General features: G+C 40.3%; 4 protein-coding genes and 1 long non-coding RNA gene across 10 annotated transcripts; 2 read left to right on the forward strand and 3 right to left on the reverse strand.

Moving 5' to 3' along the window:
• Positions 1-44351: 44351 nt before the first annotated feature.
• LOC146515805 (uncharacterized) lies at positions 44352-45591 on the reverse strand. Its single transcript, XR_014875063.1, has 2 exons — positions 44642-45591; positions 44352-44562 (listed from the first exon to the last, which is right to left on the reverse strand). It is a non-coding gene; the product is annotated as an uncharacterized LOC146515805 (long non-coding RNA).
• A 10000-nt stretch (positions 45592-55591) lies between these two features.
• Positions 55592-64487, reverse strand: igf2b (insulin-like growth factor 2b). Its single transcript, XM_085167826.1, has 4 exons — positions 64273-64487; positions 63245-63399; positions 60540-60717; positions 55592-59304 (listed from the first exon to the last, which is right to left on the reverse strand). The coding sequence occupies exons 1-4, from the start codon at positions 64345-64347 to the stop codon at positions 59065-59067; spliced, it is 648 nt and encodes a 215-aa protein (XP_085023952.1). The 5' UTR covers positions 64348-64487; the 3' UTR covers positions 55592-59064.
• A 1390-nt stretch (positions 64488-65877) lies between these two features.
• Positions 65878-73758, reverse strand: th (tyrosine hydroxylase). Of its 2 annotated transcripts, XM_085168230.1 has the most exons (14): positions 71643-73758; positions 71285-71380; positions 70973-71176; positions 70164-70338; positions 69978-70066; positions 69801-69868; positions 69654-69704; positions 68842-68987; positions 68562-68697; positions 68165-68234; positions 68023-68079; positions 67680-67775; positions 67454-67587; positions 65878-66854 (listed from the first exon to the last, which is right to left on the reverse strand). In XM_085168230.1, the coding sequence occupies exons 1-14, from the start codon at positions 71724-71726 to the stop codon at positions 66695-66697; spliced, it is 1566 nt and encodes a 521-aa protein (XP_085024356.1). In that variant the 5' UTR covers positions 71727-73758; the 3' UTR covers positions 65878-66694. The 2 variants fall into 2 exon arrangements, with proteins under 2 accessions (XP_085024356.1, XP_085024355.1); XM_085168229.1 differs by lacking the exon at positions 71285-71380 and having other exon boundaries at positions 65905-66854; positions 71643-73756.
• A 16223-nt stretch (positions 73759-89981) lies between these two features.
• Positions 89982-101141, forward strand: nap1l4a (nucleosome assembly protein 1-like 4a). 5 transcript variants are annotated; one of them, XM_085166589.1, is made up of 15 exons: positions 89982-90082; positions 90986-91023; positions 91762-91834; positions 92582-92726; positions 93245-93331; positions 93501-93635; positions 93721-93792; positions 93892-94031; positions 94270-94415; positions 97364-97383; positions 97506-97625; positions 97750-97785; positions 97960-98013; positions 99076-99110; positions 99466-101141. In XM_085166589.1, the coding sequence occupies exons 2-14, from the start codon at positions 91008-91010 to the stop codon at positions 99079-99081; spliced, it is 1050 nt and encodes a 349-aa protein (XP_085022715.1). In that variant the 5' UTR covers positions 89982-90082; positions 90986-91007; the 3' UTR covers positions 99082-99110; positions 99466-101141. The 5 variants fall into 5 exon arrangements, with proteins under 5 accessions (XP_085022715.1, XP_085022711.1, XP_085022714.1 ...); XM_085166585.1 differs by lacking the exon at positions 99076-99110; XM_085166588.1 differs by lacking the exon at positions 99076-99110 and having other exon boundaries at positions 90081-90103.
• Positions 101142-112028: 10887 nt separating this feature from the next.
• Positions 112029-113128, forward strand: phlda2 (pleckstrin homology-like domain, family A, member 2). The gene is made up of 2 exons (XM_085166604.1): positions 112029-112642; positions 112790-113128. The coding sequence occupies exon 1, from the start codon at positions 112186-112188 to the stop codon at positions 112600-112602; it is 417 nt and encodes a 138-aa protein (XP_085022730.1). The 5' UTR covers positions 112029-112185; the 3' UTR covers positions 112603-112642; positions 112790-113128.
• The last annotated feature ends 31051 nt before the right edge of the window (positions 113129-144179 follow it).

Genomic DNA, 144179 nt, shown 5'->3' on the forward strand with positions numbered 1-144179 from the left:
TAGTTATCATTTGAAAAACTGCTGCCTTAAAGGACACATATCATATTGCAAAATCCTTAATGGACCAGTCATGCTAGAAAAATGCTAGCAATTTATAGACAGTATCAGTTTCCCTGTAAGGAAAAACAAAAGGTTTTTTTTCTACATGAAATTGATCCTGTATTTGCGAAAAGTAAATCTAAATATATTTTGTGTTTTTTCACCTGTTTTTTTGGTCTAGAAGTTGGTGTAAATAATTATTTTCACCATTTAGCTTCAGTCACTCTTCACTCGGGATTATTTTGTGATTGCCCCCTGCTGTTTAACCAGCAGAACTGATTTATCTACAGAGGAATTAATCGAAAGTGGGAAGGCACTCCTTGATTGGTTGCAATGATTTCTAAAGCTGTCTGACTTTACTGAGCAGAGAGAGAGAGAGAGAGGGAGAGAAGGAGAGAGAGAGCACGAGAAAGACAGGGCCTTCCAGATTTTTCTTACACAGAATGCTTCTGCTGGAATTTTCTTTGTTGTGAAAAATTAAAGCCACTTCATTCTGACAGTTTAAAAATTACAGCGTTTAATTTGAGAATTGTTACTAAAGCTTACTATTACTAATTATTACTAAGCTGTGTTATTATTATCATTTAACTTCAAAGGCAAAATCTCTTATTTCAAAACACCCATGCTTCCAGCACCCCTCTTTCTCTGGTCACTATGTTCGAGTGCCACAGCCAGTCATTTGACGACAAAAGCCTTCTCATGCTTGGGTGCTAGCACAAACACAATTAAAAAACCCTCCTCATGCAAATAAAGCAAACCCAACGACCGTAATTGTTGTTAATTACTCATAAACATCCCCTATCAACTGGCACATGCAATGGCACGAACTGGGGGGACCGAATCAATGGCAGAAAATCCCGGCAGATGAAGCGCAGAGGGATAGAGAATGCATTTGTTCGGGTCATTAGGAGCTCATCATGACCCAGTGAGCCAAGGCATTAAAGCAGTGACAAGGCAAAGGCTCTTTCTTGCACTGTGTGTATGTGTAGGGCCAATTGGCCCGCACTGATACCTCCCTAGTTTCTAGAAACCATTGTTTGCATGCCTTCAAACACCAAACTTGAGCCAGTGTTAGAGCAGTTTTGGCCATTTGCCATTGGGTAATTTGATGTGTCTCTTGTGTAAAATGTGTAATGAATGGTTATAAACCAAGATAAACTTGATACTTTTGTAAACTTATCATGTGTCTGCTGTTAGTCATCTTTCAGTGATAGTGGGCAGATAATAAATGTTTCCACAGGTTTTGTAGTTCTTGTTTGTTTACAAGGTCATGGGGGCATCTATAGGATGAATAACAGCTTTATTGTACTTTACAGCCAAGGGGCCTTTGTGCAGATATTAACTGTGGTGTTAATTTGTGCCAACAAAAACATTCTCTCAGACTAAGAGCTCCCTATTCCCAAAAGCTCTCCTTTTTGCATGTCACTTTCATGTGACCTCAAATTAGTCACAAGGCATTCCTTATGTTTATTCTAAAGTATGTATATGCCATTTGAGAGCTTTGCGGTGAGCTTTGATGCCAGAGAGACATGTTAGGCCTTTCATTTCAAGGTAAGGTCATTGGAGCATTCGAGGTTAGTCTGGAAGGCCCATCTCCCTCGTTGCCAAATCCTCGAAAGAGCAGAAGAATTAAACAGCCAAGTTGAGTGGGCGGATGGAGAATAAACACACTGTTTTGCAATCCTGTTGCACAGTGTTGAACTGATACATCAACCCTTTGCAGCTGCTGTGCGTTTAAAACATGTGCGCTGTTGTTTTCAAGTACCTCGCTGTTGTTGACTAGAAACGTTGCTTTGCACCATTAACGCTTTATATGAAAGTACAAGACCTTAATTACAGTGTGAAAATGGAGTATCGAGAGACAGCCAAGCTGACGGAAACCCAACACCTCCAGCCCAGCAGCGGCACTTTGACCAAAGAGGTCAGTGTGGAGTCAGAAAAAGATTTTCTATTACTCACTTTTATCAATGTCCGCAGCACACAGCTAGTATCCCTGCATTGCTTATTTACTCAAAGTCCTACCTCTGAACAGCTCTCATTCAGCGCTTAATGTCTACACCGTTGGTAATTGTTGTTTTCCTCTGCCCCTGAACTCTCATCACCTTAAAAGAATGAGCCCCTCTGTCCTCTTGTTTATTTTCAAAGGCCTCACCTGGGACAAGCACCCAAAGGTCGGCTTCAATGGGCTAACAGCCTCAAAGGTGCCCTGTAAATCTGTTGAGTTGACATGAATTTGTTCCAGTTGCTTAAAAGAGCAGGAAGAATGTGGATGCGTATGAGAGAGGCCTGTTGGTGGGACTCACTCAGGTCTTGCCCAGACTGGGGTTTACAGCAGGGATCACTCAGCTTCAGTCAGCTCTTCCCTTCTTCAAAGGCAGGGAGGAGAGTTTCTATGAAATCATGCAATAACATTGAATCTGACCACCCTTTCAAAACACAACTGGACTAAACTGGATAGGTGGGAACGAGACAGGAGGAAGAGATGGAGTTTCACTGCCGATACAATTTAAGATAAGAACACACTTGCTTCTGTGCTGTGGGAACATACTCCATGTAGAAATTCTCACTGACATATTAAAAGTACATTAAAAAAATATTTGTCTGAGATGAATGAGCTGATCGTGCACAGTCTGCGCTGGCAACACCCTGCTGTAGGTCTACACCGTGGTGTGTATTCACACAGATGAGCTTTACGGTTTAACTGCTTGTGAATTTGCTGCCCCATTTCAGAACATATAAACTGAGGTTATTACTAAAGGGTGCCTCGGTGTGGCTGCCGCGTTCAAATTTCAACTTAAGGGTGCATCGTTTTCGTGGTCACGGTGATGCATTTTGTTTTTATTTTTTAAATACAGGAACACCTCAGTCATTTCCATTACATCTCGCGCAAACTGTGACCTGACCTGATTAGTGTTTTAGGGGTCAAAGGTCACAGTCACTGTGACCTCACAAAACCTTTTTGCCCATGGTTCAAGAATCCATCTGTTAATTATTACTAAATCTGACACATATGTTAAATAGGTTAAAAATAAATGACATTTCATATCTGAAAGATCAAAGGTCAACTTTATATTGACCTCATAATGTTCTTCAAATGCACGTTTGGCCTTTAATACACTCCATAACAACGGAAGAGAAAAAGAGCATGGGTTAAATTGTGTTTGAGCGATCCAGAAGGGCATTCGATTATCTTCACTTAATGATTAATCTGATGCCGTTTATTTTGGAATTTTTGCCTTTATTGGATAGTGAAACAGTGATGATAAACAGGCAAGTGAGGGAACACGTGCAGCAAACGGGGTCAGACTCAAACCTGTGGTGCTGATATCAAGTGTTGGTCAAGTTACTTGAAAAAAGTAATCAGTAACTAATTACCGCTTACTTCCCAAAAAAGTAATCCCGTTACTTTACTGATTACTTATTTTCAAAAGTAATTAATTACTTAGTTACTTAGTTACTTTTTAAAAACACAATTTACAACCTGAATAGGTGATAAAGCGATAGATCTTTCAGCCCAATTCTACTTTTTCTACATAATCCATCATACAAAATGTAATCAAATGGAAAAGTCTCTTTTTAAAACTTGTTTTATTAGTTTTAACCTTTTAACTTTATGCATCAAGCAAAAAATTAATTATATGCAACATTCTCTGACTGGAAGAAATTTGTTTAACATTTAAACTTATTTTCTGCACATTCCAGCACATAATTATTATTTTTTGTGTGTGTTTACACTCAGTCTTTCAAATAGATGCAAGTAAAACACAGCAGAAAATAAATAACATCAAAGACTCAGCGGTCCTGTTGCTCTATTTTCACCTGTAAAGCAGGAGTAGGGTAGAAGGAGGTTTACCCTGGTGCAGGTGTGCCGCAGCGGTCAGTGGAAGAATCCGCGAGTTTCTCTGTGAGTTTCTCATTACGTCGTAGCTACTCGGTGCTTGCTTGGAAGTTTAGGGGGTTTTTTTTCGCTGTAAAAAGAAGTTTTCTTCCCACGCACAACGGACACTAATGTTTTTGTCACTTTTTATGGAATCAAACTCAAAGTAAGGTCAGTACTTCCACGCTTTAAACGCTGCACGCTCATACTCTCTCCCGCACTCCATATATGATCCACTGTTGATCTGCACACAGCTGTTGTCACAAACGTCGCACTCGCTTACGTCACTGTCATGAGACATTCTCACAAAAAAAAATCACGGTTTTAGTAATGCAGTAACGCAGCGTTCCTACGGGAAAGTAACGGTAATCTAATTACCGTTTTTGCAATAGTAATCCTTTACTTTACTCATTACCTGAAAAAAGTAATCAGATTACAGTAACGCGTTACATGTAACGCGTTACTGCCCATCTCTGCTGATATCTGGCCATGTGACCACCTCCTCACTCACTGAGCTAAACTGGCACCCCGACTACCCAGTTATCCACTTCAGGATGAACCAGTTTGTATTATTCAACTCAGGTTTATTTACAAAGAGCCACCCCAGAACAACAGCTCAAGGAACGTTATACTGTAAAGTAAAGGCCCTGACAGTCAACAATCATATGATAGTTTGATTATTGGGGTTTTGAGTGAAGTTTGAGTTTCTATTATTGTAGTTTAATTCAGCAAATTCTACATTTTAAACTTGCCTTTATTCTGGCTTGGCGTTGAGTGATGTAACATTAATCTCTATCTTGTTGAATGCAGTTAGCTCAATCCACTAAGAGCAGTGAAACCCCAGAGCAGAGGAACAGGTCAGCTGACCACAGCCAGTCCACGACGAAGTCAAATCTACTGGAGCTCACAACAGAAATGATTATGTGACTTATTTCTAAGTAATTCTTTTCCTCGAGATGCACAGCTAAGCAAATACCACTTAAACTGCAGATTGTGAACATATTTCACATTCGCTTAGATATTGAATTAGTGACACTAATCTTTAGAGCTCGCCTAATAAATTCCTATTAAATTAAAAGTATATTCAATTCCGTTTTCTTAACCGCTAATCCAGTTCAGGATTGTGGGGGCCTTGGAGCATGTCCCAGCAGCTTTGACTGGCTAATGAATTTGCCAAATATCCTTGGGCAAGATACTAACCCCAAGTTGCTCTCCAGTGCATCCATCTGAGTATGAATGCGTGTGAATGTTAGAAAGACAGCTCTTAAGCATAGAAAAAAGTGCTTGTATGAATGGGTGAATGAGGCAAGTCATATAAAGCGCTTTGAGTACTCAGGTAGAATAGAAAAGCGCTCCTGCTTCCCTATCATAGCCTTACCACAACAGGACAGACAGCCATTATACCTACACCCAGCGCCTATTTAGAACCATCAGCTACTGTCTGTCTGTATTGTCCTCTCAGTATCGGTAGTTTGGTGAAGTATGAACATGGTTTGGGATTTTTAAAAGAGAGGAGCAAAACTTTCCTTTCTTGGTTAAAAAAAAGAGTGTGATAATAACTTTTGCACTGTTTGTGGACCGATAACTAAAATGCCAGGGCCACTGCTGAAGCCAGTCTATGCAGATTTGAATGAGTTTGGGAGTAAAAGAGAGATTTTCTTTTCTTTTTCTTTTCATTTTAATCCAAATTCTCCCCGCTGGGTCTCAAAACATACGTCAGAATATCAGCCACATCAGCCAAAAATTTGAAAAGTCAAACTGAGATAAAGTGTGCAACCGGTTCTGCAAAGTGTCAATGAGTGACAGATGAGTAGCAGAATAACGCATTATTGTAAAGTGACGTAAGTCTTTTACTTTGAAAAGCGAATTTAGTTTTGGGTGCCCCCCTAGGTGGCCTATAAAAAAAACAACAACCCCAAAACCGCTCAGATGAATGCTGAAATTCAGACAGTTGCATGATTCATTGACCACAACAACGTGTTTACCCCTTGGGTATCCCCTACAAAAAACATGTATGACATCATCTAACTAAATAGTTTGTGATTTATTTAGATTTCTCTCTCAGAGGGAGGCCTTTTGGAGGATGCCAATGTGTCGGGTGGCCTTTCTTTCATGGAAAAGGTAAATTCCACCATTGATAGGCAACACATGGAAGCCATCATCACTGGAAGCTTGTGGTGTGGCGCCTGAAGACTCATAGAAAATATATCCATATATAGTATATGGATATATAAAACACTTAAATAACAGTGTGTGTTTGTAGGGCGTGAATATGTGCGTCACTGGTATTTGAAGTGTGTTTGATGTGTGTAAGCTCCTGTTATTCTCTCTTTGACAGCTAAATCACACCCCCTCCCTTCCCTGTATGTAACCTCAGAAGAAGATTAGTTCATATTTTCCCCCCAACTCTATGGACTGGTCCCTGGTGATGGGGCTGTAGTGTGTTTTATAGATATGCTACAAGTCACCCTGTAAATAGGTCAGCTGTCTGAAGTGTGATGTGTCATGTGCTCTTTTCCAGCTCTGAAATGTCTTCTCTAATGAGCCCTAGTGATTTTGGAGAGGAAAACACCACAGCCCTTTTTCCAATAAAGCCTCTCTCTGCTTCTCTGAGCCTCGCATGACAGAAACAAAAGCTGTTTGTCCTTTTGGAGATTGGTGCGTGTGCGTTTGTGTGTGTGCGTTTGTGTGTGTGCGTGGCTGTGTACTTCAAGTGCACGTGTCTGTCTCTGCCATTCTTTCAATTTGTGTTCTTCTATCATGCTCTGTGTTGCTCAGTCTTTGCTCGTGACATGGCACTTTTGCGGCATGACACTGACCGCATGTATCGTACGCATCATTTACAAAAAGCAAGATGAAAACATTTACGCAATTTTAAATGTCCAATATTCTATGCAAAATTCAATTTTGAGCAGATTTGTGCCATATCAACCAATCATCTGTTCTTATTTGGAAGGCCAGTGGTAAGCCGAATTACAAAGTAGCGTAGACTGATTAAGAGTATATTAAATAAAGCCAAAAAGGGCAAGAAATTGTCAAATACTGATTCGAGACAAATGCTTCATATAGTGTGGCTCAGAGGGCATTGTTACCGTACATTAAGGCTGGTGATCTTGCAGAGAAAAATAGGCATTAAAGGCAGTATAATGTAACCATGCCCACCAAGGCCACCTAGAAGTATACTCCATGTATGCAACAGCATGCTATTCTTAGTGTCATCAGTCAGACTCAAATGTAATTAAAGCCCAGCCCTGATATCACTGTGCTTTCTCTGTTGATGGATAACATATGCTTGAGTGAAGGTCCGCCCCCTTCTTTTCATGTTTCGTGCCCTAGTGCCATGGATTCACAGGGCTCCATTCCCTATCTGTGCACCCAATACTGCCTTTAGTGCACAAAGGGGGCGCAGTATGACTCCTCCATCGCTATATCAGGGGCGATACATTTCCCACCATTTCTTTGACTCTGTTCTATCTCTTCCTTTTATGAACAGCACTATCAGTATTAAAGCATGCCTTCATTATCACCCCCGCTTACGCACGGGTGTCTGATAGTGAATGACATTCCTGGTGCCACTGATGCTTCTGTATCAGACAGGCAGTTGGCCAAGGAACTGTGACCACCAGCTTTACGGCTACTTCCCAGAACTTTCACCAGCAGCTGTGACACAGGGGAAGATGATGATGGGAAATCTGTGTTTTCCTTTTGATAGTTGGTGTTTTCTTTTTTCCTCTGCCTCACATTTTTTGGGAAAGCCTGTTGTATTAATCAGTGACACACATGTGCGCAGGGCTCCCTGGAGCCTTTAGTTCAACAGACTGAGCAAAGAATTTCCAGATTTTATTCTGATTTGCATGGAAATTTAGAAGAAAACAATTTATTATTGTTACCAGATTCTTAGTCAGACCTATCCTTTGTGTAGTCTTCCTTTTGACTGCAAGACTTCTGAATGCTCGAGTGGCCCCCTGGGAATACTCCTTTCACTTACACAATGTAACAAAAGGTTAAAAATGATACAAACATATTATTAAGTTATGAGTCACAAATTCTCAGATAAAGAAGGCATTATTACTTACAATTTTACTCAATAACAACATTTTTTCAAGCTGAAATAATACTCATTACTAGGGATGCACCGATACCGATACTGGTATCGGGTATACCGATACTGGTATCGGGTATCGGGGCCGATACTGTAAAATGTGTGTGTACTCATACTCGTAAAAGTTAACCGATATCATGAACCGATACCAACTTATTTCATTAATCAGAGGGTGGCTTGTCATTTCTGTTGTAGTTTTTTAGATTGGCCACTAGGGGGGCAATTATTATTTTATTTATTATTTATTTTATAATTTTTATATTTTATTATTTATTTAATAATAATTATTTTGTTTGTTTGTTTACAATATGGACACTCTGCAATAATTAAAAAAAAATTTTTTATTCGCAAACCTAATTTGTATTTATTTTATTCCGAACAGAAGTGTTTATTTATTATTCTGAAAGCGCGAGACAGTGCCAATAGTTCAGTGATATTTTGTAAAATTACAATGTGGAGACTTTGCAATAATTTAACAAAAGTGCTTATTTTTCACTTGAAATTTTTTTGTGGTCATTTTTATTAAGATTTTATTTTTTATCGGCAGGGAATATAATAAAACCTGTCTTCCAATTAATTGTATTTGTGTGTGAGTGTGTGTGTGGTAGAAGTATCGTTTTTTGTACTCTGTATCGGCAAGTACTCAGATCCAAGTATCGGTATCGTATCAGTTTGAAAAACTTGGTATCGTTGCATCCCTACTCATTACCTATAACTTTATACGTGTGATCAAACAAAGAATTTGGCAGTTGCGTAAACACATTAGCCTGATGTGCTCTGATGTGAGTGTTCTTAATAATCAACGTCAAACCCAAGTCAAAGCAAAGATGACTGTGTAGCCTTCTTCTCTTTCATTAGTCAGCACTCTGTCAGGTGTAAGAACCTATTCACGATTCACTACCAAGAAAAAAAAAAGCATGTCAGAAGCAATGGAACTCTAGGAATGGACCTGAATAGGACTTGGTTCTGCATGATCGACCCTTCGACTTAGAGGAACGTCTTTGAAGTTCATGTTGGAAGATAATAGAAATCTTGCCTCTGTCATAACGACCCCTTGGATGTATGGGCACATAAAGCTTTACTGCCAGGGAGGAATGTAGCTATTAAGCTCTGCCCATGACATGAAGTGGGTGCCAGGCTAGTGAAGCAGCACCCTGCTGTTGGCCTCTGTAAAATGTAAAGAACAGAGATAACTGGAACTGAGCAACATCGTATGGCATAGCCTTAAGGTCACAAAGGCAGTGAATGTGGGGCCCCCATGGACTGCACATTAACACAGAGTGTACAGCTATAGATCAGTAATTCTTTCATCTTGTCATCTCATTATCTCCATTCTACTTCTGTCATATATTCATCTGATGTGAAACAATTCTCGAATTTTGATCTCAGTCTATCATTCTTTATCATAGTGCACGAGAGTGCAATGCTCCTCTAAGTAGGGAAAGAACTTGGAACTGACTTTGAAGGTATGCCCTGTCAGATTTTACCTCACAGCACCATAGCGTGTGCACATTAAGTTCATTACCTGACACATTAACCTCTAGATTAGGCTCTGCTGGGTGACTCGTAATCTGTCTTTGGCCACACAGACACTTTAATTCCCTCACACGTGTTCACAACAAATACATTTACACACACACACACTGAAAGGCACCAGAGGGGTCAAGGGGCAGGATTTGACTGTTAGTTGTGCTGCCACTGAACTCCTTTAACTCTCTTCTGAATGATGTGTTGATTGTATGTTTGTGATTGTATGTTTGCTGGATGGAGAGAAGAGGAGAGGAGAGGAGAAGGAAGGAGGAGAGGAGAAGGAAGGAGGAAGAATTCACATGTATAAGATTCTGGGAGCTCCCATAGTGTCGCAGTCAATAGAATTTTTGGTTAATCCTCATTGAAACTGGGAGCTCCTTTCATGTTAGGACGCCAAAGTGACCCACGGTGACCTTTTGTCCTCTCTCTTTGAGGCCTCGCTCTAACGATTAGCCCATGCTCACAATGCCGACGCATGGAGAGGCAGAGACCAATGTTCCGAGGGCTCCAATGCCCCTTCAGGGTTTGGGGAGCTCTACCACCCAAACTGGCACATCCTGAATCAAAACAGGCCACAAGAAGAAGAAAAGAAAAGAAAGTGAGAGGGAAAGCAAGGAAAAGGGGAGAAAAACGTGAATAATAGAGGAAATCCTCACGACTGGTGATGGAGGGAAAAGAGGAGGAAGGAGGGAGGGAAAGAAGGAATGAGAAACAGAAAAATACCAGAGCAGCAGTCAGCATGGCGGATGAAAGCCACTCTTAAGATAAGGTTGGCACAAATATGTTTTTGATCGTGTCGCAGGGTCCAGAGCAAACGTTAGAGAGATTGCCAAGTCACAATCGCAGACATGCACAGATGTTTGCGATATTAATGTTCACAAAGCACACGTCCAGGATGGGTGAATTACCTTACATGGTTGCGTCTTTGGCAGAAGACTGCAACAACGTGGGACAGAAAACCACGCGCAGACAGACACGCACGCTCACATCCGAAACCCCGTTCGCGCAAACGATGTAGATAGACAATATCAGCGCCCCGATCGACCAATCAGAGCGGTTTGACCTTTTTTTGTTCAAAGATTACAAAATCAAGACAAATTGCCCTCGGTGTCTGTGTTTATTTGTTGGGTTTCGTGTGCGACTAGGTACGTGTAAGGCTCACAAAGAGGGAAAGTGTGTGTTTGCGTGTCGTTGTGTGCGGAGGTTAACACACACGCATTCATTATTCATGAATGTGTGTGAATGCTTGCCAAAAACATATCGTTCAAACAAAGGCCATTTCACTGTGTGTGGGTGTCTGTGTGTGTGTGTACACCTCAAAAACACATACTCGCTGAACTCCTGTCATACCCTTCCAACATATGCTATGAATTTGGCCTGTGTCCCGAGGAGCACTGCCATATGACTGAAAGCCCAGACAGCCCCAAACAATCAAACAATCCAAACGCCGAATTGCTCCGAAGCACTGGAGGCTTTTGCATTGTGATATGGGGAAGTGTAGAAATCAACCATATAGGCGCAGATTTTTTTTTATGTAAATTAGCCCCCTGGTCCCAAAGCTTTTCATCCTCACGGCTCGAATGCCGCGAGCATATTTCAGACCTCGGTGAAAGAAACCTCAAGTTCTCCCCGGTATCGCTCACATTTTCTCTCTGTGCTAAATCTTTCCATGAGGCCTCGGGATGTTTCCGAGTAGTAGTGCACAGGGTTACATTATTTAACACTTTCAGATGAATAAACAGTGTTCAAGCACTGTTTTCTCTTCTTGCCGCTGGTGAGTTGGTGTTAAGAGACACTGACACACAGGCAGGGTTACGCAGTATGCTCGTATGCAGCACGAAGGCTGGAATAAATAGTCGCCGTAGTATTGAAGTCGTTTTCTGAAGTCCGGATTTTGCTGTCGAGATAATTAGATCCAGTTTCGCTTTATTTTCAGTAAAACTGTTTTTACAAAATTATGGAATTTTCTCAGCGTCTTAACACGAGACTAACCACAAGTGAGATTCCACTCATATAAAGAAAATGAGCAAATACTGCTGTGCAGCAGCTACAATGATCTCAGTCCGGTGGCAAATGAATGTCAAGATTTGTGAACAAAATTGTGGATCGACTCGATACAGTGTATATTCTGTGGCAATGAGCTCACATTGGAGTAAACCGACGAAGCAGGTCTCAGAGCATTGTCTCTTTGCACTCCCGGCTGCGATACTTGATACTTGTTTTCAGCAGGAGAAACAATGAAAGTATTTAGTCAGATGTCACGCAGAGTGAGTTTGTCTCTTTCGCAATTCAAACCTTTGTTCATCAGGGCTTTCGATGCGTTGCACAGACACACACACGCTCATAAACACATGGTCTCACACACGCAGACATACACACACACCTTCCCTTGGTAGCTGGGTTCTCTGAGTCAGTACTCTTTGTGTGTTTTCAATTACTCGCCCTCTGATCACCCTCTCCTCCACTGCAGATTCCTCTCCGTCTGTAGCCTCGCTAACGGATATGCAGGCATATTATAGGTGGAGAAAGGAATGGCAGGATTAGAGAGGGGCTATATGGTAATAAGTTCTGTCAAAAGCGCTCGCCCGTCTCTTTTGCTTGCGTAAACACACAAAGGAACTGTTGTTTCCATATAGTGCTGTGAAGCAGGTTCCGATAATGCTGCCGCCTGTACATCTGGGAGCACCTCACATTATTCTGACATAACATTGAACAGGCACAAAACTCCACATATTCCACACAGATGGAAGGAATAATATGAATGGGAATGTGCCTTATGTGTTCCTGTGGGCATCCGCGGCATAAACCTCCCCATTCACCATTTATACCTCATTGCTTTTTTTTCCGCGATTGCTCATGAATCAGCGTGTTGGTGTCTCACGTTGCGTTGAGATGTTCCAGTGTTTCATGTGAGACTTCAAAGATCCTGGCGCACCAAATCTCCTTTAATCTTAAGGAGCCATTGTGTTGATGATATGGTTATGACATTATGCCTTTATGATAAATCTCATCAACGCCAAAGACAGTTAAGGCTGATCCACTGAGCACACACGCTCAACAGCATTACTTAACTCCCTCGGCAGCTTAACAAAGCATGGCCTGTCTCCTCACCATGCTTGTGTTTTCTAGTCTTAATGAAGGGTTACCGATGCATCAAGGAACCCCTCTTCCATGTGTGTTTGTGTATGTACACACATGGAGACAAGCATGCGCACAAGTTACGATCTGCATTTCTGTGAATGAATCTGATAAATGCGCTTTGTTCAACGGTTGGATGTTAATCAACGGCTATTATCTGAGTCAGTACAGTTTGTCTGAGAAGGACAAAAAAATCTTTAAGTGTTGACTTAGCCACTTAACGCCATTTAGAAAAGTAATCTTCTTAGTCATGTTAAATATCTCTGTTCACATATTCAGACAGTTATGAGACGCTAGAAATACACAGGCAGGAAAACATGTTGTTTTCATCGGTCCTTCTGTTGAGCACTTATCTGTGCAGCACCCACCCTGGCTGACTCAATTGTATTCTATTGTCCTCCCCCTAATCCTCAAAGACAAAGTTGAGGAGTTGTAATCTAGAAGAACAGCTCATTCCCTCTCATTCAAAGTGAGGCAGAATGAAACCCACTTTGATGAATAAGTCGATAAGAAACCTCTATTTATGGTAAGTTATTCAAACGGAGCTTAGATGGTTGGAGGGATGAGTTGTTCTGAAAAGCACGCACTGTACTGGCTGTTTAATTGTCAGGTCTCCTCCTGTTTCCCTCTTTTTTTCCCCCCTTTTCTTTCCTCATGTTTCTTCCTGTATCAGTGATTCAATTCATCTGTCTTCATGATCTCAAACAGCCTCTCTGTCTTCTCTCCATCCATGTCCTCTTCTTATCTAATTCTCGCATGACTACATTGCTAAGCAAGAGGTCCAGAACTGATTTATGCAGTGGCCATCACAAGACAGCAACCATTCTCGGCTGTGGCCGGAGAGATAAAACCACACCATAAAGACGGCATTGTTCCCAGTCCCGAAAACAGCCACAAGTGGGATAAATACTGCTGCCTTTTTTCATCGCCTTCTCGAGGACTTGCATCTGTGTGGGCTTGTGACTGATCTTCTCCAGATCTCATGGAAGCAGCTGACTGTAGTAGCATCTCTATTATGGGGTTGTATTCGTTACCTCCAACATGAAAAGGAGAGCTGGGAGAACCAGCATAGGGCTAAATACAATGAAATGTGAGTTCCTATTAGTGAAAGCACTAAAATTCTCCCAGAAGGAAGTGTCTCCGTCTTTTATCAGCAGAGATGGGTAACGCGTTACTGTAATCTGATTACTTTTTTCAAGTAACGAGTAAAGTAAGGGATTACTATTGCAAAAACGGTAATTAGATTACCGTTACTTTCCCGTAGGAACGCTGCGTTACTGCGTTACTAAAACCGTGATTTTCTTGCGAGAATGTCTCATGACAGTGACGTAAGCGAGTGTGATGTTCGTGACAACAGCTGTGTGCAGATCAACAATGGATAATATATCGAGTGCGGGAGAGAGTATGAGCGTGCAGCGTTTAAAGCGTGGAAGTACTGACCTTACTTTGAGTTTGATTCCATAAAAAGTGACAAAAACATTAGTGTCCATTGTGCGTGGGAAGAAAACTTCTTTTTACAGCGAAAAAACCCCCTAAACTTCCAAGCAAGCACCGAGTAGCTACGACGTAATGAGAAACTCACAGAGAAACTGCGGTATCCTTCCACTGACCGCTGCGGCACACCTGCACCAGGATAAACCTCCGCCTACTCTACTCCTGCTTTACAGGTGAAAATAGAGCAAAAGGACCGCTAGTCTTTGACTTTATTTATTTTCTGCTGTGTTTTACTTTCCAGCACATAAAAAAATTATATATATATATATATATATATATATATATATATATATATATATATATATATATATATATATATATATTTATATGTGCTGGAATGTGCAGAAAACAGGTTTAAATGTTAAACTAATTTCTTCAAGTCAGAGAATGGTGCATATAATTAAAATTTTGCTTCATGCATAAAGTTAAAAGATTAAAACTAACAAAACAAGTTTTAAAAAGAGACTTTTCCATTTGATTACATTTTGTATGATGGATTATGCAGAAAAAGTAGAATTGGGCTGAAAGATCCATCACTTTATCACCTATTCAGGTTGTAAATCATGTTTTTAAAAAGTAACTAAGTAACTAAGTAACTAAGTAATTAATTACTTTTGAAAATAAGTAATCAGTAAAGTAACGGGATTACTTTTTTGGGGAAGTAATCAGTAATTAATTACTGATTACTTTTTTCAAGTAACTTGACCAACACTGCTTATCAGTCATCTCGCTAAGGCCTCCTTTCAATTTCAGACTAAGAAGACCGAGCGCCTGTCTAAATAAATTTTGAAGAGATCTATAGCTTTAATTTTAATAGTCATTCAGATACAAGAACTGCTTTTGTAAAGTCAACTGTGATATATGATTAAAATATCTTATTTAAAAGAAATGCTTACTTTGTATTAATGTTTTCCTGCAAGTTATGTGTCTACTATGCATGCTCAAAGTTCGATGACATCTACGTTGCTATAGATACAATGTGCCAAAATAAACAACAAGCACAAGTTTTTGGTCTTCCGGTGCCGCTCCGAGCTGGCAGCCAGTATCAGCAGCTCTGACCTGACCGAGTCCTTTTTCTCTTTGATGTAAATATGTAAAAATTGTGTATGTTTCTGTTCTGACTTGTGTACTGTTTGTTTGTATATGTGTCATTCTTGCTGCTGTTACACCCAAATTCCCCCTTGTGGGACAATTAAAGGATTATTCTATTCTATTCTATTACCAGTGTCTTTACTGCAATAAGGTGTAGATGTGGATACCATTGCACAGTTGAGATTCATGACATAACTTGCTTCAATGCAGTGTTTTAATTGGGCAATATGCTTTGGGTTTTGACTGTTAAGTGGCAAATGACTGTCTGCAGTGTCCTGTTCTATTCTTCTCTTTTTTCTGAATACTGAAAAACCATTTAGTTCAAACAATCCCACAAATCCATCCAAACTGCATTCATAACCGTACACTCTCTTAAGTTACAACTCAAAACGCATCTGTTCAAACTGACTTATTCGCTTTAGTGCTGATTTTATTCTGTTTTGCAATTTTAACTTATTGTTTGTATTTTATGACTATTGCTTCTTTTATTAACTTTGTTCTTTTGAAAGGCGCCCTCAAATAAATGTATTATTATTATTATTATTACTTTTGGTCATTACTCTGATTTCATGACCATAGGTAGGTGAGGGCTCACCCACATTACTGCTGATGCCACACCAGACTTCCCATCTATCTTGAATAAGATGCTCCCTCGCTTGGGACATCCCCTCTCCACCAATGATTATCGATTTTCCAATTAAAATCGATTCTAGCTTGAATAACGCAATATCGATTCATTAAAATCCTGAATCGATTTTTAAATATAAATCAATTTTGCCGTAAACGCCAGAATCTGAGGTTAAACCTCACAAAATTTCAACAAAATGTAAACACAAAGCGCGGACCCGCCGAAGGATCAGAATCAGTGAGATGTCAGCGTTCTCACCCGACTGCACGTACCGCGCTTTGTGTTCACGTCTCTCTCTTTTTTTGCGCTAGATTCTGGAGCTGTAGGTTTTGTCTCTCTCCAACCAAATTTGACTGAACCAGCAGCAAAAGAAGATCCAAACTACACTTCACATCTCGCTTCACATAAACATCGTCATGAATTCTCTCTTACTTTTGCTGTTTTGCTTTCACCACGATAAAATGACACTTCATGCACAGCTCTCTCTCTCTCAGTGCACTCCAAGAACAGTTTCCCGTCTAAAAATCTGTTTTCTGCATTATTCGCTTGCTTATTACGCACAAATCTACCGTTATGTACAGCGCTGTTGACCGCTGTGGGTTTTTTTTAAACTGACTTCAGACAAGAAAGCCTCATTTCTGCTGTTCAATACTGAAGAAACTCTTAGAAAACACTTAGCTGTGTCTCTAATTCAACTCCTGTAACTTTGCTCTGCTTCACTTCAGCAGCACCAGGTAATGCTTATATGTTGATTCAAGGTTTTCTTCTGTTTTTGTTCTACTGCAGAATATTTTTAAGGTTATCTGCTATAAAATCTCCTTCCTGTTTTTCCTGTTTTATGCACTGTTACTTTGACACAAAGGCATCTGCTGTGATGCTTACACCTCTAAAAAAGTCTCACAAGTGTCAGCTTTCTTTTTATAGATGTAAAAATATGGATATGTACTGATAAATGATTAGAATTATAATATTTCTGAGGCAAAATTGTCCCAGTGCAAATCAAATCAATTGATTGAATCAAATCGTGGATCAAATCGAATTAGGACCTTGTGAATTGGAATCGAATCAATTCTAGAAATCAGTGACGATACCCAGCCCTACAACTTACCATTTTCCAGCAGAGAACAAGAACATGATGGCCAGATTTGAAAGAGCTGACACATCCTCTCTGTTTCATACTTGGCTGCAAAGAGCTCCAGTCTGCTGAAGGTCACGCTCCATTGAAGCCAATAAAACCGCATCATCTGCAAAAAGCAGGGATTCGTGCCCAAGTTTCCCTAAATGGACACCCAAAACAGGCAGAACTATGAAAAATTATAGTAAGTTCTCCTAAATGTGTAAATACTATAAAGGGCAAGGCTCTTGTTTTAAAATGAGGATACAATTGCTTCATAATAAACAGATTCTGCAGGAAATGTGCCACAGGTTTTTGTGTTTTTTGCTGATCACACATATTAAAGTGTGAAATGTTTATGTAACATCTCCCCCCCCCCTCCCCCCAAAAAAAGAAAAGCTTGTCTGTTGATCCTGAGATAATCTTCAACAACTGCTGGCTGGATTTAACAAATAAAAAGCAGCTCCAAAAAAGTACACGGTAAACAGGAAAAAATGACTGTCTTGGCTGGAGGATCATTTTAGTATAATGAGCTGCTTATTTCCACAGTACAAATTCCATCAGTGCAATGCATTCACAAGCTTCTTTTCTGACAGAAAATGATTTTCTCTCCAGTTCATTCATTACTACTTCACTGTGCCTTTCGGGATGTGTCATTTTTTGGTAAGATGTAGGTGATAAAACTGAAGATATTTCACAATAAAAGCACTCTGGGGAAGCAAAGCAATTATGTGTACTAACCACGGGAAGGTTTTTAATGTTAAACAGATGAAGGAAGTGTTGAGTTTGTCTTAATAGCAAACCACAGCAACGATCAGAACAAAGGCAGGCTTTTATTAAGTTAAAACACAAAACAAAACGAGCGCTATTTCAAAAGGTGTGCCTCTAACACAATAACTTTGTTCTCTTTTTAGCTGACGTGTACATAGGTGCTGTTTGTATAAGTCTTTGACTATTTAGAGAGCTTTGAAAGATTCAGTACACTTGAATCTATCTCCGTCCTGGCTAGTTTTCTCTGCACAACACCAAGTAAAAATTGTGTAAATGATAAGGCTGCACTTACTCATAAAGGCACTCATAGTGTTGCACTTGGTCAAACACAGGAAATGATGGAATTGTTGCATGAAGAATGAAAAAGAGACTTGAGAGAGAACCCTGCCTCATGCTACATACCTGCCTGATGTGCTGCATAAAGTAGATCTGACTGCTGAAGTAAAAAAAAAAAAAAGTTGAAACAGGTCAGAGCTTGCCAATTTATTTTAAGCTTACCTCAACCATTAAGTGACAAATACAGCAGTTTCAGTGAAATGACTATTTCAGTTTAGAGACTGGACAAACATATTTTTCCTTTGCCTCTCGGGAGAGGTATTCTGGGAAGAGTAAATTAGAACAATAAAATCTTAGTATCTCACAATGATTATTGATATAACCTAAGAATTCTCTCCACTGTGAATATGAGCAAATAAAGAGTAGCTTTCAAGATTAAGATTCAATTCAATTCAATTCAATTTTATTTATATAGCGCCAAATCACAACAAAAGAAAAACCCAACAATCATATGACCCCCTATGAGCAAGCACTTTGGCGACAGTGGGAAGGAAAAACTCCCTTTTAACAGGAAGAAACCTCCGGCAGAACCAGGCTCAGGGAGGGGCGGCCATCTGCTGCGACCGGTTGGGGTGAGAGAAGGAAGACAGGATAAAGACATGCTGTGGAAGAGAGACAGAGATTAATAACAGATATGATTCAACACAGAGAGGTCTGTTAATACATAGTGAGTGAGAAAGGTGACTGGAAAGGAAAAACTCAATGCATCATGGGAATCCCCCGGCAGCCTACGTCTATTGCAGCATAACTAAGGGAGGATTCAGGGTCACCTGGTCCAGCCCTAACTATATGCTTTAGCAAAAAGGAAAGTTTTAAGCCTAATCTTAAAAGTAGAGATAGTGTCTGTCTCCTGAATCCAAACTGGAAGCTGGTTCCACAGAAGAGGGGCCTGAAAACTGAAGGCTCTCCCTCCCATTCTACTTTTAAATACTCTAGGAACAACAAGTAGGCCTGCAGAGCGAGAGCGAAGTGCTCTAATAGGGTGATATGGTACTACAAGGTCATTAAGATAAGATGGGGCCTGATTATTTAAGACCTTGTATGTGAGGAGCAGGATTTTGAATTCAACTCTGTCTTCATGTCTAGCTCTGCACGGTGACACTTCTGAGATCGCTCATAAATATATTACTGCAAAAACAGATGGCACATTGTTTTGGTCAGTTAAATATATTTTGTCTCTGATGCGATGTTTGTTATTTGTAGCAGGGATGATTGCTTCCCCTGTTTTGGTTTCATCCTGTTGTCTCTGGAGTATTTCTGGAGGTGTGGTCAGATTGGGTCCGGCCTGGTCAGTTCCGGGTTGGGTCAGCTGTGTGGTGTTAATCGGACCTCTCAGAGACTGCAGAGGTAGACAACACATGCTGGCAGGAGTGATTCACTCGGTCCTGAATATACCACATGTCTGGAATACAATGACCACTAGGGCCAGACACAATACCCACACATAAACAGCGAAAATGTGCCAACTCACTGGCGACACTGGCATAAAACATACTCTGGTATATGATCAAACGCACACACACACGCCTACACATACATGTGCGCAAACAAACAACAGAAGGAAAAACAGAGGGGTTGCCCCGTCATCTAATCATGATTATGACATTCACAATTGGTTTCTGTGAATCATCTTTCCAATGCCAACTATGTCATTCTTTCTCTCTTTTTCTATCTGTTGTTCTCTTGTGTTCCTGGAAGCTAATTTGGAATAGCAGCCAGACGGCAGTGAATCACTTCAGCACGGTGCCATATGATAAATGCCAACCCGTAGCTTTTGTTGGGCGAATCATGCTCGTGCTGGAGGTGTAGGAGTGTTGAGCGGTCAGAGGGTGGTTACTGTGATGTCTGCCGACACCGACCAGTTTACTGACACCTCGGGGACTCTAAGTCATTTCCAGCCCTGCTAGGAATATTTCACACGTAGGTTAAAAAGGGCATTTAGTCACTCTAATACAGACACACGCACACAACTGCTGACATCTTGCGTCTTACCCCACCCCCCTAGACAGCACACACACAAGGTAACAGGCACACATACACACAAACAGACACATATGGTGCACTCACAGAAGACAGCCTAATTATACACAGAAGTTGCTAAGGCCATTTCCAAGAGGATATTTACACTTGTATTTATTTGTCTTTTTTCAAATATTCGATTTATGTCTCAGACTTACTGGAAGCACATGCTAGGAACTGCCAGGGAAAGCATTTGGGTCCACTTTAAAAATGATATGAGGCCAGACAGACTGGGAGATGAAAGGAGTCACGGTGAAACAAACAAAACACAATGAAATACCATATTACAGATCAGAATGGGAAGGGAATACGGAGGGGAAGAAGAGATGAAGAAAAAAAAAGGAGAGGAAGGAACAATTTGCTGTAAACGTCTGTGGTAGTAAATCGCAACCAAATGGCTGAGAGAATGAGCGGTGCAATGGTGAAAGTGCTGAGAGATCTTTCGCTGTGATGACTGTAAAGATGGATGAGAGGGAGCTGCGCGAGATAATAAACTGTAAAGAGCCTGCCCATCACTTTCCAGGAATTACAGCATTCAACAGTCGGTACTGTTAACACGATCCCTGCCAGGGGTGGCTGGCAAGAAAGGACTGTAATTTAATAGCCTTGAATTTGGTATGTTGAAAGTGAATGAGTGCGTATGTGTGTGTGTGTTTGTGCATTTTATCCTCAGTTTGCTGTTTAAACCTCTACTGACTGTGTACTGGTGTGTGGCGTCTACTGCAGTGAGTTGGGTGAGTCCCGTGGCGAGGACTCTCCTTCTGAACTTCACACATGCACACACACTCGCAGGGGAGGTTCAACAGTGGCTAGAGGAGGGCAAAATCCAGCATCATTTTCTTATTTGTGGCCTATAAAATCCCATGTAATTTGGTGGTTAACTTTAATGGGTAATGGGTGAAATCCCTCTTTGTCTTCCTCTTTAATCGTTTCCACATTAAATGGGGCAACTGTCAAAATAAGATGATGTCATCATGTTAGGTCACCACTTGTTGCCACCGTCCAGCACTTGACTTTATGCACTTATACGTCGCGCGTTAATTTTTAGGTGGAAAAAAGACCGATCGTGCCTGTTCTAATATGTTTCTTGTACGTACAGTAAGCTGGGGGAAGGAAATAGCAAGGAATGTTTGCGTCACCCTTTGATGGGTGTTTTACAATGCAGGTAGTTTTCACTGTATGGCTTTAATGATCACTGCCGAACTGAACAAAAGACCTTGAATGTTTCTAGCTGTGGTACTGGAAAATGAAGACTGACATGCAGAGCCTACAGTAGCCTGTCTACTGTGGCATTGTGGCCACAGTTCATGTTATTTTTCTCCATCAAACGAGGATGAGAGAGATCCTTGGCTCTATAATCGTAACTTTATGTGGCCAGAATTCCACTGCTTGCAAGTCTACTGCAATATGGTGGGCGACTTTATTCATAGAGACATTCAGGAAATACTCATGCACAGCTGAATTTAGTTTTCCATCTGCAAATGGGCTTTAGTATGCTAATACTGCAAGCCCCATAAAAACATCTGAGTGCACTCTCTCTCCAGTTCACCATAACCCCATTACATGGATCAAATGTCTAATATGTAGACACATCTATTCCTGATGCTGGTGTGGACAGGGCTATTGTGTTATACTATTGCCACATTAGTTTGGCAGTATTATGTTAAGATGTCAAGGTGGCCTTTAAGAACAATATATGCAAGCTTTGAATGTGTTAAAACCATTTATACAAGCATCAGTGTTGGAGTTTAAAAACACTAAAACAATTACATCGTGTGTTCATAAAGCATCATGATTGCCATGCCTCTCTTTTTAAAAATCGTTACTTTGTTTCTATTTGATTTTTTTTCTATCTGACTCTAGTCTTAGTACAACATAACACCTAATAAGGTAAGACAGCATTAATATGCTGATTATGCACAAATTTAATCAGGTGACAAGACAGGGAAAAAAATCTGTCAAATAACTAAAACTGAAGTTAAACATTTTTATGGATGACCTTTTTAACTTTGCCTTATTTACTGTAGCTGTGCGTACAGACTGCAGCAGATAAGGTTTTCTGGTTTGGTCGCCTACGGGGCTTGTTTAGTCACAACTGAGTGGTTATGTACACAGTGTCCCCACACTGTGGTTTACTGTTGGGCAAGCCCGCATATCAGCATTTTTCCTTGTGACGGAAATATTATCATCAACAACAGAAGTGATGAGTTAGACTAAGTTATGGAAGAAACAGAAGTTTCTAGTATCTTTTCCACTGAATAAATTTACTTAACTTTTTGTGGGTTACAGCCCTCTGTTCTTACCTATTAAATCTTTTTGTAGGAGTAAAGTGACTGTGGTAGCATTTATATTGAGGTCGGAAAGCTTGACGTAACCTACACCTGACCTTTGTGGGAGCGACGATGAGGCATACATGACCACGCCTGGTTGTGTTTGTGCTCAATGTTCCAGGCCATGTGAGTATAGTATATCTTTTCTTCTTCTTCCACTACTCTCAAGTCTGCCCCTAAGAAAGGCTTTCAATTCTTGTTTGTCTATCAGATAGGCATAGCTTCTTGTGAATCATTATATTGACCTATTAAAGTTGCATTCCAAACTGTGGACGCTTGACGTGGCCTGAGGGCAATCAGGCTGGGCAACAGCTCTCTGCTCACTATTCATTGATCATTCACAAGGGACAAGACACTTCGGAACAACATCCTTCCATGAGGAAAAACATGCCAAAGTTCAACAGTTTAGTGATTTAAATTTGACATTTTGTTGCATTACATGTTCAGTGTTCGATGACATATAGAGACATTACATGAATCGTTTGATAACTGAGTGTATTATAGAATCATCACAAGGATCGAGAGATACTCAACAGTTCTTGGTATAAACAAGAAGGGACAGTAAGGATTTCCACAAATATATATCTACAGTTTGAAAAAGTAAAGAATGAGTACAGAAACCAACATATCTCAGAGTTAGTAGAGTGAAAAAATAAATAGCAGGAAATAGCACAGGGCGATATATCGAGTTTTTAAATATATCGATATATTTTTATACGAGATATGAGCTGTGACCAGAGATGGGCAGTAACGCGTTAATCTGATGACTTTTTTCATGTAACGAGTAAAGTAAGGGATTACTATTGCAAAAACGGTAATTAGATTACCGTTACTTTCCCGTAGGAACGCTGCGTTACTGCGTTACTAAAACCGTGATTTTTTGCGAGAATGTCTCATGACAGTGACGTAAGCGAGTGTGATGTTCGTGACAACAGCTGTGTGCAGATCAACAACGGATCATATATCGAGTGCGGGAGAGTATGAGCGTGCAGCGTTTAAAGCATGGAAGTACTGACCTTACTTTGAGTTTGATTCCATAAAAAGTGACAAAAACATTAGTGTCCGCTGTGCGTGGGAAGAAAACTTCTTTTTAAAGCGAAAAAAACCCTAAACTTCCAAGCAAGCACCGAGTGCGCAACAGCATAATGGGAAATTCACAGAGAAGCTGCCGCATCCTTCCACTGACCGCTGCGGCACACCTGCACCAGGGTAAACCTCTGCCTGCCCTACTCCTGCTTTACAGGTGAAAATAGAGCAACAGGACCGCTGAGTCTTTGACTTTATTTATTTTCTGCTGTGTTTTACTTGCATCTATTTGAAAGAATGAGTGTAGCGCAAAAAAATATTTTATTTTATGTGCTGGAATGTGCAGAAAATAAGTTTAAATGTTAAACAAATTTCTTCCAGTCAGAGAATGTTGCATATAATTAAATGTTTGCTTGATGCATAAAGTTAAAAGATTAAAACTAATAAAACAAGTTTTAAAAAGAGACTTTTCCATCTGATTACATTTTGTATGATGGATTATGCAGAAAAAGTAGAATTTGGCTGAAAGATCTATCGCTTTATCATCTATTCAGGGTGTAAAGCGTGTTTTAAAAAAGTAACTAAGTAACTAAGTAATTAATTACTTTTGAAAATAAGTAATCAATAAAGTAATGGGATTACTTTTTTGGGGAAGTAATCGGTAATTAGTTACTGATTACTTTTTTCAAGTAACTTGACCAACACTGGCTGTGACGATATCGTTTATATCGATATAGTCTATGTTACGTTATAATTATACTTGTGGAGCCGCAAGTTTGCTTCTCTTTCGTCCACTTTTGTCTCTACGCAACATTACTCTGCTTCACCTCTCTCCTTCACTGAACACAACTCCCCCTCCCCCATAACTTCACCTGCAGGCAATGATAAGATGGACAAGGTAGCTATCAAAGAGGAGCTGGTCAGTAAAAAGACAATTGGAGATTAGTATTTTAGTGCTGGTAGTGGCGTTAGCAAACTTGCTGCGCTAACGCGTTGACACCATGCAGCCCCACGCACGGGGGCTGCATGGTGTCAGTCAGGTCCACATAACCTCATATGAAGGTAGAAGTACATATACATGTGCAAAAAAATTTAAAGTACTGATTCAACTTCTTTGTGCAAGTTTTTTTTTGCCAAGCTAACTGATAAGAAAACATTTACACAAAGCAATACAATACCTTACTTCAACTTAAATTATAATCCTAATTCTGAATGTACTCACTGTGAGTATCTCTTATGTAAAAGAGAGAGAAATGGGGAAAAAATAGCTCTATTTAACATTCGCTGAATTGTAAAGGAGTGACTGTCTTCGCACCTAAACAACTAAATTAGTACACTGAGGAGTTAAAGTGGGAGTCAGCAGGTGTGGGAACCCTACGATTGGTTGTAGTGGTGCAGCGTGGGAAAAAAAATCACTTGTCACAGTAATTTTTATGGGGAATTTACGTAGACTTTTTGTAGGAGCTATGATCAGCTGAGCTGTGCTGCTGCTCTTTGTGCAGTCAACTAAATTCAACAAGACATGAGCACATGTTACATGAGCCATCATGGCTGATTTCCCAGCCCTTGACAGTATAAAGCTAATATAAGAGTGGAATTCAGTGAATTAATTTAATCACCATGATTTACCATGAACACCACAGCCGCTCTGCACCAGTCCAACAGAGTGCATCACTGTAAACTTCACCACAGTACTTTAGGGCAATTTAGCTGCACTGCCTAGTATTTTCATGTAACCTTTGAATAACACAAAGCTAGTATATTTAACTCGAATTATCAGAATAAGCACTGTTGATATTGTCAGAAAAATAAATACTCAAGCAAAGTACCGATACCTCAAACTATTTTAAGTAAGTATTTGTACTTCATATGTGTTTTGAATCTACATAAATAATTTAGCATATTTTATGGTCATTTGAGGTGTGTGTGTCAATAAAATACATCTGACATTAAAACAAGCATTTTGGTCGTGAGCAGCTGTATCGTTTATTCACTAGACTTCAATGTTTTTCCTTACCAGGCATGCGATGTAACTGTGCACCTATAAAACACAGATAAAATCAGTTATACAGACAGTCAGGTTTCAAAAATACAAAATCACACACCTACATGTGGAAATTTACAAAAGCACACGAACAAGGAGATAGAAAGAGAGTGCTGTATCCCATGCACACAACTGCAGATGGCAGCAGACCACTATGGCCTTTGAAATCAAAGAGGCCTTTTCCCAAATGTATTTAATTACACATCAACAGGAATGCCATTAATGACCATTAATGAATTTCTACTGTTCCACTCTGACAGAAAAAAGCAGTTACACAATAAAACTGCTGCTGTCACTAATAAACTGCAAACTCCCTTTACTGCCGTAGCTTGTAAAACTCCCACAGGACTTCGGGTCACTGTGACCTAGACAAAATCCCCAGAGACAGCCAAGAAAGAAGAGCGTGCACAGAAATCCTTTAGCAGTAGTGTTAGAGCATTTTGTCTCATTTCTCACATGCTTAACAGTGCAGAATGTTTTTGGTATGCTGATGACAATACTGATTATTGTCTACTCTGCAGTGAACAGCCTCAGGCAGGAATGTCTGGGCATCATCCAGGTGATAGCAATTATGTCATCTGAGCAGCTTGAGGTCATATGTTACGTCACGATGAAAGAATGAGGGCATCGATGGCCAGTGAACACCACAAATCTTACCTAGAAACATGTTTTTTTCTTCTCACTTCTCACTGGAGACCTTTTCATGATTGTTTAAAATTTTTTTGGCCATTTTAGTTAATTGTAAAAAATACAGTGAGTATGATCTGATTGAAAGTGTAACGTTACCAATAGCTTCATTTTTTAAAAAATTATTTTAGTTTTAAATTGGAATTTTGTTTATATACTCTTGTGTTCAGCTGCTCATTATAACAAATATATAATCAGCCAATTGTGTGGCTTCCACTGTATTTATGCATGTAGATGGGACAGAAAGGTGATTTAAGTGACTTTAATTGTGTTATGGTTTTATTGCCAGATGGGCGGGTCTCAGTATTTCAGTTTGGGATCTGCCGGGATTTTCCCACGCAGCCATCTTTAGGGTTTATAGCGAATGATCCAAAACAGAGAAAATATCCAGCGAGCAGCAGATCTCTGAGCAAAAATTCCTTATTTACACCAGAGGTCAGAGAAGAAGACTGCTTCCAGACTCCTTTGGAAGAGAAGGAATAGGAAGGGTTCAGTTAACTCCGATGACCGTTTATCACAACCAAGATATGTAGAAGAACATTTCTGAATGGAAAACAGGACAAATTAGAACGTTTAAGCTCATCGGGTGCCTCTTCTGTCACCTACTGAGGCTACATTCCCCACTGGCCTACCAAAATTAGACTGGTTTCTTTAACATCTCTGTGAGTTCACTGTACTCAAATGGACACAGATCTCAATAAAACAGAGCACCTTTGGGATGTGGTAGACAACAAGTGTGTGATGTTCTTGCTGTCTCACAGCAAGAACATCCTGGGTTTGAATCCACCAGCCAGCTGGGACCTTTCTGGGAACTTTCCACGTTCTCCCTTGCCTGTGTGGGTACTCCAGAGTCTGCTCCCACAGTCCATGCTAGGTTAATTGGTGATGCTAAATTAGCATCACCAATTTATTCATGTCACTGTGAATGACAGTATTCTGTTAGCCTCGCAATAAACTGGCTACCTGTCCAGGGTGTACCTTGTCCCAGGGTAGGCTTGAGCCCAACTATAGATTTGAACTGAATATATAGAAGATAATATGAAGAATGTTTCCAGAATCTTGATTAATCTATCCTGTGAAGAGTTAAATTAGGTCTGAAGGCAAAATGGGATCCAACCGGGTACTATCCCACGTACCTTATAAAGTAGCCAGTGATTGTATGTTTACAGCAGCAATTTGCTTTATGTTGAGAGTTAAACACTGCAGATCATAGGTGTCAAACTCTGGCCCGCGGGCCAAATTTGGCCCGCAGCCTAATTACATTTGGCCCGCGAAGCCATACCAAATTACTATCAGAGCAGGGGTACTGGTATTATACAGCTGATCTATATATTGTTTAGTATTAAGCTTTGCTTGTTCCATATTCAGTTTTCCAGCAAAACTTATTTGAGTCCATAAGAAAAGATTCATTCTCATATCTGGAGGAAGATTTTTTTTCAATAAATATTAACGTTAGCCCGCGACTTTGTTCCAGTTTTGAATTTTGGCCCACTGTGTATTTGAGTTTGACACCCCTGCTGTAGATCATACAATATTAGCGAGAGAACCACAGAGATACACTGTGAGTTCTCAGCAATGGTGCAAGCAAATGGCAAAGAGAAGTGAGAACACAGGAGCATTAAGAGATAAAAGAGAACAGGAGAAGCTACACAAGAGGATAGAGAAAGGATGACATTATGCATTAGCTGCATAAAAAATGTTTTAAGAGTGAAAAAGACAGGAGTGGAAGAGTTGTGATCAGTGCTTCATGGGGGCAACATTGAGGGATGATTCAGGGTCACCTAATTCAGTCCTAACTGCAAGTTTCATGTCTAACTTTAAAATGAACCTTTAGCACTCATTAAGCGCACAGTGCTTGTAAATGATTTCATGACAAAGCCCGCTGCTTGTTACTCTGTTGATCCACGTGACTTGAGAACATTTATTTCCCAGGGCATCGCTGAACATAAAGTCCAAAATCTAGCAAACCAAACATAGTTATCTGCTCAAGGGCAAACTGTGGTTAGCAAAGTTTTTTGCTCCCTGCTTGGAAGTATAGTTCACATGAAAGTGACTTACCAGTGTGTGCATGAGCTTGTGCATGTATGTGAGTACATTGTGTGCTTATGTCTTCATGGTGATTTTGTGTAGGTATGCACGTACGTGGCTTATTGTCAAATAGTATGCAAAAAGAGAAGGATTTAAGTTAAGATTTACTTTGCAACAAAATCAGTTCAGTTACACGTTTTTTAATATCTCTTAGTGGTAACAAACAAAGAAGTATAAAGACTCATGAAGGCTGTAGTTTTGATAAAAAGATCCTGTTTTCTCTCTTTTAAAAATTTGCATCCATATTTGAGAACGTATGAATGAGACTGGTGTTTATTGTCACAGCAGATGCATGGTGGCATCGATGCCAAGGGGCGGTTTGTTAAAAATCCACAGTAAAGTTGAGTAAATAACAGATTTGTTATTATGCATTAAGAAATACATAATCTGGAATATTAAAAAAAAATCGATACATTTGTTCAGCATGTGCAACAGATAAACTGACTCCTAATTTAACAGTAGTTATGGATACATGCAGTTGTTATTAAAAACAGTTCACTCACTACTTTTGAAAATGTTTGTGGTCTAGTTTTGCTGAACTTCAAAAGTGACAAAATTATAGTACAAACACAGATGGTACAGAAAATAAAATTTTATTAGATATTTTTTTTCTTTATCAACAAACTTTAATTTATGAATGAAGGCTTTCATTGAACCAATCAAAGAGCTAATTCTGTACACATGGGAGGGAGCGCAGGATGGTTTCGTGTGAGCAGTTGGAGCTTTTGCAGTGGGTCGAGTTGGATGTTAGGAGACTGATTGCCTGGACTTTCAAACCACACTATCTACTCAGGGTTAGTGTTTGTCTTCTTCATTTTCTAGTTGATTTTCTGTTAATCATAAGCCCCAAATACATCATTGCGGTGCCTGAGCTTCCTATGTCGAAATACCCAGCCACAAGAGCAATTCCCAGGAATGAGAGTCCACCTTCTGTCGTCTGGCTCAGAGAGTTGGACACCGTCCTACATATGTCTACTCTGAGCTGTAAGGGCAAATAAAGTCAAATTAAGATACTAGGAAACAGGTATGATGATAAGGTTCCACGTTAAGTTTAAACTGCATAGACACGCTGTTTTGTTATTCCAAATGAGTCTCAAATGTGTGTGGATTGATATAATTATGTTTTGTGGTTGCCTCCAGAGAATCCGAATTATGTAGTGGTCATGGTGCTATTCATAGTTTAGTGGGATTAGCTGAGGTCCACATTTTCTCAAGTCAAAAACATTCTCTAAACAGCAGCTGGAGTCTAATGAGAATCTTCAGTAGTCTGTGTCTATAAAGGGTTTTTAGCAGGTATTCAGGAAAAATACTGCCTTCTGTTAAGACATGGACACGGTTGGAGGGACGGTGTTGTTTTAGGTACTGCTTACATGTAAAATATGATGTAGAAACTCTGGTATGAGGAACAGATTGGGCGTTTTAAGACGTACTAGAGAAGAGCACTGCACACAAAATTACAAATCGAATCTCTGATGATCACAGAGATGGAAAAAGCAGAAATACAGTATTCGCATTTAAAAGTAATGCATCAGGAATTAAGCTTGCATGTGTATCTATGAGTGACTAACGCAGTGCCTTGCCAGATGGCATCCAGTTAGGGTGCAGCAAAAGTTGAACCCGATTCAATTTTCTTGCCTGAAGACTCTGCTGTTATTTTGCAGGACCTCCCTTTGCACAACTGTAGTTAAAAACTTAATGCTGTGGGACTGGCTGCATTGAAATTGAAGAGATGTGGGTATTTGTTTTACTGGCTTAAATCAGTCCAAATACGGTCTCATTCATGTGTAATTTCCTTATGTTTCCACAGAAAGTGTTTCCTCACTAGCCGCTGTGGTGGGGTAATTCAGTACAGAAAAGACTTTGGATGATAGCAGTTTAATTTAGAGCTTGAAATTAGTTTCAGACAAACTTTGGACTGGGTGGATGTTTGCAAAGTATGATGAATGCTGAGCTGGACCCTGTTTAACTTAGATTGAAATTTAGTTGGATTTAAATGAGTTTCAAGCTATTTTAAGACAGTCTTGACTAAAAATGTGAATCTCACCATCCCATTCATCACAAGAAAGGGACATGACAATCCTGCATGTTCATAGAAATCCAAGTGCAATGTGCAAAGCATCATGCATGACATGATGACTACAAACTACTCCACTCACTGCAGAAAACAATTTGCTACACTAGACATTTTATCCCCTTCCTACAAAATTGTGTGAGGATTGTAGGGATTGTCACATAATTGAGTTATATCATGTTTACAGCACTGGACCTGGTCACAGTTTGCATTTTACCATGATATTCTGGTATCTTGACACAATAAAGTCTAAATAGTAAGCCATAAGTCACATGATTCTTGTGCTAGCATGCATAGAAATGAGCATGCATGTTTGACTACTTTATTCTTCCAGTTATGCTGAAAATTAAAGAAGAAATGCAACACAAGTAACAAAACAATTGTTTAATTGCTGATTATAAGGTTACCGCTGAATTTTAAAACATTATTGTGCTACATGACAGAAATTTCTAGTCAATGAAAGAAAGATTAGGGGCTCAGAAGGGCAGGGCTTGAATGCAGCAAGAGGCAGACGCCAAATCAATCTTTCAACCCTCAGTTTCTGCGAAAAGACAGGTTCCTGCTAAAGCATGCGTTTCATAATGGAGAACGAATGTCAATGATCTTCTCTTGTGTTTGACATGCGGAAATTTATCAGCTCAGCCAATAAATCCTATCAAAACTCTGGTTGATCATTAACTGGCCAGCTGGCAAGTTGGAACTTATGGTATTGGAAGGGTCAGTGCTGAGGACTCCTGTCTCCCATTATGTTCACAAAGGTTTGTGAACATCAGCTGAATTCAGAGAGGAATTTAAATGCTCCAGGTTAAGAGGAGGTGTTTGGTTTCTCCAGTGAAAATCATGTTGGTGCGTGTACAGTATGAGCCTTCAAGTTAGTGGTCAAGCAGAATGAAGTGGTTCTTAAATATAAACAACTGAAAATGTATACTTGCAGTCATGTGTTCAGTGAATGTGCATGCATAGAAGTGGTGCATTTAGGTGAAATAGACAGAACAGTATATTTTAAGGAATACATTGGCCTCTTGTCTTCATCTATGCTATCTTTATCAGTACAGATAGGTAGATACAGTTATGGATAAACCTTTCAGTGACCGACAAGAAGAACAGTGCAGAATAAAGATAAGGTTTATCATAGATTACTGATTTGTTTTACCTGAATAATGTACAAATAATGTATAATGTACAAATTACCTACGTTTCCGGTCTCCTGCATATGTATATGTACTAACTGTAAAACATGGGTGCAGCATCTAGGCCCTGTACCACAAAGTGAGTTCAACGTGCCTCGAGTACATTCACTTACCTTATAACTTTGGTAATTTAGATAAGTGGTCACACAAACGTGGTTGTAAACTTATTAACCCAGGGTTTCTGTACATTGACACGAAAGGGGTAGCGCTGATAGCATCTAACCAATCACCACTATTAATAGGCATACTGGCAGCAGAGTGGCTGATTTCTCTAAGGAAGATAAAATGTTATCACTACAAAAATATGTAAAGGTTAAATAAACAACACCGAGTGAACACAACAAAGCTATTGCAGACAAAGCAGCAGTGTGAGCGTGTGGGGGAATAAATGCACTGTACAGAAGTTTAGTATTAAGCCCCCTGTATGAAGTTGTGAGGGCTTCAAGTGCTTTGGTCAGTAAGACTGGAGAAGAACTACTGTATTAGTAAAGTTTAGCATATTTGAAGACAGGAATGAAAAACAACCAAAATGCAGAATGTGTTAGTTAAAAGACTTCTCTGTATAACAGCTTTGTCATTTTGCCTATTTTAGAATCATGTATTAATACTTAGCTTATAGGTCAATAGAATTGTTGTCAATTTGTTTTCAACCAGCAATAAATTTTAATTTTTTAATTTTTAATTTTAAATATTTAATACTGTTGCACATTAAGGAAACACAAAGACATCAAATGTAAAATACTTCAGACACTTTTACTCTCCCAGGAATGGTGGCACTAGAGAACTGGTTAATCAGTTGGCCGTGATTTAATACCTGTTGATCTCCATCCATCCATTCGCTTCCCCTTTTCAGGGTCGCGGGGGGCGCTGGAGCCTATCCCAGCTGTCATAGGGCGAGAGGCGGGGTACACCCTGGACAGGTCGCCAGTCTGTCACAGGGCTAACACACAGGGACAGACAACCATTCACGCTCACATTCACACCTTGGATCAGCCAATTAACCTATCCCCACAAGCTGCATGTCTTTGGATGGTGGGAGGAAGCCGGAGTACCCGGAGGGAACCCACGCAAACACGGGGAGAACATGCAAACTCCACACAGAAAGACCGCGGCCTGATGGTGGACTTGAACTCAGGACCTTCTTGCTGTGCAGCAACAGTGCTAACCACCGTGCCACCGTGCTGCCCTGTTGATCTCTACGGTTAAATTCCACAGGGTAACCCTTAAGTTAGCTGAATAGCTGGATCCTGCTTCATAGTATCGGTCTGAAGAAAACTGAAAACCTACATTCTGTCTAGAGGCCAGCAGAGGGTGACCCCCTCTAGCTGCAAAACAAAGTTTATTTAATAGACGTTTGTGAGAATTTAAATCCAAGACTTTCTTTATCACCTTGGCAAATATTTTCCTCATGACCAACCTTTGCATCATAGCTTGCTCCAGATTGATTTCCTATCATCCAGGTGTCTGTAGATTTCCATACAGTACCTGCTTTCAGACAGTGGAAGAGTACTGATGATGCAGTCACCAGTATCATTCACCTGATTGTTAAGCACCTGGAAAATCCCAAGCACCATGTCTGTATTTTGTCAGTTGAGTTTAGCTCTACCTTTAACGCAATGCAGCCATACTTAGCCAACCACAAGAACACACTGTTCTTCACTGAGATAAATATTCTTGTCATTAATTCGCATTAATTTGGCTCCATCTGTTACTGTTCTTATTGTCTTGGAGCAACTGTAACCACATCATTTCCTTAGGGATTAATAAAGTATTCTGCTTCTGCCAGACCCATTATATATCCTCCATCATGATTATGAGTTCTTGTCATCTGGCAGATGATATAGAGTCCTACAATGCAGGCTAAATAAGTAAAAAAAAAACACCCCCATTTATTACCACATCAATTAAGCTTTTAAATAACAGTTTTTAAAGGTAACTGTGCAGTATGGGCATTGTTGAGTGTTTTTTGTTCTAGGTTGTACTAATGTTGGACTGCCATATTGTATCGTATCATACCCCAGTGTATGAGTATTTGGTCTTGGTCACCAATTTCATTTCTTATTAAATATTTTGTGTTCACTACATATATTTTGTCACATTTAGAGTAAAATAACAATAAAGTGACTCTCTCCACAGTGGCTACCCTATGACTAACTAATATGAGTGCACAGAGTTTTCACTTTTTCCACAGAGTTTCAACAAAAACCAAAATACTCAGCTAAAGACTTACAAACTGGAATCCAAAAACCAATCATGTTAGCCACAACTATCTTTTATACAGTTGTGGTTGGATGTTTACATACACTCGTCATGGGCGTGAATGTCATGGTAATTGTGGGCTTTTAGTGATTTCTTTGAACCATTTTTTCCATGGTGAAACGTAGGTGGCAAACGTACAGAATTCTTTACTTTTACAGATACTGTTAAAAAAATATCTCTGGTAAAGCTAAAGTAATGATTGAGATTCAACTGTTTCTCTAAAAGCATTAAAAGCATAAAAAGACTGTCAAATCAAATCAGATCAAATCACTGTACACTGGTACAGGACATGCGAGTGAAATTCTTGTGTGCAAGCTTCACAAGCAACAGAGGTGTGCAAAATACAATAACATAAGAACAAAGCAAAATATAAGAATGTACAATATACAGAGGTTAGCAGTTGGATATTGTGCAAAAGAAATGGCACTGTATGTACATTATGGAGTGCATAATGAGGTGAGGTGTCTATGAAGTGTTCGTCAGTCTGATGGCCTGATGGAAAAAGCTGTCTCTCAGTCTGCTGGTTCGGGACCGGATGCTGCAGAACCTCCTGCCTGATGAAAGTAGTTTGAACAGTTTATGGCTGGAGTGACTGGAGCCTTTGATGATCCTCCCCACTTTCCTCAGGCACCGCTTCCTGTAGATGTCCTGGAGGGAGGGAAGCTCACCTCCAATTATCCTTTTGGCACACCGCACCACTCTCTGGAGAGCTTTGCGGTGTTTGGCAGGACTCATTGGACTGACCAGTACTCAGCACACTCAGCACAAGTCCAAGCAACACAGAGAAAATCTAAGGATTTTCTCCAGCTGTAGGATTATAAAAGTTGAGAAGGAAGTGCAGATTCCAAGATCATCAGTGCAAACAAGTCAATTGTCAAGCTATTTTGATGTATCACCCCTTTACATCGTCTGAAAGAAGACCCAAGTTGTTACCCTCAAATTAGAAGAATTTGGTTGTAATATTCAGGAAGCTACCAACACTTGGGATACCAAGGCCCAAGCCTCCCATTAATTGGAAAATGCTGGAACGCAAACATCACTGTGCACATTGAAACTAGTTTTATATTACCACGCAGTGTAAAGGTGGTAACCAAGAAAGAAGCCCCCGCTCCAAAATCAACACCTTTGCAGCTGCCCATGTGGAAGAGCCTTATGCCTTCTGGAGAAACGTTTCTGAGACAAAGATTAAACCACTCAAGCCTAAAACTAACCCAGAAACAGATTCAGCATAATAATATCTACATAATACATGCAGGTATTAAAGACATGCATGTCTTTAACAACTTTTAAAAATATATATTTTGCATGTTTTATCAATGCCAACTTTTCAAAAGTGTTTTACGAAGCCATTATTTTATTATTAATTTTACTGTTGACAGCAAAACAAGTATTCAATAAAGTTAAATAAATTAACAATTTAATTTAATAATGGTGTCTTTACTAAAGTGTTAACTGTAAGTAATGACAGCACCTTTTCCTTATTTTATTTTCACACCATTTGAAGTTGTTAACTCACCTGAAAATGGACAATACTTTAGATTTAGAGTTTGAGTGAGGTGGACAATATTAAGGTGGCTTAAGGTGAGTAAAACATACACACATTCACAACAAGTCAGTGTCCGGATAACAGATTCAATTAAATTCTGTCTAGTTTGATTTTTCCTTATATAGAGCCAAATCACAACACCTGTCACCTCAAGGTGCTTTATATTGTAAGGTTAAGACTCGACAGTAAATTACAGATACAGTCTATGGTCTGGATTTTCAACTGTGTGCTCAGCAGTCTTTTATCCTGTTGGGTCCTTTTTGCATTAGTCATAGAAAGTCAAAAAAACTAGCTCACCCGGCAGCTTCCTTCAGCATGTCATTTAATTTTCAGAAAGCAGGATGTTTCGTAGGTCCAAACACTTCCTGTTGTGGTGTTTTCAGAGGATGTCTCCTCATGCATTATGTCAATGGATGCCATTTGAGGTGAGTGCTTTGTTCTTCCCGGCACACTTACAATTTGACATCTCAGGAGAGAGCAAGAGAAGATTAAAACAAAGGAAGACAGCATGCTCAGTCAAGGGAAGAGGACAGAAGACCATGAGAAGTTGTCTACCTTATAGCTCGATCTGTTTACATTAGACTTTTAACTTTTAAACTTTTAATAGCATTTGAATTTTTCATTAGATTTGAAGTGAATCTGCACATCTCGATGCTGAAGGCTACTCAGCAGCTATGTGTCAGCAAGAATTTCTTCCTGATTCTAAGGGGTCAAACACGCATTTTGTTACAGCAGCGCCGTCGGTTAATTCCAAACATTAAAATCTACGTGTGTGCAAATAGACAAAAAATTTCAGGCTGCTGCTTGTTTCTCTTCTGAACGCAACCTTTGGTTGGGTTATCTGTTAATAGAATATCAGTTCGGATTGTTCTACTTGCACTAAGTCTGTGGGTGTATATGAGTGGTTCAGGACCATGGACAGAGGCTCAGACAGTTGCGCAGCCTGTTATTGAATGTTCTGCTGTTGGAGACTCCCTCCTCCTCTTATTACCATCACTAATGTCATCGTTGGTGATTACTATAGCAATAAAAAAATACAGAAGATGATCCTGCACACACAGAAAACAAGCTCTGAGGGCTCTTTTTTTCATCTCATAAATTAGGATACATATGTGATCATTTAGAACTTTTTTCTTTCTGACACTGATGTCCTTTGCTGGTTTTATGCTTAGTATGCACCGTGGTGCCAGAGAAAGTGCAGACGAAATTATAGTAACTTTTCTGGACCCTAGTCTTTACCCAGATTTTTGCATTAACCAGTGCCAAAGTTTGTGCCCTGAACTGGTTTAATTTGTTTTTGTTCGTCGAGTCCACTGGCTAACTAAAAATAAATACATAAAAAAATGAAAATGATTCTCAAAATTGAACAAAATGATGATTTTGCAGTTTGGAACAGGAAAAAGAAGGAAAAAAAGGGATGTGGAACCAGATGTTATCAGCAGCTGTAAAATGTCGTTGACTCACATGTTGAAACACTGAATGGTGCATGTTATCTTTAGATACATCACTTGCAACAGTGGGCCACTGAGTTCGCAGCTAAGGAGAAGTGAAAACACATTCAAGTGGTCACTTAGTGGTTACACAATAGTTTGTGCAAGACCATAGCTTTGCAGATTTCACAGTTAAAAAGTGAAGTTGCAAAAATAGGATAAAAACTGTCATGTCTCACAGTTTACTCATGGATTGAGTAAATTGTGATGTTCTATAACTTATGTACCTTCAAATGCACATTTTACATAAATGTTTACAGAGTTGTGTAAAAAAAAGAGAGAGAGAGACGTTTTCACAGGACTCGAGTCCAAGAGCTTAACAAAAAATTACATATACCATTCCTGCTCATGGGAATTAAAAAAGGAATTAAAAGCCAATTAATGATAATCAAATGTATTTGATTAACTGATAATTAGTAAGTGTTAGACCTCAGTTAAAGCAGATGTTTTGACAGTTTATCGGTCTGAATAATTCAGGTATCTGTTAAGGCAGTGCCAGAGTCTCCCCAGGTGTGGACTTCAAGCTAATTCAACCTAAAATCAAACCAAACCAAGCAATTCTCAGAGTAACAGCAAAAAATCTAGGAGCTACATCTCAGACTTTAAAGGCCTCAGTTAATATGTTAAATGTTAAATTCTCGACAGTACAATTAAAAAAAAGACTGAACAGCTTGTTAGCTTGTTTGAAAGGATTACGAAGAGAAAGTCTGTTCTCTCCAAATGAACAGGGCAGGTTGGTTTAGGTTTGCAAAGTTATGTCTGAACAAATCACAAGACTTGTGGAATTAGGTCCTATGGAAGGAATGAGGTAGGATACTGTCAAGCATGGCATAGGGGTGATGATTTACGGCTATCGTGCTGCCACAGGACCTTGGCACCTTGAAGCCATTGAGTTGACCATGGACACCAAGATACCCTAGAGACACGTGTGATCTGCCTGAGAGCTAAAGCTTGGACCAAATCGATTCAATGATCATAAGTGCAGCTGGAAACCTTCAAGACGATGGCCGAAAAAAAGGAAAGGATTTAAAGTTTTGCACCTGGCTGTGACATAGTGGTCGGCCCTTAAGAGCTGTTCATAAACAGTTATTACAAGTTATCGCTGCTGTAGGTACAAAGTACTGAATCATGGGATGTACTTAATGTTTCACAGGACTGCATAGTTCCCAGTGAAAACTCTCTTTTTAACACGACTGTATTGTATATCCCACTATGCTGTGAGAAAATTTGCTTGACACATTTGATGTAGGTTACCTAATGAGTTTTCTTTTAGCCCTACAATTTATTAGTTAATTTACTATCTGACAGCGTAAGATTTAGAGAGGCTCCGACCAGACCGGTTTTCACTTGAAACAGTGTGATGTGGATTACAGTCTTTCCTTTTTTTCTTCTGCTCTCTGTTTTTCTTTCCTCCCTTTTTCCAAGTCTGACTCTAATCGCTCTCATTTATCTAATCTGTTGTTTCAGCTTTCATTTTATTCCCTGTCATCCCACAGGCCTTTAAAGGAACCCAGCTAAAGAAAACAGGTATTGCAGCAGAGCTCCACTGAGGACTCGTATGTGACCGTGGACAACACATTCCACACCTGCAAAATAACCTGAAACGCTTCATCTTCCAGAGCCCTTGAATAACAGTCTTGTCTCGTTCAACTCATCCATTTTACTCTCTTCATCCATCCTATTCTCTTTTCTTCCACAGCACAACTCTCTGTTCATGGGTAGTCAGTGCCAGAGCCCCTGCTCATTACAGCTCCACATCTGCACTCAATAACAAGCCACACTCTGCATGAATAACAGCAGTGTTGCAGATATGAGTGAAATGTCAGTGGAAGACTTTATTACTCGTGGGCGGAGAACTGCACGAGTGTGTGTGTGTGTGTGTGTGTCTGGCAGCCTTTCTTCAGGGCCACACTGCTATAGCGCAAAGGCCGGGGGAACCTAGCTTAACCTCTGCCCTAATTCTTCCCCCTGTGTGACCCTGCCCCTTGCCCCTGCCTGAGTCTCCTTTTACCTCCTTTGCTCCCTCACATTCTGGCAGAGATGGATGAGAAGGAGGCCGACAAGAGATCACACGCATTCTGCACCACTCCTCAGTGAAAACAAAGCGTGTGGCATTTAAGGAAGACTGGGGGACCAGAGCTTTAATTTGACAGGCTGACAGGCCACAGCGGCCTCAAACAGAACGAGGGAACAGCTGAGAAACACAGGGCTACCACACACAGAGGGGAAAGATAAAGGTGGGGGTAAATGACCTGAGATAGAGACATTCCCCTGCATTCCTTCGGTTGTCTGAAAGGAGCTGTAAATATTTGTCAACAGACACACAACATGCCTTTCCCTTTCCCTGCTGTTTCTGCTGAATGAGCCACATAACAGAGATGCCTGTCTGAGCATCATGACCTGTAGTGGCTGAGGTGGCAGCCTGACTGCCTTTATTGAAGTGTTTGGTTTCCCCAGAACAACCTCCATCTGCTTGTTTGGCCTTGAAGTAAAGAAGTAAAACATGGCCTTTCACTTTTACAACATGAAATTGTGGGAATAATGGGATGGAGGCGGAGAAGGATGTGGAGTAGTGACCCGCCTGTCAGGACGTCTAAACAAAGAGGGAGTGGAGGGTCAATCAGACAGACCTGATAAGCCTGGTCCAGACCTCTGCTAGCCACTGTTTACTCTGCAGACATACCACTGACCTACAGTCACTTCCTTCCAAGTTGGTCTCAGAGATGGAGAAGCATGAAGGAGAGCAGGGATGTAGAAAGAGATGAGGTTGGATAAACTGAAGAAAATTAAAGAAGGAAAAATATCCAATTTGTTGGCTACTGCTATGACTTAGAAATGTGCTTTTTGTGATATCAAGGACATAATTAAGGCTAAGAATAGCTTTTGATTTACTACATGACATGAATCTAGAAAAGAAAAATGAAAAAAGAAACAAAATGAGAGGTCAAAACAGGCATCAGCTGTTGTTTTCACTCTCGGGATCTGGAAAGATGACGTAATTTAGAGAGAATGGTTGTGGTTGCCTGTACAGAGAGAGGTTTACTGGCCCCAGGCTGGCTGTCTAGCAGGCACACGGATCTCTGTGCATACAAGGGGAAACGCTTTAAAAAACCAAAAGAGCTCATTCTTGGAGCACCTCATAAATTAGGATAAATACCTATGAAAACATTCATATTAGAGAGAAATCTGTGAACTTATTTTATGTCACTTTGAGAAAGAACCTGGCAACCTCTTGATTTTATCAGCTTTCCTAATAATTATTTCAGGGGTAGTCCCAGGGGAACGTTCCTTTACTCTGCTCTCCCATGTTTTGGATCACAACGCCACCAAGTGAGTCTTCCCAATCTGTTCAAACATTTATCAATATCAAAGTCATCTCACTTAAAAGGTTTTTTCCTTATATATATTTTGTTCTGTCATCGTGGGGCTCCTCTCATCTCTGATAACATATTATCTATGGGCTTAAGATGTTGACAGGAAACAAATTCCCAGGGTTGACAAAAGCTTGGAATGTGCTGCAAGGAGGTTGTCTCCCACACTCCCCCAGAAAAGCCACCCCATCCTTTCCCTCTGCACTCCCCCATCCCCATTCCCTCTGAAGGATGTTTTTGTTGGATAATTGATGCAAAGGTGCTATTGATAAGAAAGAAAGAAACATCAAACCACCTCGCAGAAAAGAATGCTGGTTGGGAGGGGGTTCGCAGACTAATCAAATGTCTTGAGAACGCCGCCAAAGGGAGGATTAATCAGTCCCACCCCCATTTCTGTTCTCACGTTTTCTGTTTTCCTTCCCTCCGACCCCTCCTCCATCATCCTTCCATGTGTGTGCTGCTGCGTGCATGCACAAATATGTGTGTCTACACGTGGCCCATCAAGACCTCGTAAAATTTCGGGAAATGAGCACAAAGTCCGAAATCCAAATATTTCTCTACTACGGGATCGTATTACGTTAGCACAGTTTTGAAATCTTGTGTTTATGACATTAATGGTTACCTCATAGTTAAGATTAATTTAAGATGGGTCAAAAGTTTGTTTAGGAGTTAAGAGACCATTCGTTAAATGTTTCACTGCATACCTTTTGTCCGTTTCTACTCTGAAAGGTCACATCAGAATAGGTTGGAGATATTTTTCATGTGCGGTTTGTGTCCTGATGAAAGAGACGAAGAAAGGGGAAGGTCACTCATTTTAAATAGCCGCGTTTCCAGACTGTTCCACCTGGATTTTACGAGGCCCATGGCTGGAGAGACTTTGGCCTCTTTTCAGCAGACTGATGTCATGGGTCAAATTCCAGTGCAGAAGTAGGCCAGGGCCCCGTATGATAGCAGATTGCTGACTAATCATAGAGAACACATCGATGAAGAGACAATGCTCAAGCTCAAAGGAGCTTTGTATTGACAGCGGCTCACAGAGTGCTTCAGTGCTACTGGGGCCTCAGCAACGGACGGTCCCCTTGATGCTGTTTGAATTAAGCTAAAAGTGGCTTTATCGACAATTATCATCGTTTGTGTGTCTTTTATCTGTTACTCGTCTTTAAGAATCAGTTGCTGAGTTTAATAGCAGGTAGCAGCAGAGCGTAGCCGGTTTAGATTCTGTTTATTGTTCTACTACTGAGCCGATCTCTCACTGTGGCCTCTTAGAAAGTGGAGATGCCTTTCCATTGGAAGAGGGGGAAAAAACAACAATAAAAGGAAGGGGGTAGGGTAGCATGTGTGTGTTGTGTGCGAGGCAACTGTGTGTTGGAGATGTCTTGTGTAAAGCTGAATTTGCCCAGAGGGGGGGTTTGGGCTCGCCTGTTCTCAGGGCTGGGCATGTTCCTCGAATGCCGACCCTGGAATTCCACACCCCGAGGTTGGGACTTTTATTTGCAATTCCACCTTAAACAATTCCCCAAAACACACACAAACACATGTCCTTGATATTCTGCTGGCCAGGGGAGGGAAATAGCTTTTGCAACCAAGTATTTACTCATATGCTAAGGGTGTTTTTGAAGAATTTGCTGCGAGCAACAAATTCTCTACCAATCATGCGCATTGATACAGCACTATCAGATAAACCGGCGCATGTTCTTTCATGCAAATATTTGCATATAAGACCTCGGTGGCAAAGGTCACTTTGGAGAGAAAGAATGTTAAGAATGTGGATTTGTTTTGTAACCCATTGATGGAAGACTTCACACTGAGGCTCTCTGTTAACTCTAAAATCAGAAGCAAATGAACATGCTTAGGTAACTTTGGTACAGATTTGCCCACAGTTCAATTCAATTCAATTCAATTCAATTCAGTTCATTTCAGTTCATTTCAATTCAATTTCAATTCAATTCAATTCAATTCAATTCAATTTCAATTTCAATTTCAATTCAATTCAATTCAATTCAGTTCATTTCAATTCAATTTCAATTCAATTTCAATTAAATTAAATTAAATTAAATTAAATTAAATTAAATTAAATTAAATTAAATTAAATTAAATTAAATTAAATTAAATTAAATTAAATTCAGTTCATTTCGATTCAATTTCAATTCAATTCAATTTCAATTTCAATTCAATTCAATTCAATTCAGTTCAGTTCATTTCAATTCAATTTCAATTCAATTCAATTCAATTCAATTTAATTCAGTTCATTTCAGTTCATTTCAATTCAATTCAATTCAATTTCAATTCAATTTCAATTTAATTTAATTCCAACAACAGTCACCTCAGGGTGCTTTATATTAAAGATAAAGATCCTACAATAAGACAGAGAAAAACCGATAAAACAGACAACTCCTTTTAAGCAAGCGTTGGCAACATTGGGATGGAAAAACCCTATTTTAACAGGAAGACACCTCCGGCTCAGGGATCCAGGCTCAGGGAGGGTCAGCCATCCAGCACGACCAGCTGGTAGTCGAGACCGGACAAAAAAACACACTGTGGAAGAGAGTCCGAGATTAATAAGAACTAATGATTGAATGCAGAGTGATGTATAAACTCCGAGAGTGAAAAAAAGGTAAGTAGAGATGAAGCAATGGATCATGGCAGAGAAATATGCTCGATCTTTCTAGTCTCTGTCAGTACTCTCACTGCAGCATTTTGGATCAACTTTTGAGGGAGTTTTTTGGACAGACCTATAATAATAAATTGCAATAGTCCAGCCAAGAAGTAATAAATGCATAAACTAGTTTTTCAGCATCACACAGAGTCAGGATGTTTCTAATTTTAGAGTTATTGCACAAATGCAAAAAAAGCAGTCTGACATATTTGTTAAATATATACAAATGTTAAAGAATTAGATTTGAATGGCTTAAGTTGCTGCACCTTGTTACAGTTTTATTTGCATTTTTGTTCTTGCAAATGTAAGTTTGTATGTTTAATGCCATTCCTGCATGAATGGCATTAAAGACAAGCTTCAGCCTGCAATACGTATTTATCTGTGTCGTTATATTAAACATTGGTCCAGAAAAGAAACCAAAATTCAATTTTGTTTTAATTATATTGGCAGTACGACTGTAACACGAAACCTAAAGCGCCAAACTTAAACATTTCTCCACAGCGCTTAAGGCTGGCCTTTCCACCTGCTCAGCAAGACATAATTCATCACTGATTACTCGGTTACTGCTGCACTACATTGTGCACTATATTTCTTAAGTGTTAACACCATGAATCACTGTGAGATGAGTCGCTTTTGTAAATGTCAGCCACTGTCAGATGTACTCCTGTCTGAGTCTGACTTTTAGGGAACTGCTGTTGAAGTGAAACTTCCAGTAATCTGTGCTGTGGGTCATCCAGCTCAGCATGCCCATATGAGGACAGCACAAAGTATATTGGGGCCACTAATGCAAACATAATGGCTTCTGCAGCCAGGTCCAAACTTTAACTGATAATCTGGCTTTGAAGCAGTTAAAACAGTATTAGTTGCAGACATACCACTCCGCTACAGTTTGTCTCGGCATAGATTATGGAAAAAAATGTTTTTGTGTATTATATTTTTTGAAAAATCTTTTGTTTATTTGTTTGTCTCTTTATTAAACTACTTAACACTGACTCATTCAAGTGTAAAAACACACCTAATTCAAGAACTGAACCAGTGCTGTATCTAAACCTAACAAAAATAACCAATGTGTACACAAACAAGGCGATTCACGAAGACCTATTAGTCAAAAGCTGCCATATCATAGCTTGGTTTGTTAGTGGAGGACTAAAGAAGAGGTTGTAGGCCTAAAAAACTGTCAAAGGCTTATCAGAAATGGTCTCAGTGGTATGGTGGCTGTCAAGATGCCATTGATAAGGAAGAGAAACAGGGAGAAAAGGTATGTCTGGACTCTGGAATAGTTTGGTAACAGATGGGAGGAGGCTCTGTCATGTTTGGGGCTGCATTTCAACCAGTGGTGGGAATCTTGTCAGAATACTGGAATTATGAACACAGAAGAGGACCATCAGCATTTGATTCATCTTGCAGTACATCTGTCACGGGTAATGGGAAAATACGGACTCAGTCGCGGAGCTCTGGATGCAAAGTACACAGTGCGTTTATTTACAGTGCCCAAAAACAGTTTCAAAACACAAAGTGAAGTGCAAAGTCCAACAGTGATCTTCTCCAAACTCCCAGTGGTGCGCAGGTGAGTTTCCAAAATGATATCCAAGTGTGTGTTCTCCTCCAATAGCTTAACCCCGCGGGCTCCTTCTCTCCAACCTCCAGCTCTGTATCTCTTCTTCCTACAAACGAGCAAAAACACCAGGTGAGGAGGCTAGCCGGCTAAAGCTAAGCTACAAGTCACAAAACACTCTTTACTACCGAGCTTCAAGTACAATCCAGCGTCGACTGCCATCTGGACACACAGTTAAATACCTCAGCCCACAACGAAGGATGATCAGTGACAGCTGGGTGGCAAATTAGGTGCAGGTGTGTCAGCCACTGGGTAGAGGAGGAGGAGAGAGACAGAAACACACACATAGGTTGTATCCCAATTCAGGGTCTGCAGCCTTAAAGTACGCAGCCTCAACGATCCTCAAGGGCCACGTACTTAAAGACCGCTAAGGCCGGAAGTGCGAGGCTTGTGAAATGGGACGGTCTAGCCTCCGTTGCGCTGCCCAGGTTACCTAGCAACCATGATACTAACAGCTGGAAATGTTTCATACAGCTTTGTTTGACAGAAATGAAGGAGAAAATACACCGCCACGTCCTTAAAATTCAGGGAAATGAAGGACGCATTTGAGGGCCGCATTTCGAGCAACCTTCGAATTGGGACAGCCTTCGTCGTGTCGTGGTGACGTAATTGGCCTTAAAATGCAGCCTTTAAGGCTGCAGACCCTGAATTGGGATACAGCCATACACACAGGCAGGTCGCCCCGGGAAGGACCGTCCGACCATGACAGCATCTTGCCGTTTACTTGAAATTTGTTAAAAATACAAAAGATTTCAATGCTACAAGATTATGAACTGTGCCTGGTTTCCTCCGTGATGGTTATAATTCAGGGCAAAGAGTTCAATTTGGCCTGAATTTAGTTTCTCATGGTCTGAGAGTACGTTTTGGCAAACTCCAGGCAGGCTGTCATGTATGTTTTGCAGAGGAATGGCTTCCGTCTGGACACTCTATCACACAGTCATGACTGGTTTAGTGCTGCAGAAATGGTAAAAATGCTTTTGGAAGGTTTTCCTGTCTCCACAGAGCAATGCTGGAGCTCTGTCAGTGTGACCGTTGGGTCACGTCCCTGAGTGAGGCCCTGCTACTCGGACCACTCAGATCGGCCTGGTAGAAGAGTCCTGCTGGTTTGAAACTTTTTTCAAACCTTTTGGTGTATGTCAAGTAAAGTAAATGGCTATGTAAGTACAGCGCTGTCAATACTTTTCAGATGCACTGCATATACAGAGATTTGAGGAAGATATTTAGAATAAGAGGATAAATTAACCATGCATGTCTGTGCCATACACGAGTGAAACACGAGCCTGGCAAGTTCTGAAATGTTGACAGACAAACCTCAAAAGCTGAGCAGGGAATATTTTCCATACCCCCTATTGTTTCCCAAGAATTTGTGTTTAAGCAAACAAACTCTGACAGAAAGACATAGGCTACACACAAACACACACACATGCTGTAGCCTAATGGACAATGCGGTACAGCAAGCATTACGCGTACCTCATTCATTTCCTTGTACTGTTTTCACTTGTTACACACGTACAGCTGCAGACACAGCACACCCACACAGACACGCGTGCACGTGCGCATCCTCTCAGACTCTATCTATCAAACACACGTCGCACACAGTCTCACAATCGCACAGACACGCTCAAAGTTTCGCTCAGTCCCGGTTTTTTTTGTTTGTGACACTGCGTTAGCGGGGAGCCCGGCTGTGATCTAACCCCACCATGTTTTTCTCCCCTGTTATGCCTGGCACCTGTTGTGCGCTTGACACGCACACACTCACACACAGACCACTCACACGAGTCCCATACGCTTCTTCTCTGTCGTGCGCTATTAATAAATGGAAGAAATCGAAATTCTTCCCATTCCTGTCCAAAGACAAACGCTAGAAATATTGAACATATCCTTTGTAATTTCTGTCTAGTTCTTGGGTTATATTTTTCCGTACTTTGGCATGAAATTTTTACTACCAAAAAAACCTTTTACTGTATCTTTTATTTCTTATTTATAAATAGAATGGGTAGAAAAAGGCTTAAATAAGCAGGCAAACAAGGAACATCACAAAAAATGACCTCCGGGTGTTATTTTTCATGATATCAGCCTCAGAGCTCGACTTTATTCACAAGTTGTTACACAACTTGTGTTATTGCTTTCATCTGTTTTTCTGCGCTTGTTGTCTTTTATCTCTGCCACACACATTAAAAAAAAGCAAACTGACGCAACATGGCAACCAAGTTAAGCCCTCAAACATATCATCCCTTATTAACAGACTGCTGGAAAGCCCTGGGCCCCCTGGACCGTCGCCTTGGGGTACACAGATGAGCAGGTGATACCGCTGGAATGTGGTTCAGCACAGGTGGAGAGGAACTTTGAAAGGGAAAAGGAGTCATAGCCTGTCCCCTGCACTGCAGAGCTTCCCTGAAAAACGTCTGTTGGCAAAACTCCGACAACAACTCTGTATCCTGCGTTGTGTTTTGCTTGGCCGCTGTGATTATTTTCATAGGAAGAACATCTTTATTGATAAAACTTTGTCTGTTGTCCAGGGCTGTTTTGCTCACTTTCTTGTTTGGTTTGCCAGTCTGTGGGGAGAACTCTGTCTCCCTTCTGACTTGTAAGGGATACATAATAGTAAGAGTGATATTTTTGTTTTCCATGAAAATAATGCTTGTTTTCAAAGAGACATTTACTAGAAAGAAAGAAAAAAAAAGAGAAAAGAATGAAATACCACAGGATGTTTACAGAGCTGGTTCTGTAATCATGACTTGGGACACATTTTGAAGATATTCATTTGCTCCTGTTTTTTTTTTTTTGTTTTTTTTTGCTTTTGTTTTTGTTGTTTTGCTCTTTTTAATTAGATGAAGTAGACATTTCTGCCGGAACTCAAGACTACTGAAAAGTTGAAAAGTGTTACTGTGTATTTTAGTATGGTGTCGTTTTATCAGCTTGAGTAAAAATTAAGTAAAAAAGCAGAATCAAGAAATCTAATTTTCATAAATAATCTACTCTCCCTCCAACCCCTCTGCTCCACTCTCACTCTCTGACTTTCAATGCAATCATAGAGCAGCTGCCTGAGCAGTTATGTGTGTTAATTGAGTCCAGAGTTGGACTACAGGTACAATTTGTCATACACAGATATTTAGAGTTAGCTCTCAGCACCTGAAAACTATGCAGCCTTCATTGGTTATTGAAGTACACAGGTGGTCAACCTATAGGGCTAACACACTGCTGGGGGAGAAAGTTGCCTGAAACAATCAAACAATCTTTCATTTTTAAATATTTAATATTTAATATTTTTAAATATTTAAAAATTAATTTCGTAATGGAGGTCAAATAAAGACGTGGTTATTTGCAGTGATGACCTGGCAGTAAATACTGCCAGGCAGCAGTTGATTCACCGAGCACACATGGGACAAACAGAAGGCTTGTAAGCAGCAGTTTGTCTGGAGAAACATCTCACTGTTCAACCTAGCTTCAGACAGCAAGCTAACTCTCGCTTTAATGATAATAATAAGGCTAACTTGGTATAGCCTCTCTCCCTCTGAGCCCACAATTACTAGCCTGACACACTGTGTACGCACAGTCTGTCTGGGGTGCAAGCCACTGGATAATTCTTGGTTGCCTGTCGCAGCCACTTCTCACAAACACACTTAACATACAAATACCAGCAAAAAATACATGGTTATAAACACACACTAAACATGAACGCACATGCACAGACATGCATTTAGGATCATGCACATATCACAATATGAAATTAGCCAACATGTAGAGGGAGACAAATGTGGATTTGCAGCTAATTTTCCTGCCCAAAACGTCTAGTTAAGGTGGAACCACTGTTGTAAGGTACGTAATTTCTTAGGATCTTTCAATAACCCAGAGGGGAGTAAGTGTTCAGTGAGAACAGGAAATTACCAAAAAAAACTTTTGAGTTAATGACAGTAGCTTTGTGTTTCTATCACCTACTCTCTGGTATTGTGCTGGTGACACCAAGCAGCTGATTTTTGACATATGGTGAAAATCTGCATATCACTGACTTGTCACTTTGCAATGTAACCGTGTAAAACATATCAAAAATGATTTGATTGACTCTTTTGTAAAATTGTGATCATAGTTTTGGTTGATTGGACTGATTAGAGCTGCAGAAGTGAACAATCTAGAAAGGGCAACAAAAAAAATGCAACCCCCCCACCCCTCAAACCAGGCAATCAAAGCCATATGCATGCACTTCATATGTACACACAACACAAACTTGAATAAAAGGCCACCAACAACAAGACAGCTCATTTTGTGGTGCCATCTGACTCAGTGTGTGCCTCATTGTTACCTTCACTTGCGGGTGAGTACATCATTGGGGGAGTTGCTTTGCAGTGTAGGCTGATGCTCCATCTGAAGAGGTGTTCATGTATATTTGCATCTGTATAGCAGAATTAGTCTGTTCTTATTTCCAGGGCATTCAAATACTGCTGTCATATGCACAATGCCATGATACAACAATACAAGTCTCACTCTTAACTGGTCACATAAGGATGCTTTTCAAAGGCCATTGGGATCCCATTTGTAAGTGTGTGGGGTTAATAGCGCAATATTGAAATAAAGTTTGCCAACTTTTCCAAAAACAGCTGGTTGAATCACCCATGTGGACTCTATCAGTCTTTAAAAACAGGAACATAAGCTGTCTGCTTCTGTTATTACTAAAGCACAAAATTGCATCAGACAGAATGGTGATATAAGATGGACTAAGATGAGAACTTGCTGTTCTGTGAATGGCTAAAGACACCGACTTTATATTTTTGAAGCCTGAAATGAGAGCAGCTTGCAACTTATTTATAATTACATGAGCTTGTGTACTCATTACCACCAAAGGTCTATAAATCCACATTATCTCACATTCTGCTTTTTTATGGCTCAGCCACATCCTCTGTTTAGAATGATGTGGCTGAACATTAATCAGAATCATCCACTCTGCACTCTCACCACATTTATCTCTCTCTCTCTTTGCTTTACTCCATATGAGGAGTGATTTTTGTACCATTGGAAAGGGGAGGTGTAGATATTGAACCATGGACCGGAGTCCTGTGAGTCTGCTGGCAGCAGGCCATTAGCCCTTAATGCTCACTAATGCAATGTTGTCAGAACGGCAGGATGCATTGAAAATGATGAAAATGATAAACTGCACTATACACACACATAATAATCTTTTTTTTTTTACATTTCTCTCAACTTAATTATATAAAATCTTATTAAACTTTTTAAACGTGGCTAAGCTATTTTGTTTTATATGAAAAATAGCAGACAGCCAGTTCAGTGGCTTAGATCTGTTGTAGCTGCTCACATGTAAATTCTTCAGAACACATTTACAAGAAGCTAATGAGTACGATTTTATCAGCTTGAGAACAGTCGTATTACATAAAAATAATTCACGCTTCGCTTTAAACCTGGCTGGGCAGGTCATAGGTGCTTTATGCAAACGTCATCTGATTCTTCCCTTTTTTTTGGCTCTGTCTTCATATTGATGTGCTTCTTATCAGCTTTGCTCAAGTGGCACAATATAACAGTGATAGCATCTGTTTAACAGAAGTTGTTTGCACTTCAGTGCCATAGTTTTACCACCTCGTGCCAGTGAGCGAACCATATTTTCTTCTTTTTCTTGTACTAACAGATTAATTCCTGGCAGCGACAGAAATAGCAAAAGCTGTGTCTGTTCCATAATGTCTTGAAGGAAACTATTGACCTACCATCCACCGCATAAATACACACAGCTTTTCATCCCTGTATGTTCCTGGAAGCTTTGAATTTCCCAACACAAATTGTATCTTGGTATTTTGGATGCCAGGTGTTCTTTTCTTTCATCTATCTTCTAATACTGCTCAGACTTACATGTATGCATAATGCATGTTTTTGTCATGGTGTAACCTGCTCTGTCTCCATGCCTTGTATTAATGTGCATATGTGCGGCACGGTTTACTGGTCTCCCATAGGCAGACCATTAATTGCTTGGCGCCTCTCAAGAGGAAAAAGAAAAAAGGAAAAAAACTGGGGGAAAAAAAAAAGCAAACAAAGAAACAGTTTTGTTAATAGCCTGCTGCTGTTGGCGGCTGATTTGGCCCAAGTGGTAATGCCAATTCTTCTGGAACACACACACAAGCATCGAACTGCCACCCATCATTAGCAGAGTTCAGTGTACATAAATGCATGTGCATAGATGTGCGCATGTGTTCATATATGAGCGGTGTGTGTGAATGTGCGTGCTCATGTTTACATGTCTGCTTTGCATGTTTGCATGTGCAGCGTTATTAGTTTGTGTTTGCGTACATGTATTCGTTAATTTGAGGGGATAATGTTGCCACTGCATTACATGCATGCACGCACACAGACACAATGCACTGTAGAGACTATATACGTTTTTGGACGTCCTCCCCATCCACCTCACTGAAGCATGAGAATGAAATTGACGGTCTTGGGCTGAACGATGGCACAGCAGACACAAACAACTGCTGCCAGCTTCCATGGCAAGTCTCAGCGGACAATGGTTTGGTGCAGCCAAATGGCACAGTTGCAATGTCCTTCTCGAGCAATTTCCTCACAAATATTTTCACTCTCCTTGTTGTGCGTCTGTGTTTGCTTGTGTTGGTGTGTGGGCTCCGACAATATCTGGAATGTCTGTCATTCTTAAGAAAGTTGCTTGTTTACGGGATAAACTGCTGCACTTATTAAAAAACAAAATTCCAGTGAACTCTAGGGAACTGAGCTGACTGTTGGTGCGAACTAATAAAATTGACGTGAACTGAAATTAGACGAAGTTACATGTCAGACAATAAGCAGACACGGCACCTATCCTTACAACACACAAAACAAAACAATAAAAATAAAAAGAAGAATTAAAAGGTCAAAGAGAGGAACCATAAGAGCGTAATAGAAAGAATGGACTCTCTAACCTCTGGACCCTGGTGAGGGCCAAAGAAATGGAGCTTATCTTGTTTATATGGGGAAGATAACTAGCATGCTCATCTGGCCTGAGAGGAACCTCTACCGTAGCCGACGCTGTTCACTGGGGACTCAGACTGAAGCCTGTTTTTGTGTGTGAGAGCCCGACAGCTGGACGCACAACCTGGAACTTGCTCAAGAGATGTACAAAAGTCCAACTCAACACTTGTTGTTCAAAACCCATAATAAGTTCCAAAGGGATTTGCGCATGGTTTATAAAAATGGAGAAACATGTTGAGCAGAAGTTAGCGGAGATTGTTTCCCTGCTATGTTATTATTTTTCTTTTCTTTTGCATCAGCAAATTTTCTTTTGTTTTGTTTTTTATTTCATGCAATAAAATCTTGGAATTTCCTCGGTGAATTTACTCATCGGTCTGTGGAGTTCCTTTTAGCTGGTAGTCCTTTCAGAGCTTGTGCTGCTTAGCGCTACCTGAACAGAAATAATTTTGCCAGCCACTCCAGCAGAGAGTCTTCCAGCAGAGTTATTTGAAGTGAGGGATAGGTATGGATCATGGCCTGCCTTGTAATTAAGAGAGATTGCTATTTTCCCCTCAGAATGGGCTCTCCTATCCTGATCTGTAATTATATGTTGTTCAAACATAGCGGGGAGTGTCCCTGGTTATTGTGCTGCCTGGTTTATTGTGCCTCTACTGCCACAACAAGTGCCAGCATCGGTGATTGTCTGCCTTTAGCTTCTTTTGAATTTTTCTGTAACAGTACAGTGCAAAAGAATTCCTTTTTCTCCCACACTTTTTCACCCATCCCGCCTCTAATGTTTTTAATGAATCTTGACAGGAATGCATTACCTGCGCGCACGCATGTGTGTGCATATAGTTGCGGGTAGTGCCCCGGTGACCTCCACATACTGACATTGACATGCAACAATGATGAATGCGCTGAGAAAGCAAAGTAAGGACCCACCTGGATAATGTTAAAGTTAAAAACTCTGAAACTTTAAACGTTCCAAGATGCTGACCTTGTTTAATTAAGTGCAGCGTTTCGCTTTTAAATCTTTACTGCCACCCACTTCACTTTTCCTGCAACACCTCCAATTAAATAAAAGTCTTTAGCATACAAAAATGAATAAAATTGATGAAGGCAATCTGAGTTGGGGAGTATGGATAACACGCACTAATTTTGTTTGTGTGAAAGTGCAGATAGTTTTACATCCTTAAAGAGCCCGTAGAGTGTAACATTTAACCCCTGTGAGTAAGTATAGCCCAGGCAGAGTCTGCACCACACACAGAGTATATTTAAGTGTAAAGCTGTGACCCCCTTGTTTTCCAGTAAGAGGAAATTGTCATGCAATGACCCAGTGACCACAATGGAAACCACTTCCCCCTTTGTTTTGATTTTATATGGCTTAACCGCCTCATTTCCCATGTTCAGGCCCTGCAGTCTACAGTCCATCACATTTTGTCACATCCACGTTGCTCTTCTGTTTCTGCCATCTATGACCTTTCAGTGTTTGTTGACCAAGACACCAAAAGCCTCAAAATTGCAAAACTTTACAAATGTTGCACTCAAAACTGTCTATGTTTAGTGTGCGAGTGGGCTGTATGGATCATTCTCATGGTTTTTAAGTGACCATTAGACAAAGACGGAAGACAAACACTGAAATTGTGGAGTTGTTTTTCTGTCCCCATATAGCTCTTTTTTTCTTTCTTTCTTTCTTTTCACCTCGTCACACCCCCCAACGTTTTATTTTACACTTACAAACTCTGATGTAGTCTATATCAACTGAAAAGAACGAGAAAAAAAGTCAAGACTTATGACAACAAACTATACAATGTAAACAATATAAACAAACACACAGGATCACGAAGAAGACCTGACCTCCTTCTCTTCTCCTCGCATAGTTTTACTTTGGAGAAATTCCACTAAAACTTCCACTTCATTGTTAATATGTCCGAACCTACGGTTACATAATTAGGAAAGCTTCGTCACAGCTCCTGGTTGATTAGGAATCAACAATTGTGGAGTTTTGTGGGGCGCTGACGAAACACAATCCCCTCTTTATACTCAGCCTCTGCTGTAACCACCTCAGAGCCCATGCAAAGATGCAGATTGAATTATGTTTTGCATTACCAACTTAAGCTCTATGGGTGAAAATTAGCCAAATGACTATCTTCCTGTGTCATTATTGACAGAAGAAGTGTTAGATGCTTGTAACCATAAACACCACACGCAAGAGTTTTGACTATTCCAGATGGCCAATACAGTTTGTCCTGGACATAGAGCTTCTGTGGTATGACCCCCTTTCCCTCTAATTCTCCCTCTCACTGTCTCTTCCTCTCAATCTCGTTGCCTTCTCTCCATCCTCTTTTCAGTCCACAGCAATTAGAGAGACAAAGTGGGAAAAGAGGAATGTGTGAGCACGCTTTGTGAGGACCGAGAGAGGGAGTACAAGGGAGAAAGTGAGCGATAAAGAGAGCGGGAGAGATGAGAGATAGAGGAGGAGAGGAGAAGAAAGGAGAGGAGAAGGCCCATCTTAATTGGCCTGTGTAGCCACGCTGGGCTGTGATGGTCTGGGCTTGCCAAACCCTGTGCCTCAATAGTTGGCCTGGCCTTACATGCATCCCGTGCATCCGGCCAACCACAACTAACTCTAGTGTGCTCTTTGGCAGTTTCCAATGTCAGGCCTGGGAGAGTTGTGCCACCCACATCTCCACTCCACAGTTCAGGAGGCCTCTCTGTTGGGGATGGATACGTGGGTTTGCGTTTATGGCATATTTGTCTCCACCACTTTTATGTTGAGGTGGCAATTTTTGTGCTGTCTCTATTGTTTACTTATTTAGGATAATTTTATAGTGGCAATATGTCCCAGCTCCAGATTTAGACACAATGGTACGTTTAAATTTAAGAAGTTAAAAATGCCCTTGCTGAATTTACGTGCATACCTCGGACAGATGGGAAGAAAAGCTTTGTTCTGTTCTATGTAACAAAGGGATTAATACTCAATAATGAAATCATTGATGAAAATGCAATTTCTTTCAGCTCTACTGCAATGTCTCTTTATAGACTGTGCTACACTACTGCAGTATAGCCTTGAATAAACTTCACACCTTAGCCTTAGATTTTTTGGTTTGACTGGTGTCTTGTGTTGCTTTGGATGCTGAGGAGCACAGTTCCTGCTTTAATATGTAAACTGTAAAGAGTCATCCTGGCTGCAGGGAACAAGTATGGAGCAAAGCACACATGCTCACATCGTCGCAACGAGCCACGCTTCAGAAACAAAACACTTTTGATAGTATATGTTTCCAGTGTTTTCCCCTGTTTTTTGAGGGGGAACAAACTCCTTAGTGGGGCAATAAGGTTTCATGAGACAGGCAAAGGTGATTTAATAGAGCGATTTATGACCATAAAACACAGAACATGAGCTCCTGTACATTAGCCCACCAGCTTCTCCACGTTGCCAGAAGCAACACATGTGCATCCCATCATTGTAAGAGAAAAGTTTGCGCCAAAGCCAAAGAAAAATAGATCCTCCACCTATGGTTGTAAAATTCAAAGTCTTTTGATTCCAGCCTAAAACACTGCAAAGAACTTCAATAAACCGTTGAACAAAGATAACCCCTGTGCCCCAAACTGTTCCATTCTGGGAACAAAGATAGTATGTTGTAAATCTGCCTGGCAACAGACATCTCATGGGTGGGTGTGTGTATGCATGTCAACAATGAAAGGTTGGGCCATTTACAGAATATGCATGTGATAATTTGAGACATGTCGGTTACTAAAATAGGCCTCTGAAGGGGAGATTACTCCGGTAGTTGGCAAGCCACTGGAGGATGGATGGATAGATGTTCAGATGGGTGTGCCAAAGGCAGTGAGAACAGGTCAGGTTTAGTGTGGCATGCAGAAGGAGAAGGTCTGAAGAGCAGGCAGATTGAGAGAGAGAGAGAGACAGAGAGAAGAAAAAGGGTGTGAGTGAGAGGAAGAGAGTGGGTGCTAAAAGCAGCTGGAGATTTTTTGCAAGGAAGATGTAATAAATCATTTATAGGGTACATAAGGTTTAACCGATATAAAGGGATTTCAAAAATGCACATATAAAGAAAAATGTAAGCACACATCCAAGGCAGGCAAATGTGCAGAACAAAGTAGCGAATCAGCATTGAATGTTTGATAAAATGTTTTTTTATTGATATTAAAAATGAAAGTACATGAATTGTGCATTTCGGACGTCCTAGCGTGCAGAGGTTAAATCAATAAAATACACACAGGCTGAGTGATCTACTGACACAGAAGAAGTTGCCTTTGCTCAGCAAGATATTTCTTCATATTCAGCGAAAAGAAGTGGTTGTCTTCCACGCCATTCATAAGAACACTAGAGTAGCCTGTTTGAACATTACAATAGTGAATGAATGCAGTCCTAGCAGGAAAATATAAAATAAAATATAAAATATTATAATAATATCAATAATAATAATAATTGCACTGCCTGCTTTGTTGCACAACTGAAGTAGAATATAATTAGAGACAAGATGCAGCCTTGATAATTGAGATCTCTCTGACAGAAAAAAGACACAAGTGTTCTCTCGACTCTACACCACAATATGGCAACTATCCATTGAGTCACCGTTTCATGGGGGTGATGCATGACACAACAGAGGAGGAAACTGTGATAATGTGGCACAGGATGACCTTGCTTCTGACATGGGCTTCAGTGGTTTGTTACAGAGAACTATATTATTGTGGCCAGGTATGGGTAACAACCTCAGCTCACCTTCCACAACAAGATTATCTCTTAAACTCAGCAACGATTCCACTTCTCCCTTAGAGAGCACATTTTTTTTCCTGAGTGCTTCAGAAATGTTTCAGCATGATAGCCCTTCAGTAAATGCATAATGGATGCATTAGTGGAAGATTGTGAGGGATGAATCCCGAACCCCAAACACACATACCAATGCAAATACAGATGCATATTGATGATGCACAAGATCAAGATATCTTGATGATGCACAGAGTCACTGTGCTATACCAAAAAGAGACTTCGATAGATAGATAGATAGATAGATAGATAGATAGATAGATAGATAGATAGATAGATAGATAGATAGATAGATAGATAGATAGATAGATAGTCTCTCTTTGACAGACAGTGACTTTCAAATGACCTTTGATGTTTGCTAGCATCACACCAACATTGGCATGAATAGGATGACTTGGTTAGGTCATGTGTAATGCAAACCCACAACTCCACAGCTGAGTGGACACTTATGGCCTCATGACCCAACTAAGAGTATCAGTGGGACTGGCACTGCATTAGATGTTCCTTAGAAGATCATAGGACACCATGCACACTTATAAAAACACAGTTTAATGAAGGACTCGTCATTCCCCCTCCCCTACCATCAATACTAAAGTGGCTTAAAAAACATAGTGGGTTTGAGTAATATCCATGTTGAACAGTTATTTCTCTTTTTTTTTTCCAGCAATGAAAAAGTTACTCATTGATGCTTTCATTTTCTCAGACAACCCTGACAGGCTCCTGGAAATCCATGCAGACCAACAGATTAAGAGTATGTGCCTATTTTTGTGACATAACATGCCTAAGCAATCCAGGCTATGCTGCTGTTAAAATATTAATTTAAAGGACTATGGCAAATGAAACAGGAAAAAAAAACAACATTTTTGGTACAAAGCATCTACAAAAAAAAGCCTTACAACTCCAATTGGAAAACAGAGATCATACAAAATAAATCTAGCAGTTGAGCATCAGTGCTACGTATATTATTTGGACCAATTTTTCAAATATATTTTATAACAAAATAAATAATGCCTTTATACAGTGCCCTTATTTGTATTTCAACAAACGAACAAAAAAGCTTGGCGGCTCATTACGCAAGGTACAGCTCAGACTAAAGGAAAATAACACAACGTCCCTGGAAACTAATAGTATATCTATATATCTATATATATATATATCTATATATGAATGTCTATATATATGTATATATATATACATATATATATATATATATATATATATATATATATATATATATATATATATATATATATACATACATATATATATATCTATATATATATCTATATATAGATATATATATATATATACATGTAGACGTGTATATATATAAATATAGTTTCAAGTATTTGTTTTCAGGCAAAAGCATGTGAATACTACTGATATACAATAAAAATAAAATGTTAGTTGACATTATTGCTGTTTTTTCCCTTTCTTTATAACTGTAAAATAACATCATAACAATAAAAAAAAAAGCCTAACTTGGAAAAACAGGAATGTCACGGTACCAGAAACTGACAGGGTTTTCCTTTTTTTTTTTCATTGAAACATTGATATGAAAAAAGACAAAAAATAAAATATAATCATCATTATCCCACTCGTTCTTAGTCCATGCCATGTTACTTCCTGCCAGAACAGTCCACAAAGCCATGGCAAACAGGAAGTACTGTCCCCAAACTATAGTACTGTCCCAATCCAGGTGGTCCATGGTGTCCCGTATGTGTCCCCATAGTGCTCCACGTGTCCAGCAGCCTCAGAGGGACAGGAGGAACAGGGACTAGGTCTCGGGTCATCCCTTGCTGCTTATGCTGGCAAACTAGTAAATAGCAGCCGCTAGCACTCACCATGAGCCTAGATGCCAACACAGCCCATATTTTTCCTCAGTGACTCTTCCCCCTTGACATTGCCACTGCCAGGAGCTCCCCCATATCCTTTATTTTATTTAAAAAAAGTCACACTTTCCTTAAAACGGAAAGCTTTAATTATTAATTCAAAGAAAAAAAACGTGCTTTTCCACCTCTTCTTTGAGTCCATTCCCAAAGCTAGCACCATGACATTTTTTTAAGCTACACGTTCATTGTTCATAAAAAAATAGTGCCATTTTTTTCTTTACTTTGACGTAATCCGTGGCAATGTGCAATTTTGCAGACTCTTTTCTGCTTTTTGTTTGTGATCAAAAGGTGCTGGAACAGGAATCTAATTTTATAAAATAATTCCTTACAGTGTGGAAGTCCCTTTATAGGTAGAGGTGCAAACTAAAGAACTAACAGAGATTTTCTTATCGCCTCAGGAAAAATGATGTGGAATGGATTCTTTCATGCAAGCAGCTCTTCACTTTCAGTTGTCTTCCACAAGGACAAAAAACATTCCGCTAGGTGTCCTCTTGACACTTGCAAACGACCGATCTCTTTCATCTTCTTTTTCCCTTCTCTTTTTGTCTTTTGCTTAAGGATCCACCTGAACCGCATTCAGCCGAATTGTTAACTTTTTGTTCGACATTTGTGTTTGTGCCTTTTGTATCAGTGACTGAAAGAGAGTGGGAGAGAAAGAGTTCAGACAGGAAGAATGTGAAGGCATGTCTGTGTGCCAGAGGAGGGTGGGCTGGTGGGGAGGGGGGGAGTTCGGGGGGGGGGGGGCATTAGAAAAGGGCCAGGGGTTCAAGACGTAGTGGATATGTGCAGGGGGAGGGATTGGTGAGCTCAGACAGGGCAGGGGAGGTCAAAGAGGACTGCCACAGAAATGACGTCAGAGACAAAGCTATAATCCCCTAGTCTTTTTTTTCACCCTCAAAACTCTTGTCTGTGCAAAGGGCTGGCAGCGGGCTCATTTGTGGCTGACAAAGTTGTCCGTGGTGAGCAACACGGGAGGCAGCTTGCTAGGAAGGCTGATCAGGGGCCTGTGGAAGATAGCCTGCTCCTTGGCTTTAATCTTCTCCGCGTGCCTCTTAAACTTTCTGGCCCTCAGAATGGCGGGGACACCCCTCCGGAGCCGCTGGGCCGCCTTCCTCTGCCACACCTCGTATTTGGAATACTTCACGGTCACATGTTGCTTCTTCGGGACTTCCTATTGTGGCGTGCGGGCGAAAATAGAGGAGAAAAGGGAAAAGAGGGAGTCAGTTCATTAGGGTGATAAGATATTGTTCAAGTGCTTATTACAATGGAGGAAAGCCTTGTTTATTATGTGAAAACATTCAGTCGTTTTTGGGCCAGTGAAACGGAAATCAAATGTCATTCTTAGAGCGCTGAACGTCATAACAGATTCGCCTTGTCCTTGTTTTAGTTTCCTTGACTGGGAGAAGCTGTCAACAAGCGCTTAGTTCAGCCTCTTTAACATAATGTCAAAGGGAAGGGCGGTCACTTGTCTCATATACATATGAGGAGCCGGCACTCACTCAGACACTCATTGAACTTTGTAGCCTTCGCAGAAATGCACATAAACACAATTCACAAACTTCAATTCTTACGCAGAAGACTCCTTTAAACAATGCTAGGTGTTGTCTTGAGCACCAGGGACAAAGCGGGAGGGGTCGCAATGGAGCTAGAATTTATGCGTGAGTAGCCAGTGCTAGATCTGAATGGCTTGTTTTGGTCCTGCCACTTGAAGAGTGTTTATCCCCCTTCATTCACTCCAGGCCTTCTCAATAGCCCAAGAACAGCTGGCCCTCAGAGCAGGCTGTACCCATCAACTCTCCCAACACAGAAAAACTAGAGACATGTCCAAACTAAGTCCCTAACAGCCTTTTATTTTCGTTCTTTCTTTCTTTCGTTCTTTCTTTCTTTCAAATGCCTATTACTTTCCTCAGTAACGGTATTTATATCTATACATTTTTAGCAGTGTCATGCCACCAGTACTGATTTTATGAGCAGTCAAAACAAAAACATCTTTTTTAGGCTTGTTTTAAAAGTTTAACTGGATTTAAGAGGTCTGGCAAGCAACTGCTCTTGTGAATCCATTAAAAAGATCTGAAACTGGTGGTTCGGGACAGGCACAAATACATTTTGTCCACCATCTTACAGGATATATACGCACTTAACACCCCCCCCTTTTCCTGAATATAACGTGTTGTGACTTTTGTGATGTTTTCCATGACTGTCAGCACTTTCTTTGTAAGTTGAGTGCTTTCCATTGGCCAATTAACTAGATATAACTGCGTTAGCATGGGTACACTGTACTCAAGAGTCAGTGACATAGGGGCTAGGCTCAGAGGTGAATGGGGGCACAGGAGATGGGAGGACAGATAGAGCTGGGATTAGCACTATTTCCCATACTGGCCTGTTGTTGTTGTTGCTTAGACGTACCTGTTTTAGTGCGGGCATCACCGGTATGACCTGTAGAGAGGTGGCTGACACGTCCCTTTCGGACTTGGCAGGTTTGGCACAGTACTGCTCCAGTAGGTTGAGGTCACAGCTACGGAAACAACACTCCTCTACAATCCCACGGGTCTGGGGGCGTCGGTTGTTACCCCTGCTGGTTGGCCTACCTGAGGAATAATACGAAAAGGAATGAAGACGTAGAGGTTAGGGACTGCAAACACAACATCAGTAACGAATCGAGGTTGTTTTTGCAGGATTACTTCGACAGTCATAGCAGCCCTTGGAGCAAAGAGGATAAAAGGAACTCGATGGCCAACTGCAACAAATCTTTTTGTTTGTAGAGGATAATCTGATTAGGGCTATCTGGAAGTCCTTAAATGAGCGAATACACAAGTAAACACCCTGTGCTGTAGAGACCAAAGGGGAGCAGCAAAGACATCTAAGCTCGCAGGTATATTAGGCATAGCAAAATATATAAAATGGAAAACTCTTCTGTGACCTTGTTGTCTGCCAAGTCAGCAAAGATAAAGACGTTGAGGAGCGAGAGAGGAACAGTAGGGAAGTAGAGATACCAGGAGAAAGGGGATGGGTGCAGACAGGGAATGTGAGGGTCAAAACAGAGGTAAAGAATGCATAACAAAAGAGGGCTAAAGCAAGAGAGAGAAAGGTGTAGAAGAAAAGGGTTGGATGGTTAGCATGTTGCACAGGAGAACATTATCCACAATGAATAAAGGCCTTGTTTGCTGTCCTGTGACCCACACAATGTTTGAGAAATCTCATGGGATGGCCAGATTTGATAGCAGAAGAAAACGAAAATGTGCTGCAGGGGGACAAAGAGAAGGGAGCACATCTATGTTGGCCCAAATTGGATAACGATCTTCCTGATTGGTAAAGAAGCTGCTGTGGCAAGCAGCACACAAAGAAAACACCTTGATTTTCAAAGCAACAGCTAAAATTGTTTTTTTTTTTCAGCTGAAGTGTTTGAAATCAGATTATTGAGAGGAAGGTTAAGTTATGTATGTCACAGTGCAGACTGTGCGAACAGAAGCGTTCGCAGTTTAGGATTAACAGCTACCTCAATGCTTCCTCACACACTGCTTTACAATTACTCCATCTTCATGGAAGCAATGATTAGAATTGATGATCTCTTCTCTTAGCCTGACATCAACAACCCCCCACCTCAACCAACTCATCAGTGTGGTCTCCTGGCCTGGGAACACTATTGCTGAGGTGACTGGTATGCCTCATGGGGTGCTATTACTTTACTGGTAAACAAGCAGCCTATTGTGTCGCCAGTCGTGTGTGTGCCTTTGCAGTTCACCAGTCTTTCATATGCAATGAGAGGTATGGGCTGTAAGCAGACTCAGCAGAGAGAGAAGCCTGGACCAGGTCTTGAGACACACAGCTGGCTATAATCTCCCCCTGTGTGTATGCGCACGCGCTAGTGTGAGTGAGTGCGTGAGAAAGAAAAATAGCAAACACGCATACCACACAACCGCAGCACAGTCTCAGCTCTCCAAACCAGAGGTGGCAAAAGTACAGACATTCTGTACTTAAGTAGAAGTACAGACACTAGTGTTAAAAAATACTCCAGTAAAAGTACTGAAGCTACTTCTTTACTCAAGTAAAAGTGAAAAAGTACAGGCTCTGAAATGTTCTCAAAGTAAGAAAGTAAAAGTAGCTCTTTGAGGAATATTTCTACCAGTTATTTTTGTGCAAAGCTCACTGAACCTTGTGTGATACTAATGTAATAATTAAATAATATTGGTAGATAGAATTTCAGTCTGAATTTTAGAGAAAAAGGAGGAAAATAAAAAGTCTCTATATTTGTTTTAAACAGGAAAATGAGTAGGGAAGAGGTTAAAGTGGGATTCAGCAGGTGGGGGATCCTAAAATCAGCTGTAATGGCTCAATGTGGGGGAAACTCATGAGAATTTCTACTGAGAGCTCCAGTAGATTTTCTTTGTGTACAGGCTGTGATTAGCTGATCTGCACTGCTGCTGCTCTTTGCTGAATTCAACAAGATGTCAGCAGATGTTGCATAAATCGTCCTCGCTGATTTCCATCCACTGTTTATGCTGTCCTTATTATTAGACAATATACAGTTGATATGAAGGTAGAATTCAGTGAATAAATCCCACCAACATCAGCTGCACTTGATGTAACCTCCCTCTGACCATGAGCACACAGCCACTGTGTACCAGTCACACATTGTTCTTTATCTATCACAGTACAGCAAACTCACCTGTTTGTCCTAAACAAGTTTAAAAAAAAAGAAACAAATTTTAAAAAAAAAACTTCCAACTTTAACCACTGACTATGGTACTCGGTTTTGCCTCTTTTATCTCTTTTTGGGCGACATCCACTGGTGATTAATACGCAAATGTGATTGCGGTTTGATGTTTGAAGGCTCAATGACGTGAAATAATAACCACCCTCAAACGGATTAAAGCAAAAGTCGCTAGCTTGTTTTGAAAATGTAAGGAGTAGAAAGTACAGATATGTGTTTAAAAATGTAGGGAGCAAAAGTTCTACCTGAAAACTCTAATCGAGTACAGTAACGAAGTATTTGTACTTCGTTACTTCCCACCTCTGCTCCAAACAGATGTGTGCAAGCGAACAACAGAGAGATTCAACAGGCAAATGAGCATTCACGCAGCCCGTCGTGAAAACTTGTAATGCTTTGAAACCTACTGAAATAAAAGCCTCTGTCTTCACAGACAAACTGCAGCGCATCCACCAGCTCTCCCCCACACAGCGTCTCCGCCGAGGCCATTTCCACTACGTAGAGCGTCAGGGCCAGTGCAAAGAGCAGCGCGCGACTCGTCGAAGACATCCTCTTGACCTGCGGAATGAAGCATGGGGGTCACCAAATGTAGCCATGACATGCAGAAAGTTGTGGCATGCAGAAATCATTAACAAAATAACAGTTAATGACATTTTTAAAATACCATTTTTTAATCAAAATCAGCCACTGTGTGGTTTTTTTTGTTTTGTTTTTTTGTTTTGTTTTTTTCAGACGAAGAGGGTACCGTCTTCATCACAGGCTCCCGTGTGTACGGTGTACGTGCTCAAATGTTCGACAAAGTAGAAATTCAGAAAAAGAAAATCATCTCAAATCATGTCGCAATATGCAGACCCGCTCTTCACCTTCCCCGCCCGCTATTATCAGCTGCTGTCATGTCTGTCGCACCTGAAGAAGTGCTTATTCTGGAGGAAAAAAACAAGTCGCCAGTATCACCAGCTTCCCACTCTTACACAACCCTCCTGAAGTTGCAAGGCCGGCTGCTCGATAGTTAACTAGCCGAAAACACCAAACTCAGCATATATTTTCCCTTTGCTCACCCCGGAATGAGCTCACTGACCCTCAAACCTGCCGCCCCCTATCTGCCGGTAAAAAAATCAGCTGTTTGCTCCGTGTCCACGACACCATCCAGGCGCGAGAAGACTAAAATTACTTGTTCTTTTTCTACCCCAAACGCCTCAAAGCTTCTCCTCGCCGTTTATGCATCTTGAACTTTCTCTGCTGCATACAAATCAAAAGATGTCCCGGTTCTCATACTGCACAAAACTGATGCGAGCACTGCATCTACAGAACCCGAACTGGTTTTCCTACTTATAAAACCAAGACAACACCGCTATAACCCTGTCAGACGTCTTTCATTACGCACACGGCAGAGCCGGAGAGTATAAAACAATTTGCTTGTTCTTTGGTTACCTTCATTCGGCTGTTCTGCGTTCTCCGGCAGGTGTGGCAAAGTGAGTGATGTCCGTATCTTTGCTGGGTTTCCATGTCAGATGGCAGTAGTCAAAAATGTTGGGAGTTATTTGGTTGGAGAAATTGCAGGTGAGTTAGTTTCCCAGTTGGTTAAACTATAGAGATGGTGAGTGAGAAGCTGTCCCAAAGACTAGGCGACAGGCAAAACTTCTCAGGGAGAGGTATTATATACTAAAGCACGCCCCTTACACCCACCCCACCCCTTGCTCCTCCTCTTCGCCCATGAAAAAAAAAAAAGGCCCAGAGACGTTTTATGAAAGTGCTTGAAGGGAGAATAAGAGGGTGAGAGTCACAAAATATGGAACACTTCCATGGGCATTTTCCACGTTTACGCACTGTAACCTACAATCACAATGTTTACACACAGGACGCAGACTGAACAAGAATAGGGGTAATTCCTTCGACTCCAAGAAAAATGTCAATGTCTCCGCCCTGCTGTAATTAAGATTAACATTCAGTGGAATCACTGTGGCCAAGGTTTGCGGCTTTCCTCAGACTGCGTAGATGCAGGCACTGGGGTCAAAGGTGCCTGACAGTGAAGGGGAGATAAAACTGGGGGATCATGCAGTAGAAAGCGGATGCAGCGGGACACCAAGTGGGAAAGTAGATGCAGGCATGTCTCAAGCCACACATATGATGGATGGTCATATGATGGAGAGTCAGCATTGAGACAAATGTGGAGACTTTTTTAAAAGCTTTACTAATGCATTAGTATGCACATTATGACAAATATGCATCATACAGTCCAGCAGCACTACTTCATGCAGATATTGAACAGGTACCATCAGAGGAGACAAAGAGTGAGCCATACTTTGACAATCTGATTTTAACATATAAACACGCACATTCACGTTATGCTTTATAAAACTCTTCGAGGGCCCCCTTATTTCAGTGTGTGTTCTGGTGAAGGTAACGATCCGGACGTGTCTTCAGACTCATACTGACACCTGCTGGTCTGGTTACGGTACCTCCGTTTGTTTGTCCTCCAGCTTTCGGCTTTCCAGCTTTTGTGCTGGAATGTTGAATCCTGGATTTGATCGCATCTTCTTACCTGAACAGAAGGAAGCGTGTCCCAGCAAACTCGTGTTCTCTTTCACAGCTTAACATTTCTCTCTTATGCACAGCTTTTCTCGGGGTTATTTCAAAACAGCACACACTGCAAAAAGTAGATCTTTTAAAAGTAGATAATATATAAACTTAATTTCTATATTATCTTTTCTACTCAGTTAAGCGACGATTATGCAGAAAAACAGTTTCAAAAATGGCTGATTTCTGATTTATTTATTTATTTTCAATAAAGCACATTAAATAGAGTTTCTATAGTGCATTTAGTTTCATTAAAATGTCTTGAGGTTGTTTGTGAGCTTTAGCTTGTTTTTAAGACCGAATAACGTCTCAAAACAGAAATTGGTGACAAGAAGAGAACCTTAAGAAGATTTATTCTCTCAAAAAAATTCAATAAATATGCTGTGATTTTATGACGAGGCAGGCTAAAACAGCTAGACAGCGCCCTCTTGCGATAGACAAATGTAAAGCAAGAAGCAGCCAGGTGTCGTTAAATAATAATTCATGCCAAAGTATTTCTAGGTTTTGCCATCAGCAATAAGAGCAAAAACCTATCAAATACAATGCTATTATTTATATTTTTAGTTTAACTGTAGGAATAAAAACTTGATAAATCACAGAAACGATAGTGAAATGTTAATTTGCAGTTCTTTATTATCTGACAGTTTGTAATCAATAGTTTATTACATAGAAACTTTTTTTTTCTCCCCTCCCCCTTTTTTTATTATGCATTTACACTGCAAGACGAAACCAGCATAAAATACACAATGCAAGACAAGAACAGCATATGAAAGCCATGGATTTAATTACTCAAATGCTAAATTCACATATTTGGAAAATAAAGCTTTTGACAGAGCAGTTACAGATTTTTTTTTTCCTAAATAAAATAAACGATCCAAATATACACCATTATAATTCTTTAATTTCAAAATATCTATACCATACTTATATAGTCTTCTTTTAATACATTCATTATCAGAGTTCCCCTTGATGTGACTCTAGATTTGACACATTTCTCAAACAACAAACTTTAAAAGCATGAATGGTCCAGTCAGTAAAACCCCATCATTTCACAAATGCGAGCATTTAAGATCTTTGGATACTTTGTCAGCGCTGAGTTTTGAGGTTTTAATGGTTGCAACCTCGCTGGCCAACCAGCCAACCACAACAAGCAAAACTCAGATTCACACAGCAGGTACGGCACAGAAATATGAACACATTGGCAATCTTCAACAGCGTGGACTCAGCTGAGAGAAAAGCAAACAACAGGCGGATGGTGAAAGACAGCGCATCATCATCACGATAGCACACTTAGGGCGTCTGTCAGCACTTTAAGCTCATCCTTCACACCTTCCAGGCCTCCTTGGATCTTCGCTGGGTTGTCCAGTACTTCAACACTGCAGGTATATGGATCAAATCTGACTGAGAAGGGACGCTTGATGCCAGCTACATAAGCCCTGGTCGAAATTGTAAAGATGTAAAGAAGTCAGAAACTTAAAGATCTCAAATCTGTCTTTTTGCTCCAACTGAAAGTATGGACTAAAGCAACCAAGCCTGCAAATTGTCCTTGTGTTATAATTTTCCATGTTGTACATGCATGCAAATTATTGAGACTGTGGATTCCACAACATAACAAAAACACTCCTATGTAATGATGCTCACAATGTTCTCTGTGCTCTTTCAAACATTCCAGGGCGGGTATTTTCTCATCCAGTGTGTCGGGGATGTCATGTGCTGCATTCTACTAGAGGCTGAATATTGTGAAAACACTCACTTAAGCTACTTGTTTTGCAGGGCAGCATTTGATCTGTTTGCCAAATAAAACTCCAGAGTTTCGCCTCGGTAAGGAAGACTACATTAGGAACAGCTGTCTTCTGGCTGCTATGGCTGACCTACAATAGTTTGTGGCCTCGGGGGTTGGCTGGCTGTTCTCTGACCTCGTCCTCAAATAACCCCTCTCTTTGTTGTTTTTCGTTGTTGTTGTTTTTTTACATTTTTTTTAGCAGTTCTGTACGTTCTTATGTATGTGTGCGTCTGGTACGATAAAGAGCAGTACCTGAATTTCTCCTTGGCATCTGAAAAACTCTCAGAAATAAAGTAAACAGGCTGGTATGTCTGGTCTTGATAGGGCTGCACTGCTGCAGCCTCTGGATCAAACTCTCTTGTCTCTGGTTCATCAGACAGAGAGTGCTGGAAGTTGGAAAAAAAAATGGAGAATTAGCTCACAGCTGTCCGTGTGTGCTGCATTAAAGGGAAAAACAAAACAAAACGTTTGAACGTACCACAAGTTCACCATAAGAGGAAAGCAGCCCAGCTCCATAAGCCCTCACCTCACCATTTTGTTTACATAAGCCATACTCGACCGTGAACCAGTACAGCTGATGGAAAAACAGAAAGGAGGTGACTGAGAAGAAGTATGGACAATCAGTGCATTAGTTACATGTTAGATTTTAGACAAGAGGATGTCCAAAGTAATGCATTTTGAAAGATATTTTAGCAATAGTTAATTCCATTGTTTACTATATGGGATATGTATCTTAGTTCGTGCTCGAAGCATGTGTGTTCACCGCAGTAATATTTATACAGTTTGTATGTGTTGTTTGTGTTCGAAGACAAAAGTCTTACTGTGGACAGTTTCTCAATATCTTCATCCGACGCCCCCAGTGAAGCCAAACCAAGGTTCTGTGGAAAATAATAGATCAGTTCTTGCTAAATAGCACAAAAGAACTGAATGATCTGTAAGGCTGCTAATCCTTGCAGCACTAACCTGTGAAAACTGGGCAAAAGTGCGATCAGCCAGCATGGGTACGTGGCCCAGTAATTCATGGACGCAGTCACTGAAGAGAAAGCAAAAGTTATTTCAATTCACGACAATGTTTGATCTTGAATGAAAAACACCACACAGTTCAGTTTGATTGGATGCAGACTTTATGATCACAAACTGGAAATTCAATCTGATTACATAACAGCTACAGAATGAAAGCAAGCTTGTTCTCTGAAGAAAAACAGCTTTTGCATATGGCAGCTTTTTAATATGAATTGTTGTTGCTATTAGCAGATGCTATGTGTAATTTCACTTGCATTTGTTTTTATGGAGTTATTTCTGATTGTATATTTTATAATTAGTTGAAGCGCAAAGCCGAAAGAGTCACAGTAGTACTCACGGTTCGGGGGAATGCATGGGGGAGGAAGCGTGTCGGATGTACTGGGTGCACTGGAACACTCGGAATGCCAAACTGGCCAGAAAATCTCTGGCTGAGAGCAGGCCCGCCACTGGACGCAGCGCAAATCCTGTGCGCTCTGCATGTGTGTTCAGGGGGATGGTGGTGAAGGGACAGTAAGAAAGAGAGAGAGAGAATCAAACCCTGATAGGTGGAGTCGACATTAGCCAAGCGTCTGTATTTACGTATCTTTTCTTTTCATTTTGTCTTATCCCATTTTTACCTTTGAGGAAGCGTGACACATCTTCCAGCTGGGGAATGTTGTCTGGGCTGTACCCACAATGCCTTTCTAGGAGACAAAAAGCCTCAAGGTATTCACTGCAGGCATGGGTGGTGTACAAGTCCCTCAGGGTTGAATATACTTCTCGCCTAAATCAAGATTTAATTACATAAAAATTGAGATTTCATTTATTAAAATCAAAATCTTGGAAAAACTGAAAATAAGCAAAACTGCAGTGTAGTTTTAGAGTTATGGTTAGTGTTATGCGCCTGCTAATTAACAGTGTTTAAATTGGATTTATCCTGCAATGTTTAACCATTTCAAGCAATTTATTTCTTACATCATATTTATAGAGCTCTTTTTTATTATGCTGTTTTTCTTGTATCGTATAAATCTTATTAAAAAGCACGTTGCTATAATTTTTCTACTTGGTCTGGTGACTAAATTCATTCATTAGTGTCTTTTTTTTTGTCCTAAACTGTTCAAGTAAAATATAAACATCTATTAACTTGCAAACAACACTTTGTTCTCAGGCTATGGATATGTTTTTTATTCAGACAAGCTCGAGCTGTCACCTCAAGTTTATCCTCGTGACACCCTCCATCTGAAGTTAATTTACCGAAGCATCCATAAAAGACAAATCATATGCAAATGACTCATTGGTTGGTGGGTAGACCACAATGTGTCGACAGTAAAACAACATAACAATGAACCGTATTTTAATAGATAAAAACATTTTGTGCTCACTACTTCAGACTTAACTTTTCATATCTTATATTATCAATATTAAAAACTAGCGTGAAAGGGCCCCTTACCATGTGCCAATCTCCGCCTCTGTGTATTCCACTCTGGGGATCGAGTGCCCACTGAGGACAAACATATGCACACAATTATTACATTTCAATTTTATGTCTATTTTTTTATGGTTGTGTGTGCAGTATTTAGGAAAACGCCCATCTCACTATCTGTATCTGAAGGCAATGTCACCAATCATTCTCCTCCTCTGTCTGTAGGCAGGATCTGTGTAGCCCTGTTTAAATCAAATATACCAAACACAGATCACATTTTCTGTAACAAACCCAGTAATGACAGCTATTTCTATTCAATTATTTCTTCTTCTTGGCAATGTCATTACTTACTGGATGGTCATGGTCTAAGTCTGGATCAAATTTGGTGACCAGATGATGACACCTATCCAAATCTGCAATTTTCTTTGGGAACCAGTGGACTAGTTGAGAAAACAGGGCGAAAAAAAATAAACTGTTCTGTTTTTTGCTCACTTCTACAGACTATTTAAAATGTTTCACAATTATTTCATCAGTTACATTTGACTTCTTTGGTGGTTTTGACATCCTCTGCGTTCCTCTTTATGGAGCTGATCAGGGTACTGACATCTGAGAGGTGCACCTCACAGCGGACAAAGTACTCCAGGCCCTCAAGGGTGTCTTTGACCTTCCGGCATGGTCGCGTCTCCAGGTGGTGAATCTTAGCTTCAAATGTCTGAAATACAGTCAGCAAGCTGAGATGTGACTGTGGTAGCAGAGATCCAGAGGTGAGAAGTATTTGTGAAGCACAATAACTGATTCTGGATGCACACTTTCCTGTTCAAAACATGGAATAACCCCCCACCCCGCCCCACCCACACATAGATTTTTTTTTTTCCAAATGGTTTTCTTCCATGACCTTTTTCGGTACTTCTGTGTGACTAAAATGTGTAACCAACTTTAAGAATAGCCAATAAAATATTATTCAACCTTTACATATCCACTATATTCCACTAACATAAAAAACATTTTACAATTACCTTGTTGTGAATCTTGACTACTTACCTACTATAAAACCGGTTTTAATTTTCCCACACTTATTGAATCCCTGTTGTCTCACCAGAAAATGGGTCATAGCTACAATATTAGAGTGCAAGTGTTTATAACTGTATTATTACCAACTATACACAAATACCGACCAATGGGAATCTTTGCAAAACAGCAAATCCAGTAGCTTAGTGTGAATTTATGAAGCATTCATAAATTAATTATTAACAAACAAAATAAATAGTCACATATAAATCAAAATAAATCTTTAAAATATTTAGTTACACCTTAGAACTCTATTAGAATAAATTGTGATGGATTACCTCGAAAACCTTGAGTGTCCGCGACAGCGCAGGTGGCTTGGAGTTTCTTAAAGTAAAGAAAATGTTGAGGAGTGCTTTTCCATCGTCCTCCTCAAACACTATCTGTTCACTGGCCTCTGCAGCCCCTGCCGCTGCAGCAGCTGCTTCCCTCTCCTTGCGCGCGTCCTCGATCAAGCTCTGGCGTCTACCGACGAATCTTGGAGACTGTTTTAAAGAGAGAAATTAAAGTTCTGCTTGTTACGATTTAACTGTAAGACAGTAAGAAAAGACAGACACGACACCACATGGACGTAACTGATGGGCTTTGCTTACTTTTTGGATGTCTCCCTTGATATTTGATGGGTGCGTTTTACATCTCCAAATGCGCATTAGATCGGCAATGCAATCAAGGTAAACCTTACGACATATCTAAGAGTAAATAGCGACCACAGCACACATTTTAGCAGATTTCAACTGTAAAATTGAAACGTGCAGGATTTGTTTTTCCTTCCTGGGAAGCTGTTCGTTTGAGATGTGCGCCAGACAGCGACGCTGCGTAATGAACGTCTTGCCAAGTTTTCTTTGTGCCATACAACAGTTTCCGTGATTTTTTAACAAATGACTCGACAGACAATCACAGATTTCTGTTTGTAATTTAAAACAAACTTGTGTTTTCTAAAATATTTCTTACCGTGATGGAATCAGATCTCTCCAGCTCGGACGCTGCTCTGCGGACGCTCTTTGTGGAGGATGTGGAGCTGGTTGAAAGCGGCATCTTCAGTCTGTATTGACTTAGCTTCTGTGGCAGAAGTGGTAGTATGGTTTTGGCGCTCTCTAAACCTCTCAGTCGGTGCTGTGTGCCCACAGTTTTTCTTTTCTTTTTTTTTCACCACGCAGGTTTCCCCTTTTTATGGGATCATTTGTTTGCCGTTTCTGACGTCAAACACGCTAATCTCAATCTAATCAATCAATGCGCAGAATCTATCAGTCTCGTCCCAATTTGGAGCGTGCTGTATAGTTTGAGACAGAGCTCTTTTTTGCAGATGTTTGGCACATTCTCATTGGCCTTTATAAATGCTCTTATATTTTCGAAATTTGGCAGGTAAAAAAGGCAAACAAGTTATTAGGGTAAAATTAGAAGTAAGAGAACTGCAAAATGCAATAATGTGCTTTGGTATATTGTATGAATAAATTAATATACCGTTTTCTTAATTAAGTTGTTTGCGTCATTAAACTTTAAATGAGTAAGGTGAAGCTGTGTGTTGAATTCAAGCAGCAGTTGGATACACTGTAGTCATTTTTAGACCATAATTTAAGCTTTGACCTCAGGGCTTTACGTAAAGGTTAGACCAGAGAAAAGTCAACTGTGGAAAATTAAGTCACTTTATCAGCTCAATCCAATCTCCACAGCTCCTCACAAATTAGATTTCATTTGGAAAAAAAAGGAAAAAGAAACACATGCACAGACAGAAGAGAAAAAGAACAACGCATTGTTTTCCTGTTTTGCCTGCTCTGTTTCTTACCTCAGCAAAAGCCACATCAAGTGAATTTGTACCGCTTTTGCCTGACGACTTTAGGGGTTAACATGATTGTGAGTGATGTACAGTGCCCAGAGGCAAGAAGAGGTAAAATGATTATTTGTGGACCTTTTGCCACTTGCTCTCACAGCAGCAACCATACAAGGCTGCAGAGGAGGCAGGTGGGGCCCCAGTGTGACTCTTACTTAAACCCGAACACACAGGCTCAAAATGCTAAAGAGCACTGATGTTGCCCTGGGCGCAGAAAATGCAGGTTGCTTCCTTAATTGAAGGAGAGCTAGTCTAAAGAAGTAAAGAAACCTGAAACAGACAGTACGATAGATACTACCATTCCCTTTGTGTGAGCCTACAATTCTGCATAGAAACAGTAAATTGGTGTATCTTTTTTTTTTTTTAAAGCTAGTTATGTATTTTTTTCCTCTATATCACGACCTTTTTAGAAAGGCATGACACAAAAGACTTGGCAATAGACATAAGGTTGACATTTATCCAGAGATAGGAATAATTTTATGCTATTTTTTCCATCCATGTCTTTCATGTGGTTTAATTCTTTCTTCAGGCAAATTACACTTACAAGGGGCCAAAAGTAGTTGAACAAATGACTGTAAAGCTGTTTCATGTACACATATAAATTATTTATTCATTAATAACTTAAAAATTAAGCAGGTAAAAGGTCAGGAAATGATTGCAAGGATTGTATTCTGCCTTGAATCCTCAAAAAACCCATCAAAGCAAGTGAAATAGGCAATATTTATACTGTATGTGAAAGAAAATCCAACAGAGCGATAGCTGGGGCATTAGAAGTGTTGAAATTAACAGTCTGGTACATCTTGTGAAAAGCAGAAAACTTTGGTGAGCTAGGCTACACAAAATGATATGGATTTAGCACAAAAAAGCAGTGGTGTATGGTCACGTGATCACTTCCATGGTAGTGAAAACTACCTTACATTAATTCAAGTAAAGAATACTTTCAAGAGGATGATGTGTTCAAGTACTGACTTCACTAAAGTAAATACAGAGGCCTCAGCAGAAGAGGCAAACCAATGATCAGTGATCCCTCTCAAGAACAGAAATCAATTAAGCTTTTTCAATAATAAAAAATAAATAAATAAAAACTCAGGCTAACTCTGAAAGAGAATATATTGGATAGCAGAAACTGAGTTCAATCATTACTGGAATGAGAGGAAGGATCAAATTTAGAGAAAGGACGTGAAACACATTTCTTTGGTTATCTGAGTGGGATTCAGACTTTAGAAATCCAGTATTTAAAACACATTTTAATATATGATGGTTTGTTCAATTATATTTGAAGTGCTAACAGACATATGTGTATAAGAATTGTTATTCCTAAATCTTCAATATATTTTTGTTCAGCCTGTTTAATTAATGCAGAAATTCTACATTTCATCTACATCTCACTTGTTTAATTAGAAATCTGTTCTGGTGACATACAAAGCCAAACTCATTAAGAGCATCACCTTCTACATAATTCCAGATGTAACTGTAAATTATAAGAGCTGCAAAAAAGATTACTTGATGTGATATCGATTAAAAGTTCTATTTAAAAAAAGTGAAGAAAGAAATGTGTTAAAATTGCAAGTAAACAAAAAACATTTGGAGTACATGTCAGTGTAAAAAAACGAATTTGGTAGCTCAGAGAATGAAGTATCGTGGTGCTCGAAATAGAGAAGAGTGTTCCGGAGAAGAATTGTATTCCAAAATACTAGAGATAAAACCCGAGTTTATTTAAGTACAACCAAATTCAGCGTGTCTGGGGAAGGACAGCAGAGCTACAGGCTGAATCAGGATGAAGATAAACTGATATCCATGCCTTTCCTCCCTCCAAATGTCTGCTTCCTGTGTCAGCACAATTTATCAAGACCATAGCCCACTGGACATCACATAGAGAGAAAGCACTCTTGATTTCCCCTGCTATTTATGTAACAGAAAGCCTGGCTCTGACATATAGTATGCATTATTTCTAGCCATTAATTTTGAAGTGATATGGTGTAGTCTAGCCATTTCTGTGCCGATGGCAGTAGCTTCCCCTCGATCTTATTGTTTTCTACAGTTTTCCCTTCCCTGATAACTCTTAGTCCCCTCTTTTGTCTCTCTTTCTAACAGGACATTGTTACTGCTCATCCAGTCAACTTACATACAGCCACTAATCAAGTCCCTGTGCACATATGCACTAACTTCACTCTCCACTATTTACCAGATCTTTCAGTTAGCATAAGTGACACTAATGCTAAGGGTGAATCTAACCAGGTCAAGCTGACTCAGCCAGCTGAGTAATCCTTGTTTCACTACATCTCTGATCTAATTCATGCTTTGACCACTAATTGCGAGCCTCACCGAGCTCATAACTACTCTGTGTCCACCTGCCAGCTGTCCAGTTCTTAGATCCATTCCTTACTAACTAGTAGCTATTTGCCAACCTGCCATGTTCACTGCTTAGCTCACATTAAACCTGCCCTCATCTTCCTCCCAGCCACAACTTTAATGAAGCTTCTCTTCCTCCATCTTGCCATCCCCTTGCACCTTCTCCTCTTCCACCACCCATTTCTCCAGCCAGACCATCGTTTGTTCCTGATCTTGAACCTATCACTCTGGATTTTGTCTCTTGTCTCTTGCATTTCTGTGTAAGATGACATTTAATCAGGCTTCTAACATTTTTTCAAAGCCAAATACAAAATTCATTATACTTTGGGATCATTAAGGGGAATAGCTCTGACCTGAGTAGCCTCTGTTTTTTTTTTGTCTTTTAAGGAGTTAGCTTGTTATTTCAAGTGTCTGTACATCTACATCATACAAGGTCCCACAAATCCTACTTCTGCTTTTTTTCATGAGTTACAATAAAACTTAAACTCTGTCATGCTTTTTAGTCCCCAAACACTTTTTAGTGATTTATGGTCATGTCAGCAACAAAAGCCTAACTATTCAAACTTTTCAAACTATTTTCATGCAGTCTAAACATATTCTAAACAACAGGTCAGATTTTCATCAAATCATGTGTCCAAAAGTTAGATAAAAGCAGCAATTTGTCAAGATTTGATGCTTTCATAAATCAAGCAATTTGCTCAGTCATCAAAATAGTTCCATGATAATTTCATTTTTAATTGAAAAATCAATTGATTAATTGAGCTAATTTTTCAAATTGAAATTCTCATGATCTCATGATGAAATCTACGTAACAAAAACACATGAAAGGAAACAAGGAAACCAGGCTTAAAGGAAGAACCAGGAATAAGTGGTGGACTGGTAAACAACAAAAAACACAAAAGATGAGGAAAAAGCAAGGTGAAGCAAGTGGCCTGCAATGAGAAAGGAGAACCCTCAGAGGTAGCAGATTTGGACTCAGGACAAGCTACAAGGGAGGCAGAGGGCCTGGAGCGAGAGCTGTCAATTTAAGGAAAGGTGTGAAGGATAATTATTAAAGAACAAGAAAAAGAAAACTGCTGAACACAGAAAATCCAACATGGCTATCTGACATTTTCATCTTATTTCACATCATGTGTTCTTACCGTAAAGTTCCATGCAGACATAAATGAGAATGAGGAAAAGAAATACCATTTCATTACAAAGGCTGGAATGTAATGGGTCATTTATCTGGATGTAAAAGATAAATGAGAAAAAGAAGATGACTGCACAATTGCAATAGTTCCTGTCCTGGTCCAAATGAGTAAATATCAGGGTATCAGAGTGTTTTGGAAACTGTTTGGAAAAACTTTGTAAATGATCTGACTTTGAGGTTTTGTTGATTGAGATATTCTTTCCTCTTTTTGGCTCACACCTGTTCACTGTGTACAGTAGCTCAACAGCAAAGAAAGTCCTTTTTGGCAGCATTTAGCTGGGCTGACTCATTATCACTGCTGAGTTGAATACCAGGTATCGAGGTACCTTTTGTTAGAAACACTGGACTTGAAGAGCCACTACCTCTGTGGATGTGTGTTGGATGCGTCCACAAATGACACCAGGATGATAATTATTACAATTATGTATTGATTCAGCTGCAGCATTGTGGCTTTGTGAGTGTCAGCTGTATAATTGTGGGACTTCAGACGGGCTAATTGCAGCTAACACGACCAGCTGGGCTATTATTCATCATCCTCCACATTTCTTTTCTCTCTCTCTGCTGAACAATGCTGGTCACCTGTGTGGGGGTCAATGGACTCATCTAGTTGATGAAGAAGAGAAACAAAATAAATGCCCTATTAATTGTAATATTGTTGGGTAAACAACCTCAAAATGAGGCCATCAGCTTGTAGTGCCTCCTTTGTAGCCAGCAAGACCCTTATGAACTTGCATTTAAAAATGTGCACTTATTTGATTTATATGATGTGTATTCAAATCCAATATGGCCGGTATATGGGTGATAAACAAATGGGTGTTTTAATGTTTCCAAACCTTAAAAATTACAAAAGTTCAACAAGAACTTTGCAACTGACTGAAGCAACAGTAGGTGCCTCTCAGTGTTACATTTTCTTTCTTTTTAAATTTGTTTCTCATCTTCTACGTGTACGGTATGCAGAGTAAGACTGATACCATCAGTAGCGCCTGCCCCACAGTTTGAGAATTAGTATTAAGAAAAGCTGCTTTCAGCTGTGCCCAAGGGGTAACCACAGCAGGTAGCTCTGCATATTTGATTTGGAAGATTTTTTAAACATGATGCCCTTCCTTATGCTGCCTCCAAGGGATTTGTATCTCCTCACAGGCAAGAACTAGAGATCTTTCACTTATTAGATAAATCAATAGCAGTGAAACACTAAGTCTATCATGTTTTATACAATATTTCACTAAAATCACATTTCTTCAAAAAAAGAACCTCTTGCCCTCCTTGCTTTCAAATATCGCAGATGGTCTTTGCAGTTTGAAAGTAGTGTGATGGAACTGAAACTTAAAATAATGAAAAAATAATAAATCACAAATACATTTTGTGACTTGCAGTTCCTCAAAAAGTTGTTTATAAGGAAGTTGTACTGTGAAGTTCTTGTGGACACAAAGTTTCACTCACAGTTACCTACCAAAGCACTTGAATGCTGCTAAATTTAAAGCCTACCAATGTGCTAGACTGCTTTTATAAAACATATATAAACCATTTTGAACCCATACTGTTGACAATCATCATTTCATAATATAGGCCCTTTTTTACCTGCTTTGCTGACACTGCTGCATTTTTCAAAGTGCATTTTGCTTATCTGATACCAGAAGTCACAGGGCAAATGGCAGGATACACCTTGAGCAAGGTGTCTGTCACAGGGCTAACACATATAGAAACATCCACTCAAGGTTACACTCACACCCAATTTAAAAATCGCTACTTAAGCTAACCTGCATGTCTTTGGACTGTGGGAGAAGAACTGCGCAGCCCTGGGGAGAACATGCCAACAAGTGGATCTGAACACAGGACATTCTTGCTGTGAGTGCAAGCCAGTATCCCACCACCTCATCTCACCATTCCCAATCTCACCCACAAACCTATGTAAATACCTATATAGTAGGGGTGCAACAATACTCGTATCGATATTGAACCGTTCGATACAGTGCTTTCGGTTCGGTACACATACGTATCGAACAATACAAAATTTTTAATTTATTTTATCAACTTTCCTTCTGACGATGCTGTCTGTGCTGAGACCTCAGTGGATCTGCGCTCGACAGTGCAGCCTAGGCGGAGTAGTCGAACGCAGATTCACTGAGTGCAGGGCAAGCTAGCGAGACAGAAGTTAAGCTCTCGTTGCAACATGGCAAATTGAACCTCCCCCACCCTCATTCAGATCTGGCGTTTGGAACTATTTTGGTTTTCATGTGACGTATGACCCTGAAGGTAAGCGCGTCATGGACTAAAGTAAAACAGTATGTTGGATGTGCCGTGCAATGCTCAATTACATGGGTGGGAACTAGTGTGTTAGCGCAGTTAGCTCGTTAACGTGTTGGCCGTCCAGCCCCACGCACGGGGCGATCCGCGGTAGCTCGTTAACGGAGATTTGCCGTGTTGTGGCGTTAACGTCAGATTAACGCTGACAGCACTAGTGGGAACACAACGAATATGACTGCACATTTACTCCGACATCATCCTAGTGCAAAGACAAGTGGAAGCAGACAAAAACAACAAGCACGCATGCTACAAACTTTACCCGAGTCATTTAGACAGCCATTAGCACATGATTCTCCTTATGGGGACCTGATATGTTTAATATGCTGCTGAGAATATAGCCCAGAAGAAGCGTATAGTATAGCTTTTATTTTGGAAAGAGCCATTTCTCTGTAATAAACTCTGTTTTCCAAAGATGAGTGATTTCTTGATCAGATAGATTTATTTTTTTATTACTTTGTTGTTTCAGCAACATTAAATTTAAAAACTGTACTTTTGAGTTAAAATATATATTTATAATTTTAATAAATGACAAATTAAAAAGGCATGAACATTTTTTTTGTATCGAAAAAATATCGAACCATGACACCAAAGTATCAAACCGAACCGTGAATTTTGTGTATCGTTGCACCCCTACTATATAGTATTATTATTATGTTATTGTATTGTGGCCTTCAGAGTCAGGTAGAACTAAATCAATTCTTATGAGAGATTTTGAATTTAAATGTTAGAAAATTAGACGACGGATGGCTGGACGGATGGATAAGGAGACAAAATTCGATATTTATAGCAATGACATTAACTTAAAACTCTAAGAAGTTAATATTTTGCAAAGGAAGCATGATCTAACTAATTTATAGTTTATATTTAATGACTCAAACACACTTTTTACCCCTTGTTTTTTTAAAGAGAATGTATGACTAGTGATGACTGTTATTGTCCTTCCATGTATTAAAATACAGCTGCCAAGTGGAATGAGTAATCATCCAGAGTGCTTCTCTATTACCTCTTTCTGCATGTGTAATGACAGCAGTGACACAGAATGTTCTTGGGGTGGGGGTGAGGTTGAAAAAGCGGAGCTCAATGGTTCATGTTGACTGACGTCATCACGTTGGTGCCATGGTGGGCGATAATTATAACTGTGGCAGCGACATAACCGTGCGCATTACCCACACTACCAGCAGGCTGCTGTAACCCCATTATGATTATTGGAGTCTTTCCAATCACACTTTAGTTCATTCTAGTTTTTAAGTCATCTAGGCTGTTGGCCTCAATCGTAGTTTGTTCTTGCAGAGGCACAAACATCCACACAATGTGCAAATGTAATTTCATGTTTATGGCTGAGCAAGGTGATTGAAGGTTTCTAAATCAGGCGCAAAGACTAAACTAATCATAGTTTTCATTGGGAAAAGACACATTACACGTGTCAAATGAATCTCAATGGCCATTTAGAAGAGGAACAGCAGATTATGATGGTAAGGAAAGATGTTGAGAGAAATTCAAACTCTCAATAGCTTATTTCAAAGCAAACAGGGGCTTTAACCTTTTAAAGTGTTTGTTGATTATTCTCTGCCATACATATCAGTGCTCAAGGATACACGTGCTTTACATGTTTATTGGTCTTTCTTTTCTTTTTTTTTGAAAGCATCCTGTGCTTTTCTAAATGTCATATCTGATAAGTCTGACTGTGGTCCGGATGCATTCAAATATCTATTGTGTTTGTCATATTAGAAATGCTCAGCAGGAGAAATTTTCACAAAGAGTTCTGAGACCACTTGTGGTGATTGATTTTCATCAATCACTATAAGTGGTCGGAGAACTGGTCACAAATAGCACAAATAAGTTTATTGTTTTGTTTACTGGCCACTTGGAATAAAGGAAAAATGAATATTTCAATTCCAGGATTTATAGCACTATAAAATAATTTGTAGTTTCCTTTTTTTCTCCTTAGATATACATAATACATGTTGATTTGTTAAATCTACTGACCTGAATTGCATTTCAAGCATCTGACTTAAAGTTAGGGAGAAACTCACTTTAAATCCCAGACTAATGTATACAAATACGACGCTGTCTGTAAGTACGTTTTCACTAGCCAGCGCCAGTGACAAAGAAGCAATTCGGTGATGCTGTAGCTTTACCCATTTCCCCTCCAGCAGTGACACAGAGCTTTGTAGCTGGAGAGACTCCTAATTAGATTTACCTTTCCTAAATGGGCCCGAGTCCTCTAGTAGCCTGGAGGGGCCAAGCTTCTGCAGCCCATGATGAAAATCAGCAAGCTGGAGCCTCAGCTAAACCTACTGCTACATTTGCCTTTTCTGCCATACAGCCATTTGTTGTTTAAGCCATTTATGTACATGCATGAAAATGGATGCTTAAGATATAGATATTAATGTGATAATAGTGGGGTAGTTTTTATACACTGATTTTAAAGTGGCAGTAATCTCATGAAAAGGTAATATGGGTTGATATTTTAATATATTAGGAGACCTTTACCATATAATAAAGGCAAGCAGGAGTACTATATCTCCTCTGAGATATGTAGTTCGCAGAATAGAATAATGCAGGGAGCATAAGTTATAAGTTATACCACGGCATTATTCTTTGTTTGAAGGCAACATGTTTAATGCTGTGGCCTATTTCCTGGAAACACTTGTGGTAGTTTCTATTTAATATTAGCAAATGTATTTGATTCCCTGTTAATAACCTAATGAAGCAAACTTCAAAAAATCTGATGATTACCTGGAAACTTAGTTTTTAGTATAATGACCATAAATCAGGGCTGAAAAACGTAAAACTACACATTTCTATTAGATTTCATAATAATATTTCCTTCCTTCCTTCATCTGAAAACCAGACAGAAAAAAACATGTCTGAATCAAACATGGGTGTTACGGCTATTTTATATTTCACCACTGTCAAATAAACTGTTTATATATAGTGATGCAGGCAAAATAATGGTATAGCTCTTTAAATTACAGTTCAGAAATGTAAATCGATGAATAAATACACAGAATATACAGTACTCTGGCCCCATAAGCATGCTCCTATCACACTTTAAGACCTATGAAAGGAAACAAAAGCAAAACATCATCATATTTTAACCTCTGGGCCTTTTGGTCAGTTTAGCTTAGTTTCTTCTTACTAATAAAATGATGAACATGAATTAGCACGGTGGCACGGTGGTTAGCACTGTTGCCGCACAGCAAGAAGGTCCTGAGTTCAATTCCACCATCAGGCCGGGGTCTTTCTGTGTGGAGTTTGCATGTTCTCCCCGTGTTTGCGTGGGTTCCCTCCGGGTACTCCGGCTTCCTCCCACCGTCCAAAGACATGCAGCTTGTGGGGATAGGTTAATTGGATAATCCAAATTGCCACTAAGTGTGAATGTGTGAGTGAATGAGAGTGCGAATGGTTGTCTGTCCCTGCGACAGACTGGCGACCTGTCCAGGGTGTACCCCGCCTCTCGCCCTATGACAGCTGGGATAGGCTCCAGTGCCCCCGCCACCCTGAAAAGGAGAAGCGGAAGCGAATGGATGGATGGATGAATTAGCATTTAAATTAATAATCAGTTTCAGCTTTCAGGCCTATCTTAATCAGTGTGCTAATTCACACGTTTTTGCATACAGTTCACAACATTTTGCAGTCATGATTCCTGGTTATCACACAACAATTACCATAGTTATTTCTAGATGATGGGGAAACGGGATTAAACAGAATATCTGCATTGTTATCTTTAGGATGTTGGGGACCTAAGGTACGATTTAGTTCATCGTATTAATTATCCTGATATGTTAAAAGCATCAGTAGATATTTTATATAATATGAGAACATGGATTGTGTAATCCTTCACTGAGCTTTACTATTGACAGCAAACTGTAACTGCACAGACTTAAATACATATGGATCCTGACATTAGACTTGAATTGAAAACACAAGCACCATTTTTCCAACAATTTGAAGTACTGTGCTCATTATTTTTCACATTTGTATCAGATGTCAAATGTATAAGTTGCAAAGAACACATTGTGTTTTCCAGGCATCACTTGTATTTCTTCATCTTGACCTGATAAAACGATTTTTAAAATTAAATTCATCCATCCACTTATCCTTTTCAGGCTCGCAGGGGGCGCTGGAGCCTATCCCAGCTGTCATAGGGCGAGAGGCGGGGTACACCCCGGACAGGTCGCCAGTCTGTCGCAGGGCCAACACACAGGGACAGACAACCATTCGCACTCACATTCACACCTAGTGCCAATTTGGATTATCCGATTAACCTATCCCCACAAGCTGCATGTCTTTGGACGGTGGGAGGAAGCCGGAGTACCCGGAGGGAACCCACGCAAACACAGGGAGAACATGCAAACTCCACACAGAAAGACCCCAGCCTGATGGTGGAATTGAACTCAGGACCTTCTTGCTGTGCGGCAACAGTGCTAACCACCGTGCTGCCTAAAAATTAAATTCAGTTCAGTTATATTTGCAGTCATCTCACCCTAAAATATAAGGAAAAGAATCACAATTTCAGTCTTCTCCTGAGAGGGAAGAGCACTATGGCAGAACCAGGCTCACAGCATGTTGAGAATTTCTAGGTACTTTATAAATATTGATGTCCTTCTATTCATCCTCTTTTGTTTAAAGTATCCTATTCTATTGAGAGTGAATATAACTTTCTGTTTAAGAGAAGCAAGAATGTAACAGCATGGCATTCAGAGGTAAAAACAGAAACTTGTTGAAAACAATAAAATGTGTACATCTGGGTAAGTTACAGGAAAAAATACTCTAAAATAACAGTGCCAACACAGATCTGGTTGGCAAAAGAGAAAAAACATTCAAGGTTTCGGGGGTTATATAAAAGATCGGCCTACTGACATTCACAGGAAAGAGTTACCTGTACTTAAGGACATAAAACCTAATAATTAGCTTTATTTTTTAAAGATATTGCTATATTGGCACACTAATACTGTTAATAAAAATGAAAATGATCAAACATTAAAGTAAGTGTGCCCTTGACAGAATATCCTTGGCTGTCCAAATTTGAATGAAAGCAGTTTTGTCGTCAATGTTTTGATGTTAAAATTATAGCGAAGTATAACAAAAGCACTAAAACTGCCATTGTGGGTGTCTGCTCATGTGATAGCAGGTGTTATGGACATTTTTTCCTGCTAACTAAAAGGTTTAGCTGTCGCTGCAGAATTAGACTGATGGAGGACAACGAGCACAACAAAACAAACAAACAAGATGTCATGATTGAAATTGCTTATTGGTGCAGATTAAAGTAAATTGCACTCAAAGTGTGGAAAGCGTGAGTTGGATTGACGGCTCTGCTGAATTTGTTTTACATGCACATCCTTCTGATGCAGCTGACTCACAGGAGATATAGTACTTCTGCTTGCCATTTTTTTCATCCTCCCTACCATCCTCACAAACACACACACGTTCACTCAAGACCCCCTCCTGTGAATAATGACTGCAGCTGTGTCAATGCAGCAGCTAGCCATGTGTGCGCTTGTTTGTGTGTCTTATATTGATGGCTTTTTTACAGTCAGTGGGGATGTGTGTGTCTGTCTGATTATGGTGTACAGATAGGCCATTACCCACGCGTTACGAGTAGAGGGGCTTAATGGACAACACAGGATGCAAGGGCAGGCTAGCTCGTAAATATTGTCCTGTCTTCCAGGCCATATCAATACTGTCAACTGGGAGTTGGGCCACTTCATTTACAAAACCAATACCCCATTGGGATGAGGTGGCCCAGTGAATGCAGTGTTCAATCAAGAGAAAAAGACAAAGTCAATCATGGCATCCACTTTCACCGATGATTCTTTTCTTCTCTTGTGTGGATGTGGATAGGTTTGTGTGTTTAAGTGCAACGTGAACAACAGAGGCTTTGACCAGCTTTGCTGGGTCCAAACCAATCTTATTGCAAACTGAGATCAATAGAAGCAACACAATATTCATTATGGAGCTTTTAAATAATGCAAAGATATTATTGCAAATCTATGTGTAGCATAAATTTTTGAAATTTAACCAATAAGGGCAGAGAAATTGACAAGCCAATCTGTGAAAATGTAAGGTTCAATGATTCATTTTATTCAAGGTCACAGAGTTTTGAGGTTCTCTAAGTATGTAATCTAGTAGAGGGTAACAAGACAACTTTGCCATCATGTCACCGTTTAACGCCAAACGCCACCTTCACAATCATATCTGTCAAAGATTATCAGCACATGTTTAACTGGCAAGAAAAGTGAATATATACAGTAGAGAAATTGAGCTACAAAGACAAAATTGATTAGAAATGTTTACAGACTGCAAGATTTCTATTTTTGTTTTTAGGAACATGCAGCATATAACAGTCACTGAGAAAAACAGAAATCAGTAAATCATGACTGGATTAAAAAAATCTGACACCAGCAAAGGTGAGTCAAGTCATGGAAAATGACAAAATTACACATGGTGGAAACTATTTACATTTAATGCCTACATGTAATTTGGTATTCTTGAACAAAATCAGAGCTTTTTCAAACATTTAATAAATAAGATTACTTCTGTGGAAAAAAAAACAAAACAAAAAACAATTACTCCACTGGTCTTAGGATTTTAATTGCCTAAAACTTACTTTCAGCTGCTCCGTTGGCATGAGGGGTCACAGTGAGTAGTTCAGCATTTTTGCAAGACTACTGACAGGGACTAGAAAGAGAGAGCATATTTCTCCTGTTTTGGCTTCGCTTCATTGCCTCCCTGTTAAATCCAGAATTGAATTCAAAATCCTGCTCCTCACATACAAGGTCTTTAATAATTAGCCCCATCTTATCTTAATGACCTTATAGTACCATATCACCCTATTAGAGCACTTTGCTCTCGCTCTGCAGGCCTACTTGTTGTTCCTACAGTATTTAAAAGTAGAATGGGAGGCAGAGCCTTCAGTTTTCAGGCCCCTCTTCTGTGGAACCAGCTTCCAGTTTGGATTCAGGAGACAGACACTATCTCTACTTTTAAGATTAGGCTTAAAACTTTCCTTTTTTGCCAAAGCATATAGTTAGAGCTGGACCAGGGGACCTGAATCCTTCCCATGATGGAGAGTATTTCTTCTTCAGTCACCTTTTTCACTCATTATGTGTTAATAGACCTCTCTGCATTGAATCATACTTGTTATTAATCTCTGTCTCTCGTCCACGGCATGTCTTTTATCCTGTCTTCCCTCTCATACCCCAACCGGTCGCAGCAGATGGCCGCCCCTCCCTGAGCCTGGTTCTGCCGGAGGTTTCGTCCTGTTAAAGGGGAGTTTTTCCTTCCCACTGTCGCCAAAGTGCTTGCTCATAGAGGGGTCATATGATTATTGGGTTTTTCTCTGTATGCATTATTGTAGGGTCTACCTTACAATATACAGCACCTTGAGGCGACTGTTGTTGTGATATGTGAATAATTGAATTGATTTGAATTGATTTGTCAGAGGTTTATGCCAGATGCCTCTGACACCTCACCTGTGACTTTTGCTTGCAAAGGAAATGCATTCCCTATTATATAATGGAGCCACAAGCTAATATTGATTAACTAATGAATATTAACTAAAGAAAAAGTGATTATATTATTATTTTGCTGATATTTCTATACTTTAATGAAACATGCAGCTTTCATCCCGAGTACAATTTTGTATTGCTTCAATGCTTATTTACTGTCCTTTGATCACTTAGTTTTCAGTCATTCTAAATGACTATTATTTACCTGTTTTTAAATCATAAAATTAAAATATATCAGGGTCACTTTGACCGCAGTATAAAGAAATTAAAATAAACACACAACCAGCCCAGATATGGAATCTCTCCAGTATGCCTCAATGCCTCCTTCCAGTAGTACAAGCCCAAAACACATAACTTAGGAGGTACCCAGGAGGCGTTATAGTCAGATGCACATACTACCTCAGCTGCCTCCTTTTGATGTGGAGGAGTAGCGATTCTACTCTGATCCACTCCTTAATGATCGAGCTCCTCAACCTATCTCTGAGCCTGAGCCAACACACCCTTCACCAAGCCAAGCTCAGGTGCATCTCTTATATCCATTAATTTATTCTTTCAGTCACTACCCACAGCTTGTGACATAGGTAGGAATGTAGATTGATGGTAAGTCAACAGAACCACATCATCTGTGAAAAGCAGACTCAAGAGGAACAAGGATCAACTAACCCTTCACAATCCACCCACTGGCTGCACCTAGAAATCTTCTCCATAAATACTATGAATAAAATAGGTGACAAAGGACAGCCTTGGAGGACACCACCCATCAGGAATGAATCTGATTCATGGCTATTAATGTAAACCGAGCTCTAATTATGACCGTACAGAGACTGGAAACAACTAAATACACTCAAACCAAGCACACACTACATATTGCACACAATCTGCCTTATACTGTGCTCAGCATATGTGCTTTATGTGCGTTATTTGCTTTCATAATCACTTAACAGACTTAAAAGCACCCATAGCACACCTTAATATCAACAAAAACATTTGACTATGTAAGCCAGAGGCTTAAATAAGACAGGCTTCACTGGCCACTCCTTAAGGAGGTTCTTCTGACAAAAAGAAACACTGCAAGAAGAATGGGCGAAGGCAGTCTATAATATTTGTATGTATAAATTGTGTGTTTCTGTAACAGGGGGATTTAAAATGTCTTATTTGCTAATCTAACAGGCGATTTCTGGTACATTAAGATGAACAGAATCAGCTTTTTGGGAATTCCTTATCTGGATGATTAAGAATCTATCAAGCAATTTAAATGTTCAGGTATAAGGCCTGGACTAAAAAAGTGGAAAAGCAGCTATTGTCCAAAGGAAAGAAAGCCGATTCCTCAAGACCATTTAAAAAAATTAGAAAGTCTGATTCACTGGGAGACAAAAATCTAAAGAAATGAAGGGTTGTTTCCAGTTTTACTTATCGCTAAGTATTGCCAGGTATCTATGTATGTGCCAAAGTGGCCCACACACTCTTTGTCTATACTTTCAGATCTGACTTGCTTCCAAGAGTTTTTCCTGCATTCTTCACACGCACATGGTAAAATCTCGTATCGCATAATGAAACGTGTGAACACACAGCTGAACAATGAAGCGGGACCACTGCATGTAACACCTGATGTGTGCCTCTGCTTCCCAAGTGGGAGGACAGGAGAGAGAAAACTGAGATAAGATGAAATCTGGGAGTTATTACTTGACAATTGGCTGTGAAGGACACCCTACTTCTTGCCCTGCGGGTGTTATTATTGTCTAAAAATGTGACTTTGTCTGAGATTTCAAAGTGGTTGCAATAATGTTGCAAGCTTTCAGATAAATAGATTTTCCCCCTTTTTATGGCTAACTCAAATATCTACATTACATTGGTTGGTAGTGCACAATGTGTTTGTCTATACATTTATAGTATAAATTGGCAGTTATTATACAGTTGTTTCTAGACCCCTGGCTCTTCCCAAATGCTATACAATCACATTTGATTTCTTCTGTAAGTACAGACCCTGCTGGTAAATGTCACAATGTGACAGGCACAAAGTCTGGTCACAACAATCCTACCCTTAGGGGCCCCAGTGCTGTCACTTCCTCTCAAGTGCGTAGACTACACTGCAGTTGATAGTGAACAGAAAGAAGACCAGATTTAAGTGATTTTATGTCTATTGCACTATTTCCGTAAATTTCAAACAGAGAAGAAAAAAAACCCCTTAATGTTATAACAGCGGGATGTGGCATATAAATAGTCTCTATGATCATTACCAGTTTAGCCTCATGACCTGTTCTGTGAACTTGTAAAAGAAAAGATTGAATTGAACTAGTTATTTCTAAATTTTTTAAGACAGGTGATTTATTAAGAATGATGATATCAGGATGAGATAGGTGTGCCAATCCAAGCTACACATATTTAAAATTTCCGTTCATGTCATTTCCTGGTTCCAGTAAAGACAATGATGATCTCTGACAAAACAGGCAAATGTTACCCTTTGTCCTAATGGATACGATAAAACTGTATGCCAAGGGCAAGCATGGCATCAGCTCATTGACCCAACTCAGTAAGATCTGCAGCAAAAACAGGCATGTCATTTAGGGTGCATAAGCATGGCCACATGGCAGCAAAGATGGGGAAGATGATCGAGATTAAAAGGATGACACTACCAGAAGGCAAGCGGCTATCTGCTATCCCACAGGTCAACGTGAACAATAGTGAGGATGCAAGGAGATCAGCCACAGCCAAATACTAGAGATGCTTTGGTGACAATGGGCTTTTACTTCAGAAGTGTGTTTGTTGCTGTCACATTTCAACCTCTCTATAACATCCCCCCCCCCCCAAAAAAAAAAGACTCAGAGCTATAACATGTGTTTATTTCATTATTATTTGTTTTATTTGTACTTCTTTTTTTTCTTTTTTTTTTACAAAATTTAACATTTTAATTCTTCCAGATGTTTTCCTGACTATAATGAAAACAATGAGTGTTTCACAAATGTTATTTGGAATGGAAAACACTCATCATTAATAATCTTTTAGTGGCTTATTAATATATTTATACAACATTAGAGTCTCTTTCTGTGGGTAAATACCAAAAGAGTCACTATCTCTGACAAAATGAGTATATGAAGCCCTCTTGTGGTCTACACGTGATCTGGCCAATCACTCAGAACACTCACTAGAATTTAATTGAATTTGCTTGTCTCTTGTGCCAAAACATTTGCATTTCTCCTATTGCAAAGTCCTACATTTAATTCTGTAAGACTTAAAGTGCCCTAAAATGTAGTCATTATTAATTACATCCAAAAGTACTCAGCAATACTGGTAACCTGAGTTATACCTGTCCTCTGAAATCACATGATTTTTAAATGCAGCTTTGAAATATACAATCATAAACACGCTGGACTATTTAAAACATAGATTTCTAAAACTACAAGCCACCTTAGATTTTCAAAACTGTGGTTGCATTATGCCATGTGATGTGTAGATGAAGGCTGAAATGGTTCCAAATATCCATCAAATAAAACTCAGGCCAGGACAGACACCAATGTGGGATTTATAATTGGCTCTTGTGAGACATTATGATCATATCAGAAAGCATTTATCAAGAGAGTATTTATCTTGTCTAATGAAACATCTGCAGGCTGGACACTATGTATAGGAGTTTTCATGCAAATCTTATATTCATTGTTCCACAAGCTGTTATCTTCTGGGTGCAAGATAAGAACTTGTGCATGCAAGAACATTTGCATTTTTAAAAGTAATGATCCTGTGAGCATGCTTAACTTCCCCATACATACATACAAATGTGCACAGAAGATGATGACACTGTTCTGACAAGAAAACAAGTCTTTTGGTATGAAATGATTATCTTGTGTGCGTTTGTGTTGCACGTACACAAGATGTACTCTCAAGAAATGCTTGTTTGTTTGTTTGTTTGTTTGTGTTTTTATCAAACCCTGATAGGGGTTCCTAGAATTAGATTACATATTAATCATGAAAACACTTCTTTGTTTAAGAAACCCTGGATGACTGAAGCACAAGTGAAGGTAGATAAGTGATCTGTGTTACCAAAAATGACATTTTCGCAACGCAGTGCTTAAATGTAGCACCAAGCTCGCTCTCGCCGGCTGTCCAATCAGAATCCAAGAAGCTGGAGCATGTGTGTCGCTCGGACGTGCGGATTGAAGCGAATACGCGTGAGCGACGCGCCTGGCGAGATTCCGCTCATATAGAGGTAAGACTGCTGAAACAGTCAGTAAGCAAAGATTTGTCATTAATTTTAGCATATGTTTCCATGTTGGAGTATTACCTTTGCAGCCGGAGTTATCTAATGAGCCCGGCGGACCGCCGGTAAACTGTCTTCACGGTACTTTTGTCTGACTCTGGTGTTTTTAATTCACGCGCGAGCTAGCCGAAGCTAGCTGGTATTAGCTTGTCAATGCGGTCGGTAGTGGCTAGCTGTTGTACCGTTATCCGTCGAGATAAATGGAACTGTACAGTGCTGCTGCTCTGCCTCCCCATTCTGATTGTCTTGAGCTAACTGGCGACAGTCTAAAATAGTAACCCTTACACTTTGTCCTCGCCCAAGCATTGTTCTTAGCACGTTGGCTTGTAGTTTCTTGCTACCTAGCTGGCTAACCCGGTTAGCTGCTGTCAGATCTTTGGCACGCCCATACTAAGTGATTACACCTATGTGTTTGTACGTGAGGTGATGTTAGCGTCCACTTTCATTAGATGTTGCCCAGTGGTTCCCTGACGGTCATAACCAGCGCTGGTCATTTTACACTTGTTGAAAATGGAGAGATGCTAACTTTGGTTGACATAGCTTAGCCCAGCTGCTGTTAGCATGTCAATGCGTCATCGGCCTGCGCTTGCTCAACACTGCTGTTGCTGTAGATCGGTGAAAGTTAGCTCAGCTGGTCTGCCTGTCACTCTTCTGCATCGGTTTTAATTATGAGCCTTCCGCGCAGGTTATTTTTGGCAGTTCAGTAGCTTCTCTAATTTACAAGGACTCACTGATGAGATACAATTGACAGTATTAATCATTCACTTTGGTGTTACTTCCATAAGTTACTTACTCACTGTAATTGCTGATGATGATTACATGGCTTATATAATCTCATATACTTCTAAACAGAGGGAGGAGCTGACACTTGGTCATGGAAGCCAATAAAGGTAAAAAAATATATATATATTTTTTCCACTGGCCACGTTAAAGTAATGCATCTGATGAGATTTGTTTACTTGATTTGACTCTGTACCTGTTGGTTGTTAAAGGTATGTATGCTTAGTAAGTTTTTTCATTACCAATTACATTAAAAAAAACTCTTAATGCCAGTTCTTCCAGCAATTATTATTTCAAATATGCAATTTGTTGGAAAATTGTTAGAAAAAGTTGTGAAAAATGAATTCAGATCCTCATTATGCACATTACAAATGTCCTTTTCATGAGCTTTTTCCAAATCAGCACTCCACTGAGATTTCCCCTTTGAAGATCTAAAATGATCTTCTAATGGGATCTAATGTAGGGCATTGTTGTCATTGTTTGACCTCTGTACTGCCTTTATTACCATTGACTATAACATTTCTCTTAACAGGCTTAAGGTTTTGGCTAATATCTCTGGCTGTTTGTGGACTTTTTAAAGCTGTTACTATAAAACCATATCAAACATGGTTTTATATTGCTAGTAACTGCTTTATTCCAAGACAAGGGCTAGGGATGTTAACTAGTCCATTATTTCACAGTATTTGTTGGCTGTTGTTTTATTGATTGGTTTACCTTATATTGTGTACAACAAGGTTGCAATTGGCTAAATATTAAATTAATATTACTTGTAATTACATTTAATACACATTTTTGTTATCACAGTTTGAGATGAACATCTCTACTAATGTTGTATGCTGGTTTGGCAGGTAAAGGGGATCAAGGGATGCAAAATCCAAGTGGGCAGGTGGATAAACCTGTCAGCTTCCACTTCTTGGAAAGGTCAGTGCAGCTGAACTGTGATTCGATTACGTTTTTAGATATGCTAAAAATGAAAACACTCATGATTACAATTTATTGTTCACATCATTGAGCGTTGTAGATGTCAATTCAAGAGAATTGCAACTTTTTAAACATATTAAGGCTAATTGTAACTAAATAATTCTTGAAGATTTATTTCCCCCTTACATTGACCTCTGTGTGACACAGAACATATCTCATTGACATTTTTCTTGGCATTTGATAGGATTTAAAACTTGTGTAGGTATAACAGCTGTATGAAAATGGAGAAGCAATCATAATCATAATTTTTACAGGGATTCTGACACTAAGGAGCCAAAAGTTTGCAAATTACTTAAATTTCCATTTGGACAGCATGCTCAAAAATGCAGAATCACTAATGTAAAATCATATGAAATTATTCAGTACAGTGAACTAGTCTGCTGTTATGCATGGCATAAAACAAAACCTTTCACATGTACAACAAAACCAATTTTTGGATTGTTGGCTTGCTCCAGTCAGCAGATGAATTTGATAACTGACACTATTGAGTAATTTCCTACAGCTGGTAGTTTTTTTTTTTTATGCTCTACATATAAATAAAATCACTGTTTAATCTCCTAAAAACAAAAACATGATTTAGTTCGTTGTAGACTCTCAACAAATGTTTAGGATTACATTTTTTTCTTGTAAGACATTTTCCTTCATCATTTTCTAATGACCCTTTGTTATGTTTCTCTTCCCTTATAGCATGCTTCCCAAAGCAGTGAAGAGGCGAGTGCATGCCTTGAAAAGACTACAGGTGCAATGTGCTAACATAGAGGCTAAATTCTATGAGGAGGTTCATGAGCTTGAGAGGAAATATGCCGCTCTCTATCAGCCACTGTTTGACAAGGTACAACACATTTCCTTAAAGTTATTTATGTAACACTAGGCAGATATTTTCCTTTACTCTTTATGTGTTAATGCAAACAGAGTAAATGCTAGCTTTAAATATAAAACTGAACAAATCTGTAAGGATCACTTGTGATGTTTCCTACATGAATGGGTGTTTAAGTATGGCTCTGGCCTAATCAGAGGTCAGCAAGGCTGCATCCATTGTGCTAAATTGAAAACTGCTGCAGCAAGTAGTCGACTGTCCTTTGTCAGTCAAGGCTATTTCCAGAGATAGGGACAAGAAGTCTGCCATTCTTAATCACACTGGAGACTGGCAGCTGTAATCCTGCTGCACCTGTCCTGTGTGCATGTCGCGTGAGTGTGTGTCAGTCTCTCTCTCAAATGGTGTTGGTGTCAGTCTGCGAGCTGAAAATGATCCACGCTTGCCAAATGAACGTTTGCCTGCATAGTTATATTTCATCAATATATTGAAAATTCTGTTAAAAACGTTTAACTTCACCATAATGTCTATCACAGAGACGAGATATCGTCACAGGAACAGTGGAACCCACAGACGAGGAGTGTGAGTGGCAGAGTGACAGAGACGAAGAGGAGGAGCTAGCTGTAAGTACAAATTTGATTTTCCTTTAGAACCTGATACCACATTTTTAATGTAATCTTGCTGCAGTGTGAATTGTCTGATAATTTGGTAATAAATCATGATCTTAGTGTGACTAAATATAGATTTTTGTGAACAGTGAGTGTTGATTATCGCTCTGTCCACTCCTTACAGGAGGAAGTAAAGGAAAAAGCTGCTATTGAGGATGCAAAGAAAGAGGAAGCCACACCAGAAGAAGACCCAAAAGGCATCCCTGAGTTTTGGCTCACTATATTCAAGAGTGTGGACATGCTTAGTGACATGCTACAGGTACATTTCAGTGACTGATGATCCTCTTCTCCCTTTTCACTTACTTTATGAATAGTACTTGACTTGTCTGTTAATCTCGTGACAGGAGCATGATGAGCCCATCCTAAAACACCTGAAAGATATTCAAGTCAAGTTTTCTGAGCCAGGAGAGCCAATGGTCAGTGTCTGCCAGTGACTGTAATTATGGTCGATTATTATTAGTTACTTGGGCAAGATTTAAGTCGGTTTGTTAAATTATCCTTTTGTTCCTTCTTAGAGTTTTACATTAGGGTTCCACTTTGAGCCCAATGGTTACTTCAACAATGCAGTTCTCACTAAGGTCTACAAGATGAAGTCAGAGCCTGATCCCTCAGATCCTTTCTCATTTGAAGGACCAGAGATCATTGACTGTGAGGGGTGAGAACCAGAGCTTAATACATATGCTTGTCAAACTGTGGTAAACATGTGATGTTAAGTTTTAACTCAGAAATAGATGTGTGGTTTGTGCAGTATTTATTTTTTGTATTTTCTATATAAATCTGTTGATTCTGCAGCCCACATATCAACCTCTTCTTTGCAGGTCTTCCAACTTCTGCCTTTTTCTTGTATATTTGCTTTTTGCCGCCTCTCACTTTTTTATGCTTCCTCTCTCTAGCTGTCAGATAGATTGGCACAAGGGGAAGGACGTGACAGTGAAAACCATTAAGAAGAAGCAGAAGCATAAAGGGCGTGGCACTGTCCGCACTGTTACCAAACAGGTCCCCAATGACTCCTTCTTCAACTTCTTTAATCCTGTTAAAGGTGAGATCACACAGACACGCATAATGTTTGGGATTTCTCAGGAACTCTCAAAGATACTTCTCTCTTGAAGAAAAAAAAAAAAACACAAGTTGAGAACTGTGTACAAATCTGCCAAACCTCCACTCAGAAATTTGCTTATGTTGCACTTAATGGGCTGGTAGCATCTGTTTACATGCAGGTAGTTTAAAAATACGCAAGCATATAATATGAGCTGTTAATCATGTATTCAACTAAAGTGAACAGCAGGTGGCAGCAGACTCACTTTTTGAAATTGTTCAGACAGTGCCATGAGTAGGTGTGTCAGTCAGTGTAGCTGTTGCTGCTGAAGTTGAACTTTGTTCATTAGTCAGCTTTGGGACTTTTATCAACTTTGGTTTTACCATTATTTTCCATCTTGAAAGGCTTGTTACTGTGATGCTAAACAGTGACTTTAATGACTGATAAAGAGGTAGTTAAAAAATTTAGGTTTAAGGTAACCACCACCTTTTAATGACATCATGTAGTTTATTGATGTTATTATTTATAACTAATTTTAACAGAGCTGGCACTCTGGGTTCTTTAAACAATATTAACTGTATTCCAAGTACCATAGGTTCTTTTTTTTAAGGCATTTAGCTTGCTGAGTTTAAATTAATTTGGTGTTAATTTGATTTAAATGAACAAATCAAACCATTCTAATATTAGGCAACCTTATTGAAACAGTTGCCTAAAAACGAGGCAGGTCAGTTTCAGGTGAATAAACTTCAGGTGAATAGTAAAGTGTCAGTTAGGCAAATCTTGAAATTAATCATTCTTATTCAAAAGATCATTAATTTAGGGCAGGATACACCTGCAATGACTGTGTCGTCTTTCCTGTATAGACAGCTTACCTGTCTGACATGCCCGGACTTATTCTGACTTTGAGGAGGTGACCTGATTACTCATTGGCTGCACCAATATTTGCCCTACTGGTTCGGTCATAGTCTTGGTGTATGACTAGTGGATATAAATACCTCCTTGTCAAGTGTGCTTGGGTGTGCAGCTGTTTGGCCAGAATGGCCATTAGTAGATAGGCTATCATTCAAAGCTCATGTGAACATGCAGAAATGCTGCATGTGACTTACCTGCTGTGCACCCGATTGACATATCAAGATTTTGATTTCTTGAACATTTTTATTGGTAAATAGTTGCCAGAGAAAATGTTGACTTTTGACTATACATGTCGTTTTTCAGCATGAAATGAATACAACTTTTAATATAAAGCTTGATAGTGCTGCAGCTATTACTTATTTTAGTAATCAAGTAATTTATTGAGTAATTGGATAAGAAGTACTTTTGTCTCATTAATGAGCTATAATAAATATTATAATAAAGAGATAAAACACAGGTCAATAAGAACAACTAAACCCTTTGATTGTATACATGCTATACAGAAATTTTTATTTTTTAAAGAAAAATAAATACAAAAAATATATAAATAATCTCAAACAGTCCAAGTAGGGCTGTGCGATATGACCATTTATTGTCCTGACAACACGTAGAAACAGGCGCTTGTGCGTCCGTAGTGTGGTTATATTAAATACAAGAGAAAGATAGAACTTTAAGAAATTAATATCGCCACTACAGTGACCATCAAAACGATGAAAAAATATTGCCGTAAACAGTTTATTTTACGACACCACGAAACAAACGATAGCGTAAAATGAAACGATAGACGTTTTTATATCGTCATCCGATATATATCGTTATATCGAACAGCCCTAAGTCCAAGTCATATAAAATAGTTCATCTGCGTATTTTAATACAACTCTTGGAGGCTGTGGATTTCTCGCTGTGTTAAACAGATGGTGGTGGATGAAACGGCTACAAAGTTTTCCTTTCTTCACATAAGTTTGTTGATCAGGTGCTTTGATGAAGGACTCCTGCTAGCTTTTTTTTTCCTAGTACTGCTTTTAATGGTGATCACAGAAACGCTGCTGCTGTTTTGGACGCTAGAAACACATTTTCTTTTGCTCACCCTGAGCTCACCGTCTCTGTAACGGCTCTGCCTCTTTGCTCTTTGCATTGTGTAAAGAGATTCCGTTAAACTGGGTCAATGTCATCATCACTGCTGATGTTGTGTTATTGGTATTTTTGTTAAAAACTGGAGGTTGTTTGACCTAATGTTGTAAAAATCTTTTTATTCACACGCTGCTCCTTAATAAGTTTGTATTGCAGGTTTGTTTTTAGTTGTACATATGGGTAAAAAGCTCCCATTTACGTTTAACACATTGGCGCGCTACAGAGCTGTGCATTAAACGAAACATCGATGGAAAGAACTTGTGTCAAATTTGTTATAATCAAATTACTTGATTCATTGCAGCCCTACATGCACAGTCTTATATACCAAAAATACTGTTGCGCTTAAATCGCATGCTTCACTAAAAATCTCTGGATAAATTTCTATTTTCCTTCCAAGACTAGCACTGCTAGTTGTAAATCTTAAAGTGTAAGACTGTTGGGGTTCTGCTGTTAAACTTGTAAAAATCATCTGTCATGTAAACATAATATTGACCTGACAGGTACAAAATTTGCAAATAATAATGTACCATAAAACCTGACCCCTCAGATGTACATAACACTGACCAGTGTGGGCACAGCCTCATAAGTGTAACGTCTCAGTTTCCTTTAATACAGAATTGTTCAAAGAACAGGAAGGATCAGATGATGTCACTTTTAGTCAGCGTGTTGGAGCACAAGTGTTTGTTCATGGGCTGTCACTTCCTGTGTATGATAACCTCGCTTTGTGATGTCATTGATAACCTACTGGGTTTTCATACCTTATGTGAAATTCAGCTAATCCCATAAATCTTTCCATTGACATTGGCCTTTGTTTTAATGAATCTTATTTTTACCCTCTCGTCCCGTTTAAATCCTTTCTGTCATCGCTTTGATTCAGTGTGTTAATATTTTTTTTCTTTTCTTTGCAGCTCCACCAGATGGAGAAATGGTGAGTATAATGTTGCTGAAATTTTCTTCATAAAGGCATTATTGCACCATTTCTTAGGTATTACATTCTGTTCAATCTGTCAGATTTGTTTGATAACGCTCTGTTCTATTCTTGTTTTATAGGATGAAGACTCTGAGTTCACCCTAGCCACAGACTTTGAGATTGGTCATTTCTTCCGTGAAAGAATAGTTCCCAGAGCAGTGCTGTATTTCACCGGAGAGGCCCTGGAAGATGACGAGAGCGTGAGTTTTTGCCTCAGACGCATGCACTTTCAGACACGACCATATAAAAAACTGAAGCCACAAGTTGGATATTTGCAGACTGACTTTGATGGCTTTGGGTTTTTCCCCTTCTTTGTTTTTGTAGTTTGAAGAGGAGGAGCTGGAGGAGGGAGAAGAGGAGGTAATTATTTGGTCACTGACAAACACTTGAAATCTTAAGAAATGCCCCTGACTTTCACACAGGGATTAAAGTGTACCACCTCAAAACGTTTAAATTATACTAGTTACTGTAAATGTGAAATTTTCTTAAGTATTTCTTGCATGTTTAAGTGTCATTTTTCTGTTTGTGTCTAAGGAACAAGATGAGGATGGTGATGACGACGATGATGAGGGAGACTTTGATCCCAAGGTCGGTTTACACCCTACACTTCCTTCCCTATCATTGTAAATTATCACAATTTGAACCGTTAGGTCCTCAAAAGTTTAATTTAGTAAATCAAAGTTTTGATATATCCCATAAGTTTGGCATATGAGTGGTAAAATGTTTTGTCAGTGGTAGAAACACTTATGTGTGGGATTTGCACCAGCTTGATCACTGTTATGTTCATGTAGAGGAGTGTCGTTTACTCTGTTCTTAATGAGGGTCCGCAAACTCCTGCAGGATTAAAGGAACCTCTAATTTTGTGCCTCCAATTTGTAGTGCACACAATAGCAAAGCTATTATGATTATGTTTTTAGCATTTTTACTAAGTTAAGAAAGCTTTTTCTATCTGTAGCTGTGTTGCAGTCCTGCTGAGAGTTGAGACTTTAGCAGAGTGTCAATGTCCTGTTATGTAAACAGTTGCCTTAAAAACAATATGACAATTTCTAATTTTCTCTTGTAAATGCACAGGCTGCACAAACCAACAATCTCAATGTTGTTAGACTGCTTTGGGGAAGCTCTGGTTATCTAGGAGACACTGGTTATATATTTTATCACCAGAGCCTCAAGATCTCAATATTTCAAGTAGCTGTTTTAGGAGACCATTACTTTCTCTTGAGTCATCTGTTCACTGCAGTGCAGTTGTATAATGTCCTGTGTTGGAAAACTACTGATTGTGTGACCTGTTCATACAGGTTGCATCTCATTTCTTTCAGGCTATCGGATTAAAATTTTTTTTAAAAAATCACGTGATAACAGATGGTGTAGTTAAGATCACTATACTCCATACTTCCTCCATCACACTGGACTATCACATAAACACATAAACAATGTGTCCTGAAAACATGTAATAAGTTGGTTGTTAGTATTGTTATTTTTATAAATTTGTCTTTAAATTTTATTTTATCTTTTTTCCCATTCCCGGATACCACCTCATCACCCATTGTTTTTTGCTTCATGGTGCTCATTAATAGCAATGTTTCTGTGCTTTTTTGTCATTTATTTTACTGTTGTCTCTCCCTCCCCTGGATTACCCCCTCTCCCTTACAGGCATAATCAAACATTCTCACCCCATGCATTTCTAGGTAAGGGGAAATTAGGATGGCGTCCCACATACATCACACTCGCTCGTCCAGTGGCTTTGGTTTATTCTTGCTTTCCTTTTCTTCTTTACCTCTTTCATTTATGTTAACATTCCCACCTCGTTAGGACCCCCAGTTTACATATTGGGTAGATTGCTTCTGTTCTTAGTCATGTTGGTTTCCATCTATTTACATTTCTTGCTTTAGACCCTTTCCAGGTTTCTAACAATCCTCCCTTTGCTGTACCAAACAAGGTGCTTTCTTTCTTGAGCAGTTGCTTTCTAGCTAGCTGATGTTGAGCAGTTTCATTGCCTGTCTCGTTTCATTTTGTTTTCTTTTTCGTCTTTGTTCCTTGCAGAAAGAACAGCCCCAGCCGGCTGAGTGCAAACAGCAGTAACCTTGGTGATCAGGGGAGGTGGAGACCTGCTGTCCATCAAATCAGTTGTTAACCAATCAGCAAGTCCTACTACTTGTACAGGCTCCGCCTTTTTACAAACTCTTACCTGAACGCAATAGAACGCAAACCAAACTGCGTTTTTTACTATGTGCATGACTTCTTTTTCTTTTGTCTTGCGCCCATCTCGCCCCGTTTATTTGGCTTCATTTCAGCCCAAAGCAAGAAGTGACTTGACTCTATGTAAATTGCCATGGCATCATATAGGAACAGTTGTCTTTAATAATGTGGAGTAGGTTACTACTGCCAAACTCTGAGCATTATTAGATGAAAGAGTTTAAAAATAAGCAAAAAAAAAGGATTGGATCCCAAACTTTAGTTTTCATGGAAATCGGTCAGTTACTCAGGGTTTTTTAAACACCAACACGATGTGAGTTTACCAGGAAACTGCTGAACAAGTTTGACTTAATCTTTCACTGGGGTTGTTATCATTTGTTTAGTGTTTTTTAAGAGACATATTTACTTTTTTTGAAATGTTCATTGTCATGTCATTGGACTATTTATTCTGGTGTCATGCAGCTATATGATACGGTGCATTTTGGGGAACGCTTTAAGGCCCATCTGCAGTTATAGGCTCAAAGCTTATTTGAGCATAGCAGGTTAACAAAACGTGAATACTGCCAATTTTTTTTGTTTGTTTTGTTGTCGTTTATTTTTTTATTTTTTATTTTTTTTTAAAAACATGTTCAGACTGAAGATTCATGTTCTGCATTGATAGTGCTCTCTTCTGTTCGGATGTAGTGGAGTAAACAAGCATTTACACTGAGCACACCAACTACAATCACGAGACAAGCATGTGGTTATATATTTCCATTTTCTTCAGTCACCCCTGAAATGCTCCTTGCTCTTGTTTTAACAATTACAATGTTTGACATGAAAGACAAAACTTGAAAGAATCTTGAATTTCCCCCACGCCAGGCCTCACATCCAGTCTGAATATTCTCCTCACAAATGACAGATTTAAGCAGTGGCCCACCCCTAGGCTTTTTGTCGCTGTTTTATAAGATGGCACTTCTGGTATGTATCTTACGCTAAACAAGTGTCATTTAGAGTCAGTGTTGGGACACAAAGTGTGGATAAAATGTAAATTCTGTTGCCAAGAAGCCAAAATGAAAGACGCTGTTCTGGTTCGTTAAATTGTTTGCCAATTGTCGTTAACACAGTGTAATCTAATTCAGCATTTAAAGTTGTTTCAGAATATATAAGTATTTGTTATTGTCTACTTATTGAATCGGTAGAAAGTGGGAAAACAAATGGGAGAAGGTGCCAATGTATTTTATATACTTCACTGGGATTTTGGCCATTTGTTTTGGGCGCTTGTGCCTGATGACTGATCATCAAAGGACTTGACAGCAAAATATTATCCACCCCTCTCTCTCTTTTTAAAAAAAAGATTGTTGATCTTGTTAGACAGATCTCAGAGCCACGGTTGACGTCTTCAGATCTACTGCATTGGACCGTGTGCTAGCAATGGCCTTAACTGGTTCTTATTCACAATTTGTTACTTGCGTAATATTTCTTTTCAATTTGTACAGTTAGTTAAAATATTCTATTAAAGTTGTGCGACATGGAAATGCAAATTCGTTGTCCTTTGTGTGTTTGTGTTTTGTGTTGGTTTAGCCAGGAACACAGGTAACCCACTTTTTTATTTTGTATAGGAATTAAGAGGATCAGGTGCTGATAATCAAATGCACTTTGAGTTATAAGCAAGTGTTTGGGGGTTTGCTCATGTGCAAGATTGTGATGCGTTACGATCAGGAGGAGGAAAGGAAATTTGCAAACAATTTGGAAAGTTCACGGTGCAAAAGATTATTCACACGTGGAAAGCATTCAAGACTTGCCTTTTTTGCATGAGTGAACATCCCAGTAGATTAACTGCAAGGTCAAATCATGCAGTGCTCAGAGAAAGTTCAAAAACCTCAACAGCGACATCTCAGACTCTACAGGCCTTTACAGGCATAATAGTCAGAAAAATACTGAGCAAGTATGGCTTGCTAGGAAGAATTACCATGAGAAATCTCTACAGCATGACACCCTTCTCAAGTTATTGTACAGATGAGACAATACACAGTGCTACCTTCGTGGAAAGCTAAATGTCATATCAACATGCTGTTGGTGGGGTGATGGTTTGGGTTTGTTTTAGAGCCACGTGATCTGAACACCTCTCAGTCGTGTCGACCGTGAACTCAAGGTGAAGCCATCTGTTTGACGGTTAAAGCTGGGCTTAATCCCATATCGGCAAATCTACAACTGAGTAGCTTGAAAAGCAAAGAATCAACGTGTTGCGGTGGCCCAAAGTCCAGAACTCAACTGAAATGCTGTGCATGAATAAATCCCCACAAATCCAAATTAACTGAAACAATATAAAGAAGAGTGGTGCAAAATTCCTTGATAATAATGTGACCGACACATCCTAAATTTGACATGCAGCACACAGGTTCCTCGTGACATATTAAAAATGTCCCTGCAGAGCAAAGCACTTTGTCTCCTGCTACTGAAGCTGCTCTGTTGTATGTCCAACCCGGTGTTGCTGTGGAGTGATGTATGTGCTCTGGTATTTTTTCTCAGGTGAATGCACATGCTGTTAAAAACACATCAGGTGATGATTTGCAAATGATTGACTAAAGCTCTGAGCAGCGCATGCAGTTGCAGTCTCTACATGAGCAAATCTGCTGAGCCTTTTGTCCATCACAAACACCATAGTGACAATTTTAGAGCAGTTTGGTATCCAGACTGCAGGAATTTTGGTTTCAGTCTGTCCAACCTCAAGCAAGGCAACCACTTAGTGTGGAATTCTGTCTTGCAGATAGAGAAAGCATGCACACTCCTTTGAGAAATCCTTGTGATGCATTGTGGGTGATAATGGCTGAGGACTTTGAAGTTTCTGGAGGAGAATATCAACACGGTGCTGACATGGGTGCTTTCTTATCCTGTCAACTCATCCAACAACACTTACAGCTATGTATGTTTAAGCCTCTCTTCATCGGGGCATAAAAGCGACAACGTGAGACGGCAGGAAAACATTTTGGATTACACCAAGATGACAAAAAGGTGCTAAAATAAATGCATGAAGGGAATAAGATGTGAATTCAGATTTCTCCATCCTTCAAAGCAGACAAACCACAGACTGAAGTCTCTACTGTAACTTTGGGGATTTTGCTCTCAAGACCTGTGAACAAGACATTATTCATACTGAGACTGCTGCGTGGGGGTTTGAGGATCGCCTCACTGTAACAAGGAGTCCATTTGTTTCTGCATTTTCATGAACTAGACCAGCAGTGTTGGGAAGGTTACTTTTAAAATGTATTCCATTACAGGATACAGAATACATGCCCTAAAATGTATTCTGTAACGTATTCCGTTACGTTACTCAATGAGAGTAACGTATTCTGAATACTTTGGATTACTTAACATATTATCATGCATTTTACAACTACATGAATGTACTATTTCTGTGTGATTTATTACTATTACTGACGGTCCGCGGCTCCGAACCGTAGTAAAGGGACCTCTGGCTAATATGGTGGGTTCTGTGTCGGGCTCGTAGCCGAAAACTAGCTTTACTTTGTTGTCTGGGTCAACTTTGCTAGCGGGAGACAGAGAGAGGCGTTGAAAGGCTGCTCCAACGGAACTTATTGTTTCGGAGGAAAACACGAACAAAGCGTACAGTCAAGTTTTAATAGCTTACTTACAACTGGGCTCGTCAGGCACTCTTCTTGGCTGCAGTGGTTATTATTATATTTACATGCTTCCAGCTCCCGTTTTTGCTCGATGACAGCTCCTACTTTTCCTTTTTCTCCCTCCTCGCGCTCACAGACACATAACGGGTATGGCAGTCCATTCTCCCTGCAGCACGGACTACACTGCCTATGATGCTACATTCTTTAGAGCTATACCTGTAGCATTCTGCCTATTAGCTTAGCACAACAACAACAGGCGCTCTCTCACCCAGGAAACACACAGAGCTAGAGCGTTGCCCTGTAACCACGGCAACCGCAACGCTGCCGTCTGGAACAACAGAACGTAGCTGTCAAACAAAACCCAAACAGTCCTGACCCGCCACAATATGAAATAGGGAAGTACCGTCGTGTAATCCATTTATTTCAACAAAGTAACTGTATTCTAAATACCACCTTTTTAAACGGTAACTGTAACGGAATACAGTTACTCATATTTTGTATTTTAAATACGTAACGGCGGTACATGTATTCCGTTACTCCCCAACACTGTAGACCAGGGAGGTGGAACTCCACAGTAGAGTCATGATGGCTGCAGATTTTATTGTACTTAACAATAAAAAGTAACTTTTGAATCTAAATATGGTAGCCAAGGTAAATGTAGCTTTTCGAGCTACAGTGAAGGTTTATCAGCTTACTGCAGCTTTGCTGTTTATTCTTTAATCACATATTCATACAGTACATTGATAGGAGGACTGAGAGGATGGTTAACTTCTTAACAGCAAACAAATACAGAGAAATCCTTTTAGAGAGCTCTGAGGGAGATGGATAGTTGCGCGTGTTAGCAGCCGTAGAACAAAGAGGAGCATTCAGATTATTCTGACACCTCCTGCCGTCGTGTCCTCATCATCTAGCTGAAGGGAAAAGGGTGCAGTCTTCTTCCAGTCTGACTCTGAGCTGCAGCTGCACCTAACGTCCCACTCTTGGCCTCAAGGTGGAACTGGCAGCATTCCTACGTGTACGTGAGCACACATACAAGTGTGCCTGAACAAGGTTGTCTGTGTGGAGTGTTCTGTGTCGTCCTCTCTTATTCGGAAGTGATGTGAGCCAGCCTGAGTTTCAGAGAGAGAGAGTGAAACAAGGGATTAGAAAGGCACTTTATGCTGGTGGTGCTGGGTTGGTGTTAAAAAATGAATGAGCTGAACTGGAGCCTTGATAAAAGAGCCCATTTCCTCTTAGATCTGATGTTATTGGTGGTGTTGCACACTCTCAGTAGAGACAAAGATATAATCAGAGACATTTTAATCTTTGAAACTCTCATTAACTTTTTATCCTTGCTACTGGATGACCGTGGATGGTCGCCACTTTTTTAGTGGTAAATAGTGACTATTAGGTTGCTAAGCTAACATTGTGACATTATACCTTTTTTTGACATTCAATCTTCAATCATGGAAATCACCTTACGAGTTTACACAGTAACCCTGCAACTTCAAATACACCCAGTGTCACAAAACCAGCTTTTCAATGGATAACTTATGAATTTGGCAGAAAAAAGCTCAATCATCAGCGAGAGAGCTGAGTTCTAAAGATAGTGGATATTCAATCTTGTCATTAAGGCCCACGATCAGAAAATGCATTCAGTGCAGGAAAAATGTAAAGTTTAAAACGCAACTACAGGTCATACAATCACAGCTAGAACAGAAGAGGAGCTGCCAAAAACACAAAAATGAGTGGCAGTCAAAAAAAAAAAAAATCCAAAAGTTTACAGACGTTGAGACAAAGCAATAACATCAAGTAGAGGTTGCAATCAAACACGAGACATCAAGGAATGAATCTATGTGGGTTATCACAAGTAGAGGGAGAAAGAAAGAAAGGAAAGACAAAATTTAAGGGAGAAACTTAAGGGGCAATAATGTGTGCAAAATGAGTCAACACAAAACATGCAAAGTGCCAACAAACAACACCTGCAATCCAGAATCAAGGCCTGACACACTGCACAGAGGACTCATGGGAAACTGTTCAGGCAGGCCATAATTTAAAGGGACGAGAGAGGGGCACACTCTCCTCCCAGAGCAAGACTAAACATGGCTGTGACTAACACATCACCCTAGGCTTCACAACGCTGCTTTGTGTTTGAGTGTCATATGTGGGCGTCAGGTGATGGAACTGGGGGGGTTGACAGCTGTTGGCCAAAATACAACCATTTTCTCTCTTTTTGTTTGTTTTATTTTGGAGTTTATCCCAGCATGTCTGGTACCTGACGGGCATATCTCTGTCATTGTGGGAGGAAGAGTAGAATGGCAGCGTGGGGAGAAGCTCTAATAGAAAAAAGACTCGGCGCTCAGGTATGTACCAGCTCACTCCCGGTGGCTACTTGGCGGGGCCTGGCGCCTGTTGCTCGGTCAGGCCTCTTCCGGGGCGCAGGGGACCCTCTGGCCTCTGGGCCTGCGGCTCGGTTCACTCTGGCACAGCTGGCTGCCGGCAGAACCGGCGGGCACGCCGGTGCAGCCCCCTCTGGCTTCTGCTCGGTGGCTACTGGGTGACCCCTCGTCTGTGTTATATTCTGGTCTCATTCACGACAGACTCCAGAATATCTATTTCCTACCCAACGGGGTAGTAAGTTTTATTAACAAGTCATGCGACTCAGATTAGTCCTGTGCCATGTACAACAGCAACATACAGCCTAACAATCCTTACTTGTGTGTCACTCTAAAACGTCCGTGCAGCAACACAATCCATTGTGGAACAAACCATCTTGCAAACAATAATTCACATTATTACAGTCTGGGGATCCTCAGCCCTTCCCATGAAGGTGGCACGGATGCCCCTCCGGTGGTCCTCCTTGGGCTCTCGCACTCTGGGGCCTCTGGATGTCTGGGGCCTGGATCTCCTCCATGCCTGCTTCATGCCCTGGGGGCGGGGCTATGGCTCTCTACATCCTCTTGCAGACCATTACATGGGGAAACCATTTGAATACAAGCGCGCCGATCCACACAGGTGTGCACACGGGTGTTCACTATTCGTAGACTTAAATCACACCTTTCTTGGCTGCTACTTCAAAGCACATTGTGCGCTGTCTGTCCTGCGTGCTGCACAACAACATTCAATATTTAGTATTTATTGCTGTTTACACTTAGCTAGATTCCTCTTTCTGTCTCCCTTTCCTATCCCTCACTCATGTCTGTCCCGTCTGTAACAACTGAAAATAAAATAAAATAAATAATAACAACAAAGGTCGATCAAATGGACCAATACGGCAAGGCCATGATGATCCATTTGGCAAAATAAATCCATTGGGTATCCTTGTTGGTCTTCAGACAACAATTCTGACGGCTAAAGAACCAAATGGGACAGGCAAAAAAAAAAAGACAAAAGACTCGGCAAGGACACAAAGCAAGACCACACAGAATAAAACAAAGAAGCATCAGATCGAATGGAGAGGAAAAAATAATGTCAAGGACCAAATTTAATGCAACTGATTATCAGAGAGCTCTGCACAATCTCTCACATTAAAGGCATAATTACATTTATCTGTGTGTGCTTAAGTTAGATTACAAACAATGGCCATTATAACCAAGCTAATCTGCTTTGCTTTTATTGCATTATCACATTTTTACTTGGTATGTCTGGGAAAGAAAGCCTCACGCCCAGTTACAGCACAGCAACAGGGCTGCGCTCTTCCGTGGGGATTTGTGAATGGGTCATCAAATGAATGGCAAGCTAGGTGTGGCGCTTGTAACCTGAATCACGCTCCTTAACTTCCGTGCACAGATAAAAACCGTCAGTCAGACGTGGGAAACATGAACAGGTATCAGGTTACATAAGGTTGGTTGATTTAAATGTATGTAAAATTTGTATCCTGCCCCATGCTCGCTTTTGTTTTGGTTCGAACGTTAACGTCTGTGACTGGCTTTTTGTTACAATAAAAACTTCTGCACTGAATGATAATATGGTATGAGTTGGTTCCATGTAAAATGGAATTTCCTCACTCGTTCATGATCTTCTTGTGCTTTTACACAGATTATGTTACACTGTGGCACTTCCTTGAAAAACAAGATCAAATTGTTTCGAAAGGAAAGAAGTCTTAAAACAAACCAAAGTCATGTGTCAGATTTAGCACTAGGCCAGAAACCCAAAAGTTATAAATGTTTAACTCTCAAGTCTGGTTCACATATCCGGCTCCTACCACAGATTAGATTCTAGGTTTATCATATAAACTGCAGTGAAGCTGTGCAGGCTTTGAGTGAATGCTAGACTCCTGCCACAGAGAAGGATCGCATACCTGCATACCTGTCATTCTTCATGGAGTAAAATTGGCAAGAATAAAGTGACTCCTGCGATTGCATCTCATAAAAACTTATCCATTCATGAGATGTGCATAAAGGAAATGTGGTTATCCTACGCTGCATTATTCACGCCAGTTTATCTTGTAATATGTGAGCAGAAAATTTAGTGCAACGTGTTTTGCTCCCTGTTGGAATTTATGAATGGGATGAATCTGATGAATCTTACATTTGCTGGAGTAAAAAGACCAAATAAATTCCATTTATATCGTCTCAACTCATAGCAAATGTCATCTTATTTAAAGGCGCTATAACAGAAAGGAGTCTCTTGCTGTAATAATAACTCTGGACGCTGTCCAGTTCATAAAGAGAGCGTAACGTGCACGAACAGCAGCCACGTCTGTTTTTATTGTTCTCCTCGTGCAACATTGTGTTTGACTGCACGCTGTCCTCATCAACCATTTGTTCTTTTTCCCACGCTGCTGAATGCCAGCATAGCCGTGCACACACACAGAGGGCTTATCAGAACAATGCCTCAAATAGCTCTGGAGTCTCATCATAAGGGCATGTCACCAAGGAGCAGAAGAGGATGAATATGTGTACATCTATGTGTATGTATATGTGTGTGTGTGTGTGCGAGCGGCAGGCCAAAGCATCAGCGTGTCACAGTATGCAGCTGTTACCTGTGGGCTCTGCTGTATTTGTAAGCAGCCATCCATACTGGTTCCCACTGTTAGGCTGACTATGTATAGTTCCCTGTCCGTTGGAGGTTTTCACAAGCTAGCACACAAATGCAATGCATGAACACTTGTTTACCTTTACCAATGCACAGATATATGCAAAAAATTAAAATAAAAAAGGACTTTGTAAGCTACCATTTTCTGTTAACAGGCAAGTGCAAAGAAAACATGTCCATCTGATAAACACCCAACTGGACCCAACAGATAAAACACTTTGTACATCTTCTCTAAATATGTGTTCTTAGTGTTAATAACTGCTAATAGCACCAATAATTGATGCCTCATACATTTAGCTTCAGCTCTTGGAAATTCAGATCAAAACATAGCCAAGCCCCAAGTGGAGGAGTTCAAGTATCTCGGAGTCTTGTTCGCGAGTGATGGGAGAAGGGAGCCGGAGATCGACAGACGGATTGGGGCTGCGGCTGCAGTAATGCAGATGCTGCACCGGTCCGTCGTGGTGAAGAGGGAGCTGAGTGTAAAAGCGAAGCTCTCAATTTACCGGTCGTTCTACGTCCCTACCCTCACCTATGGCCACGAGCTGTGGGTAGTGACCGAAAGAACGAGATCGCGGATACAAGCGGCGGAAATGAGCTTCCTCCGAAGGGTGGCTGGCCTCTCCCTTAGAGATAGGGTGAGAAGTTCGGCCATCCGGGAGGGGCTCAGAGTAGAGCCGCTGCTGCTCCACATCGAAAGGAGCCAGCTGAGGTGGTTCGGGCATCTGACAAGGATGCCTCCTGGGCGGCTCCTGGGTGAGGTGTTCCAGGCATGTCCCACCGGGAGGAGGCCCCGGGGCAGACCCAGGACACGCTGGAGAGATTATATCTCTCGGCTGGCCTGGGAACGCCTTGGTGTTCCCCCGGATAAGCTGGAGGAGGTGGCTGGGGAGAGGGAGGTCTGGGCCTCTTTGCTTAGGCTGCTGCCCCCGCGACCCGGCCTCGGATAAAGCGGATGAAGATGGATGGACATAGCCAAGCTTTTTGCTTTCCATGGCTGATTTATAACAAAGTGAACTGACAGACTCACGTGATTTAATGAAATACAGACATAAAAAATGCATGTTTAAAAAAATGATTATAATTAATGATATATTAACTTAAATCGTTGCATCAATAATCTTCTTGTTTCCAGTGGTCATAACTCAGTTATTCCATCTCTAAGTAAAGTTCAACAATAAGGAACACAACCTGCTGTTAATGGAGATTTCTAACATGTGCTGATTTATTTTCAGTCCAAATCAGTTGCAGCAGGATTCAGTTAGTGTGTCTGTATTTCCTTCTTTTTTTCATTGTGTTGTGACTCACATTAAACTCAGCAGCTTCATGTCATGACATGACTACCAAACTCTGGGTCTTTCTGGTCCTTCCACCTGCTGTCTTGTCACACCCATGCGCCTGTGGCTACAAGGCTGCATGACACTGAAGCAAACAAGGTTAAAAGATCAACAAACCTAAAGCTCTTTTAATCTTCTTGCCCACATTATGTGACAAAAACCCTCCTCCCTTGTTGTAGTTTTCTCATTATCTGACTTCCTCCCCATAAGTCTCTGGGGGATTTGTTTTGTCTTTGCAGAGACGGCGAGAACCGGAGTGCGCTGATTTGAACCTGAGGTTGTCACAACACACCTGCAAAGATCCGTCACAAACCTCCGTCCCCTCGAGAAATACTTGTACTTTCCCACAATCTTGAGAAACAAGGAACACAGTGTCACGTTTGAGTTTTGCTGGGGCTCGAGCATTGCAGTCGCAGTTAATTTTGAATGTATTCACTCAGTTTATTGCAGGGATACCAAACCCACTTTTTGTGATGAAAACACCATGTAGTGCTTAAGTATGGTCATGTCTGCTTCCATCCTAGTTTAGAGTTTAGTTTAGAGCTTTAAAAACTCGACAATAATGCTGCTGAGCATAATTTATTAGACCCCAACCCTGCTGTAAAATAAACAGTCATCCTTACACACACAGACTGACACAACACACTCATCCACAAACCATCACCCAAACCCCTGGCCCACCTTAGGCAAGCAAACTCTTCCAAAGTAAGCTGCTCTGCAGCTCCCTGAGTCACTGCCTGGGCACGCCTGTGAGTCTCCACCACTTTACTTCATCAAACAAAAAGCCCACATATATGTATGTTTCACAGACATAAAGCAAAGGCCTGGAAACAAAGAAAGAGGGAAGGAAGTGAAGAGGCGTTGGTGAACCTTTTCATTAAACAGAAGCGGGCTAACTCGGTACACGTGTAGTTTTGTTTTCTTTGAGGTCAGAGGATTAAACTGACCACCACATCCTCATATACTCACGCAGCAGATGTTGATCTGTTTGAAATTTCTCGCCGTAGTTACATCTTTGGTGCTGTCAGATCTGAATGATCGCGGTGACGTTGATGTGTGAGGCCTTTTTATTTTTGGTAGGCTTGTAAATCGTGGCCACACAAAGCATTTTTATGTCCATATGGTCCCCCGGCTATTTACTGCACAACGCTAGAGACCCAGTGATGAGGGGTGATGACACGTGACATTTTTTATCTTTAGGGGAGATGTTTCCACAATGTCTTTGAGGGGAGACAGATAGACAAGTCAACACAGAAGAGCCTGAAGTGGGTGCTATAAGCGTCTCTTCAGTTATGCACACACGCACACACAGAGATGAATGAACTGAGGTCAGTGTTGTGTTGGTGTGGCTGAAGCCCCGGGGGGACAGGACAGGCTGCGTGGAACAGTCGATGACATCTGCCTCCTTACCATCTCCTCCTGCTGAGTCACACAGGCTCCGAGGGTTCAGGGAAACGTATCCAGTGTCTGCTAATATCTGTTTGACATGAAGAAACAGGACGGAGTCGATCATGTGACTGGTCGGTTGGTGAAGAAGCACGACTTGGGAGTGGCAGGAGATACGGTGATAGCAGAGCCGACACACCTTAGCAACGTTATCAAATTCCATCAGTCGTTGCGGTATAGCTTTCATTTTTAGTAACCAGCACCTCAAGAGGAAACTATCAAAACCATGAATCACCGCCCAAAGCAGGCCCGAACTAGAGAATGTCTATTTTTAAATTCAAATATAGTTTGCAGTTAGTTTTATGAGCTAATAAAAAAACACACACACACACACACCTATATATCAATCAACAGTAAGCCAACAGTCTGTGCTAACTCACCAACATTTGATTTTAACTTGTGAGACAGTTTAACTTAAATACCTCACACTGAATTGCTGTTTCTACATTTAAAGACCACAGAATGTTTTCACTGGTAAAAAAAAAAAAAAAATGCTTTATTTTTGTTTTGACATGCACAGACAGGAATAGCAAAGTTTACATGAAACACTACTGAGCTGAAGCACATTTAGTCTAAGTTTTACTTTTTGAAAAGGATCACCAGAGAGCAGGGCGGTGCAGAACCTACTTGGCACAGTTTAGGGTCATAAAGAGGAAAAGGGCTGATTTTAAAACCTTAACAGAGAACTTAACTTCCTCTGAAATTACAGCTGATATTAGAGGTCAGACTTCAGGCCCAGAGTCACTCTGTGTGCACATCTGGTAATATAAGACTGAATCACGCGGTGCAGACTGCGCAAATACTTAGACTAATCTCCGCAGTAGGATGTGGATTACTAATTAACGTGCTGCCAGTGTAATTAGGTTCAAGTTAGGACTTCCTCTTTACCCCCCCCCGTGCGCGCCCCTGCATCCGCCCACACACAGCCTTGAATTACTCCAGCGGCAACTGTTGATGCATTCTCCAACCATCTGACGTCAAGAGGGAAGGGCTGAGGCCAGAGCGCGCTATAAATGCCCTCTGATAGCTTGGTTCATTCACAACCACACTCTGGATTACCAAAGCGTCTGTAGAGAAGATCCTTCCACAAGCGGCTTGGACGACCCAGCAGGAAAGCAGAGGGTTCACAAACGTGCCAAACATAAACGATGAAAATGTCAGCGGCAGAGATCTGCCAAGTTCTCAAGGAGGGAGAGCTGGAGAAGAGGAGCGACAACCTACTCCAGTTTTGGAAGAGGAAGACGTGCGTCCTGACCACGGACAGTCTCAATATTTACCCCGATACGCAGAAGCGCTCCAAGGGCAAGGAGCTCAAACTGCAGTCCATCAAGAAAGTAGACTGCGTGGAGCGCACCGGCAAGTTCGTCTATTTCACCATCGTGACCACAGACAATAAAGAGATCGATTTCCGGTGCTCCGGAGAGGAGAACTGCTGGAACGCAGTGATCACCATGGCCCTGATTGATTACCAGAACAGAAAAGCCATCCAGGACTTTAAAACGAGACAGGACAACGAGAGCGCGTCGCCGGGACAGCAGGAAAGACGCATGGCGAGAGCGCCCTGAGCCGCCATGGGAACGCCGGCAGTGAACTACTCCTAATATGGTGAGAGACACATTATGAAACATGGCTTCCACAATATATGAATAAAAATATGAGTCATATATGCTAAAAATAAAATCGGCCGCGGTACTAATCAGCAAAAATATTTTTAAAAGTTTAAACTAACGGCATGTTTTTAATCCCCCACAGTGCCATTGTGGACCATACAGAAATAATATGAGGACCAAAAGGAAGACGAGGTCATCCGGTCCAGAGATGAAGGATTGTTCGGGATTAGGTTCTCGGAGAAACGGGGCGACTGATCTAAAGCGTCACTTTTACAGACCCCACCACACAGGACTGAACTCACGAACTGTCAAAACTATTTCATGTTTGCTCTCCGGAAAGAAACGACTCCTAAAACCACGATGTTAATTTATTTGTTTCCAGATTATGGTGTTACTGGCAAACTGTTCATGTCATTTAAATTATTTCAGTGTGTGTCATGTGTGTATTTATTTGAATAAATATCAGTTTCTTTTTGACATACTTATACAATCTCATCTGTTTGTTTGTTTTCTGTCATTTTATCAATGACATTTATTTTTGTCACTTGTCTTTAAAATCCATCAGTCCATTGGTATTTCATTACAAAATTGTGGAGTCAGTTACAGTATATTTGGAACTCGGGCGCACTTTTCACCGGAAACATTTCTGAGTAAATACCAGACATGCAGCCGTAAAAAGGGAGTGGAGGACAGGAAAGTCCCTTTCCTCTTTGCTGGCAGGTGGAATGTGACGCTTGATTGCTGGGCAGGGTTACAGGATTGAGTCATAACCGATAAGCAGGGCTGCACGGGACACTTAAAAGACTAAACTACGTTTGAACATACCTGCTTCTAAGGTGTGGCAGGTTCACAGCTCCCAGTGGGAACCCTTGAGATAGAAACATAGAAGATGTAAAGCTCAACAATTTATTCATTTTAAGTTGTGGCTCTTGTGATTATGTGCTTTAAACAGCTGAACTTTTTAAAATGATACTAAGGCCGATTTACAACCATATTCTGATAAAATACGCCTCTGCACCATTTTTATCAGATCCCTTTGATCTTTATAACAGGTTATATTGAAATAATGTGACGCTAGATACACACCTATTTGATTACTGCTATAAAGACATGAGGTAAGTCGGTGAGCATTTTTCAAAAACTTCCGTGAGACCTGGAGCTGAAAAAAGCTAATAAATCAGTATGTAGTAGGGGTGGGGGGGAAATCGATACTGTGTAGTATCGTGATATTTTGTTTGCTAATAATGTATCGATACAGGGACAGCAGAAATCGATATTTTGTTACAAAAAAGGTTTTCGTGCTCTGACTTCAGAGCATGTTGATCCTTTTTCTGAGCAAGAATCCTGACATTCCTTCACTGTCCAAATGTGTTTAACTTGTTTTTTGGCAGGAATAAACATGACAGTTTACTTATTTTAATTTAAGACATGTTTTATTTTAATTAAGTGTAAAACTTTTTTATTTAATGTAAAATTATATTTTGTTTTAATTTACTTTCAAATTCTTCAGTTGCTGAAGGGGCTGCATAGTTTTCATAAATTGCATAGTTCAGAATAGCTATAATTGTACCAGATGGTTGATTCAGTTAAGTTGGACTAGACTGTAATACAAACCGTTCAGTTTGTCAACAATAAAACTGAAATGAGAGAAAGACTGAGTGTGAGACTTTGATATTAGATCAAATGAATATTGATAAAGTTTACCTTTATGTACAGAATCTGAATATCACAAAATATTTTTAAAAATTGCAATAATATCGTATCGTGCGTTAAGTATTGTGATAATATCGTATCGTGGGATGTATGGTGATTCCCACCTCTAGTATGTAGCTGTCATGTGTGCAGATTTTCCTAGTGTATTTTTATGTTCATAGACAGTCTATGAAGAAGGTAGAACAGTTTGAACTGCATCCAGCTGTACAGTAAAAACTGGTCCAGGCTTCTTTTTAAGATATCCAGCTTAGAAACTTAAAGTGAATAATTTAAGAAATCTTTTATATCTACAGAACATTTCTGAATAAGGGTCACATAGAATGCAGTATGGTCTACTAAAAAAATAGTAGACCATACACACGGAAAGTGTTCACTGTCCTCACTGCACATAAATATCTCCAGTCGAGAATCTTACAGAGTGGAAGCGTGTTATGTGCACAAATGGTCAGGGGTCGGAGGTGACAGAAAGCTGAATCGCTGGCCAGGAATAATGAAGTGTATCGTGGAGGCACACCCCGCCCTTTACCATCCAGTCCATGTGTGCAGCTTTGAAGTAGGATCATGCTACAATAAACGCATCAAAGGGTTGATCTGTGGAGTATTACACAAGTTGGCGGGCAATCGTCTCTAAAAATACTTCTTCACAAATTTACACCACACACATGTACGCACCTTTAGCCCCTGAGCCAAAGGCCACACAGTTTGTTTTTTTTCACCAGTCTCTTATTTTAGACAGCACCAACATCCAACTGTGGCCTTTTCTAAACTTTCTGTGTTTAAGCGACTCCTAAAAGTTCACCTAATTCCATTAGCTGATGGCAAACGTCATCATCTGCTCTGCATCTGGCCACAGGGTGTAAAATGATCTTGTTTTCTTCTGGACCCACACCACCAACCGGAGCGACTCACACATTGTGTCTTCTACCCAACCTCGGACTGTGTAAACATCCTCTGACGCAGCACTGGAACACACTCAGGCCATACTTGTAGCCTTGGCGTCATCCCCTCAGACTTCGTCATTATGTGAGAGAAGCACGGCTGCACAACGCTCTGTGCATTGTTATGCTCTCCGTGCACACAGAGGATATGAGACACGTGTGCACTAAGCCCTACATCTTCAATTAGTCTTCATTTTTTCTAAACTGAGCTCGACAAAATCGGTGATTCAGAGGCATTTATTATAAACACCAGAAGCAAGATGATGACCATGCGTTGTAAGGTGAAGGAAGAATCACAGAAGAAACACTCTATTTTGTCATAAAGATAAACTTAACAGCACTCCTACACAAACGCCTCTCACATCCTTGCCAGTAATAACCCATTAATTCTCTGGGAGAAGTAGTGTGTCTCAATATGAGGCCACAGTACCACAGTCTGTGGGAAAGCCAAAGGATTAGCAAACATATAAATGAATGTGAGAGAAGACTTTTCATGGAGCAGTAAAGTTATGCTAAATATCAAACAAATCGATGGGATTTATGTGCTACTTTGTAAAAAAAAGAAAAAGAAAAGAAGAAGTTGTTTAAAATTGTACATTTTAAAGGCTGATTCTAAAACTTGAATTGGAGAAATTCTACACTAGTATAAATAAGCTCTCCAGAGAGTGGTGCGGTGTGCTGAAAGGATAATTGGAGGTGAGCTTCCCTCCCTCCAGGACATCTACAGAAAGCGGTGCCTGAGGAAAGTGGGGAGGATCATCAAAGGCTCCAGTCACTCCAGCCATAAACTGTTCAAACTACTTCCATCAGGCAGGAGGTTCTGCAGTATCCGGTCCCGAACCAGCAGACTGAGAGACAGCTTTTTCCATCAGGCCATCAGACTGCTGAACACTTCATAGACACCTCACCTTCACTTACCGGATTATTCACTCCATACTGTACATAAATGCCACTTGTTTTGCACAATTTCCGACTGCCGACCTATGTATATTTCATTTTTATTTAATTTTATATATATTTATATATATGTATACACATTTATATAGCGCTTTACTAGTCCCTAAGGACCCCAAAGCGCTTTACATATCCAGTCATCCACCCATTCACATACTGGTGATGGCTACATTGTAGCCACAGCCACCCTGGGGCGCACTGACAGAGGCGAGGCTGCCGGACACTGGCGCCACCGGGTCCTCTGACGACCACCAGTAGGCAACGGGTGAAGTGTCTTGCCCAAGGACAGAACGACCGAGACTGTCCAAGCCGGGGCTCGAACCGGCAACCTTCCGATTACAAGGCGAACTCCCAACTCGCCCGTATATGCGTATACTAAATACATATATATACATATTTAGTATACATATTCAGTAATGCGCATACACTCTTATATTTGTACATATATTTATTCTTATCATTCTCACATTCCTATTCTTATATTTTGCTTTGTTCTTATGTTATTGTATTTTGCACACCTTTGTTGCACACCTTGAAGCTCGCACACAAGAATTTCACTCGCATGTGCTGTACCAGTGTACCTGCACATGTGGTGTGACAATAAAACTGATTTGATTTGATTTGATTTGAATAACTTTGAAAATTTATTTTTCTTCAGATGGGTTTGGTTTGGTGTTTTTTTTTTAAATTACATTTCTAGATCCTATGGTGTTGTTCACATGCTGGGTCTTCCTAATAGCACATTTCAGCATCAGTTCAATTCATTTTTATTTACATAGCTCCAATTCACATTCAACAGTCACTTCAAGGCGCTTTATATTGTAGGGTAAAGAACAATCAGATGACCCCATTTGAACAAACACTGAGTGTGACAGCGAGAAGGAAAATCTCTCTTTTAAGAGGAAGAAACTTCAGACAGAACCAGGCTCAGGGAAGGGTAACCATCTGCTGTGACTGGTTGGGGAAAGAAAAGAGCAAGTTCATCCTGAGTTTTAAACACTATACAATGTAAGTGATTACATAGTAAAAGGATCAACTAGCAAGAAATCAAATTTTCTTTGTCTTTACTGGAATATTAAAGGGTTTATATGTGTTGGATTGACAGTTTAGAGGCTAAATATAGACAAGCTGTGATTCAGGCTGTAACAATGATTCTAATTTTACATCAAATATTACCACATATGGGCTTAGAGCTCATCAAAAGCTTGATGTGACATGTTGATCACTCCACTTTACATCATCAACAGTACAGGTTTGCTCAGGTGTGCGTCATGACTCACTATAGCATGACAAAGAATAGGGCTCACTCCACTTCCCGTAAACTGATATAGTATTTTAGAAACCTCTGTCTTTGTTCCACCTTAAGTTGTTGTGCTATTTGCCCACTCGCTCTTCACGTCAGAGGCTAATCTGAAGCCGGTAGGACACAACACTAGTGCTTCACATAAATAAAAACTTCCCAAACCCAAACAGAAGAGGATGTTAGGCAAGGCCATGGGAGAAGGTTTGATTACTAACAACCTCCAAGATTTGTGTCACGCTAATAGTGCCTATAAGTTTGAACCATAGTGGTTCTGATGAGCCTGAATTATTATAACTATCAGAAAAATCTGGCAGCAGTGTATGAGATCGTCCGCTTAGTTAAGCCACAGGAATGCGATTAACTCAGAGAAATGCTATTGACTGGCTCGTTTTACTGGAAGGAACCTCTTTAGGAATTTGTCTTTGTAATGCATAACTCAGGTGAGAAAATACCTGAGCACATACTTCAGTAAATGGAGACAGACCCACACGCCCTCGGGGCACATCTCAGGCATTGTGAAGCCATTTTTTGTTTCTCATTCCTTCATCACACTAAAGGTCATCTGATTCCCAGATTTGGTCTGGTGGGTAAAATGGACAACTATCCTCCCGCGTCTTATCCATAAAGCCTAATTGTGTGCAACTATGGTGACCGTGTTTGTTTTTAAGTGGGTATCCATTACTGTCTGCTGAGTCACAGGAAAAGAACTCCCCAGAGTTGCATTTTCAGCTCTATCTGCCCACCCTGTGACTGTGATTGTGATAAAGGATAAATAGATAATAATAATAATAAAAAGTAATTACAATAACACTGAGTAACAGTGTTGGTCAAGTTACTTGAAAAAAGTAATCAGTAACTAATTACTGATTACTTTCCCAAAAAAGTAATCCCGTTACTTTACTGATTACTTATTTTCAAAAGTAATTAATTACTTAGTTACTTAGTTACCTTTTAAAAACACCATTTACAATCTGAATAGGTGATAAAGTGATAGATCTTTCAGCCCAATTCTACTTTTTCTGCATAATCCATCAAACAAAATGTAATCAAATGGAAAGGTCTCTTTTTAAAACTTGTTTTATTAGTTTTAATCTTTTAACTTTATGCATCAAGCAAAAATTTAATTATATGCAACATTCTCTGACTGGAAGTAATTAGTTTAATATTTAAACCTATTTTCTGCACATTCCAGCACATAAAATAAAATAGTTTTTGTGTGTTTACACTCACTCTTTCAAATAAATGCAAGTAAAACACAGCAGAAAATAAATAAAGTCACAGACTAGCGGTCCTGTTGCTCTATTTTCACCTGTAAAGCAGGAGTGAGGTAGGCGGAGGTTTACCCTGGTGCAGGTGTGCCGCAGCGGTCAGTGGAAGAATCCGCGAGTTTCCCTGTGAGTTTCCCATTACGTCGTAGCTACTCGGTGTTTGCTTGGAAGTTTAGGGTTTTTCTTCGCTGTAAAAAGAAGTTTTCATCCCAGGCACAACGGACACTAATGGTTTTGTCACTTTTTATGGAATCAAACTCAAAATAAGGTCAGTACTTCCACGCTTTAAACGCTGCACGCTCATACTCTCTCCCGCACTCGATATATTATCCATTGTTGATCTGCACACAGCTGTTGTCACCAACGTCGCACTCGCTTACGTCACTGTCATGAGACATTTTCGCAAAAAAAAAATCACGGTTTTAGTAACGCAGTAACGCAGCGTTCCTACGGGAAAGTAACGGTAATCTAATTACCGTTTTTGCAATAGTAATCCCTTACTTTACTCGTTACTTGAAAAAAGTAATCAGATTACAGTAACGCGCCCATCTCTGCTGAGTAAGAACACCAAACCCAAGATAAATAGAAATTGAGTTTTCACGGGAACAACTTTTGAAACCCGCAATCGGGATTCATTGGAGTCGGTAACACCAAAACAGTAGGAGGGAGCAGGGTACTTATCTGTGAGACATCTCATTGACGCAACCTAGTAGTGTTCTACATCCAGACCAAATCCGCTATCAAACATATTTATTTTTTAAAGAGTCTGAAACCACAAGCTTCCTCAACATTGTCAACATATGTGGGATTGAGGGTGATACTATCCTAGAATCAGCAAATGTCTCCCGCCGTAGGCCTGTTTTTCAGAGAGAATCTTATGAATTCGGCACCTCTTATATCCATGACATGCACGTGTGTTGGATATACAAGACTACACACACATGCTGTATATATACAGACAAAGTGTTGGCAGGGCCTGCGCGGGTGAAGGGTGGGATCATGTTGCTTAAGACCCAGCTGTCCGGAGGAGAAGCTTCAAGCAGAGAGAGGAGACGTTGTTAGGAATGTCTACAAGGCAGTGAGTGGGTGGATAGCTGAGGATGACAGAGCTCCGACTGCTTTTTGTTTCTTGAGGAAGCAGGAAACAGAAAGATTAGTAACAGTGTAGACGTTAAACTTTAAAATTAGACAAAGAGCAGTTTCAGTTTTGACTTAAACCTGAAAACAGAAATAATTTTGACTTTTTTAAACTTTCGGGACTAAAAAATATTGATCAGGCTGCTGTGACAACAATGTTAACGTCACATGTCCTGGTATTGTCTTTTTCAATAAACCAAGCACTACAAAGGCTAATTTTCTTTAATAATAAATTCCTAACATACTAAAGATTAGCACACGTGTATTTGTGGGAAGGTGAGGTTCAAGAAGTAGAGAGGGTTATCTTCTAATCATAGGTTTGGTGGTTAAATTCCCAGTGCCTTCAGTTTGCATTCCTAAGTGTCTTTGGGCAAGATAATGAACCCCAAATTGCTCTTGATGAATCCATCAAAGTGTGACTGTATGTGGTAGCAAGAAAGTGCTTAAAAGCATAGAGTATATTTTTGAGTTTATATATATGTGAATGAAGCTTGTTGGATGTAACACTGTGAGTGCTCAGTTAGCCTCCTGAGACCCAGCCTAAGCGTTTGTAGTCGACACAAAAATCACGAAAAAAGTTAAACTGAAAAAAATCCTTTTATCCTCAGATCTTAAGAGGTTAGATCAGGAAAGCAATACATGAGAACTAGACTATCATTCACCAAACAAGTTCATCTAATGAATGTGGAGCCATTCAAACCAAATGGTACTTAGGTGAGGTTCACCCAAGCTGGTTAGAAGCACTGTGCATTCAAACCAAATGGTACCTAAGTACCATTTGGTCTCGGTCGTTGTGTCCTTTGGCAAGACACTTCACTCGTCGCCTACTGGTGGTGGTCAGAGGGCCCGGTGGCGCCTGTGTCCGGCAGCCTCGCCTCTGTCAGTGCGCCCCAGGGTGGCTGTGGCTACAATGTAGCTGCCATCACCTGTGTGTGAATGGGTGGATGACTGGTTGTGTAAAGCGCTTTGGGGTCCTTAGGGACTAGAAAAGCGCTATACAAATACAGGCCATTTACCATTTCTTCTTTTCAGGGTCACAGGAGGTGCTGGAGCCTATCCCAGCTGTCGCAGGGCTAACACATAGACACAGACAATCATTCGGACTCACATTCACACCTATGAGCAATTTAGAGTTTCCAATTAACCTATCCCCACTAAGTGCATGTCTTTGGACTGTGGGAGGAAGCCGGAGTACCCGGAGAGAACCCACACAAACACTGGGAGAACATGTAAACTCCACACAGAAAGATGGTGAAATTGAACTTAGGATCTTCTTCGTGAGGCACCAGTGCTAACCACCGTATCACCGTGCTTTGTGGTTTATCTCATGAATATTTAAATATTTTACAGGATAAGTGAAAACCTTGAACTGCTGAGAGGGCACAAAAGAAAAGGTCACAGGTTAACCAAATCTTAATCGCCCCTTGGGGATAAATAAAGTCTCTCTGATTCTGTTTCTGATTCTGACATTCAGTAGGATATAATCTCTGGGAACCAAAATTTAGGGAAATCTCTCTAATAACTGCTTAACTTCTCCAGTCCACACCACAAATCATGAAAAATAAATTCAATTACAATTCAATTCAATTTTATTTAAATAGCACCAGTTCACAAAAGGCACTTTATACTGTAGACTTACAATATTTAAAATTTCATTTAAAATTATTAAATTAAAAACAAACAGCAGCCACAACAATTAGAAGACCCCCTATGAGCAAACACTACAGGCTACAGTGGGAAGGTAAAACTCCAGCAGATCCAGGCTTAGGGAGGGGCACCCAGAGTTTAGTAGTAATAGTAGTAGTTTAAGATAAAATACAGTAGTGGTACATGGAAACAAGGAAAGTGACGTGAGTGAAAAAGAAATGCTTAGTACATCATGGGCAGTGTTGGGGAGTAACGGAATACATGTACCGCCGTTACGTATTTAAAATACAAAATATGAGTAACTGTATTCCGTTACAGTTACCGTTTAAAAAGGTGGTATTTAGAATACAGTTACTTTGTTGAAATAAATGGATTATACGGCGGTACTTCCCTGTTTCATATTGTGGCGGGTCAGGACTGTTTGGGTTTTGTTTGACAGCTACGTTCTGTTGTTCCAGGCAGCAGCGTTACGGTTGCCATGGTTACAGGGTGACGCTCTCTCTCTGCGCCTTTTTGTTGTTGTTGTGCTAAGCTAATAGGCAGAATGCTACAGGTATAGCTCTAAAGAATGTAGCATCATAGGCAGTGTAGTCCGTGCTGCAGGGAGAATGGACTGCCATACACGTTATGTGTCTGTGAGCGAGGGAGGGAGAAAAAGGAGAGTGGAAAAAGTACGAGTTGTTATGAGAGCGGGAGCTGGAAGCATGTAAATACAATAATAACCACTGCAGCCAAGAAGAGTGCCTGACGAGCCCAGTTGTAAGTAAGCTATTAAGACTCGACTGTACACCGTGTTCGTGTTTTCCTCCAAAAACAATAAGTTCCGTTGGAGCAGCCTGTCAACACCTCTCTCTGTCTCTCGCTAGCAAAGTGACCCAGACAACAAAGTAAAGCTAGTTTTCGGCTACGAGCCCGACACGGAACCCACCGTATTAGCCAGAGGTCCCTTTACTACGGTTCGGAGCCGCGGACCTTCAGTAACAGTAATAAATCACAGCAATAGTACATTCATGTAGTTGTAAAAAGCATGATAATAAATAATAAATAAGGTATTCAGAATACGTTACTCTCATTGAGTAATGTAACGAAATACGTTACAGAATACATTTTGGGGCATGTATTCTGTAATCTGTAGTGGAATACATTTTAAAAGTAACCTTCCCAACACTGATCATGGGCAGCATAAGAAAGGGATGGTTCATGTCACCTGATCAAAGTCTGATAGGCCCATCAGGCCTTCAATCCAATCTGAGACCTAAAACTTTTATTACTGTGAAGGAATTCACACAGTCATTATTAGTTCAAGTGAACTTCAAGGTAGCCACACCTTGGATTATACCCTGTCGGAGACCATAAACTCATTATGAAACTGCTTACTGAGTCACTGCATCAAGTGACAGGAGATTCATTTTCTCAGAGACTTTTATACAATAAGACATTTTAATGGGCAGCTCTTTAGAAAGTCTCCATTCAATTCAATTTATTTATTTCAATTCAATTCAATTTTATTTATATAGCGCCAAATCACAACAAATGTCGCCTCAAGGCGCTTCATAGATACAGAGAAAAGCCCAACAATCATATGACCCCCTATGAGCAAGCACTTTGGCGACAGTGGGAAGGAAAAACTCCCTTTTAACAGGAAGAAACCTCCGGCAGAACCAGGCTCAGGGAGGGGCGGCCATCTGCTGTGACCGGTTGGGGTGAGAGAAGGAAGACAGGATAAAGACATGCTGTGGAAGAGAGACAGAGATTAATAACAGATACGATTCAATACAGAGAGGTCTGTTAATACATAGTGAGTGAGAAAGGTGACTGGAAAGGAAAAACTCAATGCATCATGGGAATCCCCCGGCAGCCTACATCTATTGCAGCATAACTAAGGGAGGATTCAGGGTCACCTGGTCCAGCCCTAACTATATGCTTTAGCAAAAAGGAAGGTTTTAAGCCTAATCTTAAAAGTAGAGATAGTGTCTGTCTCCTGAATCCAAACTGGAAGCTGGTTCCACAGAAGAGGGGCCTGAAAACTGAAGGCTCTCCCTCCCATTCTACTTTTAAATACTCTAGGAACAACAAGTAGGCCTGCAGAGCGAGAGCGAAGTGCTCTAATAGGGTGATATGGTACTACAAGGTCATTAAGATAAGATGGGATAAGATAAGACTCCATGAGTCATTTCCACACTGGCTTCATTTTTCAGATCCAGAAAGTACATTCATCTTTCATCCACAGTCTCTGATTTGGAGCAAAGTGCTGCACTCATGTCAATCCTGATCCACAAAACTGGAGTAACTCAGGGCACAGCAACAGAAACAACCCTTTTTTTTACTGCTCACATATTTCCCATCATATTCATCCAAAAAAAAAGCTTCTGAAATATCAGTTTCCCTCCATTTCTTTTAGTATGTGGTGGCTGAAACCTCATAGACGTTTTATCCACCTTTTCACAAAACGAACAGCATTATCTGTCTGTCTGGAAACTTCTGTCTACTTAATTTAAATGATATGTGTTTCAGAGCCGTGGAGCTGAGCAGCTGGGCTGCAGGTCTGGAGCTGCTCTCGACAATCAGAGTCTGATCACAGACTATTGCGGGTCCTGAGGGGAGGTTTAGTTACCAGCACCTGTCTGTGTGGGTGTGTGAAGAGATGGCCAAGGAAGGAACACAGAAAACATGTTCTCATTGGGTTTAGTGTAAGACATTATTACAATGTCTGGAGAAAAGCGTGGAGATTTTCTGTTTGTCTGATAAAAGCTTTTTTTCTCAACTCTTCCCACGCTTTACACCGATCATCTATAAAATAAACTTTATAACAGCAGCGCAGATAAAGAAAGGAGATGCAAAGTCAGAAGGCGAAAGAGTGGCAGTGAAACTACAAGGTCAAGGTGCAGGTGACACAGAGTCGTGTGATTCTTTTCAAGTGTCACTAAATGTCTTCGCTCACATGTTTCTGTGAGTTGCATCTGACTCTCAGTGCAACAAATAAGCCGGCAACGTGAAACTGAAGCTGAAACGAATGGCTTCAATAAAGTGTAATGATGACCCCAGGCCCAGAGACGAGGAAATTAGTTTATGGCAGGAATTACACAAGAGGAAAGCAAGTGAGAATGAAAGAAAGATAAATGAACACATAAAGGGAGGGAGGGAAAAATTCCAGCACTGATAATATCTCGGGTAGCAGCAGAAGAGTTTGCTTAGACGGGCGAAAAATGAATGCAGGAATTCCCCCGTGCCACACCAAAGCTAACAACATGCCAGGAACAATATATTGGGCTGGTAATGCATCAGGATAATGCACCCTTCTCATAATCATCTAAATGATTTTCAATCAATCTTTCACCCTGTCTTTCTGAAGAAATCAAACAACACCTATAATTAGGGATGGGTACCGGTATCCGGTGCCCATCCCTAATGCTGATGCTTTTTTTCCCCTGAGCTGTGATACACTTTAGATTCTAGCCAATCATTTTACGTTTCCGAGGATAGTAGGCGGGTCCAGGTACGTATGTTCTTTTAGAGCAGAGCTACAGATTAAAAATGCCCAAGGCGAAGCGGTCAAAGTCTGGCTGTACTTCACAGCAAAATATTCAAACTCAGCAACCTGCAACAAGTGCTTTAAGCTGATACTGTGATACTGTCAAAGGAGGTAACACCTCAAATCCGATGAAACACATGGCGACGCATAGCGTTTTTTTTAAAAGCCGAGAAATGCGCCGTATTTGATAGCTTGCTGTGAGACCTCACACGGAGCACATCTACTGCGGGTGGGTTGCCTGTTATCGGACCTGGAGTTTGCAACATCCCCCAAAAACCCGAAGAGTAGAGTCCTGGCCCCTAGCCCTGCCAGTGTAGCAGAAATGATGACGGATGATGATGGCAGCAGCAGCCGTTCTTCTCTGGGCGAGTAGCTTAATGTTGTTCGTGTGTAATTTACGTTAAGTAGGCTAACCACGCTATTACATTAATGCATGTAAGGTGAACTAGCAAACATCATCATAGCTACATGCAGCTGTCTTCTTGTTTGATGGCAGATACTCCCTTCACCCTGGCCAAAAAGGCTAAAATGACCAAAGAAAAAGTGGGAAACAGTTAAACATGAGAGATTTTTGGACAAAGTTTGTGTTTTTTCCATTGCTTAAGCACTGCTTCCAGCCAAGAATGATACCATATGTGCCCCATAGCTGCAGAAAAGGCTAACATTGTTATCTTTTTACAAAAAAACAGTTAAACATGAGAGGTTTTTGGACCAATTTTGTGTTCTCCATTCTTTAAGCACCGGTTTGAGCACCGTTTAAGCACCGGCACCGTTTCAAAAGTACCGGTTTGGCACCGGTATCGGATAAAACCTAAACGATACCCATCCCTACCTATAATGTAGACAGATAAGCTTTCCAGGCAATTTAGTATCATATTAGAGGATCTAACATATATGCAACATCTTCTTTTATCTCTACCCTACTATATTTTTAAATGTATTTTTTTAGAATTACATAGCATCATTTTTGTAATTTGTGATTTGACCATCATTTGAAATGTTGAGAAAAAAGTATCCATTTTGATATTTTTAGGATATGCAGCTGTGAAACAGAAAAAAGGTTATTTTGCTCTGAAAATGCCTTTCTCAGTGTGATGGGATGACAAGATGCAGGCGTGGGACGCTGGAAAGTCCCACAGTAAGAGCACAGGTTTTCACACAATGCATTCCTGGGGTCCCAGATCCTCCGTATTGTTTCGCTGCATGGCTCCCGCTCCCTGATCACTTCAACAGTATGGTATAGACACAGCAGCAAATTATTCCATCAATCATAGCTGAATACAACAGATGTGCATTGCTGAAAGACACTGCTACGCGGGCTCATTTCCATGCAGATATACCTTTACCCTATGAATGGCTGAATTAGATGAGAAGAAGAAATTCAAACCAAGTTAATGGAAAGACAATATTTTACAAGCTTACTCATGTTCCTTTTATTTTGTTTCTTCCTATTAGAGGAAACCCAAGCAGCAACCTCAAGGGCTGACAAATGAAGCCATTGGGTATGTTAAAGATTGAACTTCCTGGATTGACTAATTCGAGTCACTGAACTCGACCTCTCAACCATGTCTGTGTCTTTAAATCATTTTCAATTGAATTATCTGACAAATGATATGTGGCACATCCTGTTTTTGCTAGTGAATGATACATCAACCTATTATCTGACATGTTTAAAAATACTTGCAAACAAATCTAGCAGACAACAGCAATCGCGTAGTTTTGCAAACAAGTCTTGTTCTTAATCTTCTTGCAGTTCTGTTTTTGGTGTTTATCAAGCACAGAGGGAAACATACAGCTTTTTCTCTTTGCCAACTTTATCTGTTTATTTAGTACCGGAAAGTTAGTGTTTAATAAATGTATCAGCAATATGTAATGCCTGTTGAGGTCAATAAACATATTGCTGAGCAGTAAGAAGGAACCAAAAAAAGAAAAGTGTCATGGTCCTGGGTCGGTGACCCAGCGCTTTAAGTTGATGATTATCATTTTTCTAGTTTGTTCTGATTTTGTATTGGTTGTTGGTGTTTGGTTGTGTTTATTTTCCCTACCTGCGTCTCCCTCGGTGCTCTGTTCATGTCCCCGTGTTGTTATGTAAAACAGTCTGTGTGTTTCCTGTTTTACTTTGTAGGGTTGTGTCTCGTTATGTCCATTAGTTCCAGCTGTGTCCCCGCCTGTCTGCCATTACCCGATTACCGTGTGTGTGTGTATATATAGTGGGTGTCAGTCTGTGTTCGTTGTCGGCTCGTCTGTGTTTCATGGTGTCCTGTTCCTCGTCTGCGTCTCTCTGCCACTCACCCCGTTCGTATGATCTCCGGTTTGTTATTTAGCTCACCCAGTTTAGGTTTATGTTCTGTCCTGCCCTCAGTTGTGTTATTTGTGCACTGTAAATAAAACCCTCACTCATATCATCATATCGGCTGTCTGCATTTTGGGTCCTCCTTTTCCTCCACACCACACGGCTCACCCTGCCAGCCGTGACAAAAAGAAAGAGAAGCCATAAAACCAAAACAATTAGCAGCGCAGTAATTCTGTTGTGAGCTCTTATGTATTACTCAAAGTCATTTGATTCTGTTGAAGCTTTTATTGGAAGTTTGATTTTCTTGTCTAGTCTTAGTGTTATCAGTTAATTTCTGTATGTATGACAATGTTAGTATACAGTCAAGTGCCACTTCATTATGTATACCTTACTAGAACCAGTTTGGATCCCTTTTGCACAGTCTTTCATAGCACAGATTTAAAAAGGTGCGGGAAACATTCCTCAGTGATTTTGGTCCACATTAACACATTGCAGGATGGATTCATGCTTTTATGTAGTTTTTATCAAATTCTGGCCCTACTATCTATTCAATTCAATAAAATTTTATTTATATAGCACCATACCACAACAACAGTCGCCTCAATTTATATTTTAAGGTAGACCCTGCAATAATACAGAGAAAAACCCAACAATCATATGACCGCCTATGAGCAAGCACTTTGGTGACAATGGGAAGGAAAAACTCCCTTTTAACAGGAAGAAACTTCCGGCAGAACCAGGCTCAGGGAGAGGCGGGGCCATCTGCTGCGACCGGTTGGGGTGAGAAAAGGTATGGAAGCTGCAGCCTACACCTGTTGCAGCATAACTAAGGAGGATTCAGGGTCACCTGGTCCAGCACTAACTATGCTTTAGCAAAAAGGAAAGTTTTAAGCCTAAGAAGTAGAGATAGTGTCTGTCTCCTGAATCCAAACTGGAAGCTGGTTCCACAGAAGAGGGGCCTGAAAACTGAAGGCTCTGCCTGCCATTCTACTTTTAAATACTCTAGGAACAACAAGTAGGCCTGCAGTGTGAGAGCGAAGTGCTCTAATAGGGTGATATGGTACTACAAGGTCATTAAGATAAGATGGGGGCTAATTATTAAAGACCTTGAGGAGCAGGATTTTGAATTCAATTCTGGATTTAACAGGGAGCCAATAAAGAGAAGTCAAAACAGGAGAAATATGCTCTCTCTGTCTAGTCCCTGTCAGGACTCTTGCTGCAGCATTTTGGACTAACTGAAGGCTTTTCACGGAGTTTTTAAGACATCCTGATAATAATGAATGACAGCAGTCCAGCCTGGAAGTAATAAATGCATGAACTAGTTTTTCAGCGTCACTCTGAGACAGGATATTTCTAATTTTAGAGATATTGGGCAAGTGGAAGAAAGCAGTCCTACATATTTGTTTAATATGTGCATTGAAGGACATGTCCTGGTCAAAAATTACTCCAAGGTGTCATGGCCCGGGTGAGTGCGGGGTTTTTCCACTCCGCTGGGCTCCACCTTCAGGCAGAGACTCCAATCAGCTTCCACATCTGGTTCCAATCAAGTCACCAGCATATAAGACCAGCACTCACAACAGACCTCTGCCAGATCTCCTGCTAACTCACGACCCACCTGGCAGTCACGCTTCCCAAGCTAAACTACTCACATCTCCGCCTGAACGCTGGTTCTGTCATCTGGTTGCTTCCTTTTCATCATAAGACTCCACCTGCCTGCCTCCCTGCCAAGTCCCTTGCTCCAAGTATATTCTGGACCCTCTCTGGACACTCCTCACCCAGAACCCCTTGGACACCCCCTCCTCGCATGACACTTTAACCTGCAACACGTAAGCCCCCACAGTCTAATCCTTCGGCTATGATTCACTAGACTGCCACTGACTGCTTGTCTCCTCTCATTATAGTGACTGCGTACCTCCATCCAAGCCGCTGCCCCTTTTTCCATTCCCAGGATCCGTCCATGAAATCTAGCACATAGTCATAGCACTCAGTCAGAGTTTCATGTTCATAGTTTGACCTCATAGTTCTCAGTTCATAGCATTCTCCGTTCATAGCATTCATAGTTTCCTGCTTTGTAAGTTAACTAGGCATTGTAAATAAAGCACTGTGTTCACGCCCATTTTGCCTCCCTCTGTGTCTGCATTTGAGTCCACACCCACAGCCTCGGCCATAACACAAGGTTCCTCACAGAGCTACTGGAGGCCAAGGTAATGCCAAATCTGGTTAGATACCATATTTCTACAATTTTCAGGGTTGAGTAGAATAACCTAAGTTTTATCTGTATTTAGAAGCAGAAAATTAGAGGTCATCCAGGTCTTTAAGTCTTTAAGACATTCCTGCAATTTAAAGTTAATTATGGAGTTCCACAGGGTTCAGTGCTAGGACCAGTTCTGTTTACATTATATATGCTTCCCTTAGGCAGTATCAGCAGAAGGCATAGCATACATTTTCACTGCTATGCAGATGACACCCAACTTTATCTATCCATGGAGCCAGATAACACACATCAGTTAGTTAGTGTGTGAAGAGGACTCTCCATTTACATGAACGAAATGGAGTCTATTAGATAGATATGATATAAAACAACTGCAGCACAGTACCTGTAATACCTACAGCATGCTCTAAATGCTATAATAGGATATTATGATTAACAGAATGCACTGAGGTCTAGCAGGATAAGCACAGAGATGAGTCCACTGTCAGAGGCCATAAGAAGATCATTTGTAACCTTCACTGAAACTGTTTCTGTGCTGTGATGAGCTCTGGAACCTGACTGAAACTCTTCAAACAAGCCATTCCTCTGCAGATGATCTGTCTGCTTTTTAAACAACTAGTCTTTCAAGAGTTTTTGAGATGAAAGGAAGGTTGGAGATTGGTCTATAATTGGCTAAGACAGCTGGGTCAAGAGATGGCTTTTTAAGTAAAGGTTTAACTACTGCTAGCTTGAAGGCTTGTGCCGATTATTAGAGATAGGCTGATCATATTTCAGATTGAAGCATTAATTAATGGTAGGACTCCTTTTACCAGTCTTGTAGGAATGGGGTCGAAAAGACACGTTGATTGTTTGGAGGAAGTAATTACTGAAGTTATCCACTTTTATTGAGTCCATGCAAATTGTAGCCTCCATTTCCTGTCAGAGGTGGCACCCAGTATGGTCTCCTGTTTCTGTAGAACATCTGCTTCAAGTTTTGAGATGTTGTGCATTCAGAGATACTCTTTTGCATAGCTTGGTTTTTATTAGGGGTTATTTGAGTTGTTATTACCATCTAATAAACTCAAATTAGTAATTGTTCTTTGGCCACTGGGATCTGTGTGGCTGTGTATTTTCTCCATTTCTGACTACTCTTTGTAAACCCTAGAGAGATGGCAAAATCCCAGTAGATTAGCAGTTTGTGAAATACTCAAGCAAGCACGTCTGTGACTGAGAAAAAGGTCTTAATGATTCATTTAAATCACCGTTTATCCCAATTCTGATTCTCAGTTTAGACTTCAGCAGACTGTCTTCACTATGTCTACATGACTAAATGAGTCATGGCCATGTGATTGGCTGAATAGATGCTTGCATTAACAAGCAGTTGAACAGGTGTATTCAATGAAGTGACCTGTGAGTAGAAGGGTGTGGTTACAGATAGTATTGTTAAATGAATCATAAGGTCTTTCCACTGGATAAAACTGGGTTGCAAACACTTGAAAGTCTAAATGAATAGCTGATCCTGGTCAGTACTTTTGAGCTTTTAGCAAGTGGCCAGCGAAACCTAGAATTTACAGCACGGCCAGCTGACTAGGGTTTATCTTGTTCACTCGGTGCTCAAGCGTTGTTGAGCAGAAGTCAGAATAACAGTGTGGCTTCATAAAAACTGAACGCTGACTGCTGAATTTTTGTAACAACATAAATTACACAGCTATAAGTGGCTGTTTTATAACTCCCCTACAGAGAGAGGAAATGGAAAGACCAAAGCTTGAAATAAGAGGAAGTCCTGTTTTTCAAGGCTCAAGGGTCTTTCCCAAGATACACAATGGTCTCCTCTGTCCACATGCTGCACCAAGACTGAGCACAGAGGCAACCTTTTGCCATATATGCTAGACCAACTATACTCTTAAAATGCACAATGCACAATGTAAACAACAGTATTTACAGAGTCAATCTGACTCAGCTAGTGAAAAAAATGGGCCTGAGCTATGGTCTAAGGAGCTTGGAAAGAAAAGCGTCTGGACTTCTTTAAGTTGCTTGAAGACGTTTCACCTCTCAGCAGAGAAGCTTCTTCAGTTCTAGGGTCAAATGGTGGAGAGTCCCAGATTTAAGCTCTGTGGGAGCCTCAGCTATGAAAAGGTTTTTTTGTGCATGAAAGTAACATAATCTCTGCTTCTTGAATTTACTGGGATTTCAATTCAAGTAAGTTTAGTTTTAAAATAAACATCCCTGTATATTTATCCACTCTTTTGGAAAACATTGTGTAAAAGAATCTGTCTTTTACACCATGGATGGTGGTACCCCTCCGTGCCAGCATCCTCACTGACTCCTTTTGTTCTCCTTAACCCTGCTTTACCTCTCATATTGACTTAGTTTAAAGGAGCTTTGCATCTGACTTACTTACTGACACACCTATATAAAGACAAATTGCACCAACTTTTTGTAAATCAGTTTGAAAATGACAAATTTGAAAATGTAATCTGTGTCCTTTGCTTCAGACTGGAAGGACCATGATGTCATCTCCTATGGATGTCACCTTTAATACATATACGCAGCAGTATGTTAAAAACATACACATCTTCTGAACCAATGGCTAAAACATGGCTGCAGATGTCTGGTTTTGCTCCCAAGAGGTGAACTGAGCCGTGTGTGTTCACACAACTGTAATTTGGAGTTTGACTTGTATGAGCTGTGGGAACAAGGAGTAGGTGGCGTAGGTTGACACAACCCCCGAGGAAAGATGAAGAAATTACTCCAGCAGGAGAGATGGAGCCAGATGTTAGTTTTTCAGGTTTACACACGAAAGGCTGAAGTATTAAATATGCAAGATGAAACTGATTTTGATCCAAATGATGTCGAAATATTGGAAAATGTAGTGCGGAGGTTGTCCATGTGGCATCGCAGTATGCATGAATACATGCACACACAAGCACACAATAGAGTCTTTCACAAGAACTCAGGCCACACAGTCTCTCTTTTCTTCTATCAATCATCAACGAGAAAGTATGTGTGTGTGTGTGTGTGTGTGTAGTTTGCAAGGAGTTGTGTGTCCACTGCCTGAGCCAGAGGACAAGGAGCAGGGGCAGGGGTGAGAATGGAGATGTTTGGAGGGTGTAGAGGACATAGAGGATGGGAGGATTGTTGGGTAATGAGTCATTGGAGCCTTCTTCAAAGCCTGCTCTCCAGCGCTATCACCCCCCCCTCCAAAACCCGAGCAGGGAGGCTCACTGGAATCCAGACCCATGGCTGGAAGAGCTGAGTAGGCAGGCCACATACAGCGTGCATACACATGCATGGTAGGAGTACACGCACACACACACACAGAACACACACTTCACTCCCTCTGACTAGGATCAGGATTTTGCCACAGAAGACGTGGCCACAGTGACAAAGGCTTCTACTGTAAAACTTTTGTTGGATGAATGTACAGCGTGTGGTTTTCTGTACTTTGTGTAAGCCCAATGCATTTTATTATCTTTCCATAGCAAACTGGTAAAACAGTTTTTCATGCCATATGCCCACACGTAAACATAACTGGGTGCACGTGATTAACTTAACCCTTTTTCTTCATCCATGTGTGGTCCTTTACGAATTCAACAAGGAGACAAGTATTTGTTTGGAAAATCAACAACCTGCTGGCAACAAACTCCCCTGTGTGATCTTTCTGTTAATGCTGAAGAGCCTGGTAGCAAGTGCAATGTCTATATAGGACTTCACATACATACAAACACACACAGCAGCTGTGACTTTGTGTCACAGCTTTCATTCCCCTGTTTATTCAATCAGGAGCAACTGACTTGCTTGAGTGGCCACTGCTGAAAACAATGAGGCACAAGCAGGAAGCAGAGATCAGTCAATATAGCTTTTAACACGCTGTGTAAACAGGATCAAACACACACATAATCTCGGTGCTATACTTTATACATAGCTGCCTCGACTATATTTAAAATGCCACTTGTGGCTGCTAGAATAGCATGCATGCTGCACAGGTCAAAGGTCACTCCTCTGGGGGACACCCTGATTCATAAAAATTTAAAAAGTAATTAAAAAAAATTTCTCTCTTGTTGAGTTTAAGTTAAGGTGGTGATAGGTGTGTAGTGTTGACTTCAATGCTGAGCAAGTGTGAATTTGTCTCGTTAATCCCTGGGACGGGCACTTCAGGACAAGACTCGACAAGAGCAGCAGCGGCTCGAGGCAGGCAGTGCCGTAACCACAGCAACAAGTCAAAGCGTGACCCTAATGCCTGTCGGTACTGCAATGGCACAAGGTAACAGCTAAGCAGATCCTCCTTTGCCCGTGCATTAATAGGCTATGACTACCTGTCTGCACATGAAGACCACCCAACATCCTTTTCCAAAGAATTACATCATATGGTGTAGGTGGCGGGCACAGCAACAGACAGGCAGGGCATTGGTATAACCACACCAAAGAAAAGAAAGAAAAAGAAATCAGCACTTGCCTTAAAGACTTTTCCCTTTTTAGTGACTTAGTCATTCATCCTTTGAATCATCAAAGTTTTATGAGTCAGGTTAGATGGAAAGATTGGTTTTTATTATCTATTCTATCACACAGAGATGGCCGAGTAAATAACAATGAGAGGTTTAACACAGACATACTTCTGCTACTGTAGTCACTCACACCAAATTAATTATTATTATAAAATAAATCTACTGAAAAAGTTAAATGATGAGGACAACGTCATGACTCTGACACTTAAACCCATGTGTTTACACAAAATCTTTGTGAAGGGTTATCCCTAATAAAGCTACATATCCACCCATTCATCCATCCACGTTCTTCTGATTTTCCTGTTGAGAGCTGCAATTGAACTTGAGCCTATCTCAGCTGTGGAGGGATGAGAGGCAGGTACAGAACAAACAGGAGCACGTGCAAATCCTCACAGAAAGGCCAAAACCACCCTGTGGATTCAAACCGAGGGCCTTATTGTTGTGAGGCAACAGTGGTAACCATTGCACCACCATACCACACGTCATCAAAATAACTTGTAAAAGGGCAACTTTCACAATACAACTTGTAAGATTAAAAAGATTCGATTTACTGGTAAATCAACTGCATTTTACAAAGAAAAAGCGTCTGGACTTCTTTAAGTTACTTGAAGACGTTTCACCTCTCATCCGAGAAGCTTCTTCAGTTCTAAGGTCAAATGGTGGAGAGTCCCAGATATAAACCTAGTGGGAGTATCCCCCCACAGAGGGACAAAAGGACCCCCCTGATGATGACGCTCAGACAAAAACTGGTTCACCCGAAAGACAAAACTCCAAAACACAGACTTAACAATGTGGTGTATGCTGTACAGTGCAGCGAGGAATGCCCAGACCTCTACATTGGAGAGACCAAACAGCCACTTCACAAGCGCATGGCACAACATAGAAGAGCCACCTCCACAGGACAAGACTCAGCAGTCCATCTGCATCTTAAGGTCAAAGGTCACTCTTTTGTGGATGCCAATGTTCACATTTTGGACAGAGAGGACAGATGGTTTGAAAGAGGAGTGAAAGAAGCCATCTATGTCCACTGTGAGCGACCATTTTTGAACAGAGGCGGTGGTTTACGACACCAACTCTCTGCCATCTATAATCCAGTTTTGAGATCCCTTCCCAGACGCCTTAATGCCCACTCACATCCTGGGCCATCTGACCTCAGGAATTCGCATGATAAGGTGGGGCCAGGTTTCACAATGAACTCACCCGAAACTCTGGCTGATTGGAACCCACACCCAGTTTCACACCTTGGCTCAGGCGATTAGAGGATCATCAGGGGGTCCTTTTGTGCCTCTGTGGGGGGAAACTCCCACTAGGTTTAAATCTGGGACTCCCCACCATTTGACCTTAGAACTGAAGAAGCTTCTCGGATGAGAGGTGAAACAACTTCAAGTAACTTAAAGAAGTCCAGATGCTTTTTCTTTGCAAGCTCCTTTGACTACGATGACCTGGATGACTGAGAACCTTCACAAACAACTGCATTTTACATGAGCAGTGACCTGGGAACATTACAAAATCCCTCTCTCTCACCGGTTCACAACACAACTTGTGAATAAGCAAAGGCCTAACCACGGGAAGCAGCAGGGTTTCTATGTCTTACTCAAAGATGTAGAAAAAATGTGGATGGCGTACTGAAACACAGCTTGAACGCTGAAACATTTAGTTGAGACATCAATAGATCTCAGAAAATATTTGGAGACCAAAAAGAATTAAGAAACAAATACTGCTTTCTTCACTGGTTACTATGTAGCCAAGTAAATGTAAATGAAGCACACAGACCAGCGTTTTTGCTGAAGCATACTAGAGGTTGAGAATTCAAATAGTATAGAGTCCCCTTAGAAAGTACAAGAGAAAGCCAATAAGTGGACTTTGTTCTCTCTCTCTCGGATGATCTGATATCGTCGTGTTGGTGTTGTTCCCAGATCATCATGAAAATGTTGTTCCAGGTTCAACATTGCAAGTGACCAATCACATTATTGTGACGTTATTCTTTTGCGCACCAACCCATTCGTGCATTTATGAAATTCCAATGTTGCAAGGACAATATCAATTCTGCTTAGCGTTTATTAAAGAGTTAGGGTTAGGGTCAGGGTCCGTTGATCGGCGGACAAAGGCGGTTTCTCGCAGCTTAAGTACAGTTTTTTGTTTTACGCCGGTTTTTCCCGAAGTCGCAAAAGTATGACATCACAACATTCTGATTGGTCACTTGCAATGTTGATCCTGGAACAACCTTTAGTATGATGATCTGGGAACAACACCAACACGAGGATATCAGATCGTGCCTCTCTCTCTCTCAAGTCAAAATACATCTCCAATTCAAAAATTATTAAAAACCCTTAAAGTGCTCAGAACAACAGAAATTCACCAGGACAGTGGATATCTTCTTCAAAAATGCAAACAATTTCATCAAGTAACTCATCAATCCATTCAAACTCAGCTAAGTTAAATGCTTCAGTAACTGTTTCACACACTGCACAGATTTCCTCTACGTGACAGTAGTGGTGTTAAGCTTCAAGATTTTAGCACTGATTTACTCAGAGAAGTTAACCTGGCATTATTTAATCTTATATAACAATAATAAGTAGACACATGACACACAATGCCTCAGGGTGCTGCTGACTGCCAGACTCCCTCCCCCTGTATCCCGGAGGCCAAGACAAGTCTGGGCAAGTTCGCTGTCTGTGCCTCCCTGCTGCATTTCAGCATGGCTCAGCCTATTCTGAAAAGGCCTGAAAAAACATCCAACTTGAGTCCTGCTGCCATTACGCCAAAACAAGCAGAACACGCCTCAGTGCAGCTGGCCACTCACCTGGGGAGAAAATACAGAGGCGGGAAGGGTGGGGTGGATATGGATCAGAGAGAAAATGAAAGGATTCTTTGTGTTTAAGTATGGGTTAGGATACTGTAAGGTGGAGGGGAAAAGCCTAAAAATAAACAAGACATCCACTCAAAATAGCTGAAGCTAAGAGTCAAAGTTCCACACTTAGAGATAAGTATTAGCTAGCAACATTGGATACTAGCATGACAGGTACATGATACTTTTTTATGTTCTAAGCTCCACATGTAGCTCAACATAAAATTTTCCTGAGTTGCAACCGTGTCACTAGCTGATTAGATATTTGCTAGAGGTGAACAAATCCTGTCGCACTAGTATCGATGTCAGTACTGGCATTGGTATTGAATCAACAGTAGTGCAATAGGATCGATAAATTCCACTTTTAGCCCACTGAACTGTGTTATATTTTTAATGACAAAACATGCCTCGAACATGCATTATGAAAAATATCTGAACCTTTTTCTGTTGACTGTCACATCCATTTGATTTAAAGCCTATAGCACAACAGAAATGGGCCCAAAGCGCTTTAGAGACAGGCACCTGTACATTGCAGATCGCCAATGAAACCCAGTTTGAAAATACATGAAAAGCTGAAGGATGTGACTTGTTGTATTAACTAATTATTGTGGAAAGCAAAAATCATGGTGCTTTCTAGAAGACAGTCCAGAATTTGCAAACTGATGATGAATCATCCCATCACACCCCACTAATAAGCAGTTGAGCAGGTGTACCTAATAAAGGGGTGGTGACAGGAAGCTCACATTGATATTCCAAGCATTTGCCTCATTGCAGTTCAAATACTTTCTCTGTAAGTTGCAATCACTCAGGGAGACACAATGACATTTTTTACAGGGTGTGAGCTACATGGCGTGGGAAGTTTTACTTAAGTCAAACATATCTTTTACTTTAGGTGAGGTGTTGTGCTAAAAAAGTTTGTTCTTTCCAGTAGCTTATGTGAATAATGTAGTTCCAGTACAGTTCCTGTAAGAGAATTGGCATTAGCTTTGTTGTTCACGTATGTGTACATATATGAGGAATAGAGTTCTATTATTTCCTTTGCTTTGGGTGTAATTTACAGAATAGAAAACCATGAAATACAGAAAATGTGATAAAGATATCTCTAGGAGACATTTTTGTATACAACACACTTTGGTACAGCAGCAGATATGGTGGATGTTAAAGTGCAGACAAATTTTACTTGTAGCTGTCTCCAAAAGAGAGCAATTTACCAAAGACTAGCATGTTAAAATGTATAATGGAGGTTTAAATTGTTGCAGTTGTCAGGTTTAAAGTCGATATTTGTCCACTAGGCTTCATGTCTGCTAATTAAAGCAAAGACTGTATATAAAAGATGAGCCTAAGCAGCTCCTGATGTTTCTATGACCTCATTAGACACATCTTGATGGTCTGTTATTGATGTTCTCCAGTAGCATTCTCTGGAGTACTCACTGCTTGGAAAAAGAACACAGACACTCTCCCAAGACTATCACTCCTTCCGCCAACCCCACACATACAGTTAGACAACACAATGGTCCATCTTACTCCCACTCAGGTATCCAGCTAACTCTGCTGAATGGAAACAATGCAAGGGAAGGACATGATCCTTTGACCTTCATTCAGCTACCAATCGGCTCTCTCTGTAGCTCAGCTCCTGCCATATTCTCATCGAACATTTCCTCCTTCGGGATGCAAAGTGGGGAAAAAGGGCTTTTCAAGATCTAACTAAGAGATGGTGGAAACATCAGCTCATATAGATCAATTGGATCAGAAGAGATAAAACGTTATAGAAAGTGCCTGCCCCGTTACAGTTTTTTAAACAAGAAACTGATTCCCCAATAGCTCCATGTGTGTGTACAAAAAGAGTAAATAATCTACAGTGAAGAAATTCATTATCAGGGCAGATTCAAACTTCAAATGGTGACTTGAAGACACTATTTTTAATAGTACTGTACAGAATATTTTAGCCATAACAGCACAATTAGACACTGGCTTATCAAACAAGGTGATTTTTTTAATGGATATAATTATTACTATTGACAAGACGTTCATATCACACGAGGCACACAAAAAACCCACAAATAGCTTCAGGGAAACATTAAATCATAATCACATTCCCGCTGTGCAGATTAGGCGGATTCTTTTGGCTAAAACTGACACATGGATATGCCAGGTATTCACGTCTTTACAGTTCAAAGACTTTCTTTGTAAGGTGACAGTAACTAGACTCTGTTGCTGTCGCTCACATGAGCTCACACTTAAGGAACATATTACAGGATGTGAACTACATGACATCAGAAATCTGACTTATATATTGTCATGTAGTGCAAGAATAATAGTTTTTTCCAACAGCTGGGATCTGCATAATTGAAACTATCCACAACTAAATCAATGGGAAGAAATCTAAGTAATCTATGAGCTTTAGTATTTTCAAACTATTTTACTGGACTTAGTTGTGATGTTATAGAAAAAAATAGAGATTAATTGTATGCTAGCAGTGCTTAATAATCCTGCCTCTTAGGCCACAAACAATTCAGTTACCCTCAATGGAGAGGGTAACTATCAGTCCATGTGGTGTCTGGCTGAAGACTTCTGCTTCGTCAAGTTGTACTCTCAGGCCTGAGCTCAGGGCTGAACACAGTTACTATCACAGATGTGATCCAAAGTTTTTGGTACCCCTCCCAAACACAAGGGAGCAAAGAAATCACAGCACAAGTTTTTAATTTGTGGTGTGATGCATCATTTTAAATATGCTGTAAAGTAACAAAATAAAGGGGCTCACAATGTGACTGAATAAAACTTTATATATTTAAAGACATCTTCACTAAAGACTTGTAGATAATCAACATACATTTAAAGGAAAATGGGTCTGATCTTTCTTATTCGTCTTTCAGAATCGAGGTCTTTGGAGCCTGCTTTGCTTAAGAAAGCAACAAATTGTGCAGCCAGACTGTGAATTGTTGTCTCCTTGCGTTGCCTCCCTCCCAGTCATTTAATTTCTGTCCAGCATGTAAAAGCTAAATCAGGCTGACAGCTCAGCCTAGTTACATAAAAGGGAGTTGCTTTGCAAATATGATACAGTCCCAGTTTGAAAATTATTTACCTACATTAACATCGCCCTCTAGTGGGAGAATTGCAAAGAAAGCTATTTTGCAACACTGGATATGATTTTAAATATTAACAAGAGGCAGAAGCAGAGGCAGGGTTAAAACATTTTACTGTAGTGCTACAGTAGTCAACAGGTATGAATGAAAACACAGGTAATCATCATGTTTTCATCACATTGTTCCATATGACAAATAAATCTGGCATGTAGAATCCCACAACATGGCAGCAGTGTAGAAAAGAGGATAATCTTAAAAACTAAAACAAATTAAGGTTTAAATAACAGCATTCAAAGAGTCGACTTCCTTCTTCTGCTTGTCCGTCATCTCCTGCTGTGCTGATTGGTACTGGTGAGGAGTTGTTTTATTTAAAAAGAACAACTCATTACTAAGTGTTTCCATCTAAAACAGTCACTTGAACATGTTGAAGACCGAGATGCACACACAAACCTCCTTCTATTAGGCCAAAATATTAATTATGTTTTTCTCTCACTTTGTCCTTATTCCCTCCGTTTCATCCTCGTCATGCTTCTTCATGTAAGTACACACTAGTGTCATGGTCTAGACCAATAGGTGTTGTCCTATCATCCCTTCAGTTACCGCACTACAGGCACACAAATACAAAGACACTCAGTTTGGCTCTCAGCTCTGCCTCGTTCCAATTCTCCTTCCTGTAAACAGAAGCAGTGCTGCCTGTAAACAAGTACTTACACCGTTTGTCCTTTCGGATTATAAATACTGTTTTAGTAAATTTAGTAAACGCATCGTCAATAAAATATGAGAAAGTGTACACTGATAGAAAAACACAATTTAACTGTGAGAAGAGTTTCCTTCTTCATTTGTGTTTTTTTGGGTTGTTTTTGTAGTCGGAGCGGTGATCTCGGGCCTGTGCCCAAAGGGCCTATTGTGGGTACAGACAACACGTGTACAGGCACACTCACAGATAAACAGTATTGCAGGAGAATATAAAAGACACTAAGGAATGGTGAAACATCCTCTCTGTCATTTCTTCTTGCTAAATCATTCTCAATCACACATTTCTTCCTTTATTTAAAATCTTCTGAACCGTGCTCATCTTTCATTCCTCCTTTCCTGTCCAAAGTGCTTGGGTGCTCTTTCACTCTGGTTATATTAGGTGCCGTTTTTTTCTGCTGATAAACTGACAGGATAAGACACTGACAGCATCACACTGTCGTCTGTTGTCCTCTGACAAGCCATTTGACGACTCACATCCACGAGGTTCCTACAGAAAGACGACCAACATCTGTTTGAATGAATAGAGAATATTTCTTTTTACCATTTGCTTAACTGTAGCTTAGTTTCTGAATACTTGGAACACCCAAGTTGTTCTACTCAGATAGAGCAAAGCTATATGCACAGTGCTGTGCAAAAGTCTAAAGCCAAAGGAAAATAGTTATAGAAATGTATTGAAATGTGCAAACATAAATGGAAATACCTTATATAAGGAGAAAACAAGTTGAAAACAGAAAGCTGCAAGGTCAGCTTCTGATTTTATAACTATAGAGAGGGATGCACTACTAGCCTATGTCAAACTTCCTTGCATTTTACTGTCTTCTCACAAATATCGCACACAGCATAGTTTCTATGCTGAATGTAGATGCAGTTATGAGCTGTATTGTATTGTATACCTGCAGTATTGACTTTGATCGACAGCTCCTTGATGTGAGGAAAGCCATGCAATAGATCCACACCTCCAGTGAATGGACATGAAAGGTACCTCTCCAGCCCTGCTTCTGGCTTTCCTGACCCCATGGATCCATCATCTTCGTCGAATAGGCTGCTGTTTGTGCTGGCCTCATCCAACTCTGTGTCTAGGTGATGTCTGATGAAGTTGAGACCTGTGGAAAGATGTAAGGTTTTCAAAAGAATTAGGTCTGGTCATTATAGTGCTGTATACACTGCCAAGCTGCAGATGTTTGTTTGGAGCTAGCCTCCAAAAGCTGGCCATACACTGTGCGATTTTTGGCCCATTTTGAGCCGATTTTTCAGTCGCGCAACGTTTTGGGGGATCAGTCCGTGTTTTGCCTTAATCGTGTGTGCATCGTGTAGTATACATGGGGTAACAAAAAGCAGTTAACACCTCACGATCAGCTCCCAATCATCAGTCGTATGGTCGCAAGATAATCAAACCTGTTTGAAATCCTGTCGCCCCTCAACGCAGCCTCTCACACTGCGCACGCACAAACACAGAAATGAAAGTGAAAAGGTGGAGCAGCACGGCAGTGCAGCGTGTGATCTGGACACAAGAGATGGAGGCACAACTTGTAGGATGAGGCAAGCTCATCCGAGTACGTAAGCGTAGAGCTGCCACCCAGGCAAAAGAAAAATAGAGCTATATTACGTTATAACGTGAAACGTTTATTGTTCTAACAATATACTTTTCATGTTCACGCAATATACTATCATGTTAGTACAATATACCTTTCACGTTTGAACAATATAATATCACGTTCGTACAATATAATATTTATATTGTACGAATGTGATAATTATGTATATTGTAATAACGTGATATTATATTGTTCAAACGTGAAAGGTATATTGTACTAACATGAGGCAGCTCTACGCTTCCGTATCCGAGGCTTTTCAATGTGGCCTCACAAAATTATCACGACTACAACAACCATGAAAAGAGTTGGATGGACATTGCTGCTCAATCACAGCTGCCTGGTTAATGTTTTTCATTAGTAATTTAGCAAAGTTGATGGTGTGTGTGTCTGTGTGAGTGAAAGACAGAGAGGGAGAGCGAGGGACAGATTTTGTATGATAAGCTTCATGTTATGGACGCACAGTTTGAGCACCCAGTCGCATCAGAGCATCAGGCCGTAGTGTGAGACCTGCATCGTGACCTATGAACTTCTAACCTCTGCGATTCAATTGTACAGTTTGAGCAGGAGCTGAATAACAAAAAATTACAGTGTTTGCCCGGCTTAATGCAGACTGTTTAAACTAAACAAGCTGCTGTTTCACATAATAAACCCTGTCACCCGCAGTATTGCCTTCTGATTTAACAGTTAAAGCAGTAGAGACAAGCTGTTTGCATGCGTGTTGAACTCTAGCGTCATTAATCAGGCTAGCTGTTAGCTTATAGCTCAGCTAGCTAACCAGCTAGCAGTTAAAAAGACAGCTGAAGCTGCACAAAACACCCACAAACTTATCTCACTACAATGTAGCACCGAAAATATGACTCGCAGCTCAAGCTCGACACAGCTGCTGTAACATAAGACTGACATCCAACTAACCACAGCTAAAAAGATATTTACAGAAAACTTACCGTTTCCTCAGGTTACACGAGTTGAGTTGTTTCACGCTGAAAAGTTGTTGTTTTGGCTCTCACTGAAGACATAGCTGTTCTTTTGTACTGCTTTTAAGCTAAACATTATTTGTATGTGAGGCCAAGGCTGTTCATCCTCTTCAGCTCTAGCGTAGACTCTGCCATTTTTCATGTTTCTTCTCTCCGTGTGTCCGCTACTTTGAAAGGCATGGGCCGCTCTGCCCGCCACAGTTTCAAACTGGTCATGTCTTTTATCCTGTCTTCCTTCTCTCACCCCAACCGGTCGCAGCAGATGGCCCCGCCCCTCCCTGAGCCTGGTTCTGCCAGAGGTTTCTTCCTGTTAAAAGGGAGTTTTTCCTTCCCACTGTCGCCAAAGTGCTTGCTCATAGGGGGTCATATGATTGTTGGGTTTTTCTCTGTACCTATGAAGCACCTTGAGGCAACTTTTGTTGTGATTTGGTGCTATATAAATAAAATTGAATTGAATTGAATTGAATTGAGAAGTTGGGGATGCTAGGACTGTATGGAAGAGATAGGAAAGAGAGAAGTGTATTACCCGTTGTCCCTGAATGTAATAAAAGCTCATAATTGTCACAACTTAGAAGTAGGTTTGTAGGAGACCCTCCACATGCTTAGCTGTAAAAGTAAGACAACAAGAGGCCAATGGCCCAGTGGAAACTGCCAAATGGATGTAGAGTGGGGGTCTCAGTGCTTGTAATCTGTTAACTATGTTTTGTAGTGGAATTTGGTGTAGCCTGGGTGAGGGGAGTTGGCCCTCCCTATGACTGGCAGGAAGTCACGTACACAGAGACACACACACACACA

This window comes from Neolamprologus multifasciatus, chromosome 7, assembly GCF_963576455.1.
Source record: "Neolamprologus multifasciatus chromosome 7, fNeoMul1.2, whole genome shotgun sequence".
NCBI lineage: Eukaryota > Metazoa > Chordata > Actinopteri > Cichliformes > Cichlidae > Neolamprologus > Neolamprologus multifasciatus.

What these genes read in the sequence shown, in the direction of transcription:
- nap1l4a (XM_085166585.1), top strand. An exon ending in ACGAAGAGGAGGAGCTAGCT is followed by an intron (nt 93,332 to 93,500) that starts GTAAGTACAAAT and finishes CACTCCTTACAG; the next exon opens with GAGGAAGTAAAGGAAAAAGC. An exon ending in GAGATCATTGACTGTGAGGG is followed by an intron (nt 94,032 to 94,269) that starts GTGAGAACCAGA and finishes TCCTCTCTCTAG; the next exon opens with CTGTCAGATAGATTGGCACA.
- phlda2 (XM_085166604.1), top strand. Translation starts at nt 112,186, where the DNA reads ATGAAAATGTCAGCGGCAGAGATCTGCCAAGTTCTCAAGGAGGGAGAG.
- igf2b (XM_085167826.1), bottom strand. Translation starts at nt 64,347, where the DNA reads ATGGAAACCCAGCAAAGATACGGACATCACTCACTTTGCCACACCTGC. An exon ending in CGCAGAACAGCCGAATGAAG is followed by an intron (nt 63,400 to 64,272) that starts GTAACCAAAGAA and finishes TTCATTCCGCAG; the next exon opens with GTCAAGAGGATGTCTTCGAC. An exon ending in AGAGGCTTTTATTTCAGTAG is followed by an intron (nt 60,718 to 63,244) that starts GTTTCAAAGCAT and finishes TTCCTCAGGTAG; the next exon opens with GCCAACCAGCAGGGGTAACA.
- th (XM_085168230.1), bottom strand. Translation starts at nt 71,726, where the DNA reads ATGCCGCTTTCAACCAGCTCCACATCCTCCACAAAGAGCGTCCGCAGA. An exon ending in GGACACTCAAGGTTTTCGAG is followed by an intron (nt 70,339 to 70,972) that starts GTAATCCATCAC and finishes ACTGTATTTCAG; the next exon opens with ACATTTGAAGCTAAGATTCA. An exon ending in ATATTGAGAAACTGTCCACA is followed by an intron (nt 67,776 to 68,022) that starts GTAAGACTTTTG and finishes TTTTTCCATCAG; the next exon opens with CTGTACTGGTTCACGGTCGA.